The sequence below is a fragment of the Arvicola amphibius genome, chromosome 12, assembly GCF_903992535.2.
Source record: "Arvicola amphibius chromosome 12, mArvAmp1.2, whole genome shotgun sequence".
NCBI classification, from domain to species: domain Eukaryota; kingdom Metazoa; phylum Chordata; class Mammalia; order Rodentia; family Cricetidae; genus Arvicola; species Arvicola amphibius.
In genome coordinates this window covers 83,712,931-83,836,990 of record NC_052058.2, presented here as the reverse complement: position 1 = coordinate 83,836,990, position 124,060 = coordinate 83,712,931, and the positions used below count along the sequence as shown (strand labels likewise).

The 124,060-nt window shown below is 42.7% G+C and overlaps 2 protein-coding genes across 3 annotated transcripts; both read right to left on the bottom strand.

Annotated features, from left to right (window-relative positions):
* Positions 1–21,158: 21,158 nt before the first annotated feature.
* Positions 21,159–22,238, bottom strand: Gpr25 (G protein-coupled receptor 25). The gene has a single exon (XM_038348507.1). It carries the CDS (start codon positions 22,236–22,238, stop codon positions 21,159–21,161), a length of 1,080 nt encoding a protein of 359 aa, XP_038204435.1.
* An 8,249-nt stretch (positions 22,239–30,487) lies between these two features.
* Positions 30,488–117,170, bottom strand: Camsap2 (calmodulin regulated spectrin associated protein family member 2). Of its 2 annotated transcripts, none has more exons than XM_038348990.1 (17): positions 116,435–117,170; positions 99,085–99,344; positions 73,414–73,575; positions 67,867–67,950; positions 64,115–64,256; positions 63,706–63,845; positions 54,708–54,801; positions 52,715–52,808; positions 49,017–49,051; positions 48,159–48,228; positions 44,476–46,666; positions 40,856–40,992; positions 39,965–40,185; positions 38,155–38,254; positions 36,512–36,627; positions 33,714–33,832; positions 30,488–33,344 (listed from the first exon to the last, which is right to left on the bottom strand). In XM_038348990.1, exons 1-17 carry the CDS (start codon positions 116,571–116,573, stop codon positions 33,039–33,041), a joined length of 4,410 nt encoding a protein of 1,469 aa, XP_038204918.1. In that variant the 5' UTR covers positions 116,574–117,170; the 3' UTR covers positions 30,488–33,038. The 2 variants fall into 2 exon arrangements, with proteins under 2 accessions (XP_038204918.1, XP_038204919.1); XM_038348991.1 differs by having other exon boundaries at positions 38,155–38,227; positions 116,435–117,169.
* Between the last annotated feature and the right edge of the window lie 6,890 nt (positions 117,171–124,060).

Sequence of the window (124,060 nt, the reverse complement as noted above, 5' to 3'; positions counted from 1 at the left end):
GACATCTGTCCCCTGGGGCATACCAAAGGCCCAGCGGAGAGAGGGGAAGATGCTAGAAGGGATTTGAGATTCTGATCCAAGAGACGGGGCGGGGCATCACGTTGAGATGGGTCAGTGCCAGCCCGGGTGTGCATCTTGCGGGAGCAACCGCGCAAGGGGCGACGCTGCCCCCTACCTCCCGCATTCGGGCGGCCACATGGCCGGACACCCCCCGGCTAGGCAGGTTTCCGAAATCCGGGCGGGACGAGGCTCGACTAGAGGTCTTAGGGCCGCCTTTCATCCCCTCGCTCTGGCCCGGCTGGGGGCAGTTTTCATTCCGGAGACCCCAGAGTGGAAGAATAAAAGGAGACAGCAGCCCCTCCCCCTCCTTGCCGATTCCTTCTCTCGGCCCGGACTGCGGCGCGCTCGAACTGGGGTCGCCTCCCCTCTTGCGGCCCCAGCCGAGTCCCTTTAGGGGTGGCGGGCAGAACGCGCCGGCTGCAGAGAGGCAAGGCACACACTCCTGGGCAGCGCCTCCTGCTGCTAGCTGCGAGCCCGCGAAACCATCCATTCATTCACTTAGACTTGCTCTTTCCCTCTTTTCGTTGATTCTGTTTACACGTGTGCAGCCCCTTGCCAGGGCCAAACTAAGTTCAGACTTCATCACTAGAGGGTTGTTCAGTCTAGAACATAATTTTTAAGACTAAGGATCGCGGAGGCCAACGCAGGCCGAGGGTCCCCAAAGCTTGGTCAGAAGGAGTATGCTACGACGGGAAACCTTGACAGGAAGGATGTACAAGATATATTGGGCAAAGGAACACACCAGGTCCTAGGAGCTGTAGGGTATTTAGGATAAGGGATGGGGAAAAGGGATGAGGCTGCGACAGACAGGGACCGTACTGGGTCAGAGCAGTTCTGTGCGGTTGTCAAAAAAAAAAAAAAAAAAAAAAACCTCACCCAGTCGATTATCTGTAGTCAGATATCTATGTTCGTTTGAAACTTACGCTTTTTCTTAACGTGTGAATGCCTTTTTTCTAATGTGTATATGAGCTAAGCTGACTGAAGAAATTGAAGAGTAACTACAAGTCAGGATAGCCCAGAAGGGGTGGGGAGTGGGGAAGCCATGCGCATGTGAACTCTGACAAGTGCAGAATCCACGGGGCATGGCACAAACCCATTGGGTGAGCCCTGCCTACCCATGGGGGAAATCTGCTCTACTCATAATCCACTGATTTAAATGGGCTCATCAAAGAAAATATTAATCTCATCAAAGAAAACCAAAACCAAAAAAAAACCTCTCATCACAACAACCTAAAATAATGCTTGACCCCTTTTCCTGTGTTCTGTAGACTAACCAAGATGATAAAAAATCTTCCCTTTCCAGAAGGCCACAGATCGAGGACGTCATGTGAACAAGGCAGCACCGTAATCAGGTGACTTTGAGTAAGCCTGCGGAGCAGAGAGCCTGGCAATAAGGAAATCTGGGAAGGCAGTGATGTCACTCTGAAATATTCAGTTCTGCAGGAAAGTAGAAAGGTAAACAAATCAAAATAGCTCCAGGAAGTCCCTGAAACTAACTAGGTTCCCTAGGCCCCTGCACACCAGAGTAAGCCATAAAAGCGGAGAGTCCCTCTCAGACTGAAGCTGCAAAGAGCCTTCTCAGACAAGCAAAGCTGCAGAGAAGACTTGGAGACCAGACCACTAGCCTGGAAGAATCAGAAACCAGCTAAGCTGATGGAAGAGGTTTAGATCAACTGAGACACCTAGAAAGGACACTCTCCAGCCTGTTGAGTGGCCTGTAGGATGTTCAGTATGTGTCAGGTCCTGTAAGTAACCCCTGGCCTCTACTCCTGTAAGTAATCCCAATAAAGCTCATTGCTTCACCAAGTTGGATGTTGGTGGTGTCCTTAGTTTGGGCTGTCATGGGTGTTTCATGTTCCAAGGAAAAGTTTGTCACACAGCTCCTCTACAGGGAGCTAGGATCTAAGCCTAGGTCCTGGCAATGAGGGTGGGGGTGGGTGAGTCAAGAGCTATGCAGGCGGTGGACCCAGCCTACGCTGGTAACTGACTTCAGTGGGCAATGGGAAGGAAAGAGGGCTAGGAATTCCCAGGTTCCTGCCTTGAAAGCTCGATTTAAGCTGCATTTACTTTAGAATATTAATGATACTGCTCTGTCTAACCTGTCTGCCTGGCACTCTAAAGTTCAAGAGAAGTTAGAGAAAATGGTTTGGGAACCCTTACAAGATGGTCTGAGGAAACTGTATAAAATGGGGAAAGACCCAAGAGAAGAAATGTTGGGAACTCTTAGAGCTGGACACCTTTGGATACCTTTGGAGGTGCCATTATTACTCATGATTGTTAATACAGATGGCCAGCTTGACAAGATCTAGACTCACCAGGGGATTTCTAGACTGGGTTAATTGAGGTAGAAAGCTATACCTTAAATGTAGGTGTATTCAAATAAAAAAGAGAGAGCTAGGAGAGCACCAACACTAGTTGCTTTCTGCTTCCTGGATGTGGATGCAATGTGACCAATCATCTCACATCTCTGCTGCCCCATCTTCCTCATAAGAAGGGACTGTAACCCTCAAACTTTTAGCCAAAAGAGCCAGGCGGTGGTGGCGCATGCCTTTAATCCCAGCACTCGGGAGGCAGAGGCAGGCGGATCTCTGAGTTCGAGGCCAGCCTGGTCTACAAGAGCTAGTTCCAGGACAGGCTCTAGAAACTACAGGGAAACCCTGTCTTGAAAAAAAAAAAAAAACTTTTAGCCAAAATAAACGCTTTCTTCTTGCTTTGTCAGGTATGCTATCACAAGAGCTAGAAAAATACCAGATACAGAAAACTGGGGCCAAGAAGTGGGGGCCATTGCTGTGATCAGCCAGACCATGTGACTGGTAGGCTTTTAGAATGGTTTTTGGTGGAATGTGGAAGAGTTTGCAGCTGTGTACTCCAGAATGAGAAGGAGGAGGATGCTGTAAATAGAGTCTAGTGGACCATTCTGGTGAGAGCTTAGAAGGCCAGAATGCAGAAAGAACTGAACAGTGGGGGCCCAACTCATGAGGTTTCCTAGAGGAGCAAGGACTCTATCAGGAATAAGGCTCGAGGCCATTGGAGTTATAGTCTGGCAAAGAATCTGGCTTCTTCTGCCCATGCCTTGAAAACTTGAATGAGGCCAAATTGAGAAGTAACAAGCTAATTAGCTTGATGGGAGAATTGTCAAGACCAGATCATGCATTTGGGCTGTGGCCTGCTCCTATTCAGGCTGCTCCCTGCTCTTGTTCAGATCTACAGCGAGGAAGAGCGGAAAGAAGAAAAAGGTAAACGTTGCAAAAGAACTTGTATACAAGTTTAAAGTCATCAACAAGGAGCGTGAGAAAGCAGCAGCAATTGCTAAAGGGATCAGCACCATTAAAAACACATCTACCAAGTGCGGTACCACACCCCTTTTATCCCAGCACTCCCTAAGCAGAGGCAGGTGGATCTCTGTGAGTCCCACGCCAGCCAGGGGTGCAAAACGAGACCTTGTTTCAAAAAATAAACAGCAAAATAACTTCCTCCACCATGCTGGGGTAATAGGAACGGTTTTCTAAGGGGAAGACCCTCCCCCCACATACTGAAGGCCCTAACTTGTGAAAATGTACAAAAGAGAGAGCGCTTGTCCCGAGAATATCACCTAAGGGTTTTCTTTCTCAAAGCAGTTTGCCTAGGAAGGTGTCACACACAAAGGTCAATGTTTTTGGAGTTTTTGTTGTTGTTTGTTTGTTTGTTTGTTGTATGTTTAAGAGGGGACCAGGCTGCTTCCCACGCTGGCAGCAGAATTTGGCAGCTTTATAAAATACTGAATTGACAGGCATGAAGGATGCAAGAACGAGGGAGGAAATTCTTGGAGGTTTGCACGAGGTCCCTAAAATCCAGACAGGGTAGGCAGTGTGTAGAGGGGTCAGAGTCCCTGCAAGGAGGACTCCAGACATCTTTGCATGCAGCCATGAAAGTGAAGCCTAAGTTGCTTACAGTGGAGTCCCTAGGATTTTGGAGATGCTAAGACCACAGGACATCTGTTAAGAAGTAGAGCCAGCCCGAGAGAGAGAGAGAGAGAGAGAGAGAGAGAGAGAGAGAGAGAGAGAGAGAGAGGAGGGAGGGAGGGAGGGAGGGAGGGAGGGAGGGAGGGAGGGAGGGAGGGAGGGAGGGAGGGAGAGAACGTGTTAGTTATAGGCAGAAGAAATGGAGAAGCAGGGCTACCCAAGATTCTCTCAGGAACCCCAGATGCCAGACTTGTTGCTACAGGAGTTGGTATTTTCCCTGCTGGGGTTTGGTCTTTCTTTACTCCCATCGTTCCTTCCTATGCCCCCATCCTTCCCGGGTGAATATTTACTCCATACAATTGTGTATTGGAAGTATATAATTTATTTCCTAGACTCTCAGAAAAGACTTGGACTTTTAAACTGTGTTGAACTGCTAAAGACTATGAGGACTTTTGAAGTTAGACTAAACACACTTTTCATTATGATAAAATAACATCCCATAGGAGTGGAACGTTACGGTTTTAAGATGGTATGTCTATGTCAAGTTGACAAGGGGTAGATTTGTGATAGTTAACACTGTCAAGTGACAGGATCTAGAATCAGCCATGAGAAAAACCTTTGGTGATATCTGTAAAGGAGTTTCTAGATTAGGAAGACCTACCCTAAATATGGGTATATGGGTGGCAGTATTCCGTGATCTGGGGGTCTTAGGCTGAACTTAAAATGAGAAAAGCGAACACCCATATTTCTGTGTTTCTTTGCTGTGGATGCACTGTGGTCAGCTGCTTCAAACTACTGCCACTGTGTCTTCTCAACATGACAGACAGTGTCCTCAAACCGTGAGCCAACAGACCCTTCCTAAAGTAGCCTTTGTCAAGGGACAAGACAAGTGACCAATACTCAGCTACCAACAGAATAGGGAGATTTGTAAAACACGGATCTATAACCCCAGCCCTGGCCCTACCACGTGCTCACCGAAGCCTTTTCTCTGGATGAGATGTAGAATCTTCCTGAATGTTCCAACTCTGGGCTCACTTAGCAAATGCCAGCGCAGAGATGGATGGGCAGGAGTCTTTGCGGGTCAGGAAGGTGATAAGACAGACTGAGAGTGGGAAGGGAACGTCTGTGTGTCCTAGGCACACCAAGGTATATCCTTGGGAAATGACAGAACCACAGCCAGGACAGGAGCTGGAGCCTTGGGCCCAGATTTCCTGCTTTGATAGATTCTATACCCCATGTGTCTAGGAAGCAGGATCCGTCGGTCTACAAGAGACTCAAGAGCCTAGAGCACCGAAAATGGGGTCCTAACATGCCAGTCTTCCCAGAGCCTCAGCTGCTGCTTAAGGAAAGGTTTTTTGAGGGGGTTTGTTGTTGGTTGTTTTTTTGCTGCCTACATCAAAATCAAAGCAAATAGTATGTGCTGTAGTATGAATAAGGCTACCCAAAGTTCAGTGCTGCAAAGCTAATATCCCCATTCGTAAATTGATGTCTTTGAAGCTGGAGTCTTAGGTAGTAACCCAGCTTAGATCATTAGGTCAGGATTAGATCATGAAAGTGGGGCCCTAGGTGTGGTGAATGCTGGCATTGGAGCCTGGAGAGCCCTAGATAGCCTGCCTGCTCTATCTCACATGCCCATACCATGCTGTGGCAAAAGGAGGAGCCCTTGCCAGACAGCAGCACTGTGCTCTTGGACTTCCGAGCCTCCAGAAATAACCCTGTATTTTAAGGTTTGTTTTTTGTTTGTTTGTTGATTTTTTATTTTGTACATGATCTCATGATATAGTCCTGGCTGGCATAGAGCTTGCTATGTAGACAGCCTGCCTTCCAATTTACGGAGATCTGTCTGCCTCTTGAGGGATTAAAGTTGTGTGTTACCACAGCCAGCAGAACTCAGTTGGTTTTTTTGTTTTGTTTTTTTTTGGGGGGGGGGGTTTCGGGGGTTGTTTTAAAAATATATATAATTACCCAGTCTCAGATATTTAGGTATAGCAGCCAAAAATGGTCTAAGATATGTTAGTCCTCTTCTCAATACTGGGACAAAAATACCTGGCAGACGCAGCTTATGGAAAGAAGGGTATATTTGGGCTCACAATCTAAGGCAATAGAGTCTATTGTAGTGGTAGGACCAAAGCTGTTTGCATCGCCTCCACAGTGATGAAGCAGGCACTAGCTGGTGTCAGCTAGCTTTTCCCACTCGTCTGCAGTCCAGGACCCTGTACCACAGGACGTTGCAATCCACACTTAGGCGGAGACTTCCAACCTCAGTTAGCCTAAACAGACAGCTTTGAGGGCAAGATGTTTGTTTCCATGTTGATCCTTAACCTCATCAGCTTGACAGTTGAGGTTATGCCTCACAGTGGCCTATGTTGTAAGCCTGGGTTTGTGGGACGCTGTTTGTTGGGCTATTGTTATTTGTGTTTCACAAATGAGGAAGCCAAGGCCCAGAAACACTCGACTAAGTTGGCGTAGAAGGCGAAGACAGAGCCTGTGTGGCCACAGCCCTGCGCTTGGTGAAAAACTTTAGGTGCCAAAGGACTGAAAAGTTAAGGAATAAAATACATCAGGTGTAAGAATTCTAGCCCTCAAACATCATAGTATTTTATTTATGGTCCTGCAACTCCTGCAACTCATCTTAGTTTTGGTTTGAATTGGGAAAGGGAGGCCAGGTGAGTCCTAGGTGAGCCAGAAAGAACAAATTAGAAAGCACAGTTGTCTTAAAGGGCCCTCACCACAATTGTTATCACAAGAAAGTGCATCCGTTTTAAAACTAAAATCTGGAAATACAACTTTTTTGTGAAAAAAAAATGACAGGACATATTTAATCATTTTGCTAAAAACTCAAGCAGTTGCTGGGTGGTGGTGGCACATTCCTTTAATCCCAGCCAGAACTTTGGAGGCAGAGGCAGGTGGATCTCTGAATTCGAGCGTGGTCTAAAGAGCAAGTTCCAGGACACAGAGAAATCCTGTCTCAAAAACCAAACAAACAAAAAACCTCAAGCAGTTGAATAAATGTCTCACAGCAGAGGCCTCTGGAGCCTAGCATGCTGGAACTGAGCATGCGCAAAAGCCAGGGCTGGCGAGACAGGAATTCTGGCCCCGAAATCCAAGCCCTGATCAGCTGAAGGTGGGTGGAAGCTGTAGATCGGGAGAGTCAGCTAAACTCCATCGATTTTCTCTTTTTTTTTTTCTGCACTGGCTGAAGAGGCAAAGGCCCTCTTTTAGCAGGTGGGCTTTCTAGAAGGAGATCAGAAACTGACTTTTTGCCCACGCAGAAGAACCGGGCAGAACAAAATTCCCCTGGCCCTCTGAAAGCTACCTGGAAGCTGAGCATGCTGTCTCTACCCCAGCAGCCTCCTTCAGAGGGACAGTCCCCAGGCGCTTCCTGCCCTGAATTTTAGACGCTTTTCTGTCTGTCCTTCTAACCTTAGGCCTGGCAGAGGAGAGAGCTCACCCACATAGTCTCCTCCTGGCCCCTAAGAGTCCGGTGAGGGAATAGGGGACCACGGTTATCCACCCAAACACTGTCCTAACAATGTCTTGGCAAGCAGCTCTCTGGAAACCCCAGAAGGACTGGGCCAAGACCTGCTTCCTCTCCTGACCGCTTCCTGCAAACTTGGGCAGTGCCAGCAGGCACTACCTGGAGCCTTCTGCAGCTATGTCTAGAACTCTTGATGTCCAGGCTGGGCTCTGGGAGAGCGGATAGCTCCCTGAATTGCACAGGACTGACTTAGGAGGACAGGTCAGGAGCTTCCCTTGGCTGCCACAGGGAAGACACTGAAGAGTGCTGGAGACAGGACAGGCCAAGCCCTGGAGTCATAACCTAGACTTGCCTGATTCAGACCACTCCCCCAGGACACACCATCAGTTCTGGTCTAGTTTCTAGATTTTTCTGAGTTCTCCCCAGGGCTCCCACCATCTTTCCTCTCTTTAATGTCCTCTGCCTTTTCTGTTTCCATCTTTGCCTTCCTCTCCAGCCCTTCTGTCCTGGCTGTCTGAGCTTCTGTGGACTTAGGAGGCCACGGGCAGGTGCCCTTGGGGCTCCCTGTGGATCACTGATCACTGGCCTGCTTCCTTCTGTCCCTACTTAAGCCCATTCTCCCAGGTGAGACCATTAGGGGGTGGTAGTTGCCACAACTGTCCCGGTCACAAACGGTCTGGATCAGTGATCTTCTGTGTCTAAAACAGTCCCAGGGCAGAAGTGATGGGGAGAGGGTTGATCTCCCTCAGCCCGGGACGCTCCCTCATATCCTGTGTCCACACTAGTGGGACTTGGCTCGCTCCTCTCAGGATGGCAAACCTGTTCCTTCTCTTGCTGTGAGCCCAAGTCACCAACTAACTTCCATCCCTTTGGGGACCACCTGCCACCAAGTCCTATGGTGTCATCTTATTTCTGGAGGCCTAAAGACGACTTGAAACTTCAAGGTAAGAGTGAATTGTGGATTGGTTTTTTGGATTTGGGGGTTTATTTTTGTTGTTATTGTTTGTTTTTCTTTTTCTTTTTTCTCTTTTTTTCCTCTTTCTTTTTTTCCTTTTGGTTTTTTGAGACAGTGTTTCTCTGTAGCTTTGGAGCCTGTCCTGGAACTCGCTCTTGTAGACCAGGCTGGCCTTGAACTCACAGAGATTCTCCTGCCTCTGCGTCCCTAGTACTGGGATTAAAGGCATGTGCCACCACCTCCTGGCCTATTTTTCTTTTTTAAGATAAAATTAAGTACAGTGGTGGAAAGACAGATGTTCATCCGGGGCCGTGGAGGCTGTGTCCACGATAGGCCACCCAGACATCAAGGACGTTCTGCTCCAAGCCTTCCACGCCTCCCCCACCCCCTGCCCCCCAGCCCCTGGAAAGGCTTTCCTGATTTCTCAGGAAAGCCTTGCTGGGAGTCAGCTGCAGTGGAGTCTAGAGACCCATTGGTCCAGTCCTGTCTCTTTCCTCCCTGGCAGTGGGGTGAGATGTTCATCTCCAGGCCAGGGGACAAGCCCAGGAACTTAGGGACTGCCAGGATTGCAGCCTAATGACTGGCCCTTGTGAGGTGTGTTGTGTGTGTGCCTGAGTGATGGTCTTTATGCTCACCAGGGGCTGGCTCTGTTGCTTTCAAGAAGTGGAATATAACACATTTAGCACCTGCCTAGCTTGTAGAAGGCTACAAGGAATCATGTCAGAGTGCCTCGGTTTCTTCCTTCGTTTTGGAGGATTTTTATACATGATTCATGAAAGGGGCTGAGAGAGTGACTGGCTGCCATCTGGTCACTCTGGTGACTTTCCCTAAAGGGCAACTCTCTGAAACTTGTTTATCTTGCCAATCAAATGCTTCCAGTTTGAGAATTTAGTGCTTGTCTCTTCCTCCTGAGCAGTTTGGTGCCAGGCTGCTGAACCTTATAGTGAGTGACTCTATTGGTCTGGTGTGCTGGGCCCAGTGTGGGGCTCAGCCCAGACAATAACCTTTCTAATAGTTTTCTTATTTAGCATCACTAAGAACAATTAAATTCAAAAGATCTGAGATGGCAAATGCCTCCTAAGGTAGTGCCTGAGACAGTTAGGCCCTGACCTTTTATTTTATTTATTTATTCTTTTTTTTTTTTTTTTTTTTTTTTTTGAGACAGAGTTTCTCTGTAGCTTTGGAGCCTGTCCTGGAACTAGCTCCTGTAGACCGGGCCCGCCTCGAACTCACAGAGATCCACCTGCCTCTGTCTCCAGAGTGCTGGGATAAAAGGCAAGCACCACTACCATCCGGCTTCTGGCCTCTTATGATGTTAAGTGGCTCAGTTAAGTAATTTAGGAGGCAGAATAGAAGTGTGTGCTTGGAGCTGGGTGTGTAGCCCAGTGGCGGAGCAGCTGTCTAGCTTGTAGAAGCCCGCAAGGAATCATGTCAGAGTTCCTCGGTTTCTTCCTTCTGAAAGTAGGTGTGTTGGGACCCTCACTCCCCCCCCCCCCCCCGGGCGTGGCAGTGAACCCATGCAGATAAAGCACTCTTCTCTATTATCCTTTGCCCATAGAAACATCCAATTAGTGGTAGTGATTTTCAAAGGGATGTTTTCTTACATTTTCAGTCTAAAAAATACCCCATTTTTTCTTCCTTATTCACTTCTAACCCTCAGAATAACACTGCTTAGATTCCTGCGTGGTTATATTTTTGAAGATCCAGACCTGTTTGCCAGTGGCCATTCTCCACTTCCTGTGGCTTAGTGACTAGCTGCTTCAAAGGGCCAGACTCCTCCAGTATCGAGGCTGAACCGGAGCTGCGGCTGCGTCCATCAGAGACAAATTAATACCTCACATCCTTGACTGCTCTTGAGATGTCTTAAGCACCATGAGAAAAGAGGAGGGTGTTCACTGAGGTCGGGTGATAGCTGTGTATTAGTGAAGTGGGCCATGTGTGGCTTCCTCCTGCCTCGGTCTCTGAGCTCTGACCCCAGCTGGTGCCCATCCCCAGTCTGAGTTCACTTTGTGCTCACAGCCACAGGAACTGGAATTCTAGTAGGACGCTGCTGGTGGAGGGATGGGGCGCAGTGGGGAGAACAGTCTGGCTAATGGATTCCCCTTTACCTAGCATGTAGACTTAGGAAAAAAGAAGAAGAAATATATATGGTTTTTCAAGACAGGGTTTCTCTGTGTAACAATTCTGTCTGCCTTGGAACTTGCTCTGTAGACCAGGTTGGACTCGGACCCACAGAGATCCATCTGCCTTTGCCTCCCGAGTGCTGGGATTAAAGTTGTGCACCACCACTGCCCCGCTAAAACAATCTTTTTGAGAGAGACAAGGTCCTTGGTAGCTCAGGTTGGCCTCGAACTTACTGTGCAGAGGATGATGACCTTGAACTTCTGCTCTTCCTGCCTCTACCTCCCAAGTGCTCATATTCCAGGAGTGAGCCATCATGCCAGGTCTTTGTGGTACTGGGACTCAGCTAGGGCTTTGTGCATATTAGATAAGCACGGTGCCAAGCTCAACTACATCCCTAGTGCTAAATTTAGTCATTGTTAGTTTGTCCCTTTGTCCCTGTAATTTTTGTTGATGCTTTTTTTAATTAAAAAATATTTTAGGGGCTGGAGAGATGGCTCAGAGGTTAAGAGCATTGCCTGCTCTTCCAGAGGTCCTGAGTTCAATTCCCAGCAACCACATGGTGGCTCACAACCATCTTTAATGAGGTCTGGTGCCCTCTTCTGGCCTGCAGGCATACACACAGACAGAATATTGTATACATAATAAACAAATAAATATTTAAAAAAAGAAAAAATATTTTAGAAAAGCAATATGCTAGATAAGTGTCTGGAGAAGAAGCATGGGTGGGTTTTCAATCTTTGAGGTTTGGGATCCAAGAAGTCTCCTGACCTCTGACCTGTAGCAGTATTGGGACAGAAGGCAGAAGACACTGAGGTTGTGTGGCACTTCAATGGTCATGTCACTGTGGGGAAGGACCTCTCATCTCAGGGTTCTCTCTGAGCTCTGGAAGGTAATCTTTTAGAATATAAGTTTCATTTTAGTTTACATGTATGGATAGTTATGTGCCTTGTACCTGTAGGGGCCAGAAGAGGGCATCAGCTCCCCTGGCACTAGAGTTACAGATGGTCGTGAGCTGCCATGTGGATGCTGGGAATTGAACCCCGGTCCTCTGCAAGAGCATGAGTTCTCTCTCTCTCTCTCTCTCTCTCTCTCTCTCTCTCTCTCTCTCTCTCTCTCCATACACACACACACACACACACATATATATATATATAATTTATTGTTTCTAGTTGAGATATACATTTTTCCCCACTCCCCTTGTTTCCTCCCCTCTCCCCTTCCACTCCCCTCTGCCCCCAATGCTCCCAATTTACCCAGGAGGTCTTGTCCTTTTCTCCTTCCTAGGCGAATCCATGTATGTCTCTCTTAGGGTCCTCTTGTTGTCTAGGTTCTCGGGTTGTGGCCTGTAGGCTGGTTGTTCTTTGTTTTATGTCTAAAAGCCACTTATGAGTGAGTACATGTGATATTTGTCTTTCTGGGCCTGGACAGTGTGAGTGCTCCTAACTGCTGAGTGACCTCTCTAGTGTCTGGAAGGAAATTTTGAGCCCAGGAGACAAAGTGTCCTTGGTCTTCTCCCAAGCGTCTACCCAGGGACACACTGACCTCCCAAGCGTCTACCCAGGGACACACTGACCAGTCACACTCTAGAAACGCAGGAAACACAAAGTCGCGGTACAGAGTCATCACGTAAGTTTTAGCTTCATTGGGAATTGTTTTTTTTACCCCAAGCTAAGGGCCAGCAGGCTTTTATTTCCCTCCTTTATACCCCTAACTACACATTTTCTGTCTTCTTGTGAACGGGATGGAGACTTCAATTATCAACCGTTGTTTTGTAGAGTTGGGAGTCTGTGTCACTGCGGGAGCCCATGGCCTTGCTTACTGGAACACGGAATTACAAAATAAGAGTTTCATTCACTCAGTGAATTTGAGAGGCACTATCCAGGACCACAGCAGCATTCAGTGCCACTTAGCAAATATCCCGTGTTTACTACTGGTAGTTACAACACACACAATGCTTCCTATGTTCCGGCTAATCCTGAGCTCTCCACATAGCAACACAGTTAACCCGTCATCCACCCTATAAGAGAACTGGAATAGCCCTGATTTCCAGATGGGACTGTGACATGCAAGAGAGTGGCTAACGTAGCCAAAGTCACAGGGACTGAGATGTGGGGCTGGGGTTTGAACCCAGGCAGTGGCAGCAGAAGTCACCGCTGCTTGCATTAGCACACTATGCCGCTTGTCAGCGTGCTTTCGTGATGTGTTTCCACCAGTCCCTGGTCCCTGCTGCTGAGAGTGCTGTCTTCTGGGTGATACAGTGACAAAGGGGACGAGCCCAGGCAAGGGGTGGGAAGCAGGTGTCTGTTCCCTTTTGACTCAAGTGTTCCAAGCAAGTCCCTAACTGGAGGGGAGAGATATTCATGGCAGCATGGTAATAAGAGCAAAATCTCGTGAGCAGAAGAGGATGGTTAGTCCTACAATGGCCTCTCCACAGAATAAAGCTCTCAGGGTGACAGGGTCTGAAATCTATGTTGAGATACAGAAAAAAACGTAAAAGTGCAGTGAGAAGGAAAAGGCTGAACGCTGCCGGGGCTGGAAACGTCGCTCAGAGGTTGAGAACAGTCTCTGCTCTTGCAGGGGACCTGGGTTCAATTCTCAACACACACACACACACACACCACCTGTGACTCGAGACACCCTCTTCTGACCTCCTCAAGCAGCAAACACACAGGTGGCGTGCGCACGCACGTGCAGACAAAACACCATACACATAATATAAGACATCTAAAAGGAAAAAGCCGAGCACCACGTGAGTACAGTGTCGCCACGTGCACGTGACCACACTCGAGGAGGTCGGGAAAGATGTGCAGATGGGCAAGTTCTTCAGGTAGAGCACAGGGTCTTGAGTTTTTTCACTCTTAATATCAGAGCTTTATCTGTAGTAATAATAATTTCAGAGGTGAGCTGGACGGTGGTGGCGCACGCCTTTAATCCCAGGACTCGAGGGGCAGAGGCAGGCGGATCTCTGTGAGTTCGAGGCCAACCTGGGCTACAAGAGCTAGTTCCGGGACAGTCTCCAAAAAGCTACAGAGAAACCCTATCTCGAAAAAAAAAAACCCAAAAAAATTTCAGAGGTGGAGACTTGAGGGGATTGGGGGGCACTGAGTTATGTAAGGAACAAGGCTTTGTCTAAAGGAAAGAGGGGGGAGGGAAGGGGAGGAAGGGAGGGAAGGGGAGGAAGGGAGGGAAGGAGGGAGGAAGGGAAGGAAGGAGGAAGAGAGGGAGGGAGGGAAGGAGGGAGGGAGGGAAGGAGGGAGGGAGGAAGGGAGGGAGGGAGGGAGGGGTGCTGATTTTTGGTCGGGTAAGCTAGCCACACTAGGTTGTACCTTCATGATCCTTGGACCTAGAATAGGAGGTCCCCAACCAGTGTGCCCTGTGTGTTTTAGACTGTTTGGGGCAGGCATGTAGATGGGAAATGGGGAGTGTACGCATCATGAAGACAGCCAGGGAAGCTACTATGCATCACCTCTGTCTATCACGTCTCCTTGGGTCAAACCACAACGCCTACCCCCACACACCAATCTCAGGCTGCTCAGAATCTCTAGTGAGTAAGTTTACTTTAAGGGCGGGGTATGGGGTACACTCCTAAGATACAAGCATGTGGGAGGCTGAGAACTCTGCGTTTAAGACTGAACTATGTAAAAGGACTCTTAAAAAATGAATAATTTCAGGTCTAGAAATTTATCCCGGGTTGAATATGGGCTCTCTCTCCCCAAACAGGTTCTTACTATAGAACTCATCATGGCCTTGAACTCATGATCCTCCTCCCTCTGGGCATAAATAATCCTGGCTTCTGGGCATAAATAATTTTGTACAAGGACACTTATTTTGAATTATTGGGTTAAGTCACATGAGTAAAACTTGAAAAAGTAACTAGGCATAGTAGCACATCCCTGTAATCCCAGGGATGCTGAGTCAGGAGGATCCTGAGTTGAAGGCCAACCTAGGCTACATGATGGGTTCTAGGAAAGCCTTGGTTACACAAACTCCTTATCTGAAGAAAAAATAAGTATGGGCAGATTAGTTAAATTGAAAAGGTTACTTTTATGTTATAATGTAATATAACTTTATTTAAGAACACAATAAAATCAGCATATTTTACATAAGTAAAGCAAACATGGGGCTCACAACTATAATCCCAGCACTCAGGCAGAGGCAGAAGAATCATGAATTCAAGGCTAGCTTAGGCTGTAATGTGTATTACATATAGCAGCAGGGTCAAGACTGTAGTTTGATGACAGAGAATTTGCCTCGAAAGTGTGGTTCAAGCCCTAGCATTGCTTTTTTTTAAAAAAAAAAATTATTTATTATTTATACAGTGCACTGTCTGCATGCCAGAAGAGGGAACCAGATCGAATTACAGATGGTTGTGAGCCACCATATGGTTGCTGGGAATTGAACTCAGGACCTCTGGAAGAGCAGCCAGTGCTCTTAATCTCTGAGCCATCTCTCCAGCCCCTCCTAGCATTGCTTTGTACACGTACACACACACACACACACACACACACACACGCAGAGAGAGAGAGAGAGAGAGAGAGAGAGAGAGAGAGAGAGAGAGTCATTTTGTAAGTTGTGTTGCTCTAGAGAACCCTGACTAAAACAAATTCTCCTTTAGAATAGGCCTCAAATCTAATCAAGAGAGCATTTGGTTGCCCCCATAAGCTGTCTGGCCACTATTGCACCAGTGGGCAAATCTTGCCTGGTAGGATGGTATTGAACTACGCAGGAGCCAGTACTGAATAAGGCCTCTGGTGTCTTTTCTTCTCCAGCAACCTACATAAGCCCGTCCTGCACTGTGAAAGCTAGCCACCCCGAGAGACGCCTGGTCAATTCAAGATCAGTTTCTTTATGTCCTGCATCCAAACTGTGAGGTTTTCAGCAACAGGGTCATACCATCTAGTTATCATTGGCAACCAAGAACAACCACAATAGCCTGTATTGTTGGGCTGCTTCTGGGGACACCCTGAGCACTAAAATGAAGGAAGGTAACCCACGCCTTCACTGGCATTTTCATTTAAAAACCCCTGTCTCCTGGGAGCTGCGTTCTCACCCACACTCAGTATTTCCTTTGTTTCCCCTTCGCTAATTTTTTTTAATTAGCTTACCAACTAATGGGGCTTCATAAGACTTCTTCATACATCCTTAGTTTGGATTAGCTCTCCTCCCATCCCTCCTTCCCCTACTGCCTTCCCCAGCATTCACTCCTTTCCCACAGTTTCTACTATCCTATGTTACTATAGCTTCTTAAAAACATTGGATTTAGTGGTTCATGCCTGCTATCCCAGTCACTTAGCAGACTAATAAAAGCTCAGTTGAGCCTCTAAGGTCCTGAGATCAACCTGGGTAATATACTACCCACATTTTTACCACTGTTTCAGAGCAAAGTGAAATAAAACAAAACCCCACAAGCCAAAAGTCAAATAAGCTTTTATTACTTTAATAATTAGTGCAGGAAAATCTTAACACACATACACACACACACACACACACACACACACACACACATCTCTCTGAGAAAAGTTCTCACTATGTAGCCCTGGCCTGGAACTCAGTATGTAGACCAGGCTGTACAGAGATCTGTCTATCTCTGCCTCATGAGTGCTGGGATTAAAGGCACCATGCCCAGTAGAAAAATCTGACATTATTAAGAGAGAGAGAAGAGGCCAGGGAGTCGTTCGTCCATGTGAGTTAGGTTCAAAATGGAGAAGGTGACTCTGTCACAGGGAGGAGTGGCAGGGGCAGGAAGGCAGGCGGGTGATGGCTGAGCCATCTGCTGGTCTGCTGGTCTGTGGTCTAGCCTGTGCTCCTTTACTTTCCCGCCCTTGACCACAGATAAAAGGGTTGTCATTATCTTAAGCAGGTGACTTCCATCTCTGGCCCTTGGTCTCCTTGTTCTTAGAATGGACAAAACTAGCTGATAGTGCCAAAATCAAGTGACATTTTGTAAACATAAGTCTCAGGTGGAGTGATTACAAACTTGAAAGTTCTTTTTGATTTTGAAGATAATGGGGAGGAAGGGTAATTTCACACCTGATTTTTCCTTCCGTGGAGTTACCAGCATTTCCTGGTCTGGTCATCATTTGTGGTAGTTGCTGAGTCTGGGGGTCAGATGAGGAAGGTGAGCGGTTTCAGACGAGGAAGGCCGGGGACTTAGGCCTGAGAAAACCCCACAAGTGAGATGCTGTCACGGTGTCCAGGGTCCCTCTGCCCTCAGTGGAGAGGGCAGCTGAGTCATATCAGACATCACCAACACACATCCTGGCTCTGCCAGCCTTCTGAACTCCCCAGATCACTCATCAGTCTGGGCCCAAGTTCCCACACTGTGCCCTGAGAACAGACCGGTGGGGTCGAGGGAGGTGAGGAGAAAGGTCAGAATTAGTCACAAGAGGCAAATTATGAACGACACACAGCCATATGCCAGCCTTGTGCCTGGATGTGGAATTTCCCTCTTTTTTTCTCTCCCCCCTCTCCTTTCCCTCCCCTCCAAGGAATCTAGCTTTTTACCTTCTAGGTAAGGGCTCTATTGCTAAGTTACAGCCTTTGCTAAGGTGTTGACTTTTTCAAACCCAGGGTAGCCCCACAGGTCTCTCCACAGTAACAAGATGAGGAAGGAGACCAGGGCCTAGAAATGTTAATCCTGAGGACGTACTCTTGGGGCACATCTGCCTGAACCAGCCCCACTTACGGAGTACTTTCAAGAACATCATTTCCTTTGATGTATGATACAGCAGAGCAGACATGATCAGCCCCAACTTTCAGCTCAGAAGCCTGGGTGAGGGGCCCAGGGTCAGGCAACTGGAAGTGACCATGGGGAGCCAGGCCCTGGTCTAATTTCAGCCTCTCTGTATTGGAAGCATCACTATATGCTAACGGCCCTTAAATGCTTATAAACATTTCTGCAAATGAGATCGAGGGGAGAGGTTTTATAATTCTCTTAATTCTAACACAATCGTTGTTCACATTTATTGCATTTTCCTCTGGCCTTTCTCCGTGCCCTTTGATAAAGTAATAACTATTATCATGCATAGAACGCAACAGAATTTCTTTCACTTTTCAGATGATCTCCCACGGTGGCACAGTCCCGCAGTCATTCATTTGGCAGTGGTTAAGCAACACCTGCTACATGGGGCCACTGCTCTGGGCACTGGGGGCACAGCATGAAATCAAATGACAACATTCTCTGTAATCACCCAGGGCTTGCTTTAATGAGAGACCAATCAGCAAATAAATGAAATACCTGGTCTTTTGTTAGTGAACAAAAGGAAAGAAGAACTTCCCTGATGTCTAAACTGGGAGGGATAAGCAAGAAAAGATAGTCTTTGGTACAGTGGAGACTATTCTGGCTAATTTCATATCTATTTGACACAAGCTGTGATTATTCGGGAAAAATAAAGAATCTTCATTGAGAAAAATGCCCCCACCAGATTGGCCTGTAGGCAAGCCTGTGGGGGGCATTTTCTTAATGAGTGGTTGACGCATCAGGGCCCAGTCCAGGTGGCCTTGGATGGTATAAGAAAGCAGGCTGAGTAAGACGTGAGGAGCAAACCAGTAAGCAGCACCCCTCCGTGGTCTCTGCACCAGCTCCTGCCTCCAGGCTCCTGCCCTGTTCCAGTTCCTGCCCCTGCTTCCCTTAGCAACAGAGTGTGATGTGGAGCTGTAAGCTGAAACAAGAACTGTGTTTTATTATAGTGTTTTAGCACAGCAATTAAACGCTAACTAAGAGAAGGAAGCAGTGCTGATAGTTTTGCATCCTCAGAATAAAAGTGTGAGGAGGTTATTTAACTTCTGAAATTTACCTTTTATCTCTTGGACACTGACTACCAGCGTTTCCTGGTTCCTCACTGAAAGCGACCTTAACTTTTGTATTTGAAATCCATCATAGTCCTGAAAGCACAGTGCTATGTTTGGACATTTAGAGTTTCTCCTTCCAGGTCTAAATCTTTAAAAACTTCTCTTATTATAAAGTTAGGGAGTGTGGACATTTGAGGGGGTGGACTATGCCCCTCCTTTTTTTGTTTTTTCAACACAGAGTTTCTCTGTGTAACAGTTCTAACTGTCCTAGAACCCTCTTTGCAGACCACGGTGGCTTCAAACTCACAGAGATCCACCTGCCTCTGCCTCCCTAGTGCTGGGATTAAAGGCGTGTGCCACCACCGCCCAGCTGTAATATGTACATCTTTAGAATTCTTGATAAAGATGGACCAACTGTTTTCTTTTCTTTCTTTTTTAAAAAATGTACGTTGATGTTTGACCTGCATGTAGAATCCCCTGGAACTTGAGTTACAGACAGTGATGAGCTACCATGTGGGTACTGGGAATTGAACCTGGGTCCTCTGGAAGAGCAGCCAATGCTCTTAACCAAGGAGCCAGCCATCTCTCCAGCCTTCCCCCCACAACTGCTTTCTAAAAGAATCTAGTTTGTTCTTCCTCCACAACCTATTATTAGTTCCTGTATCCGTGCCTCCTCTCCCTCACCAGGAAGTGGGGGCTCATTCGCCATGGAATGAGGAACACATGAGAGCCCAATTGAGTGCTGCACCCCAAGAGAGGGAGCTGTTCTCTGCTCTGCTCTGTGCATAGTTCTGTGCTATAGGAAAATGCCAGTTTCAGTAAGCAATGCAGGACGGGAGATGAAAACCTCCCATGAGTTCGAGAAGCCTTCTGTCTGTCTGTCTGTCTGTCTGTCTGTCTGTCTGTCTGTCTTCAAGGAGCCCAGCTGAGAAATCAGAGAGGAACTTGGAGGGCCCCCTGTGCTGGCAGCCTAGAACAAGGCCTGCTCTGTAAGCTTCGGTCTGGGCCACACCCCTCTATGAGAGTGTCCTGGAAGCCCTGGGGCCTTCACCTCAGAAAGCAACGGTGAGGCTAGGCAGGACTATGATATAAATGAGCCCTTAGACTCGGAAGGGCCTGAAGTACACCCTGCTGGCTCCGTCACTCCCTGGGCATGCATGGGGACGTGCAGCAATGTTCTTTTTGACAGGAACGATTGCAAGGTGGGGTCAAAGCGGGCTGTGTTGCTAAACATACTCCAAACCAATAGTCTCAAGTGCTAGAGGGAATGCAGCAGTACTAGATGAGGAGAGAGGAGGTTAAACAGCCTGAGAGAATGCCCATCTCCAGATCTAACCTCGCACAGTCTGTGTGGCTACTCCATGATCCACAGTCTGGCAAGGACATGGTTCTCAGGAACAGCCCTGATCCTGGTTCCTTTTCCCTCGCTGATCAAGATGTTTCTAAGCCAAATCTTCTCAAATAAAAACATTTCCTAGGCTGGGCTGTGGTGTTGCATGCCTTTAATCCCAGCACTCAGGAAGCAGAAGCAGGCCGATCTCTGTGAGTTAGAGGCCACCCTGGTCTATAGGGTGAGTTCCAGGACAGGCTCCAAAGCTACAGAGAAACCCTGTCTCAAAAAAAAGAAACAAAAACCCAAACCCAAACAAACAAAACAAAGACAAACAAACAAACAAACAAAAAACAAATAACAATAAAAAATTCCTTTCTAAGCCTTCCAGAAGCCTCGAAGGATCAACCAGAGTCTGAAATGGTTAATCCCAAACATCTGTACTGGAAGGACCCCCAGAGCTTGGGGGAAAGCCTGGACCACATTTTTAAAAAAATCAAAATTACACATCTCTTCCTTGAAATGACACCTGGCAGGCAGATGCTGTACATCTTCCTCGTGGGTTTTTTTTTTTTCTTTCATCTTGCAAGCTTCAAGATGTGAGATGTCCTTTAAAAGAATAAGCGATTCCCTGCCCTCCTGAGAGTACCACATTGATACAGGTTCAAGCGGTCCTCACCATCTCAGCATTACACAAACCATCACCCCGCGGCGCCTCAGCTCCTGGCTTGAGTTTTGTCCGGCTGTTTGATGGGCTTTCTGACACTCATTTGACTCTTGCTGTTCAAGTCAAGACACAGTTGCCAACTAGGGCTAACAAATGGTTTATTATCATTATTGAGATGTGAACTCACAGAAGAACCTGGGGTCCCTGGATGAGTGATGGGGAATCTGAACACCCCCCTGAAAATTTCAGATCCCAGAATTCAGAAGGAAGGCCAGAACAGCTTCTCCAGAGGGGAGAGGGATCACCACAGCAGGGCAGGTACTCTGAGGGAACAGATGGGAAGGACCAAATTGGGCAGTTCACTCTGGGGTTGGTGAGCCTTTGAAAATGAAAATCCAAACTGGGAATGAGACAGGATTCAAGCAACACAGCAACAAAGATAACCAGAGCGAGAGAACTGCCACTCCTCTCATTCTACAGAACAGTTTTGAGGTGGCATTGCTACAGGGCTGACTTGGAGATTCGTCAGGGGCAAGAAGGTTGGATGTTTGGGCTGAGCTACATCAAATGAAGCAGAGAGGAAAACCTTCTTCCCTCACATCTACTCCGTGAACCCGCGCTTCTCCAGGTGGGTATCTACAGCCTTTCTTGCCCTGGGGAAAATTAAGGAAACACCCCCATCTTCCCACGCCTATCAGTCTGTGAGAACAGCCAGTCTTAGCTGCCAGCTCTTACAAAGCCGATGCACAGTCTGGGGCGAATCTGGGAGCACTGTCGCCCCGCGGCCGCTCTACCTGTGCCACCCGGGGAGGCTACCAGGACGAGGCAGAGCTCGCCTTTGGGGACCGACCCCAGAAAACCGAGCTGTCGTCCCTGGAGAGCGAGGACGCCGAGCTGATCTTTTGCACCTGGCGCCCGGCGCGCGTGCACACCCCGAACCGGGCCCGGGCTCGGAACGAGCGGTCCAGCAGGAGGTAGATGATAGGGTTCGCACAGCTGTTGACGAAAGCCAGGCAGGTGGCGATAGACAGACCCCAGCGCAGCGCCAGCAGCAGCGCGCAGGGCAGCGGCAGAGCTCGGAGGCGCGCCAGGTGGAAGACGGTGCGCAGGATGCCGAAGGGCAGCCAGGAGCCCACGAAGACGCTCTCCACAGCGAAGATGATGCGCAGCGAATTGCTCCGGGCCCTCCCCACGCGCCGCAGGCGGCGCGACACTCGGCAATAGAAGACCAGGGTGACAGCCAGCGGCAGCGCGCAGGTCAGCAGCAAGAGCAGCAAACTGAGGCCCTGGAGCGCATCCGATGGCTCCTCGGCACACTGGCTGCCCACGCCGTCGGGGCTCGGCTGCAGCCGGCGGTACAGCAAGGCCGGCAGACCGGCCAGGAACGCTGCAGCCCAGGCGCCGCAGCACGCGGCTCGCACACAGCGCGGGCTCCGCAGCGGCCGCGCTCTCAGCGGCCGGCCCACGGCCAGGTAGCGGTCCACGCTCATGCCCGCCAGCAGCAGCGCGCCCGCGCAGCGCGTGGCCGCCAGCGCGAAGCTGCTGAGTTTGCACAGGCCGTCGCCGAAGGGCCAGAGGCCGCCTTTGGCCTCCGCCGCGGCCCACAGTGGCAGCATGAGTACGAAGCCCAGGTCGGCGGTCGCCAGGTGCAGCACGAAGGTGTCCACCAGCCGCCGCGGTCCCTGCTGCCTGATCAGCAGCCACACCACGAAGGCATTGCCGGGCATGCCCACAGCGAAGGCCGCCAGGTAGAGCGCAGGGATGATGGCGTGGCTGTAGGGCAGGTCCCAGGCTGGGCAAAGCTCCATTTGATCCAGGGAGCCAGAGCCCGAATAGTAATAGTCCCAGGACGTCGTACCCCAGCTGTGTGTCCAGGCCTCGGTGGAATGCATGGCTCGGGTCACTGGGCCTGCGTGCACCCTGGCCGCAGTGCAGCTTTCTCTGAGCAGGAGGGGCTTTGCTTTTCACGGCCGGTGCCCAGCACCTCCCTTCCTGCCACCCCAGGCCGAGGCAAAGGGGTGAGTAGGAAGGTGAAGGGGGAGAAGAGTGTGGGCCAGGAAAGGCAGGCCTCTGTGGTGGAAATGGTGGCTTCCAAGTTGGGGCTGGTCTAAAGGGGGCTTCGTGACTGATTACTATAAGGAGATGTCCTTAGGAACTGGGAGACCTGTGGCCATTCAGAGTTGATGGCTCATCATTTCTGGGTGCTCTGCCTATTATCTGGGCGGGGGGGGGGTGAACTCTGATATGGGGCGCAAGAGGCAGTGGGTGCCTTAAAGCATTAACCGGTTCTCACCAGGAGTTGCTTTTGTTTTCGAGTGTTTGAAGGGAGAAGACCGACCAGACACAAGGGCTTCTAACTAGGAAGATGCCTCAGTTTCTGTTTGTAATTTGCTCTGCTGTGTGGCACAAAGGGGGCCTCACATGGTTCCTGATCAAGAATTGCCCCAGAGCTCCTGGACTAATTAGTTCTGAGATGAACTCACCCGGAGTGGCTTTCCGCCCTAGTCCTGTCCTGGTGGCGCCTACGGAAGGGTTTTAAAGCTGGGGAGGGTAGTCAGAGTTGGAATGCCCTGCTGAAAAGGGTCAGGGCCCTGGGTTAACCCTCCTCCTTTCCTATCCTTCAAAACTTTGCTGGGGGTAAGTCAAACAGGGCCATCACCTCTAGGACACAAAATGGCTCCAAACAAAGCAACAGATTTGCTGTTCTAAATCATGAGACAGGAGTTCAGAGAGCCCTTGTGGAGTAAGGGGAAGGAGAGGGTTCATGGATAAGGGTGTGCAGGATGCCTGAGTCTGCATGGGGTGGCAGGAGGCGGGACAAGGGTGGGTGAGGGAAAACATACTTTCTCAAGGAGCTGCACACAAATTCTTAACAGACATCCATTGATGGGCTGTGTGGGAACTGATGTGAAGAATGTCTTCCCAGAGTCACGCCAGTTGTCACCAAGAATGAGTGACCGATGCATTGAGCGACCCGGTATTGGAAATTCCGGGGAGATCGTCAGTTGTGTTGGTTTCTGTTCCATCAACAGTGACCTCTCTGTGTAGCAGGCACGGTTCTGTGCATTGCAAGAAAGGCATCTTTACTTCCGATCCATAACTGAGGCAGGGAGAGACACAGGCCGTGTGTGCCATCATTCAAACCATGGTCCATGTTTAAAGCAAAGTCTGCCTGGAGTTTAGGTGCAAGGGCCGTGGTGCTGGCGGGAAAGGGCCTCTGAGGGGCAGTGCTTCAGGTCAGGTCTAGGAAGAGGTTAAAGGTAAAAAAGTGTGGCAGAACGGGGAGGGCGAGCCAGCCTCGGAGGGGACAATAGAGCAAGGACACTGAGACGTGTAGGAAGACACCGGCGGACTGTGAGAGACTAGGGTAGGCGTGTAGGTGCGTGAGCCAGCGGCCAGCAGATGAAACTGACGGCATCACGGCCGGATCCTGAAGGGCTTCGGGTGTAAGTCTGCTTTGGGAAAGCTCTGGCAGGACGTCACAGGAGGCTGCTGTATTTGGGACTGAAATAGATGATTATTTTATTTTGCAGGAGGTAGGGTCTCTCCCTCATCAGGCAAGTGCACTGCCCCTGAGCTACATTCCAGCTCTTGACCTAGTGGCATAGGAAGAGGATGTGTCAAGATGGGCACAGACAGCGTTAGAGGTAGACCTGGGATTTCTCTTCCGAGGAGCAGCGTGGAAGATGTCTCGTTAAAGGGCCAGAGCATAGAAGGGCAGCTGCGTGTGTGTGCCCAGCTTGACAGTGACTAGATATAGGATGATGAAAAAAACTCACCATCAAACCAAGACGCACCGAGAGGAAAAGAAGCGTGGTAGTAAAGGTACTGTTCTGGACAGACCTGGCCACAGGATACCCCGGGCTGGGTCTTTTTTTGATAATGGAGCAGGGAGTAGGAAGATGGGATAGAGGGCTATATGTCCTCACGTTTCTGTCCAAATCCAGTTCTCAGAGTAAGGATTTTAAGCTAGAGAGGGAGGGGGTAACCTGATTGCCTTTCTGTAAGGGGAAAGGGCCTGCCTCTATCTGCAAAAATCTACCCATTAACTCAAAAGTGCACAGCTGGGGCACATATCTAGTTTGTTCTTGACAAGAATTTTTTTCCCTTGGGCTGATGAGATGACTCGGTAGGGAAAGGCGCTTGCCACCAAGTCCGAGGAGCTGAGTTCAATCCCCTAACCTACACAGAAGAAGGAAAGAACCTACTTCTGCAAGGTGTGTTCTGATCACACATGTGCCATAAACACATGCCCGCACACATACTCGCATGTATTAAAGAAGCATAATAGTTTTTAAAAGAATATTTCTCATATCAGTTATAAGCTGGGAAAGGCAGTCAAAAGGTCAGGGAGTAAAGGTGGCTGGCTGATCTCTTTGTGGGCTCCCTAGTTTCTAGGCTTGGGCTTTCTCCAAGAGGCCCTCTACCCACATGGTGCTGGTGAGCTGAGCCTACCTGCCGGCTGGCCACGGGGGCTACAGCCACCTTCCTGGGAAGACCAGTGGGACAGAGCCTAGACAGAGGCCAGGCCCAGTGCTGAGAACGTCTACCGCTTTGCACATCTCAGTCTAGGGCTCAAAGAGCATGAGTGATCATGGAAGCTGGAGATGAACAACAAAGACACACACCATCAGGGAGAAGGCAGACAGGCAGCTGCCCAGAGGGGAGGAAGTAGAAGTAGGTTGTTTACTGAAAAACACAGATCAGTGCTTCCTGGCTGTGGTCTCATACCCAAGGGAAGTCTTCTGAGCTCATAGGGTGGGTTTTCTCTGCTGGGGCCCAAGCCCAGTGGCTTTTCTCAGCTTGTCTAGAGAGGAGAAGGCCACAAAGGCTAGAGTGAAGGACAAGTGCCCTGGACTCTTGTGGTACCCAGGCTGCTTTGTGAGGTGTGGCCAACTACTGTCTCTTTGTTCCCCAGGAGGACTCAATACAGGATTACAAACAAGTTAGTCAGTTGAAACATCCATCTTTTCCAGCTGAGGGTGCTGCCCATTCTCTGACTAGTGTGAGGGGCTAAGCAGAAGTGGCGGGCCCTTTTCCCATCCGGCCCCTGGAGCCTTCTCTGACACCATCTCTCATAGGCCTCCCCCGTCTGTACTGTGGGAGCCTCCGGGTTGACTGTTCTGTGGTCCATCCTGCCCGGTCCAGGGTACTGTATTGTCTTTGGGATGGAGGGAGAATAGCGTACAACATTTAACCTCGATTGCTTTCAGGAGGTTTTCCCTCCCTCCTGCCCCTAAATAGGCTGTGTTTAAAGCATTACAACTTTACCCACCACTGTTCCTCTTTCTGTAAAAATTACCATAATCTTCAAGGAATTTGTTTGGAAATTGTACTTGCCTCTTTCATTACGAAGTTTCATGAAAATCACTCCAGATTTGGCTCTTCAACACAATCAGACTTAATAAGTTGGTGATTTTTTTTTCTTCATCCAGGGAGGGATGTTGTGGAATATTAGTTTAAAATGTGTTATGTTCGTTTATGTGGTGGAATATTTGATTAATGATGCAAAGGTCTGTCGCATTCTTTTACGTTGCATTTGTTTAACTCTGTGAAGCTGTGTTACTTTGCCTGCCTAAAACACCTGATTGGTCTAATAAAGAGCTGACTGGTTAATAGCTATGCAGGAGAGGGATAGGCGGGGCTGCCAGGCAGAGAGAATACATAGGAGACATGAAGGCAAGGGGTGAGAAAAAGAGGAAGAGAAGGAGAGGAGGACCCTGGGGGTTAGCCACCCGGTCACACGGCCAGACACAGAGCAAGCAGGAAAGAAAGATATATAGCCTAAATTATGGTAAAAAGCCCAGAGTTAAACATAGTTAAAGAGAAATGGGATTAGTTAGAAAAGCTGGCTGGAAACAAGCCAAGCTAAGGCCAGGCATTCATAAGTAAGAATAAGTCTCCATGTATTTATCTGGGATCTGGGTGGGAGGCCCTCAAAGAGTAAAAAACAAAAACATAAAACCCAGGGCTGGAGAGATGGCTCAGTGGTTAAGAGCACTGGCTGCTCTTCCAGAGGTCCCGAGTTCAATTCCCAACAACCACATGGTGGCTCACAACCAACCATAATGAGATCTGGCCTACAGGCATAGGTGTAGATAAAATACTATATACAAAAACATAAAACCCAACTACAGAGGATGTTTTCAAAGTGTCTATATACTCCCAATATTCTTAGATTTTTTAAAATATTGTATGTCATATGTTCTCCAAATATTTAAATTTTTACGTAACTGTTTCAACCATATTTGCCACTAGAATGAGCTTAGTTTACTGTCTGCTCTTCTCTATGCCACAGAAGTCCGTATTTTTTCTGGTGCTTATTTCTTTTTTCTTTTTCGTTTTTTAAGACCAGGTTTCTCTGTAGTACCCTCGCTGTCTTGGAACTCAACCTATAGACAAGGCTGGCGTTGAACTCAGATATCCACCTGCCTCTACTTTCCAAGTGCTGGGGTTACAGGCCTGCACCACCACTGCTTAGTTTTTTCAGAACTTAAATTCAGGTACTTCAGTGGTTTTGGTGCTTTTGTTATAGTATGTGATATTCAGGTAGTCATGTTCTTACATATTATAATCATGTATATATTTACTATTAATTTCTATAAACTATTTATTTGGAATAAATAATGATCATTTCATTCAGATACTTTTTCCAAACTTTTTCTCAGCTATTTAAAGAAGTTTTTTATAGTTTCAGTCAGATTTATCATTTTTGGTTAAGGTTACTTTCTCTTTGATGTTTTTTGGTTTGAATGCAAAATGTCTCTTACAGGCACATAAACATCAATACTTGGGGCTCCAGCTAGTGGCATTGTCTTGGAAAGTTGTGGAACCTGCTGGACGTAGGATTTAGCTGGTAGATGCAGGGTTGTAGGGGAGGACCTTGTGGTATCCTACCTCAACCTACTACTACCTCTATGAATGAATTCCATCACACTCTCTTGGGCTGTGGTGGACTGTGCCCTCTCCAACAGCAAGCCTAAAACAGATCCTTTCTCCTTTAAGTTGCTCTGTCAGAAATTTTGTCACAGCGACAATAAATGTTACATGAGGTGTGGATCCCGAGTTATTGTAAAGACTTATTAAGGGTATGTATGAGTGCCTTTACGTATGTGCATCACCCTGTGTGCCTGGTGCCCACGGAGACCAGATGTTGGGTCCCATGGAACTGGAGCTCTAGGTGGCTGTGAGCCACGGGATCGGCTGTATTGCTTGGTGGTATCATCACCAGGGGTCCTCGTCTGTGGCTTTCCAGCTGCAAGTGCTTTCGTTCTTTCTTCCCAGAGAGCATTCTCTCTGCACACAGCAGCTGCTCAAATGTACTAGGAATCTACAGAGACCTCACCCAGGAATCGTCAAGACTTGACCACCATAGCTCATGGTACCTGGTGTCATCCTGATGAATCCCTCAGGGCCATGATGAAGAGATAAAGATGGATGACAAAGAGAAACTTCTAGAAGGATTGAAACACAACTTGCACCCCACCAAGTTGGGCAGTTGACAAGTTAGAATCTGAATTTCAAGGGAAAAGCCAAGCAAAGCCCTGCCTCGTGTTTCTATCCCATTGATGTATCTTGACTTGAGAGTGGGGCATCTTCTACTCACTATTAGCATCAGTCCTTTGTAGGTGTGTGTACTGAGAGGCACAGGATAGACAAAGGCCACTCGGGTAGGCCCTGATGCCTTGCCACCTGAGATGGCTGACAAGGGCCCCACCCTCACACTGAACATCTCAAATGTTCAGTTATTTTAGAAACTTTCAGGTACTAAACGTGGGGTGGGGTAGCTGGGAATGGACAGAGTCAGACTTGAGCACTGGGTTCTAGCCTAGGGGATGAGTCAAAGTGAAAGCCTTGTGGCCTGCAGCTGGTCCCAGGCTAGATCTACCCCAAATATCTTTGGTGGCCCTTGGAGGATATGGGGAGAAGAGCAGGGGCAGAACTGGAGACATGGGAAGAAGGCAGCTTTCAAGGAAAGTGATACTGTCTTTCTGCAATTTTTTTCAAGGTTTAAAGAAACACAAAATTTAGAGAGAAGCAGCAGGTAAGTCCCTCTATATAAAAAGGCTCCTGGAATTTGCAGAATTTATTTGGAGAGGAAATACTGTTTTCTTTTGATGGTATGGTGCCCTCAGAAGCTGCCAAGCTGCTTACTACCTGTCTGCCATGACTTTCCAGTGATGTCACAGGTTAGTGCAGGTTTCTAGCTTCTTGCAAAGCTTCATTAGCACTAGGTTCTGCCATTCAGAAAAACCAATTCTAAAGTCACTTTCAGTTTGGGCTGACTTCGTAAACAGCCCCTTCCTGCTTCTGGGCAAGGCTATAATCAGGGAACTGATTATAAAAAAAGACATACAGGATGGTACTCGGGGCTTCCTCTCAAGCAGGGAAGTCTTATTAGAGACCAGCCATCCTGTACCAGTGACTGTGATAAAAGGCAGACTGTGACATCCTGCGTTGCACTGAGGCCAAAGCTAACTTAAGGGCTCCTGACGAAGTGTGGACAAACGAAAACTCTCAATGGTCCCACCAAGCTCTGAGATGATCTCCTCGGCTCTCTAGTTCCCCATGCTGAAGCATAAAATGAACATGGAGAAGTTGTCATGGTTCAACCCCCCACACCCCGCCCAGTGTCGTGATAGCTTGGAATGTCTTAGTTTTCTGTTTTGGTGTGACTACAGGTATTTCCCTATGGTTCGGCCACACTGAAAGGCGAGCTGGGTGAGCCTGTGAGGCCTTTTAATGCCTGTTGTGTGAACTGATGTTTACAGCCATGGTTCTGACTAGCAAGGAAGACATGATGAAGGTTCTACCGTGCCAAGCATGGGCTGTGAACGCCTGGCCACCAGCCGGGAGCAGAAAGGATGAGGAGCATACTAGATTTTGGAGGCTGCCTGAGATTAAGGTTCGTCTGTTATAGGAGAGGAAGGAGTTAAGTAAGAGCCTTGGAAGGCATTAGCCTAGCGTTTGCTGTAGTTCGCTTTTCCACGACAACTCTTCTGATTAGTGGGAGACAGAATCTTGGTTCTGATCTGTCGTTTCCTGGATGAGGAGGGCAAACAACTAGGCGCACTCACTGACCACTGCTGTCTTCAGTTCATTAGCTCCTCTGTCAGTTGGCAGGTGCTTTTGGTGTCCAGAGGCCTGGAAACATCAGATTCTCTGTAACTGGGATCACAGACAGACAGTGGTGAGCTAGCACATGGGTGCTAGGAATTGAACCCAGGTCCTCGGGTAGAGCAGCTAGTGCCTTTTAACCAGCGAGCCATCTCTCCAGCCCCTCCTCTATTCTACAACAGGAATACCAGGCACCTGTACAGGAACAGCTTATGTGCGGCGGTGACACTAAGGTTTGGTCTTTTAGGAAGCTGCACACAGGTGATTGAGTTTCCTATGTGAGAAGCAACTCTGACATGTGTACTTCCCCATCCTCCATGAAATTATACAAAACCCACACATCTGATTTTTTTTTTTTTTTTTTTGTTTTGTTTTGTTTTGTTTTTCGAGACAGGGTTTCCCTGTAGTTTCTAGAGCCTGTCCTGGAACTAGCTCTTGTAGACCAGGCTGGCCTCGAACTCAGAGATCCGCCTGCCTCTGCCTCCCGAGTGCTGGGATTAGGCATGGATCTGGTTTTTCAGTAGCATTGTTTCTATGGGATGATGGAGTACACTCGTTTCAGATCCCCCCCCCCCATTTCCTAAGTCAGGTTTGCAGCTGTTTGATTTATTACCTCTATGTAGAGGTCAGAAGTAAAGATGTGTGTTCCTGTTCACTGTGGAGTAGTTTCCTCTACCTCGGCGATGTTCACCAGGTGAGGGGAAAGCCCCACGGCTTATGTATATTTCTGTGACACACCAAACTTTTAGGATCAGATATTTCTGACTCTGGAAAATTAAAATATTGGAGAATATTTTGAGAGTGTAGTTGTATTTTCAGGATTGAGTATCTTACAAAAAGGTGGAGCTCACACCAATGCTGGAGCATTCTTTGGGCACATAATTCTGCATGAAGATTTCTTAGAAGTAAATAGTCAAATCGTTATATTTAGACACAGGCTAAGAAATAGGAAAACTCCATGATGCAGCCTCCCGAGCATAATTTTACCAAAGACAAGACACACTTTATTGAGGAGTCAGAGTCGTCTGGTGCCATGCTTTTATTCAAATGAAAGGGGAACTACACTGTACCAGGAACTAGCAAGTCTGACAGCATCGACAGCACACATCATCTGCAGTGCTCAGGAGTGGACGGCAAGCACACCACACACTGCACATTGCCCAACAGTGCCCATGAAGTCACGCCAAGAAAGATGGCTTTGGCTTTAAACAGCCAAATAAAAAACTGTAACAGTCCTCCAAAAATAAAACTGAGAAACTGAGAGGAATGAAAAACTTGCGAAGTTGTGTTAAGTAGCAAAAGTTGACAGGCCACACAGCTCACCATGACAAGGATTTGGCAATTTAAACTGAACACTTGTCATGGTGATCTGACCTCCCAATGACAATACTTGTGTTTCAATAAGGTCGATGGAATCGCCGAACTTTATGGAACGACTATTTTCATTTGTATAATTTTAGAACATAATTAAAAAAGCTGCACCATAATAAAAAATCTGCAGACTAAAGAAATATATCTGTATTCCTCTTGCATTAATAAAGTAAAATATACTGAGAGCAATGAGCTTCGCGGCAATATTCACACCCTACCTTTAGACATTAGACATTCAGTTCAGTTGCTGGATATACAATTTAAGAGCAGAGACAGGTGTGTTTAGTGTTCATTAGCTCTTCCACTGTCTTGCATCTAACTTTTCTTTATTTAATACTCAGATGATAGCAAGAAGACTGCTTTGATAGGGAAAAGACCATGTTTGGTCATATAAAATGCTTATTAAATTCCTTTGTCTACTACCATCTTGTTTTGATTAGGTTTGTTCATAATTTTTAGATTAGTCTTATCCTAATGATATATGTTTGACCATTTCCTTCTAATTGTGATAAAAATTGGTGTCTGAAAGGTAAAATGTGAAATTCCCCATTTTAATATTCATATATACATATATGTATACATTTAAAATATAAGAGTTACATATCCTGGTCTCTTACATGCAAGCAGTAGATCACAAATAGTTTTGAGCTACACATACATTTTGCACAGGTTTTGGAAAAAAATCCATGAAAATTTTTTTTACAGTTTTAACAAATATACATAAATATAAGAACATAAATTACAGTAAAATATTGACAGCATTTGAGAAAATGTTGAAAACCCAGATGCACTGATACCTAGAAGCCTTATAATAATAGTAAATACAGCTCAGGGCCATCCCATTCCATTCTTCTTCTTAAATAAGTAAATATATCACACGAGACATGAGTGCTCTCTCTAAACAACTCAATTAGAGAAATGTACATATTTTCATCTCTACATCCATGAAAGAAAACAAACTACTCTCTCACATAAACGCTATGTCCCCGCCCCCCAGTGTACACAGCTGTCACAACACTGAAACGTAACAGGGTCACATAATCAATCATTCAAGTCTTTTCCTGAGAATGAAGTTTTCCCCAACTAACCCTCTGGTATACTTGCTAAAGAACGAAGACAGTGTAGAGGAGATTTCAAGTGTGTCCTTAACCTAAGCTGTTCCACTGGAAAGGGATTAAAAAAAAAAACCCAGTACAACTAAAATAACATGAAGCTACTTTCAAATCAAAATGTAGCCCTTTGTACATGTTTAAAAATTCTAAATATAGTTTCTATATCGGTTATAAATATAAAGGCTTCCTGAGAATGGCCCAGGAAGCCTTACATTTCCATACTGAAAGGCAACACTCAGGTGTTACTCACTTCTGCCAGCTTATAAAGTGACTTTAAAAGAAATAGAAAGTGTTTTTGTTGTTGTTAAAAGCACAACCTGAATTATTCTGAGTTGGCCAGAAGTGGTGTAAAACATACTGATTCATCAGCAGCTTCCTAAAAGACACTCTGGGCTGAGCCGGTGTGCTCTGCAGGGAGCCCAGGGGCAGCTTTCACACCTCCTATCTCAACAGAGAATGCTAATACTTGTGTGAGTAATAAATACAGAATGTTAATACTTAGAATGACTCTTGCAAATGCTGTAACACCATTAAACATGAGGGCTATTGTAAAACATAACACTAGTGTTTCTCTTAACATCATAAGAAAGGTGCAAGTTACTTCTCAATGTGAACTTTCTACTTTCATGATCTCCACATGAAACAACACACAAAGGCAGCTTAGAAGAAGCCCCCAGGAGAGAGAAGAGTAACAAAAACAGCAACAAAACCATCTGAAGATGTGCACACATAGTACAGGGTTAAAAAAAAATACAACACATAATTTGTCATCTAGCCACATTTCAAGCCTATGTCCCACTGTGTCCATGAGAATTCAGTGCTTCAAGGCCTCTGACACCAGGCAGGCGAACCTGGCGACACACAAACCTGTGTTTGTGAATCACGACATTTCCTCCATCACTCGGCCTCATCCCCTAGTGAGAATCCTCTCGCTCCACATTACTGTTCACATTCCAGTTGTTCACAACAACAGAGTGCAGGTCCAGTTTTAATTGATAAAAATCTTGTTGGCAATTAGAAAGATTTTCTATAGGCAGGAAAGATGAAGTACAAATCTACTGCAAAGGTTCTGAAGCGAGCATCCCCCGCCGCCTATGCTTTAGTAGGTAAGAGTTTTTTGGGCGTGACTGGTCTTTTGGTCTGCCATAAGTGGCTGTGAATGGTGATGGCATCCACACTGGCGGATAAAGTTTTAGCAGGTATGTGGCTAAACTGCTTCCTGTCAGAATTGTACTTGTAAAGTCCCTCAATCATCTTTTTAGTGATAGATTTAGGGCCTATCCCAGTCAGTTTATTGATTTCTTCAGTTTCTGGGCAGTAAGTATACAAAGACCTGAACTGGCAGCCTGAGTCCCGGAACAAGATTAGGAAGTTGTTGGCATCTGACTTTTCCATTTCCTTTAGAACAGAAAACAAAAACAAGATCACAATAAAGCTGTAACATTTTATTCAATGTTTCTATAATTGTTACTATTTCTTGGTTAAAATTTATGACATTTTAAAATAAAATTTTATGTTACTATTTTGCATCCTAGGGATCCTTTACACGTGCTAAGCAGGCACTTTACTACTGTATTCTATCAAAAATTCTCAAGTCTCTACTTAGCCTTTAATTAACCCTTTAGGTTTTCCAGAACTCTCTGAGAGATCACTAGAGACCCTTATGCTGCTGAGATGCCAGTGACCCACCAGAAGACCCTTGCACTGATCCAGAAGGCCCCTAAAGTTCTGAGATTCTAAATTTAATTTTCATAAGAACACACTTACCTCTAATATTTTTTTCTTCTGACCTTCATTTACTTTTCCAGCCAAACAGCAGTGAGCTAATGCATTCTGGATGATGTGCTTATTGGACTTTGCACTCGGTTCCTTGTAGAGCTTTGGTCCTGTAATAATCATTGAAAACAGTTACAGAAATAACATCTCCAGACAGAAACACACCAGTTTTCCACAAGTGACTGCTCCTAGACTGACGTCACTACAAGAGGAAACCAAATTCTGGACTTGAAGTCTCTTATGGACTTTTTTTTTTCCTCTTCTTTTTTTGAGACAGGGTCCATTCACTATGCACCCTTGCCCTTCCTAGAACTTCTGTTGTAGACCAGGTTGGCCTTGAACTCACAGAGTTCAAGTTCACCTGCCTCTACCTCCAAGTGCTGGATTAAAGGTGTGCACCGCATGTCCAGCTCTTATGCTCTTTCTAGGGGCTACACTCTAGCCACAACACCATTTTATCCACACAAGGACAAATTTGGGGGATGTTCTTGTGCCTTTGTCTCAGTGTCCCGTGAAGGCAGTGCTGGGAATAAGACACTGCCTGTAACTGTTACACTGTCTCCTCAGCCTTTCCAGGCTGCCTACATTACTGACTGTTGAGCTTAACATACAAAGAGTCCAAGAGTTATTTTTAGACACCAAATTCTGGACTTGAAGTTTCTTATGGACTTTTTTCCTCTTCTATTCTTGAGACAGTGGCTCACTCTGGAAGCCTAGAGTGACCTGGAAATAACTATGCAGTCTAGGCTGGCCTCAAATTAGTGGCCATCTTCTTCCCTTGGTCTTACAAGTGTTGGGGTTACTGGTATAAGCTACCATATTTAGCTTTAGCTTGAAAGAAAATGTAGTCTTGGGAGATATCTCAGTCAGTAAGTGCTTGTCTTCCAAGCACAAGGATGTGAGTTCAACCCCAGAAAAGACATTATATTAAAGGGGGAGGGGTACAGTGTGAGGTAGAGACAGGCAAATGAAAGAAACTCCATTTCAAAAACACACACAGCTGGGAGTGGTGGCACACGCCTTTAATCCCAGTTAAAGGAAACAGAGGTAGGTGGATATCTGAGCTCAAGACCAACCTGAGGTATATACTGAGACTCAGTTTAAAAATCCAAAAGTAACACACACACACACCCACACCCACACACACACACACACCTCTTCTGGCTCTGCATGCACACACAAAAATGGAGAAAACCATCCTTTTCAGGGTGTTCAGACTGCTCAACTTTACGAACAGAGGCAGGCAGAGGAACAGGGAAATACTCTCCATACTCACACTAGAGGCTGTCAGACTGGGGCTGGAGAGATGACTCGGTGGTTAAGAACACTGGCTGCTTGCTTATCCAGATTATCTGGGTTTGATTCCTAGCACCTGCACAGTGGCTCGCACCATCTCTAACTCTAGTCCCAGAGGATCTGATGTCCTCCTAATACAGACCCCAGGTATGCAAGAGGGGAACAGACATATGCAGGCAAAACACTCATACATATAACTAAATTTTAAAAAGGTTGTCGAATTGATCATATGAGGTTGTACCAAAGCTATAAAGAGGAGAAAGGGGAAGCCAGAAAGTAAACACACAGGCACGGGGGCCCATCTCCCTCTCCTGCACACACCACTCTCTTCTCTGTTGTCACGGTTCACCTCTCAACGCTGCCACCTTTTTCTCAGTCCCTCTACTGTCCTTGTCTCTAGATGTCTTCTCACTTTCTGTTCTCTGATTTGATTTTATTCAATTATATCCACTCACATAAAGGCTGGAGGAGGACCCAGAGGGAACAGGTCATGAGCAGACACACCCTCCCAGACCTGATGCATTCTTCCAACCTCTAGGTTCCCCTAACACTGCTGTTACCACCACTGCTATGGCTGTGGTGCTAGGGACTGAGCTCAGGCCCGCAGACACGTTAGGCAAACACTTCACCAGTAGATATATCTCCAGCCTTTGTCTTATTTTGAGACAGAGTCTCATTAAGTTACCCAGGCTGGTTATTACTGAAGTCCCTATGTTAGGGGGAGTTGGGGAGCCCTTAGGGATAGAATCTCCTTCACATATTTATGAGGAACAATGTTTTGTTGATAAAACTTTTCTAGGGTCTCTCTGAACCCCAATTATCACAGAGAAATGGTCAGTAATATTAAGGCAAATGATGCTAAATGATACCTTTAGTTTTGATTAGAAACCTACCTTATGCCGGGCGGTGGTGGTGCACGCCTTTAATCCCAGCACTCGGGAGGCAGAGGCAGGCGGATCTCTGTGAGTTCGAGGCCAGCCTGGTCTACAAGAGCTAGTTCCAGGACAGGCTTTAAAAAAGCTACAGAGAAACCCTGTCTCGAAAAACAAAAAAAAAAAAACAAAAACAAAAACAAACAAACAAACAAAAAAAAAAACAAAAAAAAAAAAAAAAAAAAAAAACCTCCCTTATTTGCTAGGGATGAATACTGCCTCAGTGAAGCTGTATCACTGAAAGGCTGGCACCTCAGAGTGGCATTTTCTTTACTATAACAGACACTGTGTTTACACCACGAGGTGAACCAGTAACTTTGTTTCTTTGTTTGTTTGTATTTTTGTTTTTTCAAGACAGGGTTTTTCTGTGTAGCTGTCCTGGAACTCACTCTGTAGACCAGGCTGGCCTCAAACTCACGGAGATCCCCTGCCTCTGCGTCCTGAGTGCCAGGGTTAAAGGTGTGCACCACGACCTGGCTCAGTAACTCCTCTACTGCACCCTACACGTGTTTCTCATGAGTGCATTCAGTTAAAACGCTCCCCTGAAATGTTCATACTAACCTGTGTATTCTGTTCCAGAAGCCACGGAAGAAGTTGTTGATGCATTTTCCCAGTCTTTCTCGCCATTCCGACTGCCACAGCGACTTGGAGACAAGAAGCCTTCTACAGACTCGGACCTAAACATGAATAACTTAAGTTTTATGTCTCAAATGCTTGGGTTTCTGAGGCTGTATGTGATAGTATCAATCAAAACAACCTAGAGCTTTAAGAACGAGGTAGTGCTAACACTGTATCTTCTATAGGGCACATTATAAATCCTGCTGGGATGAACTTTTTCCATATGAAAACTGGCAACTTGCACAACAGAATGGTAAGACAACGACAAGGCTGAGATTCTGAGAGCCAGAGACGCACTCTTTGTTGATGTGTGTGGGCAGTCTTCCTGTCCCAACCGCTAGCTCCAAAATAACCAAAAAGAGGCTTAATATTAATTATAAATGCTCGACTGATAGCTCAGGCCTAACTAACTCTCAAAACATAACCCATTTCTGTTAATCTATGTGCTGCTCGTGGCTTTTACCTCTGTCCCATTTGGTGTGTCTGACTCACTCTGCATTTGGCTGGCAACTCCTCTGACTCTGCCCTTCCTCTACCCAGCATTCTCCCTGTGTCAGGCCATCTTGTCCAATTTCTTGCTGTCTAGCTATCAGCCAATCAGCTTTTTATTAATGATGAGAGCGATACATATTTACAGCATACAAAGACAGTTCCAAGCAGATATGGGCCTTCTAGTTCACGATGACACTGATTCTATCTAGTCTATATGCTAGAGAAGGAATCCAAGAGACTTAGAATCCGTGTGTTAGATACAAAGGCTCCAGAATGTGAAATCCAAGCAAGCAAACTACTTTTGGGGTTATTCTAATGTTACTGTTATTTTTCTCTTTCTATTATTTAATTATAGTCATATTAGTAACTATTTACATATAGTTACTATTAGTATTTACAGCTTATAAAAGTATTAATAACTCAAATTCTAAAAGAAATGGAAAAACAGATTATTTACTATAATCACTAATTTATTGATTTATTTACTAATTGTATGCGCACACACACATGCTTGTACCATGTCATGGAGAAGGCCAGAGGAAACTTACTGGAGCCAGTTTCCTTCTTCCACCGTGTGGTTTCAGGGACTGAACTCGGGTCATCAGGGGTGGCAGCGAGTGCCGTCACCCACTGGGTCATCTTAATGGCTCCATTTCATATCATTTTAACAGAAAGTTTTTTTTTTTTTTTTTTTTTTTTTTTGGTTTTTCGAGACAGGGTTTCTCTGCAGCTTTTTTAGAGCCTGTCCTGGAACTAGCTCTTGTAGACCAGGCTGGCCTCGAACTCACAGAGATCCGCCTGCCTCTGCCTCCCGAGTGCTGGGATTAAAGGCGTGCAACAGAAAGTTTTTTTCTTTTTTGTTTTTCCAAGACAGGGTTTCTCTGTGAAGCCCTGCCTGGCCTGAAACTCACAGACATCAGCCTGTCTCCCGAGTGCTGAAATTAAAGGCATGCTCCACCACCGCTAAACTAAATATTTGTGATATTTCATTTGTTATAAAATATAAAATAACTCTAATTTTGATGTAAAGTTTTATATAATTGCAAGTATCACATTCTTTTCTATAAAAAAAAATTGAGAAGCTCAGGGCTCACCTTGGTGTCCTCTTGCCCGAGTGAACGCTGTCGTTATCGCCTGTGTTCAGCGATGCCAAAGAGAGGCTAGAGACTGAAAAAACACGGTAAATTCGTGATCCTGAACAGAAACAAAATTGTAAATGTAAAAGAAACTAGAAAAGAATCTGTCCAGTAGAAAACACCAGCAATGATAATTGGGCTTTCTAATATCTTTTCTTTTTTACTCTGAATCTAAGCACATAATATGGTGCACGCATATAGAAATAATTTAATCTAAGAATCAAGTTTTAGGCTACAACAAAACTAACCTGCTATCCCAAAAGCAAAGTGGTTAACAGGAGACCTGATACTATGCTCAGGTTTTTTCAAGAAAGAAACAAGTATTTTGCAGTATCTAATTTCTATGTGCAAAATTAACTTAAAATTTCTCCCAATGTTTTTGTTTTGACTATTTTTATTTTACATGTATATGAATTTTTGCCTGAATGTATGTGTGTGCCTAGTGTCTGCTGATGCTAGAAGAGGGTTCTGGATCCCCTGGAACTGGAGTTATGGATGGTTATATGGGTTCTGGGAACTGAGCCCTAATCCTCTGTAGGAGCAGCAAGTGCTCTTAACCACTACCTGGCTAGTCACAGCCATCTCTTCAGTCACACAAGCCAATATTATATTGTCAAAGAGTTTCAGCACACCAGGCTCATTCCTATAGCTTCAGATCTTGGAAGGAATACTGAAGCACCATTGCTAGTTGTAGGCCAGCTTGTGCTAAGAACCAAGCATACAAGCAGAAGCTTCACTGCCTAGCAACAGTGAATTTTAGGTTATTAACTCTAGGACTCGGACTAGCTATAGGATTTTCTGTTTAGTTTTGAAGTGCTAAGGACAGAATCTAGAGCCTCAAGCATGTTAGGCAAGGCCTCTACCTTAATCCTTAGCTCTTACTAGAGGAACTGTCTGAAATTTTCTAAGGCACTACTTTAAGTAAAATGGCTTAAAAACTATGCATTTGAATTTAAAAGATATATTTTCTCAACTCCAAAAAATTTATAATTTTGGATTTTTGACTCTTTCTATCTTGGGGCGGGAAGGCTTCTGAAATCTTGACCTGATGTTCTTTACTGCCCCAATAACAACGGCCAGGGATATGGTCAATGGGAGAGTGCGTGCATCTCATGTGCGATGTCCTAGACTTAGTATTTCACCCAGAACCTCCAGAACAATGACAACAGAAGATATAGGCACGTTTCTTATACATTTTACACACATAACATTTATCCTAAATTCTAAGTTTTTAGACAGTAGTTAATGCATTAGGGATGTGGTGTCACTGGGAGAGTGCTTGCCTATCAAGAACAAAGCCCTAGATTCAACCCCAACACTACATTAGAGGGGCACTAGTACATGCCTGTAATTCCAGCACTTACAAGGCAGAGGCAGGAGGACCAGAGTTCAAGGTTATCCTTGGCTATATAGTGAATTTCAGGTTAGCGTGAGCTACGAGACCTGTCTTAAGAGTGGAAAAAGAAAGGGAGACAGATATGGTAACTGATAATTCAAGGACGTTACATCTGTAGACAGGATTTTCTAATAAGTTAGTATTTAAATTACATTTTTAGTGTTTCACATTTGATCTACTAAATATATGCATGCACATATAACGCACCTAGATTAAATAAAAATTTCCTTTGCTTATTTTGGCTTTCCAAACAAGGCCATGCATCACCTCAAAGTGTGTATCCAATTTAGTATTACCAAGGCAATGTCAAGTTAGTACAACAAACCAAGCTGGTGTTTATGAACAGACCTCCTTATAAGTAACTGGTGTTACCTGGAGGGCCTTTGATTGGTGTTTTGGGGGATTCAATATGATCTCTGTGAATAGATTTTGGCCGCTGTTTTTTCTGTTTTGCCACCTGAGGACGAGGCTTGATTACTGTGTCCATGTCTTCCATTAGCTTCAGCTGTTTTCGCCTCATGTACTCCTGCCTAATAAACTCTCTGCGTGCTCGCTCATCTTCTTTCTTCTGACGTTCTTCCTCAGTCTTACGCCTAAAAAACCAAATGGCTGAATTGATTATTTTGTATATCAAATACAAATGACACTAGCTGGGCGGTGGTGGCGCACGCCTTTAATCCCAGCACTCGGGAGGCAGAGGCAGGCGGATCTCTGTGAGTTCGAGGCCAGCCTGGTCTACAAGAGCTAGTTCCAGGACAAGCTCTAGAAACTACAGGGAAACCCTGTCTCGAAAAACCAAAAACAACAACAACAACAACAACAAAAAAAAAACAAATGACACTAGAGAGAGTTACATGTCTGATAGGAGAAAAAGAAAATTACTATATTTCAGAACCTTGGGAAAAATATAGTTCACTTAAAATGTACTTGAGTACATTTACAATTTTGGTCATCTCTATGTGTGTGTGTGTGTGTGTGTGTGTGTGAGAGAGAGAGAGTGTGTTTCTCAGTGAAGTTAATTTAATGTTCTTTAAACATGAATATAGATTTTCAAAGTTAATATTCATGGAGAACTTTACTCTGACAGGCAAAATGAATACTTTGAACTTCTAAAAACCACCCAGATTCGGCAAGGATCCAGCTGCCTTCCACTGCCCATGGGACATCTGAAGACTGTTGGGAACACACAGCTGGGGAACTGCCCCTTGGGCACACTTGCAGATCTCTCCGCCGAGATGCAGAACCGGGCAGCAGCGTCCTCACCTTGTCTCCTCTTTCTTATGCTCCATTTCCGCTTCCAGCTGCTGCTTCCGAAGCTGAGTTTCTTTCTCCCTCCTTAAACGTTTCTCCAGCAAAGCTGCTCGTTTCATTGCCATGTCATTTTCTGCCTTTTGATCATCCTAAGGACAAATTTTGTTGAAAAACAGTAAACATTTTACATTTCAGTATTTTTGTTCTCTAGCATAGCCACTTCCCCCCCCCACCCCTTTTTTTCAAGACAGAGTTTCTTTGTGTTACAGCCCTGGCTGCCCTGGAACTCACACTGTAGGTCAGGTTGACCTTGAACAGAGATCCACCTGTCTCTGCCTCCCAAGTGCGGGGATTAAAGGCATGTGCTACCACTGCCTGGCAACATAGTCACATCTTGTAGTTACTCATATCTGAAAATCTTAACTAATTACAACTTTACCAAATGTGGACATGATGCAGAAAATGTAAAAATCCCTCAAACTTAATGGCCATCAGAAGAAAAGAAAATGAAAACAAGTTATTTATTTATTTATTGCTATTTTAGTTTGTGTATACACTTGTGCATTCCAGTATGGACATACATAACACAGTTCATGTGTGGAGCTGAGTGGATTGGTGGATAACTTGTAGGAGTTCACAGTTCTTTTCTCCACCATGTGGGTCCTAGGGACTGAGCTCAGGTTGCCAGGTTTGGTGTTAAGAGCCCTTCTTTCACCTGATGGACCATCTAATGGCCTAAAAACAATTTAAAATCTTACATTTATGTGTGTTTGTCTACCCCTGTATTCATGCCATGGCACATGAATGGGAGTCAGAGGACAACTTGCAAAAGTTGGTTCTCTTTTCCCATAATCTGGGTCCCAACTTAGACTGTCAGCTTTGACAAGTGTCCGTCCCCACTGAATCACCTCACTAGCCCTCAAATACCTGGCTTTGATTCTAATAACCTAAAGTAGCTGAGTTGGCCTCCATTTTAAAAACTATATTTAGATTACAATGAACAATCAGATAAGAAGCATTCCAAAACTAGCCATCAAATGTCATGTCACAACAGTGGTGCAGGGCTGAGTTATTTTTCAGCTGATGCTGACAGTCTGACTGGCTTCACTCGGAAGAAGAGATGGGCATAATTCCTGTTCTGAAGTTCTGCCATTCTGAGAACTGGTGGCCATCTGTAAACCTCCTGGACTTACTGATCCACGAGGGCACTCTCAGTCCTCAGGAGACCTATACGCTGCAGTTCTTCACAATTCAAGCAAGAAGCGAGTAACAAGTTGCAGAACTGGTTCACAGTCTTTTTTAAAGACTTCTTGAGGATACTGATTTCTTTAGTGGCTAATATATTTGCAGCACAGTGCTGGGCATGACAGGTATTAAATCACACAGGAAAGAGGCACTTTTGCCTCCTGCTTTGCCTGGAAGCCCAGAGACATATTTCATGATGAATGAAAAAAGTCAGAAGATATCACTGAACCTATCAGATCAAACATGCATTTCTGTATCTAACAAAACATACACATTACACTATGCTCTGGGTAAAAAGAACCAGTCCCCCTGGGTATTCACAGTCTAAGTAAAAAAGAAAAGACAAACAAGAGAACTGAAAACTCTGGATTACAAATGCATTGTCAGTACACGCAGGCTGCCAGAGACACAGGTGGACACAGCTAACTAATCAAGGAAGCATGAAAATCTTAGGGGAAATAGAGTTCAAAACAGTCTACAGGGGTTTTCAACCTTCCTAATGCTGTGACCCTTTAATATAGTTCCTCATGTCACGGTGACCCCAACCTTAAAACTATTTCATTGCTACTTGACAACTGTAATTTTGCTACTACTATGAATCATAATGTAAATATCTGATATACAGAATATCTGATGTGACCCCTGTGGAGGTCATGACCCACAGGTTGAGAACCTCTGGTCTGGAAACTAAGAGGAAGAGTCTAGACAAGTAGGCATGGGTTATTCTGCCCAAGTCCCTGAGTTGTGCTGAGGTCTGAAGTTTTCACACCCTTGCCCAGAATGCCTGAGGATATAAATTCCCTCTCCAGCATCACCTTTAGATATAAAAGAGGAGTCTCCAGTGGAACCTGGCTCTTGGAGACAGCAGCATGAACAACAGGATGGCTAGGGGCCATGGAAGAAAATTATACCCGTCAAAGGGATGAGCTCTGGGGCGGGACAGGCATGGCATGAGCATGATGGAAAAGAAATGGAGGTACAGATGGATGCCTAGCTTATGTTGAAGACTCTCCTGCCCCATTTTCCTTTCTGGGCAAAGAATAAGGTAGCAGAAGTCCCTAAACCTGCAGATAAAACTTTGCTGTGTTACTATCTATAGTGCAGTCTATAAAAAACAAAAACAAACAAAAAAAACCCCTGAGTTTTCATGATTAAGAGCCAAAACATGACTTACATCCAAATTTCTAAATGTTGAGAGAGGCCTAAGGGACAAACACCATGAGATAAAATTTAAAATAATCACAGCATTAAATTGTCAGCAGTAAAATTAGCCACCACCACCATCTCAAGAGCCTCAATGTGCCGCTTCTCCCCATGACCACTGCACACCGCTTCTCCCCATGACCACTGCACACCGCTTCTCCCCATGACTACTGCACACCGCACTTAGCCCTAACTCCCAGAACGTGCTGCTCTGTGCAGCTCTACAGGCTCATCGGCAGCAGTCCCCCAGTTAGAGAAGGATGAACAGCACACGTTTCAGACTGTTAATAACACACTCTTCCATGGGGTAATTTAGAAAAATACAAAGATGATGAAATGGATAACTGAGGAGAAAAAAGCATTAATATTATTAAGGTTTTTATTTATGAATGCTAAGATCTTTACTATCAAGAACAACACTGTCTAGACTCTGTCATTTATCTGGTTGGAGTACTCTCTAACTACTGTTGTCTGACAGCAATAGTAATCATACTCCTCACCTGTGCAGAGAAAATAGAGACCACCTGCTTTGTGCCCTAACAACAAATGTGAAGCTGCACCTTCAGTTACAGAGAACAACTGTGGTCTGTGAGGCAGAGCACAGGCAGGTAATACGACAGCCAGTAGACCATGCATACATCTTCCTTCAAGCTGTCTTCAAAGGAGCTTTTGGGGGGCAGACAGTACAGTCAGTGGCAAAGCTTTGCTCGGGATGCAAGGCCTTGACTTTGGTTCCCAGAAAAAGAGACCTATATCTTAATGATAATATCAAACTACATGCTTTTAAAAATGTTTCACTTTGTATGGCCCATATCAGATAACTTGGCAAAACTCAAAAAATAGGATAGAAAACATTAAAGCCTGAGCATGCTGAGACTGCGGGGAAGGATGGCAGCTCGAGTCGCACTGGGGTGTGGCCGCAGCTCTACAATGCACTCTCGAGTCGCACTGGGGTGTGGCCGCAGCTCCACAATGTACTCTCGAGTCGCACTGGGGTATGGCCGCAGCTCCACAATGCACCTCAGCACTTGCACAGAACAAGGCAGGCATGCCGAGACACATTTCAGGAATAACGCTGCCTTGCAATGAAAGAGATGGTTCCTGAAGAAGCAAACGCATCAATTTAGAAAACATACAGGTACCTATCCTAAGAGGACGCTCGGAGCTATGTGGATCGGCATTACCTTAAAAAAGAATCCACAGCAGACTTTCTGGTCATCATCAAACTGTTCTTTATCACTCTCGCCGTCATATTTCTCAACAGATACATCAGCCTTTTCAGGGGGTTTCAAATCTGACAGGGAAACTTCAATCAGATTGACATTCTTAGGAGCAGCAGGTGGGAGAACAGGTTTAGGAGGTGGGTCTGTGGGTTGACTCAGTTGGTCCTCACTGGCTGTCACACACACAGTCTCTGTGATGGGCTGTGACAAGACCTCAGCAACTGTTGATTCAACAGGTTTAATCTCCTTCTCCCCAGGATTATGGTCACAAGGTTCCAAGGTCCCTTTGCACTCTGATGGCTCCTTTTTAATCTCCTCTTTTGGTTTGGCCTCTCTCAATTGAGGCTCTCCATCATCACCAAAACACACAAATGACCGTGTCTGAATGGGAACCTGACTGGGTGAAAACCTCCTCAACCGAGGAAGACTATCCACAGACCGAGGAGGTGTCAGGGTTCGATTCAAAGGAGTTATTTTTAATTCATTTGGCCTTGGAGTCCTTTGATTTTTAACAGAGAAAGATGCGCTCTTCCTGTTGGAAGACTGTGGAGACGGATGAGTAGGGCGTGGGGAGTCAGATGAGAACGGAGCAGTAGCTGATGACAGGCCTGCCTGTCTAGGCTTAAAATCTCGAATTTGCTTCTGTGGAGAGGGTTGTGGAGGTGAAATCACCCAAGACTGCTGCTCTCTCATCTGCATTAACATCTCCTGCTGAAGGGACAGGCGTTGCATTTCTTGTTGTAGAAAATGCAGAGATGAATTTAGCTTTTCTATGGACTTTGTATATTCTAAAATTTCTCCTTCGTTTAAAGTCTCTTCTGAAGGGCTTGCCAGGTTCCACTGCTTCTCGGGATCAACAGGCGTGGTTGGAGACTTCAGCCATTTGCCCTGAGGATTCTCCATGCTCTCTTTTATGTCTGCTAGAGACTTGCTCCTTTGTCCGTCAATTTTTTGCAATTCTTTTTCTTTTGTTCGGTCTGTATACACTTTCTCATCTTCTGCACCTGCTGCTTCCTCTCGAAGAGGGGAAATCCCATCCCCTTTCTTTTTCACTACAGTTAGGAACGCTGTCCTTCCCATTTTCTGCCTCTGTTTAGTAAAAGCAGCTTCCATTTTCTTTTTCTGGGCTTCGATGGCACGCCTCTTCTCTTCTAGTCTCATCCTAAGGTGCACCATTTCAGAAGCCAGCAGCTGAGTAGTGTCCCGTCCTTGGGCAATGCCTGTTTCTTCTGGAATCTGGGCCCAAGATACTACATGAGGAATATTAAGTTCAGAGCCCTCTGGTGTAGTTTTCTGAGAACTGCTCCCACTACTTTTCCCATCGGTATGATTGAGCTTCCGGAACTTCTGCTCAGCAAAGCTGGTCATTTTTACCCCGGAGCTAGAGGAAGCACTGCTCCCTGGCTGAGACTTGGTGCTGATGGTACTTGGGCAAGGACTCAGGGCTTCTCTGTGGTTGCTGGCTCTTACATCATAGTCCTGAAGAAATTTAGACGCATCATCCATGTCAGAGTCTAAGCTAACAGTGTAATCTCTCAGGGAAGAGTCTTCGTCCATTGTTTCCGGAATATCCTCTGAAGGAACATGAATCCCAGTGTCAACTTCGGTAGTGTCTGTTATGGGACTCAAGGCACCTTTTGTATCAGTTACGTTATCAGGACTGGACTGATTTAGCTTGATATTTGAATTTAGGATACTCAAATCCTGACTATGAAGAAAGAAGCCATTAGCAATTTGATCTGGCCGAGGCGTATGAGGAGATTTTTCAGTGTCGTGAATTATTTGTAATGCTTCTTCAATGCTTGGAGTCTCGATCTGATTGCCAAACTCATCTAGAAGTACTCTGTTTTGTAAAGCCCCATTTGGAAGCCTGTAGTGAGTATTCTCATTAGAATTTAGGTCATTTGTGCTACGAGGCATGGAAGACTTGACGTCACCACGAGGGTCTACATGAAGTTCTTCTTCAATGCCTTCTTCTTCTTCTCCATTCATTGGCTTGAAGGACAGATTTTTTCTAATGTGTTTGGACGCACGGCTGTTGTTGAGCCCTTCGTTACTAACAGAGCGGATGATTCCTCGGTTTGGAGTGGAACTCTGCGCATTGTCTTCTTTATCAAAAGAAATATCAAATGAAACACCATGCACTGAAGTTCTAAAACAGATGGAAAGACAAAATATTTAAGAAACTGTGGAAATAAATGATTTAAAAAACACCATTGAACAATTATTTTAAAGTCTATGCCCTTCCTTCATTTTTCACTAATGGGTAAAAGAGTGAATACTTGTGAGCTAATATTTATGGATAATTTACATTGGTATAATTTTTGTATATTAATACAAGTTCAAATTATATCTGTTACTTTTGTTTACATTATTTGTACATATATACAAAGTTATTTTGTCAGATTATATATATGCATGTTTTTACCTTGGTTTAAGACATTTTGTATATTGATACAACTTTTAGGGTATATTTTCATATTATAAATAGGTCAATAGTTCATGTTTGTTGTACATACAGTTAGATCAATTAGGTTCTTTACATACAGAGATTGTATTCTGCCTAGACAGGTAATCTTCAACCACTTCAAGGATCTGTGGAACATGGCATTTAAATAACTTAGGGTTCTGTTGACATGAGACATGATTGCTTCTGACAGCACCAATCTATTCCTGAGAGAATGTTGAGTATCAAAGACCCTCCACTTGGAGCTTGTTTTCTTCTTGGCAAAACTGGCCTTTGGGTAAGAAACTGACAATGCCTCAACCACTGACAAGTTACATAGTATCTGGAAATGGGTAAGCAGACCAGTCAAATCTTGCCAAGACAGGGTAAAATGGTTTTAAAAAACTTCCTGCCTCTGAAAATGGTCTGTCAGTTACATTAGGCCTTAGCCAAAGTTGGTTGCTTCAATGTTGCAAAATGAGACTTTGGGTGATTGCTCAGGTAGCTAATTGTCTCCTCATATATTGCTTTCTTTGGAAGCTACTTGATTCTACTTCCTGCCTGCTCAAGTAATATTATTTCCCTTCTCAGGCCTTTGATGGGGTTAAAGATTAGATAGTCGTAGTTACTGTACTCTTATGATCTAGCCAAGCCATTTTCTATACAAGACTTAGACTCCATAGGATAGAACGTTTATTAAAACATTTAGCATATGTTCCTTGCTTAATATTGTTTATGCTGATTGTAATTCTAATCTTATACTTGATATCTGTTCCTAGTGTACCGGGCTTGGAACTCTCTTACTTAAAGAAAAGGGGGAGGTGCTGCGGGAGCTCCTTCCACTTCTTCAGCCTATATAATAGCCTTTAAGATACAATGAGAGGGCTGCTGTTTGGGACGGTGATCTGTAAGTTTTTTCCCCTCAAATAAATAACCCTTTTTATTATCCCTAAATCTTAACTGGTGTGGGACTGTTTTGCGGCTTCATTTCACGATCTTATGGACCTCAAGGAAAGATTGGACTATTTCATTACCTTTTAATTTAGCCTCTTTGGCCTCTCTCATACCCCTATTCTGCCCTTTCAAAGTTAAGTCCTAATTAAAATTTTGATTTGACAGCTTGGCTAATGACAACAAAAAAGCAGAGGGAAATAAGTGACTTTTCTGGTAACATGAATGTACTAATAACTTTGATTACCTTTTCTCTTTTGGCCATGTTCCTATGAAGCCATCAACGTAAGACATAGATGAAGACCTCCTAATTCCTCCTTCAAATGCGAAAAAGGAAAATTCATTGAAACCACACATTTAACATATTTGAGAATCCATTAAAGGCACTAAAAAGTGGAATTTAATCAGTAATTAAAACACAGCAAAGTAATTTTTTTAAATAAAGTTTTGGAGAGGAATGTGTAGTTTATACCTAACAACTAACTAGCCATGAGAGGCTCTGGGGTTATTCCAATGTACTTCCCTGACAGAGTAAGTATATCCATGTAAAGAATTTTGTTAGAAACCAAGCAAGCATATTTGCACATCCACTAGGGAGTGGCTCATGGCTCTAATACTGGCTAGCACTTGGGAGGCTGAGGCAGGAGGGTTGGTAGTACAAGACTAGTTTGGGTAATACACAGAGACCTCAAGAAAAATAAAAATGGCTCAGTGGCGCACGTCTGTTCACTGGACAGTGGGGTACACCTGCATCCCCAGCACTCACACAAGTTCATGATCATGTTTGGCCACATAAGGAGTTTGAGGCTTGTCTGGGCTGTATAAGATCTTGTCTCCAAAACCAAACAAAATCAAGCACAGGAGCTATGAAAGCATTTCCTTGGTACTGCTCCTGCCTAGCATATGATAGCAGAGGTCCTCGGTTAGATCTCTAATACCACAAAAAAAGGGGAAAGCAGGCATGGAGCTACAGACCACCCATCATGTACAGAGCAACCCACTTCAGAAAAAGACTAGATATTTACGTTTATTCTCACACATTTTCCGGTTAGCCTACTTAAAATAGTATTTCCCATTTTCCTCAAAGGCCTTTTCAGTACATTACCTGAGGCTGAAGGATGAGCCTGGGGACGCACATATCTAAAAGGCAAATGATGAGACTATAAATATAGCTCCTTCCCAACACAGAATATAATAAATTCTCTTTTTACACACACACATTTTACAAAAAAGAAATTAAAAAAGAAATTAAACTCATTAATTTGCAGTATTTTAGGGAGACCTAAATCTCTAAAACCTTCTGTACAATAAAATCCCACAGAAGACCCTGACAAGCCTCTCAGAACAGTCTGGGTCTCTAGACCTCCAACACCGACGACAGTGAGCCTCATAAAGACACAAGGCTTTCCTGTTACACCTTACCCAACTCTGCCCTAAACACGGGGAGCTGAGACCTTCTCTTCTCAGGTGTAGTGAGAGATGCTCTCTCAACCCTCCTTTTGGGTTTCAGCTGCCATATTCTGCTGGCATCAAGGAAAGCGACACATGTTGTCCCCGGTGAACCAGGTAGGAGGCAGGAGCGTTGGCTCACCCAGCCCTACTTTCTTCAGCTCATATAAACAGACTCTGACAAGTCAGCACAGACAGGTCAGGGTCAATGCTGTGCTTTCACTACTTGATGAAAGCTTAATCAGTGAGCTCTCTCTGGAGTGCAAAAATACTGAAGGATTGCCTGTCCAAACCAAATGCTATCTGGGGTCTCTGGACCTTTCTCCCTAGTGTGTGCAGCTTACTCTCTCAGCTTATACGGAGTCATCTGTTAGAACTGTCAATAAGTACAGACAGTTTCTAAGCATGTCTGTGATAGCCCTCCTTCTGAAATATGTTTCACAACTTATCCTGAATACTAGGAAACTTATTAAAACATGTTCATTCTTCTCTTCTTCCCCAAATAATGACTACCACCATTTGGTAAAAGCTGGCTGTCTCATTTTCAAACTTGTACATAGAACTTTGGTGTATATACTCCTGAATCAACTTGAGCCAAGGAGGTGAGGCAGCTGCTGGGCTGTCTTTTGCTGTGACTGCCTGCATTTTACTCAGCAGACCTTTATTTTCAGTGCAGTAACACCTGTAGATGTGACCTCACTATTCCCAGGGAGAGGAAAAATGATCAAATCCTTTCCCAGAAGTTCTATGAAGGGGGGTTGGAGATGGCTCAGTGGTTAAGAGCATTGCCTTCTCTTCCAGAGGACCTGAATTCAATTCCCAGGACCCACATGGCAACTCACAACTGTCTGTAACTCCCATTCCAGAGGATCCAAAACCTTCACACAGATACACATGCAGGCAGAACGCCAATGTACATAAATTAAATAAATAAGTCATCAAGAAGTTCTATAAAGGATCCTGGGGAGACTTACAGAAGGTAGAGGGCCTAGGAGCCTAGGATAACAATAAGCAGTAACTCAAGGGAAAGGATTCAGAATCTACCTGGGTTATTAGGGTTCTTCTAGAAAAGAGAAAAAGTAGTCACTGGGCTATCTAAGATAAAAGAGATGAGTCTCCATAGGACCCAAGCTACTTTTTCCCAGGGTCAGAGACATAGAGACATGGGGACTGTTCATTTATATCCTTGTCCTAGTCATGACTGAATAATAGACTCTCAAAGCCTCACTGTTCACTTTTGAATGGAAGTAGACTGAGTATGGGAATGGTGATCCAGAAGGAAATGGAGTCACTCAGGACAGCACTGAGGAAATTATATTTAGAAAGCTTCCCTTAGGGGAAATATAAACAGCAGTTCCTAGATTAGTTACAAACACATCTGTCTCTTGCTTCCCTTTCTTAGGTGTGGGAGGTCAGACCCAGGGCCTTGGATATGCCAAGCAAGCATGAGCGATACCCCAGCACCAGATCCCTAGCACTTCATAACTAATCCTTCTGCACTCAATTGTGAGGCAGGCACAGAATGGAAACTTAATGAAGTTGCAGTACACTGGAGGCTAAGGAGACGAAAGCTCTCCTTTCGCTTTGAAGAGATAGATGCGTTATAGACACCAGGAAGCTCACAAAGGTAGGAAATACAGAGGAAAAGAGGCTGCAAGTTCGCAAACATGTACTTGACAAAAACCTTTTAAATGACAGTGACAGCTTCAGAATAAGTTTTTATTTTTATGTAATTAGGCCAAGAATACAAAGAGTACTTTAAAGTTTTTACTCATACCTTTTAAAAATGTATTTTTAATAGATCTCTTTAATTTTCTAAAAACCCACAAAGCACAGTAACTTTAAACAAAAGAATAAGATAGATTGGGGAATCTAAAGTTAATATAAATTCCAAGCTGCAATACATACAAATGAAAAGTCTAAGACTGGGTATAGTGGTGCATATTGTTAATCTCAGTACACAGGAGGCAGGGCAGTGCACCTCTGTGAGTTAGTGGTATCCTGGTCTACAGAGAGTCCCAGGCTAGCCAGAGCTATACAGTGAGATCCTGTCCAAAAAAAAAAAGACAGAGGAAGAAAGGGAGGGAGGAAGGCAAGTAGGCTGGCTTATAGATTCTGCTTAAAAATTTTTTTTGATTGCTAGAAGTGGTGGTGCATGCCTTTAAATCTAGCACTTGGGAGAAGGAGGCAGAAGGATCCCTGAGTTCAAGACCAGTCTGGTCTACAGAGCGAGTCCCAGGTCAGTCAGGGTTACACAGAGAAACCCTGTCCTAAAAAACCAAATAAATAAATTAAAAAATTTAAACTAACAATTGACTTAATCATATACCTTGATCAGCAGTCAGGATTACTCTGATAATTATTAGGACATTCTACTTTCAATTCAGCTCCTTATGTTAAAGACTAAAGCATTCAATAAAGATTCAATATTATATTCAATTGCTACTTCTCTATAACTAGGTACCTAGAAAACAAAATGGTGGAGTGGCGAGGTGATTTGAATGGAAAAAAAAGAAGAAAAAAGGTTTCCACTGACCCAGACATTTGAATCCTCAGCCCCAGGCGCTGTCTGAGGACGGCAGCCTTGCTGGAGGAAGTGTGTCACTGGGATGGGCTTTGAGGGCTGAAGCCTTTCCCCACCTGTGCTTTACTTGTCCTGCTTTGTGTTTGCAGTTGGTGATGACAGCTTTAAGCTTCTTGCTCTGGTTGCCTGCTGCCACACCACCCCTTGCTCGACCCCCCTTCTGGAACCACAGCAACAAAAATTACTAACATAAGTGGGGAAGACCTTTTCAAAGATTTTTTTTTTTAAAATAGTAAATTAAAAAATCCAGGGCAAGCAAGAAAGCTCAGAAGGTAAAGGTATTTGTTCCCAAGTGTGCTCCCAGGAAGAAGCCGTCTCAGAAGGAGCAAACTGACCCCTACTAACTGCATCTGACCTCCACATGTGCTCACACACATAGATAAATGCAGTGAAAATGTAAACATTCACATATAATTTTAAAAGTTCTCTGAGGCCTAAAAGTCACCTACCAGATTTTTTTCAGTTATACTATTAAATAAGTCTCAATTATTAAAATAATGCAGCAAAAATTTAACTTTAGGTTTCTTATTTGGAACTTAGAACATTTTCTCCCATTATCCAGTGTGGTTCATTAAAAACCCATTTATGAAACAGTCATTTCAATATAAATTTCAATAACTTTTAAACTAAAATAGGCCTTAGTAGCATAAGCTATTGCAACTTAATTTATAAACCCAACTACAAAATTAAAAAACCCTCTTACATGTCAAAATATGATTTGATTTCATTAGTAATTAACACGGAAATGGTAACATCACAGTGGAGTCTACCTTGAGGTAAAGTCGGAACTAGACGAACTATCCACGACATTTCTTTTGGCAGCATTCAAGACAGGCACTGATGGCACATCTTTCGCAGGTTCAGCTAGAATGAACAATACAACTTCAAACTGTATGCTCAAATTATTTCTAACACTGTCAGACATTCTCAACCACAGTAATCATTTAAATTTTACTTTGTATCTCCCTCATTACTTATAAAGTAATCATTGATCTCTCTCACACACGCCCTCCCTCGCCAGTGTGTTCTACTGGTCAAACCTAGGCCCCCTGGTTCTCTTTAAATAACCCCTTCTAACAGAAATGGACCCTTAAATAATTGCCCAAAGGTCAAAAGAATTTCTTAATAGACTTTTAAAAACCCACTTAAGGTTAATGGGGGGTAGCATAAAATAAATACAGGTATTCAAAATAAGGATAAACAGAGTGCTTAATCTTGTGAAAGTTTTCATAAAATTTTAGACAGGTCGGGCGGTGGTGGCGCACGCCTTTAATCCCAGCACTCGGGAGGCAGAGGCAGGCGAATCTCTGTGAGTTCGAGGCCAGCCTGGTCTACAAGAGCTAGGTCCAGGACAGGCTCTAAAAAAGCTGCAGAGAAACCCTGTCTTGAAAAACAAAAAAAAAAAAACAAAAAAAAAAAAAAAAAAAAAAAAAATTTTAGACATACCAGATCAGTTTCAGTTTTGGTTTTTATGAAATAGCTGGTAATTTGGTAGTTAATTAAAAACGGTCAGATCACTGGGAAAAAAAAAGAACCACACTATGTCTTGCTTACATACTTGTAAGTAATTCTAGAAGAAAGCAACTTAATTTTGACTGATGTTTAATGCAAAAGCTTTGTTACTGTTAAGTGCTGGGCTTCACAGATAAAACTGCAAAAACTGCAAGTAAAAAGTCACACTAATTGCAAAAATACTGTATAAATACTGGTTATGACAATTATTAAAGATAAGTGACTTTCATGAATGGCCTTAAGGATCTCAACTTCTTTCAAGGTACTCTGTATTAGCTACTGCTCGGTATGGAGAATCTGCTTGAAGTGGTTTTGAGATTCAGGATAAATCAAACACAAATTATCTCATAGTGCAGAATCTTGCCTGAGATCAGCACACTATAAAGTAAGATTATACCCACTAGAATGATATGCCTTTCTTTTGCTATTACAGCCTGCCCTCTTCTTAGTTCCTAATCTTTTTGTCCTCCCTTTTATCCCCGGAAAGGTTGAACTTAACTACAGTGATTAGAAAAAGCAAATGTAAACCAAGGAAAGCTGCTAAGTAGCTTGGAAACAGTATAATCACATTTTGTACAGGGCGCAGTAGGCACTGCAGCAGGAAGAACTGGTCCCATATTTTTCCTGGAAGTTCTAAGCTTAGAAGAAACATAGGAATATGTGTTTGAGACAGTCAGTTTTACAGTTTTACATTTGCTATAGAAACAAAAACTTTTTTATTTTATTATTATTATTTTTCTTGCTGCCAGGGCTATATGCAAGCTAGGCAAGTACTCCACCACCAAGTTGTGTTCCCAGCCTTTGCCAGTAACTCAAAGTCTCTCTTTATTCCTGGGGACCTTTACAACAGCCCTCTTATTTTTTTTGTTCATTTTATCATAATTGTCCTGTAATAACAAAGACTGTCAGTTTAAAAAATAGATCCACAAAGTGTTTCATGGTTTAACAGAATCAAGTTGTTGATAGGGTCAAGTCCTGATGTGACTGGAGTTCGGGTAACATGGTATCAAAAACAAAGAATCTAATAGGAAATAGAAACTATGGATAGGAACGAAAGATATACAACACCCAGTTCCATGCCATAAACACAGAAACTGTTTTTTTTTTCTGTTTCTTGCAGATAATTAACTATTAAAACATTTAGACTCTAACCAAGGATAATAGCTGGAATCTAATAAGTTTCTATCTAAAAGAATAACCAGATAAGAAGCTTCCCATTTTTCTACTTTAAAAATAACAAAGACTGATTACCTCCTTGCGGACGAACAACACGTGGCTGTACAAATGATGGCTTCACAACTTCAAACCACCAGAAGAGTTCCGCCATGAACACCAAATAATTACTCTATATAAGAGAGTTAAGAAAATTAAAAGAAGCCCTAGGTAAAACCAGTCCAAGTGATAAACAAATATGCTTTATCTTCTCAAACACAGATTTGAATTCTACTCATTCACTATTAAAAATATTCACTATGCTTTATTAAACCTGGAGTAAAAAGTTTAGGACCTGTAAACACACACGTTCAGATCTCTGATACTTTGTTTTATAGCAAATCTCTCAGGCATCACTATCTCTGGCTATGCAGAACTCTGAGATAACAAATGTCCTTTTCTTCCAGTATAAATACAAACAGCATAGTTTTTGCCATTAAAAAATGTAAGAAGTTTTTTGAAAAGTAATTAAATGTCATTTAAATATTATATCCACATTTGATAATGCTAAATTCAATAATAATCCACATGATGAGTAATATCAAACTCTATAGATTATTATGACTAAAATAATCTAGAAATGGATAAAAACATTGTTTTTATCATTTAATGCACCCTTCTAATTTTTAAAACATTAAGAATAGCAATATTTTATTTATACTTGAAAACACAAATAATTCTTTAAATGGCTTAAAGGAGTTCTCAAAAGCATACTTCTGTAAGACTATACTGGTGTGGGACAATTCTGTATTCTGTCAATTTGTTTTAAATAAACGCTGATTGGTCAGTAGCCAGGCAGAAAGTATAGGCAGGACAACCAGACAGGAAGTAGAGGTGGGACAAGGAGAACAGGAGTATTCTGGGAAGAAGGAAGCTCTTTCTCCAGTCCTGCCCAGACCATGAAAGAAGCAATATGTGACTGAAAAAGCCATGTGGCTAACATAGATAAGAATAATGGGTTAATATAAATTACAAGAGTTAATAAGAAGTCTGAGCTAATGGGCCAATCAGTTTTATAACTTATGTAGACCATCTGTGTGATTCTTTGGGGCCTACTGGCTGTGGGAATTGGGCAGGACAGAAACCCCAACAAGCAGGCCACCATGTAACACTATACACATAATAAGTAATTTACTTATATACATACATATATATGGTTGGGTTTTGTTGGGGAATGCTATTTTGAGGTGTGTTACTTTTGTTTATGCTGTGGAACATTTCCTTAACAATGTAAAAATGTGTTGCTTTTGTTTATGCTGCATTTGTTTAACTCTGTGAAGCTGTGATTCTTTGCCTGTCTAAAAGCACCTGATGGTCCTAATAAAGAGCAAAATTGCCAATAGAGAGACAGGAACAAGGATAGGTGGGGCTGGCAAGCAGAGAGTATAAATAGGAGAACTATGGGTAAGAGGAGCAAGAAGAGAGGGCGCTAGAGGTCAGCTACCTAGCCATCCATGGAGTAAGAGTGAAAGATATACAGAAGAAGAGCAAAAGGTCCAGAGGCAAAAGGTAATGGGATAATTTAAGAAAAGCTGGCAAGCAGGGTGGTGGTTGTGCACACCTTTAATCCCAACACTCAGGAGGCAGAGATAGGCTAATCTTTGTGAGTTCAAGGCCAGCCTAGTCTACAGAGTGAGTTCCAGAACAGGCTCCAAAGCTACAGAGAAACCCTGTCTCAGAAAACAAGGAGGAAGGAAAAGGAGAAGGAGGAGGAGGGAGGAGGGAGAGGAGGCGGGGAAGGAGAAAAGAGGAAAAAGAGCTGGCAAGAAACATGCTAAGCTAAGGCTGGGTGATTATAAGAATAAGCCTCCATGTGTTATATTTAGGAGCTGGGTGGCAGCCCCCCCCCCCCAAAAAAACCAAAAGAGTAAACCATCACACAACACTTTGGCGTACCAACATGGGTCCCTATTTCCATGTATGACCTGTGAAAGCTGGGGGAAAAGGTATATGGCCCCTTTAAGAGTTTATGCCTGCTGGTGAGCCTTGAGTAGCAGTCTGTTAAGTAGGAACAAAAACCGCAGTAAAGATGTCTGCCACAGCACCAGCATCAGCTCAAGAGCCCTAGGAAGCTCCTGACCACATGCCTTGGACCTGACCCATGAGTGGGTGGAGCCAGCCTATAGAACATGCATAAATCAGGGTAGCTTAGCAGTCTAAAGTTTGTTTGGTCAAAAAAGATTAGAGATACGCAGTAAAAGAGGTCCAGATAGAAAAAACTTCTAATAGGTTCCATTGTGTTTTACAATGTGCCAACGCTTAGGAAAGAAAGAAAATGGTTATAGCCATTATAGAAAGAAAAAGTTTTAAAAAATAAAGTCTTTGAAGAGATAGTAAAAGAAAAAAGGCACGTAAAGATGGAAAATACACAGTCCGGATCCTGTATACTACTGTGTTGACTTTTTGCTGAAAAGCAAAGGACAGCTGCTAAGAGACCTGGAATTGAAAGAGGGACTGTGGAAATAAACCAGCCCAGGGACTGTAGGAATGCCTTAACTTTGAAAAAAAAAAAAAAAAGTCAATGTATTTGTAGAATGGAACTAAAAAGATGCACTGCTTTGGAGAAGTGGGTTTGCTTTTGTTTCCACAGGAAACAAGATGCTGTGGATTAATTCCAGGTTGATATGGATCAAGGAAGCCCTCCTGAATCTTGACAGGTGATATCTGGCAACAAAGGTTATAAGGGGTCTTCCCAGGACTTGATTATTATCTGTTTTTGTTTCCCTCAGAAATCCTTGGGGATGTCTTCACCCATAATTAGCAGGAAGCAGTTTATAAACCACAACGTTCACATTCTCAAGAGAAACGGGGGAGTGGGTGGTTTTTGGTTATTTTGTCAGTCATGGATGTTTGTTATATTTAGGGGAATATAGGATAAAAAACTACTAATCTCAGATCTTTTGCGTTGGTATGGATTTTGCTACATTGATACATTTTTAAAGTCAATTTTGTTACACTGTATATATGATTTTACTCTTTAAAGAACTTGTGTATATTAATACAAATTTAAGGTCATTTTTGTTACAACACACTGTATATATGTTTCTACTTGTTTAAAGGAGTTTTGTATACGTATAACAATTTAAGGTTATCTTTGTTACAATATATTGTATATATGTTTCTGTTCTTATTTAAGGTATTGTACCTAGGCAGCTCATTTAAAAATGTAAGGTAAAATTCTAGTTTTAAAAGTTATTTTGAATTATTATGAATTATTTAGGATAATTAAGAAACACAGGTCAGTAGTTAGTCATCTTTAAAAATCAAATTTGTAGATATGTTAGGTATGTTTTCCAGATCATATAGAGATATATTTTAGATACATGGTCTTCAAACCTTTTAAAGACCCATAGAATATGGCATTTAAAATGTTTTGTTAATTAAGGGCTTTTCATGACAAAAAGACACATCTGCTACTGGCATCGAAGAAGCTCCTTGCGAAGTTTGCTTTCAATGTGGCAAGGCTAGCCACATTTGGGCAAGAAGCTGCTCATGTCTGGACTGCTTGACAATATGTTAGATAAACTGATCATGCAGGACTCAGAGAAAAGTGACTGAACTGTGCCAAAACAAGGCAGGATGGTCCTTTAGGGTTCCTGCTTGACAGAAGAAACTGTCAGACACTCTGCAAGACAGAGGAAAGTGACTGAAAACAGCCAATATAGGCAGGACAGTCTTTCAAATTTCCTGCTCCAGTAAAAAGTCTGCCAGACACTATGGGTCTGTGGGCTAAAGATGGATGACTTGCAAAGGAACTTTGGGTGACTGTCCAGGCAGTCAGATGTCTGTCATTTCTAGAGTTTTTGGAAGTTGTTTGCAATGCACTGTTTTTTTCTATTACTTAAATAGTATTATATCCTTCTGGTTCCTTGATGGAGTTCAAGAATGGATAGTATTAGCTGCAGTTTTCCTTAGATATGACAGAAAGTAAGTTTGGTATAAAATTTTGGATTTACTAAGATAGGATGGATTATGGAGTATTATCTTTAAATTTATCAGACACGAACTGGAATTCAGTACTTTGTGAATGTAATCTTTACTTGTTCTTATTGTATATAGTCTTACTATGTTAAAGTTAAAATTTTTCATTTTTGTTTAGAAAGAAAAAAAGGAGAAATGTTGGAATATTTTCAGGTGTGTTACTTTATTATACTGTGGAACATTTCCTCAATGATGGAAAGATGTGTTGCTTTTGTTTGTTAATTTGTTTAACTCTGTGAAGCTGTGATTCTTTGCTATCTAAAATATTTGGTCTAAAATAAAGAGCTGAATGGCCAGTAGTGAGGGACGAACAAGGACAGACGGGGCTGGGAGGCAGAGAGAATAAACAGAAGGAGAAACTTGGGAAAGGAGCAGTAAGAAAAGGAGGAAAGAACGTTAGGGGCCAGCCATGCAGCCATGCACGGAGTAAGAATGAAAGTAGGAGATAAAGAAAGGGAAAGCCTAGAGACAAAGGCAGACAGGGTAAGCTGAGAGAACCTGGCCGGAGACCCGCCACGCTAAGGCCGGGAGTTTGTGAGAATAAGACTCTGTGTGTGTTTTATTTGGGAGTTGGGTGGTGGCCCTCAAAAAAGCCAAAAGAGTAAATAAAGAGTAAAACATCACACAACAGGGCTTTTATTTTTTCTTTCTTTATTTGAGACAATGTTGAAACCTGAACAGATGCGCCCCACTGTATAATAAGGTTTATATGTTAAAATACACACAAAAATAATTTCAATTCTATGTATTTAATATATTTCTAAAAGTAGAACTATACAAAACCTGTTTTCCTCATAATGGCTATTATCTCTGGAAATATGGGGGTGTTTTCTGATGTCTTGCTTTCTGCTTATCTGTTAATCATCCCATAAGCCACACTTAAAGGCTTAGAAAGACCGGGCCTATGCTCTTTACTATGTGTGTAGTAGTCTAAAAAGAGTTCCCAGAACAGAATGAATACTTATTGAAGAAATGTATAAACTGATCCATAATAACAAAAGTAAGTCAGCAAACAGCCAAGCCCTGACAAAGGCATCTCTGGTGTGACATTAACCTCACTGTCATCAGGACTGAACTGGTAAGTGCCCAATGAGTAAAGCACACTCCTGGCTCAGTCTGTGCACACATTTCCAGGGACAGCTAACCTAGTGGAGAAGAACAATCTAGAATGTGGCAGCACTGTGATGGTGGGAGGGCTGGTAGCCCAGAAGGAACCATCTAGCTCAGGTACTCTCTCTTGATCACCACGAAGAAAAGCTTAGCCCCTCTTGGCCTTTTCCACCACGGTGGCCCACCTAACCAAAGGTCAAGAAACAACAGAATCAAGCTGCCCATGGATCAAAATCTCCGAAACTAAGTAGAAATAAATCCTTCCTCAATCCTTTGTGATCATTATGACTTACACCTTTGCTTTATAATCTTTACAGTATAAACCTAAAACCAAAGGATAAATTTTGTAAATACTGGTTCTAGGTTCTACTCTGCTAGTACAGTAAACTAGGAGCTGACTTCATCTTTAGAAAAAAAAAATTCCTTAAATGTGCAGTAGTTATCTGTCATTAGAAAAGGAGTATTTAAGGGCCTTGTTAAGAATTGTCCTAATAAATCATGGCAAAAACTGGCCACAAGATGGCAGAGCAGGAAGAGATAACTTTTCTGGTAACTAAACTGGGGCTTATTTCATTATAAAATTATGATTAAATGACAATAAATTAGTCACATTCCAGAAATGGTACAACAGTAATTTAAAATAATCTTTCCCCAATTTACTTTGAGACAGAATCTTACTATGTAGCCCTGGCTGGCCTGTGACTCACTATGTAGACCAGATTGGCTGGTAACTGAGATTAGCTTCTTTACTATCTGAGTGCTGGGGTTAAAGGTGTGCATCACCACACCTGACCTATATGTAGCATGTATCTGCACATAGGTTTGTGTATGTCAGCACAAATGCCTGTGGAAACCAGAAAATGGTGGAGAAGTTAGAGGCAGCTGTGAACCACTTAACATGGGTACCAGAAACTGAACTTGGGTCCTCTGGAAGAGCAGTACATGCTTTTAACCTCTGAGTTAGATCTCCAAGTCCCACCTCCTTTAGTCAAGAAGGTCAGATACATATTTAAACAGTGTAAACAACAAAGAATATATAGAATGGAGAAGTCTAGTAAATTTTAACACCTTCTCCCATATCTAGTACCACACTAAGAAGAAATTACTTTTATATTTATCCCAAAGACTCCTTTTCTGAATCTATATAAAAGTATCCCTCAGCATCTATCTGCAGTTGGTTCTAGGGCCCTGTATATATACCAAAGACTTATGGATGTTTAAGCCACTTATGTAAGACTATGTAGTATATGCATAGAACTTATGTGTACCCTTCCATGGGGGGACCTAGCTTTCTCCCTTCACAATGTGAGTCCTGGGATCAAACTCAGGGTGTCGGGCTTAGTATGAGCCTTTACCAGCTGAGCTATCTTGCTAGCCCCCATAGAATAGTTAAAATCTCCTTTATATTACTTACTAGTAGTTAATACAGTATGTAAATAGTTGTTACACTGAGTCATTTAAGAAATAATGGATCAGAGGTTCTGAGTTTGATCCCTAACCCTGAAGAAAAAAAAAAAAGACAAAGGTTTAAAATATGCATGCACACAGATATATGCACACACACATACACGTATATACATACATGCACACACACATAGTTATATTCTTGTCTACTTTACCCTCAATTAACAATGTCGTAGAGAGCTTTCTGTTTCAGCAAAAACAACAAAACTCTCAACTACCTTCCTTTAAATGGGTCAATCATATTACAAAACATTTATATTTATGCCTCTACTAAATGCATCATTCCTAACTTTTCAATAACAGAAGTAGTCCTTTACATGCCTTTCGATGGCCACTATCCTTTTAAAAAACAGTCTATCAAGTAGACTGTAAGGGCGCTAGACTCCAACTAGGACACAGCTGACCCTTCACTGCTTTTTGGTGGTGCTTAGGATCCAGTATAGGAACTCGCCCAGGCAATGTCCAACAGTCCTCTAAAGCAGCCACATCCCAATTTGTATTTTATAAATGACAGTGCTCATTTCCCATGCATTCCTAAACACCCACTATTAAAAGTTAAAGTAAAAATGAGGTGCCCACGAGCATGGACCAAGCAGCCTCTCTGGAGTTTAGAGCCTTAAAATAGTACACTAAATTCAAACATGTAGTTGTGACAATTAAGCAAAGAATGCAGAACGTGAACAAAGACTTTTTGTTGACAATTACTTATTTTAAATAAGTTGACTTAAGGAAATATTTTTATATTTGGATCATGCTCAAAAGGATCTAAATATTAGGATTATTGGAAAATCTATATTCTATTCTCTAAAATGGACAGGAAGGAACACTACCAAACTTAATCTATAGCAATTTTTAAACGAATATATATCTTAGGCATATGAAGAATTTATTTCATATTATAGAAGTAGCACTTAAATTTTATAGAAAATACTAGAAAAGTCATTAGTAAGATATAAAGGAAATAATGGTGTAAGTAAACCTTCAGAATAGATTAATCAAGGTTTCTCTATGATGTGTCAGAGTAGGGAGTGGGGTACCATTTGAGTCACTGGAATTAGTGCCTCATTTGGAAATGCTTTTATCATTTGGTTCTATCTTCTGCCCTTTGGAGATCCTGAAATGGACAAAGGAAAAAGAGGAGATACTAAAGAATAAGAATTCCAAGTGTAAGGGACTAGCATAATCACGAGAGGAGCTCTTTAGCACTTCCAAGTAGTATTAGCACTGGAATTCTGATTAGGCTCAACCTCTAAGCCAAACTTCTAAGCTAAACTAAACATATTATAAAATCATTTATTCCTAAAGCTTTGAAACTGAAGCAGCACATGGAGCGACAAAATTAATAGTTACAATGGCCAAATTACTTAAGTGATCTACAGATTCAATGTAATCCTCAAAGTTCCAATGACATTCTTTACAGAACTAGAAAAACCAATCCTGAAATTCAGGTGGAAAACCTCAAATCCTGAAGAGCCAAAGTAATCCTGAGTAAAAAGAGCATTTGACATCTGACTTAATCTATCAAAGAGGCTAAAGATGGCTCAGTGGGGTACAGTGGACCTAAGGCTGGATCCCCAGCATCTACATAAAAACTAGGTGTGGCGGTCCTTATCTTATCCTCACATTCACAAACATCCCAACACAAACACACACACACGTGCGCGCGCACACTCACACACACACACACATGCGCGCACTCACACACACACATGCGCGCACACTCACACACGCACGCACACACACGCACATGCGCGCACACTCACACACACACATGCGCACACACACACACACGCACACGCACACACACACACACACACGCACGCACGCACATACACTAAAGTGCTTCATTTGGTTCTCTAACTAAAAACTCTTCATTGAAACGAAGATTCATTAGTGTTTCATTTGGTTTGCTGTTTATTTGACAGGTATTTCATCAGGTCCCCAGGCATGAATTCAACTCATGCTTTGCCATCAGTTTCCGGAACACTAGGATTACTGGCATACACTCAAACCCAGCCTTTAAAGGAAGACTCTCACCTTCTGTTAACATTTACCTATGATCAAAAACCATTTAATGGTTCACAGTTTACTCTGCCCACACCAAGACAACACTTCAATTTTACATATAACTTTGTGTTTGCCTTCACAATCTAAAAGACTTGAAACTAGCAATGGATGCTTTAAAGTGAAAAAAAAAATCAACCCAAGCTCTTTACTGTAAAGTTAATTTGTAAGTATTTATATTCATTTATTTTTGGAGATAGGCTTTGCTATAGCTCCACTGGCCTCAGACCCATTACAAAGTTCAAGCTGGCTGTGACCTCCTGATCTTCCTTCCCCCACCTTTCTATTGCTAGTACTTGAGGAGATTCAACTTGGGCCCTTGTACATGTTGGGTACTACTGCACCATTGAGATACACCCCCAGTTTGTTGCCACGATTTTTAAACTTTATCAAAAGGAAAAAAAAAGATTTAATTTACCTTTATGGATGAAGCAGCATAAAGCATATCTTCCAAGCTGAAATGGCAGCAATGGTTTAAGTATTCTTGGCAAAATTCCTGAATCAGCTGTAGATTATACAGGCTATCAGCCAAAGACATGGTTTCTTTCAAACAAATATCTTCAAATAGAAAAGGGGATGACTTTGGGTTAAATATGATGAATACTTCATAACTACTGACAGTACAAATACACAATTATACAAAACTGTTTAGCAAACATGTACTTATAAAAATAATAGCCACTAGACAAAAAGTTCTCAATTTTTTCCTCAGAATTATATGTAAATGTTTTTTTTTAAAAAATCCTTCATTAGTTATGAAATACTGTTATTTAAATATTTTTGCCATCTATCCACAGTTCAGAAATATATCCCTGGAACACACTTACCCTCTAATCGGACAACACCAGGGCAGTAAAAATGAATAAGGGCAGCTAATGCACAGCCATCTGTACCATCCTTCAGCAAATTTTCTACCAATGGAATGCAAGGCAGTTGTTTAAGCAATGTTTGTTCCTTCCTGTAACGAGCCTACAATATAAAGAGATCTAAATAAATACTAAACAATGCAAAGAAAGCAAACCCCACAGAATTGTAGTTATAGTTCTTAATAATATTAAGAAACTATAAATCAGGAGAAACAAGAAATACCAACTACTCACCTTTTGGCAATAATACTACAAGGTTAAATTTACAGCAACAATACTAATTCAATCAGATGCAATATAACATTTTAACAATGATATCAAATGGCATTTAGTTTATAGTAGTTACACAATCACAGAACAGATCTGAACACTACATTCAAATCAGTTCTGTTCATTTACTGACTAAACTTTTATTTACTATTAGACTTAATCAAGACTAAATAAAGTTCCTACACAAAAGGACTTACAGCTTTTGAAGAGCAAAGGAATCATTTGAGCAGAAATAATTATAAGAACTATCAAAATTGGAGAAGAGCAGCTAGCTAGTCCTATCAACAAAGGAGATCTGGAGTCAAGAAACAGCACCAAAGCATTCTGCTCCATCATCTGAACATCGGGGTACACACACCAGACTTTGAACCAGGAACAGAGCCAAGTGGAAGGATCCTGCTCCCTCAGAAAAATAAAACTTCAATTTCTAAAAACAACTTGATGTGACTGGATAAAAATGTTAAGACAGAGGCCAGTGTGGTGCCAGGCAGTAGAGGTGCACAGCTTTAATCCCAGCACTTGGGAGGAAGAAGCAGGCGGATCTCTGTAAGTTGGAGGCCAGCCTGGTCTACAGAGCGAGTTCTAAGACAACTAGGACTACACTGAGAAACCTTGTCTCAAAAATAAAAATAATAAAATAAAAATACAAATGTTAAGACAGACCTCTAAGAGTGAAAACTGCTGTAAAAAGTTAAGAGAAAAACTCTTAAGCCTTACAGAACCTGCACCTTACAGAACCTGCACTTACATCCTGGTTCTGCCACTTATTAGCTGTGACTTTGGACCAGTTACTTAAAACTCTCATTTCTCATTTTCCTTATCTGTAAATGGGGATAGTAAAACCTACTTAAAAAGATTTAAAACCTATTTAAAAAGATGTTGGGCACACAGAAGCAGTCAGTGCAGGCTAGCTGTCATTTGCTGGTAGGTCCACTACAGGCAAGACAAATAATGCTTATGATTTGCTGACGGCACATAAAGCCTTTTATTGGCAAAATGTATGATTACATAGGCTACTGCTATTTAGAAGTCATTTTAAAAATATTTATTTTATGCATATGGGTGTTCTGCCTGCATGTAAATATGTACACCATATGTATGTCTGCTCTCTGTGGGAGCTAGAAAAGGGTTAGATCCCTTGGTACTTGAGTTACAGAGGGTGATGAGACAGCATATGGGTTCAGGGAGTTGAACATGGTTCCTCTGCAAAAGTAGTAAGTTCTCTTAACTGCTGAGCCATCTCTCCAGCTGTAGGTGTCAATTTTATAAGAGAACAATTTAAATATTTTCTTCCAATTCTATCTAAACTCTCACCTCTGCAATTTATAAATTAAAATATAATTGTGAAAAAATACTTGAGACTAAAAACAGAAAATTTCAAATTTATTGAACAAAGCACTTAATACATAAAGGTGCATTAAATTCTTTTAAATGACATCCTCCAGAAAACATATGCACCAATGAAGAAAAAGATATTTATTTCTGCTTCTCTTTCCCTGGGTCCCAAATGACAAGAATCATGGAACATGTTTTCCTCTTGAAAAGAAATATTTGGAGGAGTGCAAGACAGACATTATATCCCTAACTTTCCCTATATTCAGAAAATAATATTTACATGTACAAATTTTTTATATGGATTATACTTTCCCTTCCTGTTCTCTTTTTGGGGAGATGGGGCTATCAGTACAGCTTACACTGTACAGATCTCAGTCCTCGGCTTCTGAACGCTGCTGTTGTGAGGCATCTTGCATAGCCTAATCTAGACTCTTTGATCACTGACTTTTACATCAGCACTAAAAAACTGAATTTTGTTGCTAAGAAATAATTTAGAAGAGAGGAGAAGAAGAAAGAAAATCACCCAGTGGTAAGCTCACTTTCCAGGTAGTGAACACTGCTCCGTACCCGTTGTCTTTGCTCTGACCTCCAAGCAGGAGAGCTGGACTGAACCAGCTTAGCATCACCAGCAAAACTGGTTCCATTTATTCTAATCCCTTTGTCAATTAGCACTTATGGATAAGGAGTGTGAGTGTGTGTATACACTCACATTAACAATGAGTGTCTATGGTTTAGACAATTATGAGGAGCAGGTCAAAGCATTTTACTAAAGACTATATCCTGTAAAATCCACTGAGCAAATGAACTTTAACATGAGGTCTGTACAGTTCCCCATAAGTTATCTACAGTCTGTGAGCTACAGGGAATCTTTTTCTTTCTCCATCTCTCTCCCTCCTTTCCTCCCTCCCTTCCTCCCTTTCTTTTTTTTTTTTCCTGGTTTTAACTGCCCATACTTAATCCTGAAATATGGATCACCAGGTGAAATCAGAGTTTCACAGTTTAGGTGCAATACTGGTGAGGACACATAAGCTTCTGATTTTTTAAATAGTGAAGTGTTATCTTCAACTAGGGTATAAAGAAAACAATTCTGCCAAAAATAATTCAAACATGCAGACAACTTACACAGGGGATTATTCGAATTCACTTTTAGGAAAACTGTTAATACCTGCAAGATTTTGTACCCATGGGTTGTTTTACCCACTGGCATTACTAATAATGGTTTATGAATGATGTGATGAGCAAAGGTGTTTATGCTTTAATTTTCCATTTTATATGATGGAAGTCTATTAAACCTAATCTCTCTACTCGATGACAAACAGATTTTTATGAGGCAGCGATAGCACAAGCTATAAACAATTCTGCGAACACCGTCACAATTATGGAGAGAAAAGTGAAGTAGTGAGTGAGGAACACTTACTGGAACCAGTTTCCAAAACCATTTGGAAGGAGACTTCAGAGGAAGCAGCGGAGGGAGAGAGATAGAGCAGGAGGTGAAGGAAAAGTCATCAGAATCATCCATTAGCAGGCTACAGAGGGTTCCTGACAGTGGGCTCTCCATTCACAGTTCTCACGTGTTCTATGATTGACACTTCAGCTAAAGCTACATGAATCCCTAACAGCCAAGACCAGCGCCATCTCCTCTCCTTTGCTCTCCCCAAACAATCACATTTTAGGACATTGAGGGTATTTTAGCAACAAAGAGTTCTAGTTCAGAGATTCAGAATCACATATTGCACCTACAAATAAATAAATAAACATATCCGTATTATTAAAGTATAAAGAATGTAAGGTTAGATTCTTAGATACTGGGAACCAACTGTAAGAAAGGAATAGTCTTTCTGAAGGGGAAAAAAAACCACTCCAATAAACAGAAGCCTAAAGTAAAGAGCAATATAGCTGAAATGCCTGGGAATCTAACGGCTAATAATTTTTGCTATCTAAGGGTGTTCTACAGAATATCGTTTTTTATCCTTTAAAACCTAAATTCAGTAAGCCTATAATCTCAGTACAAATCAATCACTAATGGTTATTTTGCATTTCCTAGAACAGTTCTCACATCTCTAAAATGTATGACTACCATCATAACCACTCCGCACTGCAGTGTGTACCTTTTGACCTCCTGGAGCTTCAGCTGTGGGATGCTCTTTAGACTTTTGTTCTTGTTCCATTATGTCTTTCAAGTGTTCATTCACCTTAAAATATATATATAAAATCAACGTGAATTTGCATTAAAATACAGCAACAAAATCACATGGTTAGATGACCAATATCAAGTACAAGTAACAGACAAATAAAATGTCATTTTTAACTAGAAAATAGTAACTTTATTTAAAACTCTAACATCAGCTCCATAAATTAACAGTACATGTTGAGCACCTGTATGCTAGAAATTGCAATGTTCTAGTTCTAGTAAGAGCTTAGTATACTTGTAACATGCATTGTACTACTAGGTAGTCAACACACAAAGCCCATCCGAGATAATAATTATAAGTTCTGTACAAAACATAAAACGCAAGGCTGGAGTACATATACAGCTCAATGATAGAGCATGAGGCAGCATGTGCAAGACCCTGTGTTCAATCCACAGCACCAAATACATACATTTATGCATGCATGCATTGTATGCATGTAAAAACCTGGTAAAGATAAACAAAGGCAGGGGAAAGAAGGAAAGACTCCAGAAGAAAGTGAACACTGCAGACTTCATTTCATTTCATTTTAACTGACTTGACACAGCCTATGATCACCTGGAAAGAGTCCCAATGGATAACACTGGGTTGGCCTGAGGACATGTCTATGGGAGACTGTCTTAAGTTAACAGATGTGGGAAGATATTGCCCACTTGTTGCTGCACCACTGGCAGGAGCAGTGAGGTGGTATGGTGGGAAAGTGGTTGGTGTGTGTGTGTGTGTGTGTGTGTGTGTGTGTGTGTGTGTGTAATGAAATGTGTAAGAGTGAGGACAGCAAGCTGAACGCAAGCAAGCAGCATTCATTTATTTCTCCATGCTCTTGATTTTGAGTTTGCTGTGACCGCCCCACAATGATGCCAGGTTATTTTATCATAGCGACAGAACTAAAACAGGTCATGTGGTCTCCCCAGAGCTGATACAGAGAAGAGTGATTAGAACTTAAGCAGAAACACAGTCTCACTGGCATGAAGAATCAAAGAGAAATCTGACATTATCAGATTAGCTGTATGTGAAGAGCATGCTGGGAAGGATGGGATCACAGCCAAGGAAGACCAACTAATGCTGTGACCCTTTAGTGCAGTCCCTTGAGCTGTGCTGAGCCCCAACCTGACACTTTGTGTTGCTACTTCAAAAGTGTAATTTTGTTACTGTTACAGTCATAATGTAAATATCTGACATGCAACCCCCCCAAAGAGTTGAGAGCCTCTGGTCTACCTATAATTTAGTCTCAAAGTTTTGGCTACACTTTGGACTATATATGCTTTAAAAAGAAGCCACAGACCAAAGGGAAAAAACACCTGCTGGGAGGCCAAAGAAGCTGCCACTGGAGGGAAGTCTGGGGCTTAGACTCCATCAAATACAGGAAAGCTTTAGTAACTACCGCAGATTTTCCAAAGACACGTCAGCATGATAGCTTGTGCTTTAAAAGATGGCTGAGTTTAATTTGAGGACAGTATGCACTGGATCTGTCAGAATGGAGACCTTAAACTGACCAAGAGGAACAATTTCAGAGAATGAATGAAGATGAGACAGTAGACAGAGGGCTGACCAATTAGGGAAGGAACACTTCGGGGAGTGTTCAAAGAATCAAATGAGGCTGTATGTGGATGGAGAAACATGAGAACAAGCTCCAGTGAGGACGACTCAGCGGGGAAGGAGAATGAGAAGCCGCAGCCCAGTTAAGAAGGAACAGCAGGAAGATCACAGATCAGCACCGTCAGCACCTCCTGCTCCACACAGACCTACCCTGAAGTTTAACAAGTTCCCATATGAAATTCCAAAACTAAGCAGAGGGACCAAGACCATGAAAAAGGGTGAAGGAATTTCTAGGGAGCACTTCCCAACCTGTGGGGTCATACTGCGGATATTTACATGGAGAACCACTGTTCTAGAGCAACAGGTTTTGGGGCACTCCCTCTGAGGGAGGGGTATGCTTTCCATCTAAACTAGGGAAAAGAAGACAGTGAGAAGCAGAAAGGCAAACAACTTCAGTAGTGAGAAGACAAAACAATTCTAACCTGATGGATTGCCCCTAAGCAGATGAGGTCAGCCAACTTAGCTGCAGCTCAAAGTAACAGGGCAAACTAGCAATGGATGAAGACTAGAGAAGATGAAACAGTCTCTAAGAAGCAGACTTCTAAGGGCTTGTCTTGGACTGGTAACTGTGTGGCGGTGCTCACCTGAAGTTTGTGGTTATAAACTTGAAAGTGCACCAGCTTTCCTGTGTCAGTTCCTCTAGTAACGTTTACTTCTCTAAGCCCAGGCAGAGACCAGATGTTAACCAAGCTCAACCACCTGAGTCTCGGTCAGGGGCTGCAGAGATGGCAGTGAAGAGCACTTACTGCCCCACAGAGGACATGGGTTCAGTTCCTAGCAACCACATGCTGGCCCACAACCCTCTAAAATTTCAGTTCCAGGGGAATTCAATATTTTCTTCTGGACCCTTTGGGCACTAGACACACATGTACCACACATAAACTTATACAGGCAAACATATGCAAAATAAAGATACGCAGATCTTTAAAAAATGCTAATGTATTAAGTCAAATAAAAAATCGGAAAATCTCAGCAACAGAATGGATGGAGGAGAGGTCAGTATCTGAGCTTGAAGACATAGTAAGGAAACTGGAACAACCTAAAGAGGACACGAAGTATATAAGAATTTCAAGACATATGTGACACTCTGAAACAAATTTTTGGGCTAAGGTATAGAAGGAAATCTTCACATAGACATTTTCAAAACAACCATAAAAGGTAATCTCCCAGAGCTGGCAAGGAGGCGATGTGGAGGACACTGTCAGGCGCATCACGCTGCGACGAAATACCACCATGAGCGACAACTGGGGAGAAAGTGCTTATTGGGCTTCCGCTTCCATCACTGTTCATCATGGAAAGAAGTCAGGGCAGAAATTCAATCAGGGCAGGAATCTGGAGGCAGAAGCTGATGCAAAGGCCATGGAGGGGGCTGCTTGCTGGCTTTCTCCCTATAGCTTAGTCTGCTTTTTTACAGAACACAGGACCACAGCCCAGGGGTGATACCACCCACATGGACTCCCCCGTCAATCACTAATTAAGAATATGCCTCACAGACCCGCCTGCAGCCTGATCTTAGGGAGGCGTTCTCTCAACCGAGGCTCTCTTCTCTCAGATCTAACAGCAGTGAGATTGAAGCACTAATTAAAAATATCCCAGATTTAAAATTTTAAAAAGTCCAGACCCAGGTAGATTCACTGGTAATATCACCAAACTCTCAAAGAAGAACTAAACCTAACACTTCTCAAACTAATCCGTAAAATAGAAAAGGAAGAAACATGGCTAAACTCTTTTTACAAAGCTAATATTACTCTGACACTCAAAACACTCCAAAAGTGGCAACAACAACAAAATTACAGACCAAACTCCCCGATGAATATAGCTTCAAAAATTCCCAACAAAATATTTGCAAACCAGGCTCAAGAACACAACAAAAAGATCATTAACTGCCAGGCAGTGGTGGCACAGGCCCTTAATTCTAGCACTTGGAAGGCAGAGGCAGGCGGACCTCTTTGAGTTCAAGGCCAGACCAGCCTGACCTACAGAGTTATAGGACAGGCTCCAAAGCTACACTATAGATATTCTGCCTCAAAAAGGCAAAAACAAAACAAAACAAAACAAAAAAATCATTAACCATGATTAAGTAGGCTTTATTCCAAAGATGTATGGATAGTTCAATACAAGTAAATTAATAAGTGTTATAAATGCATATATGGACTCAAGGACAGAATTACATGATTATCTCCACAGGCACAGGAAGAACTTCTGTTCACATTAAGTCATACAGAGGGGACTGGAGAGAGAAGGCTATGAACTGAACAGAGTTCTCAAAAAAAAAAAATACAAATGGCTAATAAACATTTTTGAAGGTGTTCAACATTGTTAGCTATGTACTTGCCACGACCTCCATGTGGTGATCAGGGGACAGCTTTCTAGAGTTAATTCTCTCCTTCTACACAAGCATTTACTGAAATAATGTAGCTTCCCTTAGAGCCGATAGCCACACCAGCCACAGGCTTTTGACTGAGTTTACAGTACCAGGCACAAATTCCCTCCTGTGAGCAGGCCTCAAATCCAGTCTGAGAGTGGTTTTGTTAGCCCCGTAACTGTCAGGCCACTGCTGTACTAGTGAGCATACTTACCAAGCTGAACATACTATAGCACACACAGTCCAGCAGTGGGTAAGACCACCACGTGCCAAACTGCCTTCTAAATGCTCGTGTGTATTCCCACAAAGTGGCACTGCTTTCAACCGTGGCCAGAAATGCTTCTTTTTGCAGTGGGTAGCAGTTGAAGAAGAGACTCATAACTGGTCAAAGAGTTAATAAGTGACTGTTGAGTGCTCATCTCTAAACGGGACGTCTATCTAATCCCTACATCGTGGAAAACAGGGTAGCCGTAGAGCTGGAGGAGGGGAGGAGAGCTGTGAGACACTGTCTTCTGGACACAACCTCACAGCATCCCCACCCCTGCTATTCGAGCACTCATTACAGGTGGGCTGCCAGCTTTTCATAGGTTCACGGGATCTGAACTCCGGACTTGAAGCTTATGCAGCAAGAGCTGTACTTACTGAGCCATCTCTCCAGCACAATTTAGCTTATGACAAGCTTCATGCAAACATTTAAGGAAGGACACCTCAAGACATAATTTCCATATTTGTTCACTGCCTGTCCCACAAATCAGTTTAATTTTCTCTGCAAGGACAACTGTAAATGAAAGTTGGTCCATCTGGATGTGGTGGCACAGCCTGTAATCCCAGAGAAAGAGCCAAGAGGATCGCTACAAGTTTCAGGTCAGTCAGGTCTATACAGTGAGACCTTGTCTCAAAAATGGATGCATGAATGTGAGTCAAGAATTAACCACTCAAATGACAAGGAAAATTAAAAATTTAATCATGTTCAAAGCACAAACCAAAAAATCTCCAAGAAAGTGAATCCATAATCAATATGATTTTGTACAATTCAGTTAAACAAACCTAAGATGCTCACGATCAGAAATATGAGAATCATATTCAAAATTATTTCACTGCTCACTATATGGTTCCTTATTCTGAGTGCTCTCAGTTTTGCAGTGATCTGGTATGAGCTGGATTAACACTAAGGAGTTATTACGAAGCACGAGCACAATTACAGACACTGTCAAACATAAAATCTGTCTATGATTGCATCAACTCTCGCTCTAAGACGAGGCCTCGCTATAGCCCAGTCTGGCCTTGAACCTGATCAGATCCTCCAGCTTCAGCCTCACAGGTACTGAGATTACAGATCTAAGCCACTGGCTCAGCTTTATACTTTTAAAAACAAATGTCTTAAGTAAATTGCACAACCTTAGCTTACATTTTGATTTAAAACAAAAAGTCACACAGGAGCAATGAGTAATTGCAGATTTTAGTTTTCTACTAGTAGAACCATTTCCAGTTGAGCATAAGCCTACCTTATTTATCCAGTACATGACAGCATCTTCAATATCATAAGGCAGATCTGTAGCTTGAAAAAAAGCTGAATACTGTTGAGCACATGCAATTACTTTTTCTATGCTGACCATCTCTACAGTATAAGCCATCATTAGAGTATCAATCATGGCCAAATGTGCACTCTGAAAATAGAAAAGCACAAACAATTTCGAAATTACACTTAGAAACTGCTTTATTGTAAAATATTAGCATTTTTTTTAAAACAGTAGTAAAGCCAGAATACTGACAGGTGTTAAGAAAGCACAAAGCATGCTAAGATAAGCTGATACTAGACTAGTTTATTTTTTAAATACTGTTGAAGACTTATATTAAGATGCTCTTTATTTACTCAAAGCCTCCTCTCCTTTTCACATGATAATCATGCATGTATCATTTGCAATGCAGTGTACAAATTCCAGGATTGCTGCTGCTGATCTTCCCTCATTTCTCAAACCCAAAGTACAACATTAAAATATCCCTCTGTGCTCTTCATTAATATTGGCAAACCGTCAATCTAGATGACAAAGTTTCGCTTCTGAATAAACAACAAAAGAACTTGTAACTAATTTTCTTGCCTCCAAATTCTTCCTCAGCTAACTCCTATGGCACAGAACTTCCAGTATTTTCTCAGGGTTTTTGTTTTGTTTTTGGTAATATATGAATCTGTTATATGGTAGTTAAAAATACAAAATATTACTAAAGCATACTAATGATCCCTCTTCCAGTCCCACTTCCCAGCAGTGCCTTCAGTTGGTATGCATTCTTACAAAAAAATAACATTTTTTTTTCCTGTGTTAAAAAAAAACCTGTTCACACTGTCTACTATCTTTGGCATCATAAATAGTGCTGTAACACTGACCTCTAGTGGATAATTACTTCCTGTGGGGCTACTGGGTCCAAAACTACAGTATAGGCTTTGGTAACTGGGCAAGTTATGCCAATCTTACATCCCACCAAGAACGTTATCAGCACGCCAATTTCTACATTTTTTTATATTTTTCATCTATATGAAAGGTTAAAAATCTCATACTTGACTCTGCAATTATCTGATTATTGCCAGGCATGCTTTTATGTGGTTAGCAACTATCTGCATTTCTTCTTCAGAAACTGCCCGTTAGTATCTTTTGCCTGTCTCTTCTTTGGGGTGTTATCATTCCCATTGGCTTGTAAAGAGCTTATCATATACTGTTAAGAGTTTGTCTAGACAGCAAACACGTTTTCCTAGCCTTTCTTGGTAAAAATCTGTCCATCTTGGAGCTTTTCTTTATGGCTTTGAAGTTTTACACTCTCCAACCTAATTCTTTATTTTCTCTATTATATTAAATCCATTTGAATTCTGAAGATGTTATAAACTAGGGAATAGATATTTTTTCCAAATCAGAGACTGCATCTTATCATTCCTATAAAAAAAAAAAAAACAAACGTATTTTTTACGTAATAAAACCTGGACTCCTATTGTTTCCTTGGAGATTAAAACCTTCCACCTTGGAGGGAAGCTCCTTAAGACAGGCAACGTTAAATTAAAAGGGGGTTAAAGTGACAGGATGGTCTAAGAAGAGATGAAGCTGGGGGAAGTAAGTAACAACAGCTTCAGGAAGCCCCTGAAGCTAGCCAGATTTACGAGGCTGTTCTAGTCTCCAGTCCATATTAAGTTGTAAGGATTGCTGCAGGCTCTTTTAGACCAGCTGAGCTGCCTGGAAGGACACCCTCCAACCTGCTTAGTTGCCAGCGCCTGTGCGGTGTGTTCCAGGTTCCCCCTTTGTGAACTGTAACCCATGCCAGGGTGCACTTTATTAATACAGCCATCTCAGTCATTTCTGCTCCTATAAGTAACCCCAATAAAACACATTGGCTTATTAGGTTGGACTTTGGTGGCATCTTTACTTTAGACTGCCGTTGGTTCCCTGTTAGGAGTGGGGTAGACATTCAAGCATCCTCAGGTACATTGCTACACAAAAACTCCTTATGGAGGTAAAACTTTATTATCTGACTTGTGCCTCTCACTCCGGCCTTACCAATCCCTTCTTCACCCTATACATCTTTGAAAACAGCAAAACAAAACTGTTTGCTAGTCTTTTTTTAAATTAAAATTTATTTTCATTTTACATACCAACACACCAGTTCACCTTCCCTCCCCTTCTCCTATTCCCCCTCTTCCTCCTATCCCACCCTGCATACACTCCTCAGAGGGGGTAGGGTCTCCCTTGAGGAGTCACCAAAGTTTGGCATACTAAGTTGAGGCAGGACCAAACCCCTCCCCCCTGTATCAAGACTGAGTAAGGTATCCCACCATAGGGAATGGGCTCCAAAAAGCCAGTTTATGCATCCAGGATAAGTCCTGGTCCTATTGCAGCCTCCCCCATCTCCCCGCCCCCCACAACAGAACAAGTCACATAACTGTCACCCACATTCAGATGGCCTAGTTCATTCCCATGTAGGTTCCCCAGCTGTCAGTCCAGGATCAGTGAGCTCCTACTAGCTCAGGTCAGCTGTCTCTGTGGTTTCCCCAATCATGATCTTGACACACACACCCCTTACTAGCCTTTAAGTGTGTCATTCCTTCTCAAGCTTCTGTGTCTTGAGTTCTTAAGTTCTCCTTTTAATACTGACTGACACAGGTTTGAATGGGACTCACACTGCAAAGCTTTTCCTTTGCCTTTTCCAATCAGATGCCTCATCCAACCTCTAAACTGAGCACAGATTCTTCTCGACTGTAGTTATGTTACATTATGTTCTGACTTCATGGAGCAGAAAATGAACACAGGTGTCTAACACCATCCATGATAATGCTAAAGAGCAATCAGGGATGGAAACTATTGGCTTCTCTTACTTCTACACAGTCATCTGCGTACAAAACTCGTTTCTCGAGGGCAAGGATGTTACCTTCTTACATACTACATCCATAGAAGGAGGGAGACAGGAAGGAATGAGCTACCTACTGGCTACCACAAACTTAAGGGTGGGTTTTGTGCTGGAGGTTGAGGAAATGAACTGACTGTTTCCTCTAGAACATTTCACAGTATTAAGAGGAAATCAATCTTTCCACTTCTGCCTTCTACTGATGTGTGGGGGTGAGCACACACATACACACTAAAAAAGAATTTATTTTAGCATTTTACATCAAAAGGGAAATATAAATGTTCTATAATGGGTAATGTAGGAAAAATGTGGCCACTTTACAATATGTGAAATGTATATAATAAAACTAGTAAAAAAAGTGCAACAATGTTCCTCTATATTAATATGTCATATATATTAAACAGGAAGAAAAAGCAATGAATAAAAGCTAAACTTAGAAAGTGCCTTGTCGTATACAATATGTAAAGATACACATTAACCTGCACTTTATTTCAAGAGCTGGGCTAGTAAACAGCAAATATAATTACTAAAGCAGCTTTAAAACAGCTCAGTCCCTGACAGAAGAAACTGAGATGACTCTATTATTGTGTGTACGCAGTTACTCCTATGTGGTATTCATTTATAAGAACTCTTGTGTTTCAATTTTTTCATGCTTTTACTTTAGGAAATGAAGGTAATGTAAGAATTGTATAAAACACAAAGTGTATATATATATATATATACATATATACATATACATATATATACATATATATACATACATACATATATATATATATACACACACCTACATATTATATAATAGACCTAGAAAAGATCAACACTAAAAAAAAAACCCTCAAGGTCAAAGGTAGTTTTAAGTAAAATATAATTTCTTATCTAAACACATTAACATCATACTGATGACAACAGTTAGCACTGTTTGATGGCAGGTGCTGTTCGGCTTCTTACGGTTAACTGCTCCTGGTACTCTCACTATGCAAAGTGTATGTAATGTTTCCAGGATCTATAGAAAACTCGTTTAATATACAACCTTGGAGTTAAACACTATTATGTCTATTTTACAGAAAAAAAACTATTTAACTGATTCATGGTTACACAGCAACCAGGAAAAGTAGGCAGCACACAAACAATCACATGCCATTCTTGCAGACTTAATGCCAATCTACACTCTTAACTCCCTGTACTACAGTAGAAGCAACAGTGCCTGCTGAGGCCACTAGGTGGCAAAGCGAAATACGGTATTTAGGAGCAAGGGCAAAAATACTGGTTACAAAAATAAACAAAACCCAGGAGAGCTCCACACACATTTTAATAAAAAGTAATGGACATTGGGCTTCAAGGACTTTGACTTTAGCAAAATTTGAAGCATCATCCAAAGGTCAATAGGGGGCTGACTCTATATCTGTATTACCAGGAGTGTATTTTTGTTTTCTCCAATAGTAGTCTAGGCAAAAAATAAGGTTATGGTGAGAAATAAAGGGTAGAAATATTAAAGAAATGAACTCTGGGGCTAGGAGACAGCTCAGTGAGGGAGAGCGTTTGTTGTGCAAGGGGAGGGGCCTGGATTTGAATTCACAGCACCCACATAAAAAGCTAGACATGGCTGCACACCCAGAAGCCCTCCACTGGGAGGCTGGAGACAGTCAGGTCCTGTCTGGAACATCTAGCCTCCAGGTCAACGAAAGACCGTGTTTCTAGGTGATAAGATAGCGTGTGTCCTCTTCTGGTTTCCAGACATGCACTCATGGGTACATACAGCCACACACTCACTTGCACCATATACATACACACATCTTTTGAAAAGCAGAAATGAGAGTTTCAAACATTGTAAGAAGTATATTAGTCTTATAACAAACTAAATGGCTATATGGCTTTTATAATTCTTGCAAGAGAGTCAGATACATAACTATGAGAAAAATTCCTAAAACGAACACTGGTCTCAGCCCCACACAGAAGTCTTCCATAGGGACAGAGGAGGAAACTAAGACTTAGACTATAAACAGGAAGTACTTGAGTCATTCTACTTAAATGGAACATACAGCATAGACACATCAAGATGTTTTTAGGAGTTAATCCCAATTTAGTAATTAATACTCACATATCATACGGGTTTGCCATTTGGAATATATTTAACCTCAAATGAAAAGTGAAAAAATTTTAATGTGCCATTCTGGACAGACATATAAAGAAATTGCTTATCAGTAGCCAAATTACAATATATATTGTTTAAAAGGAAATAGTTTTAAAGCATCTTTTCTAAATATCAAAAGATCATAAAATTTCTGGTCTTAACCCTTAGATTAATTAAGTGATCTCTGGCAAATCTCTCCTGTTGCTGTGCATCAATACCCTACATTGCACAACCAGGTAGTAGCAGCTGCACAACATAGTTTGTACACCAGAAATAAGACGACGTGCTGAGCAAAGTAGCACATACCTATAAATCTCAACACACAGGTGTCAAGAGCAATGTAAGTTCAAAGCTAGACTGAGCTACATGGAACCCTGTCTCAAAAAGCCAAAGGATTTGTAGTTCAGTAGTAGAACACTTGCTTAGTATTAATGAGATCCTGGATTCAATCTCTAGAACTGAAAAACAAATAACAATGTATATCAAGAATATTGTGGTGGTCTGAATGAAAATGTCCTCATAGGCTGATAGTGTGCGGTACTATTAGAAAGTGTTGTCTTGATGGAGGAAGTATATCACTAGGGGTGGGCTTTGAGGTTTCAGATGCTTAAGCCAAGTTTAATGTCACTCTCTTTTCTTGATGCCTGCTGTCCAGATATAGAACTCCCAGCTACGTCTCCAGCACCATGCTTCCCACCATGATGATAATGGACTAACCCTCTAAACTGCAAGCCAGCTCCAATTAAATGTTTTCCTGAATTGTCATGGTCATGGTGTCTCTTCACAGCAATAGAAACCCTAACTAAGACAGTGCTAGAACACATATTTAAAAGATCATAGGCCACGATCAGCTGGGTTTTTTTAATTGAGGAATGCAATGGTTCTACATGTGCAAACCAATAAACAGCACACAAATAGACTCAGGAGCAGAAATAACAATCATTTCAATAGAAGCAAAAATGTCTCTTACAAAATTCAATGGCCCTTTATGACAACAATGCACCTAAGATAGAGGAATCATACTTCCACATAATAAAGGTTATAGGTGACAAACTGACAGCAACATTTAATGGATGAGGAAAACCTGAAAGCATATTCCCTAAAATACAGAGCATCCACTCTTAGAATTTTTCTGCAACACAGTAATTGAAAGCTTAGTTAAAGTTGTGTGTCAAGAAAAAAAAAATAAAAGGAATACTTAGGAAAAGAAGAAGTCAAATATCCCTGTGTGCAGATGGTGTATGATCCTATGCTAAAAACTCCAAAGAATCCACTGGAAGGCTTCCAGATCTGAAAACACTGTCAGCAGTGGAACAGCACATGAAAAACACCATACAAGCTCTGGTAGCTTTCTTCTCTACATTAATAAGTCAGTGAAACAACCCCCATTCACAATAACGTCCAAAAACACCCCCCCATAACCAGATATTAAATACCTCTACAACAGAACCAAAACCAAAAATTATGAAGAGTATGGCAGACACTACAAGGCAGAAGACCCTGCGCTCACTGGCGGAATTAATACTGTGAATGGCATTATTAGCAAAAGCAATCTTCGTATGCAATGCAATCCTCTCCAAACCTTAATAGCACTCTTCACAAGAATAGAACAAATTCTAAAACTCACAGCAAAACACAAAGACCCAGAATGATCAAAGCAATCATGAGTAATGCTTCAATATCACAATACCTGACCAAATGACACTACAGAGCCTTGGCACTAACACAAAACAGCCATCTACCGACAGAATACCACAGAAAGCCCAGAAGCAAGCTCACACACATACAGCCACCTGATTCTTGATAACGATGCTGAAAGAAGACAAGAGAGCCTTTTAAACAAGTGTTGCTGGTATTTAGAGGCCCACCTGGAGAAGACTAAAGCCAGAGCCACTGAAAATACAAAGACCCCCCAGTGTTGACCTCAAACACTGAAGCAATGTCAGAATATCATTCCAAAAGCTCAAGAAATAAAAGCAAGAAGTCATAGACAGAGGTGTATCCAACTAAAAAGCTCTGTACAGCAACAGAAACAATTACTGGAGTAAAAAGAATACAGGAATGGGAGGTCTTTGCAAGATATTCACATGACAGGCAATCAACAGCCAAAATATAGCAATATCTCAAAAAATTAAATACCAAAGGAGCAAATAATCCATTCAACAAATAGGTTAATGAACTGGACACTTTGAAAATTAGTAAGTATGAATGTTACATAAATACATGAAAATATGTCTAACATCTTTAGCCATTAGGGAAATGAAAATCAAAGATAGAACTGAGAGTTCACCTCACTCCAGGCAGGATAACTAACATCAAAACCCAACAAATATCAGCAAAATTGCAGAGGGGTGTGTGGAAGGGAAGGCACTCCTCACACCACATTGGCAGGAATATAAACTAGTCCAACCATTATAAAAATTTGGTATGGAGGTGTCTTAGTTACTATTCTATTGCCGTGAGACACCAGGACCAAGGCAACTTATAAAAGAAATCATTTAACTGAGGGCTTGCTTACAGTTTCGGAGGGTGAGTCCATGACCGTCATGGAGGGGAGTGTAGCAGCAGACAAGCAGGCATGGAGCAGTAACTGAGAGCTACATTCTGATCCACAAGCAGGGGCAGAAAGAGTGAGACTGGGCCTGGAGTGAGCTTTTGCTGCAAAGCCCACCCCTACACCAACAAGGCCACACCTCCAAATTCTTCCCCCAAAGTTCTAGTAACTGGGGACAAAGTATTTAAATATGAGTCTATGGGGGCCAGTCTCATTCAAACTACCACATAAACTTCCTCAACAAATGAAAACCAAATCTCACACCACTTTTGGGCATACCAAAAAGAACCAAAGTCAACTTCCTATGGAGGCACCGTCTTATCTATGATTACTGTGGTTCTACTCACAAGTGTCATTTTACAGAATTGGTCTTGGGGCCCATCAATGGATAAAGAAAAATGTGCCTGCTTGCACAAATAAACACACATGTACACATGTCTTATTCAGGTATAAGGAATAAAACTGTCATAAAAAAGCATGGAACTGGAGATCATCACGTTAAGTGAAAAAGCCAGCACTCAGACAAGTGTCACATGTTTTCTCCTGTATGTGGAACTCGGGATCAAACATGGAAATGTTAACTTAAAAGGGGAAACTGTTAGGATGTGGAAGGTGGAAGATGAGTGGAGTAAGATGATCAAAGAACATTGCGTGCACATGAGAGAATGTCTTAACTCATTACTTTCTACAATCTGTGCCAATTTTTTTTTTAAAAAAAAAAAAGGTTACAAAAGGTATCAGGATAAATTAATTGTAAATAGAAGCTCTCGGGATAACGTGACACTAGTGCTGAAGACTCTAGACTCTGTAACTGTGAAGAGTTAAGAATGTTGCATATTTGGACCCAAATTATTTTGGACTGCCATTGGTTCCTTTTCTAACCATTCACTGCTTATCTCTTTGCTGAAGAAAACAACCTTGTAGCTATACTCGAAACCTTTGGGGATGTACTAACAGACCACCAGCTTCTATCAACTCAAAAGCTAAGAATGAGTTTAGAAAACATCTAAACCTTTACAAGTATTTCTCTATAACCTGTCTAGTTCCCATCCATGGTAGATGCTGTGGTTTATGACTTCTTTTGTTTCACAGCAGTAAACTTCACGACACTGTTTCCACACTAGAACCATGCTATTTATGGCAACCTGAATTTATGTTCTTAGCTCTTAGTCATTCATATTTGGCTCAGAATAAGCACCTCTTATTTGAGATGATACCATTGTTTTCCTTAAACTGGATGGATGGATGGATGGATGGATGGATGGCAGTAGATTGTGAAGGAGAAAGGATCTCATGCCTGGTTACAAGAGCAGTCACTCCCAAATAAACTTACCTTTAAAAATTAAGTCTTCCTCACTGTATGTTATTAGGGTGACTCATACGACAGATGAATCATTTCTAAATAAGTCAAACACTGAAATCTTGGTGACAAAGTATACTTAGGAGTACACTTGCCACGTGTGCTTGGCTTCTAGACTGCAGGAAAGACCAGCTTGGGTCTACAAATAAAATGTCCTCACCACACTGAAAAACTGCTCTCTGAGGAAGTGCATGTTTATATGAGTGACAAAATATGTATTCAATTACTCAGTAAGCAATTCAAGATTGTTTTCTTCAGTAGAAATTAAGGTTCCTGACTTAAATTCTAACAAATATATGTAATTCTAATGTAAATAAGCAAATTAAGATGAGTTTCTAATGGGAATTGTAAGGATATAAAATATTTTTTAAAAAAATTAATTTTGTCATACGCCAAACTATTTTTTTTATTGTTGTTGTTTTTTCGAGACAGGGTTTCCCTGTAGTTTCTAGAGCCTGTCCTGGAATTAGCTCTTGTAGACCAGGCTGGCCTCAAACTCACAGAAATCCGCCTGCCTCTGCCTCCCGAGTGCTGGGATTAAAGGTGTGCGCCACCACCGCCCGGCATACCAAACTATTTTTAAAAAGAAAATCAACAATAAGTAGAAAAGAGTGACCCAAAGAAAGTTGTGTTATTTTGAAAAGAAAGTTTTAAAAAGGCATTTTTAAAGAGATATTTTACATGGGAGAAAATTCTGTCCTTTAGCAGAATGACTCCATTGTTCCAGAATAGGAAGCAGGAAATACAGAGCAAAAACAAAGGTTTAAACTGGGCAGAGGGCACAGACTTAAAAGCAGCATTTGAGAGACTGAGGCAGGAAGATGTTACCTTAAGGTCAGCCTGAGGCTTCACTGTGAGTTCCAGGCTGTCTTCACTACACTGTTGCAGTTGTAGGGCCAGCTATGATAAGCTAAATATGAGCAGATCACCCGACAGAAGTTCTTTACTTCCAACCATTAACACCTGCCATCGATAAGTTTATTAGAGGCCTGGGTGTCCATAGTTTACCCTGAAGCAATACCTGGTTGCAGTAAGGATCATAAACTAAGATTACCTGAGTACCACCCACGAACAGACCATCCTAAGGAAATGCCTAACGTTCCAAGCGCTGTAGATAGGACCACCTGCCAACACATACTCACCAGGACACCCTTAGACAAATGTCAGCCAAAGGGGTCCTGAACCTCAGAAACCCCTCACCCCACCTTTACTACTATAAAAACCCAACTCTGACTGAGCTTGGGGCTCTCCATTTATTCCAATACGTTGGACATGTGGAGAGACTAAGTTTGCAAACTTGCATAAAAAAAAAGGCTCTTTACTTTTACATACGGGACTCGCTCTCCCTGTTAGCTTTTGGGGGATTTTGCGGATTTGGGCATAACAGCAGTAGGTCACAAAAGGCTGAAGCAGGTTTGTATCAGCCTGGCCACAATAATGTTTCCAGACACTCAGGTGCACAACCCACCACCTTAGCTTCCTTCCTTGCCATGAGATCAGGGCCTAAGACTACGAAGGAAGAGGATATATAGAGTTTGGCCAGACAAGGGGGAGCTAAGTTTCCCTTCAATCCCATGGTGGTCTTAGACTTTATAGAAAACCATGAGATGAAGGCCAGGAGATTCAGCTGTGAACTTACGGGTCCTTTCCTGTGAGAAGGTGAGCAGGCTCTGGGGGCTCCACTGTTACTGTTCCCGGCAGGCAGGCAGCCTCTCTCACCATAGAGAGGTGCCCTTGGCCCACCAATGCTCCAACCCATTCTCAGCATGGGATCACAGGTACAGTTAGAGGCAATTACTATAGCTTTTCCCAAAAACTAAGCATTAATATATTTGTACAAAGGAAGAATCTAATTCAGTTCAAAAGTTTCCTGAAAATGCTGATGTACTTGTCTTATGACATGGGTGGGGGAGAAATACCTCCCCACCTCTGGCCCATCAACACCTGAGGCAGGTGGGAAAGCTGGCCCTGGGGTTTTAAGAGCAGGAGTTGTCCCGCCCCCAACCAGTAGCAACACTCGGAGAGTAAGCCCGGCATCTCACCTGAGCAGCACAACAGAGCCAATCCTCATAGCAGATATGGGGTGAGCCAGGCCTGGCGCTGTGGGCAAGGGAGAGCTGTCCCACTACCTGCTACTGATACCAGCGAGCTGACCCTCCCCCTCCACCAACTGCAGCACTCAGGAAAGTCGGCCTTGTTCCTTGCCTGGGCAGCACAGTAGAGATGACCTGTTGGCAGAGGTGTGGGTGAACCAGCCCCAATGTCGTGAGCATGGGAGAGCTGAACCTGAGCTCATAAAAGTGGGAGAGCTGTCCCTGCCCTCACCAGTTGCAGCATTTGGGAGAGTTGGCCCTCAAAGTGGAAGTGTGGAAGAATTGATCCTGAAGAAGCAAAACAGGAGAGCTGGCCCCGACTCCTACTCACAGCTGCAGAAGGTGAACTCGCCAGGGCAACGCTGGAGAGCTAGCTCATCCTGGTGCTGAAGACGGGAGAGCTGGTGGGCTGATCAACCCTGCAACTACCAGGCCCAAAACCAAGGTTGTGTGTTGGCCCAGTTGATCCACAGCATCTGTGATCTGCTGGAGCACAGGGGTGGGGGTGAGGGGTTGGTCCTGTAGACCCAAGACTGCAGGATCTCAACACAGGGCAGCAACAGGATGTCCAGAAAGAGTCCCAGTGAGGGCCCAGAATCAATGGCCCAGCAGAGACCAGGGGCCTTGAACCAGACCAATGATTTTTTTTCAATGTAGTGCAATAAATACCCGCATGTAAAAATGTGACTTACTGTGTCACACTGCAGCTTCCAGGATGAGATTTTCCCTTTTGACTTTTGTTCGCTTAAATTTTATTTTATTTTATTTTGGGGGTCAGGGGAAAATTGGTGGGATCTGGAGGCATGATATGAAAGACACAAAGAATAAAAAGGAAGTAACAACAACAAGAAAAGAAACAAAAAAATACTGATGTACTCTTAGCTAGACTCTCACAGGTTTTGTTTTTTAATTCTGCACTGTTACCCTGAGTTTTAACCCCCCTTTGAACTGTACATTTTGTTTCTGCTATTTTAGTTTCTTACCTAATGTGGTGAGTCTCTGTCTCAAGGTTTTAGTCCACTCTTGTAAGCTTTTCTAGATGTTACATTTGAACTGTACTCTATTTCTATGGTCATATGTTTCTGCACCCAACGTATCAATTTTCTTGCTTATAGTATGATGTGTGTTCGTAACCTTGAACATGTACATTCCATGTTTAATTAAATTCATGTGCTTTTCTATCAGGTGAGACCCAGATTGTCTACCTGGCTATGTGGTTTCCCACAGAGAAGCTATCATCCTGAAAAAGGGTTGTTATGACCTTTGGCAACAAGCCTAGGAAAACAAACATTTATGGTTTGCTGAGATAAGTTCTTGTGTTTGTGTTATCTTTACTAGGTTTTGTTTATCAATCTAGAAAACCTTAAGAAAAAATTTTATTTGTTTTTTAGGTCTGTTTTGTTTTGTTTTGTTTTGTGAGACAGGTCTTGCTATACCCCAGACTGGCATGGAACTTAGGATACTCCTGCATCTGCCTCCTTAATGCTAGGATTACAAGCTTGAGCCACCTCCAAAGTCTCTGAATTACCACTCTGATTAAACAAATGACTACTGTGTTGGTTTACTGTTACTGTAATAAATGCCAGAGACAAGAAACTTCTCAGGACAAAGGTTCGCTTTGGCTCATAATTTTGAAGGCTTTAGTTCACCTACTGGCCTGGGGCACTGGCAGCAAGTCATGGCAGGAGTCATGACAGAATAAAACTGCTCACCCCACGGCAGGAGAGTCAAAGAGAATAGGCCACTGGAGTTGTGATCCCCTGGAAGGACATGTTAGTCGAGTGGCCTGGAAAGACCTCTCTACAGTGTCAACTTGCGGATCAAGCCTCTAGAGACATTTTAATGCCCAACCACTCACAACTATTTTTTTCAAAAGGTTACAAAAATAAAATGCTTAAAAACTGTTTGGTAATCTTCCTCAGGGTTAAAGTTCTTGAAATGTCTTTTAAAAAATAAACATTTCTGTTAATTCTTTCAGGATTTCATACAATGTATTTTGACCATATTTACCTACAACTCCTCCCTGATCCAGCTTCACCTCTTTCAATCCTTTGGGTCCTCTTAAAATACCCTCTTTTTAATTTAATAATGTAACTCCAACAGTCCGTACACTTCTGGGTGTGAGTCAGGCCTTTCTGACCTAGAACTACCTTTACCTTGGGCAGTTTACAGGTTAAACTCCATCTTATCTACAGAAACATGTGTAATAACATGCTCCCAAGTCATACGATAGACTTCTCATTGATGTGGATGTGTAAAAGGTACATGAAAATTTCAAAAGTGTGATGGCCCTGGCATGAGGTTATCACACAAGAGGTATCTTAGAGTTTATGCTATGAAAATAACTGAATATTCCTGTCAATGACTAGGCTTTTACCAGAGTTTCATCAGAACCACTTCTTCTGTCATCCAGTTTTTCCAGCTGGATGTATTTTTACAATCCAGTGGGAAGGACCGACTACACAAGATTTCCGTGAATACTTGCTTCACAACCAACAGTTACTGTGAGTAGCTGTCCAGAACTCACCTCAAGGAATCCTCTGGTCCACCAGGTAACTTTAACAACATCCTTAATGTAACCATTTGTTCAAACTGTACAGATGGTCTCTCACTATTTTAAACATCCCAAATTCCATACAGGCATGGGTACTAGAAGATAAAATAGTTCTAGACTACATGTTGGCTAAATAAGAAAGAAAATGTCTGTGTCCCAATTAATACTACATATACACCTGAATAAATTTCTCTAGGGAACTGAAACCCAACTGCATAAAAATAAGACAGGCTAAACAGAAGAAACAGGGCTCACCTAATTGCCCTTAGGCCCAGATTCATGGCCCAAAGCCATTATGCATTATGCTGCTTTGTTATGCACTTACTAGTCTTTTTGTTTTTGTTTTGTTTTGTTTTTTAAACATTAGTTTCTTTTAAAAGTTTGCCCCATTCCCTGTCAAAGGTCTGCAGAAGTAGAATTCCTAACAAAGCAGCGCTGGCTCAGCCCTGGGGGTAATAGTGAATGTCTCTGGAAAAGGAAAACATTGAACTTAATAGTGAACTCCAGGCAAATCCAGTCTGAAAACTACAACTTTTAAACTCTCTTGCCTCTTAACATGATTAGAAAGGGCTTTGACACTGGTGTCTACTCACCAATCGCTTCCCTACATGTGGGGCCACACTAGACCATCTCAGCACCAAGGCTCAATCAGAACTTAACTGTAGGATCAGTGATACTTTCAGAGAAAGGTAAAAGTTGTTAGAATCGTAATGGTGTCATTCCTGTCAAGCCCTAATAAAAGAAAACAGTGAGAGGGAATGAAGGAAGGAGGAAGGGAGAAGGTTGAGAGAGCTCAGACACATATGCTAAACCGCCACTGAAGACCCACAAAGGGACACTGAAACCTCTCTCACATAATGGTCATTCTAAATAAAAGAAAGAATGAGTGGAATGAATTCATTCATATGTGTGTGTGTGTGTGTGTGTGCGCGCGCGCGCGCACATATGTGTGTATGGAGGTGGGGCTAATATACCAGGACCAGCAGAGGTAACTAAGATTCTTAATACTTGAAAAACACGCCGGGCGGTGATAGTACACGCCTTTAATCCCAGCACTCTAGAGGCAGAGGCAGGTGAATCCCTGTGAGTTTGAGGCCAGCCTGGTCTACAAGAGCTAGTTCCAGGGCAGCTAGGACTGTTACACAGGGAAACCTTGTCTCGAAAAACCAAAAAAAAAAAAAAAAAAAAAAACCCTTGAAAAACACTTAATTCACATATTAACCAGTTAATGAGGAAGGCCATGTGATTATCTTAAGAAAAGAAAAAAATACTTGAAAGAAATAACACCTATTTACAATGCCAGCCACACCACTGAACTCTGGGTGTAGCTAAGAGATCTGCCTTATTGAAAACAGTGGAGAAGTGAGGATTCCCAACAACAACGTCAGGCCTCCACATGCACATGCATCCTCTGTACACACCCACACACCTATGTGCCCACACAGATACAGACACAAAAAGAAAAAAAAGAAAAAGAAAGCTAGTAAAGGGGAAGTTAATTTTCCTAATATAAAGGAATGATGAATGTCTGGAGCAACAGGTACGCAATTATCCCGAGCCTGTCATTACGCATTGCCTTTATATACTGGAATGGGATACTTGCCCTATAAATATGTACAGGTACCAGTGTTAAGTTAGAACAATTCTTCAAATGTGAATACTTGATTTCTTACCACAAAGTGTCAAATGAAATGTATACCTCAAAGCAATCTAAAAATTTCTCTAGGAACATTTTTGTAGGTTTACAATCACTGGTTGTATGTTTGTAGTTAGGACAGAAGTTTATTACATAATAAAATCTAAAGGCACTTTTTAGACTTAATTTTAATCATTTCCATAACAAATGTTATCAATTAATGCTTTAAGGAATTAGTGGCGTTTCCAATGAACCAATCAGGCATGTAAACAGGAAAACTTAATCATCGAGACCATGAAAGAGGGGCTTTATTAAACGCTCATGAAAGCAGATTACATTCTATAAGTCAGGGCTTAAGCGGAGAGTGTGTGTTTTCGGATTCATCCCCACGGGGAGCTGGGCAAGTCTGTTTTATGACAGCTTACACAGCGGCTAGCACTGCTCGGATAACTGCTGTTCCCTGTGCCACAATGTAAAATGACGGCCTTGTTCTCTCCCTGTACAGGATGACGTGCCTAATATAGTTTAAGCAGTCACATATGCTGTATTTCTAAATGCTTGTGCTTTATAGTTTTCCAAATTTGAAAGTTTTCCAAGAATACTTGTTTCTAAGCCAAAAATTGTGCCTCAAACCTCAAAATCTAAAACAAGTTACCAAAGTACACTGAAATATATTTTATTATATAAAAATAACCACCAGCAAAAGTGTCAGTGAACCCTCAAAAAACTCTGAGAGGAAGGTTGTCAGCTAGTTTTTTTCCAGCTGGCTGTGCATGAAAATGTGGCTCCTCTTCTGATAATAATGAGACTGTGATGCCGACATGACTGTCCCCTAATGGTCTTGCGTGCAGTCAGATTTGTCTTCCAGGAGTTTTGTGTGAAAAAGAGGACTGAAAAAGGTCATGATGTCCCTACAAGAACTAGCCACATCTGGATTTCATAAGCTACAGAGACAACGAGCAGAATAGTAACAATAGGGAACTATGGTGGGCTGAAAGAAAATGACCCCCATAGGCTCATAGAAATGAAAATCAATGAAATTTATGCTCTGGCAAATGCTGAAGCATGCATAAGCAGCCTGTATATGGTGGTTCTACTGAACTTATCCATATTGGGTTTAAAGGTCTTAAGTTAATGAGGAAAACTGACCAGGTCTCTTCCTCAAGAGGGCACCAGATCTCATTACAGATGGTTGTGAGCCACCATGTGGTTGCTGGGAATTGAACTCAGGACCTTTGGAAGAACAGGGAGTGCTCTTAACCACTGAGCCATCTCTCAGCCTATAAGATGTAGCTCATAGGGAGTGGCATTATTTGAAAGGGTTAGAACATGTGGCCTTGTTGACTACATATAGCCTAGTTGGAGAAAGTGTGTCACTAGGGGTGGGCTTTGAGGTTTCAGAAACTCAAGCCAAGCCCAGTGGCTATCTCTTCCTGCTGCCTGCTGAAGAATTCTCAGCTACTTCTCCAGCACCATGTCTACCAGTGCACCCCCATGCTTCCTGTTGTGACGATAATGGACTAAATCTCTGAACTGGGAAGCCAGCCCCAATTAAATGTTTTCCTTTATAAGAGTTGCCCTAGCTTGAAATCGGCTTGGTCTACAGAGCTAGTTCCAGGACAGCCAGGGCACACAAAGAAACCCTGTGTCAAAAAACAAAACAAAACTCCCAAACAAACAAACAGAGGGTTGCTCTGGTCATGGATGGCATCTCTTCACAGCAATAGAAAGCCTACGGCAGGAGCTATAATCCTTGAACTCAGCTCTGAGTCCAAGCCTAGCAAAGCACAGCAATACTGCACTCTTTTTATTTTAGTTTTTTTTAAAAATTGTGATCTTACAAAATGCATCTAATTCTTAAAAACTCACAAGTATATCAAATGTTCATTGATTTTTCCATCTCTTTGGCCAGGCACTGATAATATGACGATAATCACAGCCCTGACTCACAAAAGAGACTATGTAAAAGCAATCTGGGGTTAGCCCTTGGCTGGGTGGAACAGCTATAGACTATCATTTGTTCTTGAGGAACTTCACTTTGGTTTCATTCTATAGGAATAAACTGTAATCTACTAAGCATCTAACAATTTTTAAGTTAAAAAAAGAGGGGATGCAATGCCCTCTTCTGGTGTCTCTGGGCATCACATGCATGTGGTGTAGATACCCATGCAGGAAAAGCACCCAGACACAAAAACATAACAAAATAATGATTTCAAAAGTAAATTGGGGGCTGGGCGGTGGTGGCGCACGCCTTTAATCCCAGCACTTGGGAGGCAGAGGCAGGCGGATCTCTGTGAGTTCGAGATCAGCCTGGTCTACAAGAGTTAGTTCCAAGACAGGCTCCAAAACTACAGAGAAACCCTGTCTCAAAAAACCAAAAAAAAAAAAAAAAAAAAAAAAAAAAAAAGTAAATTGGGCATGGTGACAAAAATCTGTAATCCGAGCCTCAGGGGAGCAAAGACAGGCCAAGTCCTGGGCACCTGATAGCTAGCTAGACTAAGTTCAGGGACCCCCCCCCCCCATCTTCAAACAGAAAGGACATCTTCATGTTGACTTCTGGCCTCCACATCAGTCCAAAGGGATCACTGGCTCACAGGCATATACAGATGCACAGGGGAGGGAGAACAGAAGCTAAGAATGAAGACCATCTCAATCCTGAGGAGCTCTAGAATGGGTAAAACTAAGGGGCTCTTTGCTTCTAACTACCAATTAACTAATTAGAGGTGTGATGTACAGCCTGAATTTTTTTCCTGTTCGTAATTGCTCTTCATCTTCCAACTCTGAGAAGTCAAAAATTCACCTTCATCTCAAAGAACTTAATAAATCAAGCCCTCCATCTCTCCCAAAACAGTTCCCCAGCTCTCATCCCCTCTGTAGTTCAGGCCCCAGCAATGTTACCTTCCCAAGGGACAGTACCACCAAAGCCTCTTTCTGAAACACAAATCTGTTTATACCCTCTCTGTGGGGTTTAACCTCTAGTCTGTGTGAGTCTCCCTTCCTTCTAGGAGAACACAATTGTCACAGCATTCAGGCCGTTTCCGTCCATTCTGAGGCATTAATTCCTGACATCTCCCAATATGTACCTTATGCTAAAGTTACAACTAAACTCTGCCTTATATTCCCCCACACATCAACACCACACCCTTCATTTCCCAGTCAAGAAAATTCCTTCATAACTTGGATGAAGGACTGGCAAGATGGTTCAGTAGGTAAAATACAAACTTAACTACCTAGTTTGATTCCCAGAACCTACATAAAAGTAGAAGGAGAAGAGCAATTCCAGTTACCCTTTGACCTCCACAAGTATTCATTCTCATATCCCCCACCTCCCTTTGACACACACACACACGCACACGCAATACGGAGAATACCATGACCATTATTCCATGATCACGTCACTCAGGAAAAAAGGTAAAATTCTTAGTTTCAGTTTCCATCTGACCTCGAGACACATTTCAATTTAATAAACAATATACTTCACAGTACGACAAACTTGGGTCAAACTGTTCTGTCAATTCAGTCACCATGTTCACCCCATCCTGTTAGTCAGCCTATCCTACGCTGCTTTTCCTAGGACAGAGCAGAGCCACCCTCTACCTCGTGGTTGATGTCTACTGCTAGGCTGACAGTTCAGAGCACACATCTCCTGCCTTCTGACTGAGGGGCTTGCCCCAGTGCTTCCCTCACTCAATTCTTGAGCTCATTATTTAAGTGAAGATATCCTCTCAGTGATCAGTGAGTGCAGAGCATAGAGCATAATAAAAGATAAAATTTCTTTATATATAGAAATACCTTTACTAAGGGTAAAAAAATTATTTCTACCAGCCAGGTGGTGGTGGTGCATGCCTTTAATCCAGTACTCAGGAGGCAGAAGCAGGAGGATCTCTGTGAGCTCAAGGCCAGCGTGGTCTATAAGAGCAAGATCCAGGACAGGCTCCAAAGCTACAGAGAAATCCTGTCCCGAAAAACATTTATATATGTTGTTCCACCGTCTGTGTCTAGCTAGGTAGTTGGAGACTCCTTGTTCGTTTCCCAGTTGCCCAGACCCAAAATAATTACACAGAAACTGTATAATTAAAACACTGCTTGACCAATCACTTAAGTGTATTCCTAGCTAGCTTACATCTTGAATCAACCCATTTCTATTCTTTTATATTTTACCACAAGGCTCATGGTTTACCGGTAAAGTTCCTGGACATCTGTCTGTCTCCTTTGGTGGCTCCATGGCTTTTCTCTGACTCCGCCTTCTTTCCTCCTCTATCTGCTTGGAATTCCTGTCTTGCTCTATTCTGCTAAGCCACTGGCCGAAACAGCTTTATTCATTAACCAATAAAAGCAACAGATACACAGAAGGACTTCCCACATCATGGCTAAAACTTCACTGACCCTGCTTTGGTAGTATAATAAAGCAGTATAGTACAGGTGGATCACAATTACTTAGCTTTAGTTATATATATTAATTATATATATTTTGGAATATTTATATACAGATATATGTGTGTGTGTGTGTGTGTGTGTGTGAATATATATATTTTATAGTGAGGTAACAGTATACAGCTGTAATTCCAGAACTCAAAAGTTGAGGCGGAGGATTATTATGAGTTTAAGATCAGTTTGGGCTATGTAGCAAGACTCTGCCAACCCTCTTACCAAAAACATCCTAACTAACAAGTAAATTAATAAAGCTTCCATCATAACAACATTGGCAATTCAGAAGAAAACATGTGATACCTTACTTATCCAGTGATATATCATCCTACTTTAATTATAATTAAGTAACCAGAATGAGTTATTTCTTCTGTATTCATTAGAATAAAGGATTTCAATATAAAATCTGGGGGCTGGTAATGTAGCTCAGTTGGGAGACTTCCTTACATGCAAGAAGACCTAGATATGATGCCCACCAATACCCAGGTGTAGTGATACACATCGACATCTGGGATTCCAGCACTTGAGAGTTATATGCAGGAGAATATAAGGTCAAGGCAACTACACAGTAAGTTGGATCAGCCCAGTCTCATGTTTTTATTTTATTTTATTAAAAAATAATAAAATAAAAAGTGAAAAAATAAATATAGGAAGATAAGGCCTACAAGGCTGAGAGATAGCCAACCTGGAGTCTGCCTGAGGGCCTAGCAACAGGTGCTGACAGAGGACCTGCTCATGTCTAGTCAATGAGGGGCAACCACGTGATGCTGTCTGAGGGTTCAGCATCAAGCACTGTCAAAGGTCCTGATTGTGCCTAGCCAATGAGGACTGACCATGCGATGTCAACAGATGGGGACACAGCGTGGGTGCTGGGAGGAGGGTATATAAGATCTCCCCATTGCTGAGTAAGTGAGTCTGCTTTGCCACTTGACTGACTCCTTAAGTCTATGCCACTGACTCTGCCCCTTCTCACCCCTCTCCACAGGGAGCCTTTAGGACCCAGCTACAATTAAATACTTTGATTTACATAATAATAACCAATAGACTTTGTCATGCAAACCATATCTAAAAAACAATCTCATGTCATTATATATATATATATATATATGTACATTTAGTTTTATGGATGTCAATTTTTTCCCTACATTCATGAACAAATATGGCTGGAAAATTAATTCACAAGCAAGAGTTTGATCTCTCAGTTTCCAGTCTAGATGACAGGTGGACTCCTGAGTTCCAGACCAACCTACTCTACACAGTGAGCTCTAGGAGAGCCAGGACATGCTTTAGAAACCCACAGCTATGCCTAGGTTCTAACTCTAACTAGCTTCCCTACAGAGCAGGGCTCTCTTAGGCAAATCACTTCACACTGCCAAGTCCTATGTGATATCATATGCACAAAATAAAACTCCGGATTAGATAAACCTTTCCCATACATTCTTGATCATAGAAACCACCCATAAAAACTAGATTTTAAGAACTAGAAGCCCCTGGACTGAGTGTGACAGAAGGCGGGGGCAGGAAGAATCCCACAAGCTCAAAGCTGGCGGGGCACACAGTAATACTCTGGGTCAAAGCAGAACAAGCACAAACACACAGCCCTCTTTCCCTCCAGGTGCTGATGCTAGAGGTCCACGTCTATATTCAGAGTTCCCAGACAGCTTTTGGGATGTTTTAATTTTACTGCTTCCTGATTTCTAAACTGGCAATTAGTTTCAGCATTTGAAATTTTATGACACCAAGCAGCACTCTAGCCCAACTGATATTAATTCCCATGAAATTACATTTCACTAAAGAACAATCAAAAACTTTTCTATATTCTCAATCTATCTTACTTATTAGCATATGGGTCCATTTTTCATGTCAGCTTAGATACCAGTACTTATTCTGAAATTTTGATCAGACTTTGCCTAAAATATACTTCTAGTTGAGAAATGTTCATCTGTAATTTTCACATATGCAACTATTCCTCAGGTTGATTACCAGTCAAAAATTTGGTATTAATTCTTGTCAATCCTCAGAAAAGTTTTCTTTTAAATACTGAACCAAAGTCATTCCTGGATGTCCTGGCAGCTGTTCTAGGACCTCCTGGGGACACTGAAATCTGGGATTCAGGTTTCATCTATGGAGTACTTATGTATAACGCCTCCCTCCACATTACTTGTCCTGCCCAACAGAGAGTTAACACTATATCATGTTGTTAAAATAAGTTGTTGAGGGGATAACAAGGAAAAAAAGCTGTTCACTATGGACAGTTTTGGTTTTGTTTCCTTAAGTAGCTTCAATTCCAGCTGAATCTGCTAATGCGAAATCAAGGCTGACTGTGATACCACTTCAGATAATCATTTCTTGAACTTAGATTTCTTCTCTGTAAGCTCTAAAATAGTGTATGTAATTATATGCAAAAGTCAGCAATACAGAAATATATCAAATGACAAGGAAACTTCTATTCATCCCTCTCACCCCATGTTAATTTCATTTCCCACAAGAAACTAAAACATTTTGTTGAAAAACCACTCTCACAAATACACAATTGTGAGGAAGTCGATGTACTCTAGTGTGAAGTTTTAACAACCAACAATCAGAAGGCGGGGTCAAAAATAAAGGGGAAATGTACCATTTAAATTAGTTCTTTAAATATTACATTGTCTTAGACTTTGATAAAAAAGAATAAAATGAAGAGCTAGGTCATTTGTTAAGAGCACTTGCTATTCTTGCAGTGGACCTGGGTTCCCAAAACCTGCATGGAGGCTAAAGGCACCTGTAACTCTAGTTCCAGGAGACCCAATGCCCTCTTCCGGCCTCTGTAGGTACCAGGCATGAATACAGTGCCCACACATATATGTGGGCAAAATACATACTCACATACATCAAGTAAAGTACATTTTGAAAAAAGAATCGGGAAGAATATTTGTCTTAAAAAGTCAAGATGATTCTTCTGCCACTATTACATTTACCCTGACTCCAAAGCTGCAAGGCATACACACAGAAATAAAATATACTAAAACCACTAGGCTTATTCAGAACTGCAAAGTGTGGTATCAATACATTCACTGGAAGGAAATTATTTTAGATTATAACCTTCTAAAAAGCAAGACAAAGAAGCAACTGGTAATTTAAATAACCCTCACTTTACATTTAAAAAGTTTCTTAGCAAAATTTTACCATTAAAGTTCTCATATAGTGATGTAGGTGGGTCTTCTGTTTTGTGTTGGTTTCATGGTTAATAAAGAAACTGCCTTGGCTTTTTGATAGGGCAAGATTTAGATAGGTGGAGAAGACAGAACAGAATGCTGGGAAGAAGGGAAGTTAGGCAGATGCTATGCCTCTCCTCTCTGAGGCAGATGCCTCAGACAGTCGCCATGAAGCCAGCCACCAGGTCAGACATGCTGAATCTTTCCCGGTAAGACACCACTTCGTGGTGCTACACAGATTATTAGAAATGGGTTAATCAAGATGTGAGAATTAGACAATAAGAGGCTAGAACGAATGGGCCAGGCAGTGTTTAAATGAATACAGTTTGTGTGTTGTTATTTCCGGGCACAAGCTAGCTATGCGGGAGCCGCGCGGGATGAAAAGCAAGCCTGCCCACAGCTCCTCACTACAATATAGGCTTTTAAAAGAGTAATTTACAAGAGCAACAATAAAAAGTTACAACTGAAAAACTCTGGATTCTGACAAAAATTAAAGTATACAATTCAAATACAGGTCTGTAAATGTGATACTACTGATGGAGTCTAGTCTGAAGTTGTAATAGTCAACAATTAGAAGTCAGAGCTATAAAAAGAAGAGCACAATAAGTTATTTAAATTAGTCTGTAAAGAGTAAACATTGAAAATTGCCAGCAAGCTCTACGGGGTGAAAGAAACCTGAGTAAAGTAATTAGATGTCTACCGAATACTTTATTTCTTCACACATACAAACTGCACTAGAAAAACTGTAGCAAGTATGTAAAGTTTGCTTTCTTATTAAGAAGACTGAAGATAGATAAGCTATGTTAGGACATCTGGGTTACCTAACACATACCTGTGTCTGAAAGAGCAGCTCCCAAACAAATGCAGTTCCAGAGTCAATAGTGTGCTGTGTAACTATCTACTTGGCCTTGAGACTTCCAATTACTCAGAAGTGGATGTAGCTGCCATATGAATCCAACTAAGAGAGTAAATCCTAAAGAGCTGACTGCGGCATATTCAGAAATAGAATTTAACTGTCTCTAGAGATAGTGAATGGTTGACACATGACATGTGCACATGTAGACAAGTCAGGGAGGGTAACCATGTGTGAATCTGGAGCTATCAATGAGAACTGAAAATCTCGTATGTAGAAAAAGATCAACATTCCAGGTTATCCTTAATAATTTATTTTATAAATTTTTAACTAAATTACTCTTGAAAAATTTCTCTCAATTCCTTACAAGTATTAAAGTGAGTTTTTTTTGTTTTTTTTTTTTTTTAAAAAAAAGATAACAGAAAGCAAAGTCACTTCCACTTACTGCTAGACCTGGTGATTTTGTTCACTCTTCTTGAGTTTTATAATACACCCTTCTATATAATAGTCCTTTATCCCAAGACTACTATTCTCATGAAAAATCATTTAAGTATGCAAAACCACTTTTTAATTCTTAGCATTCTTTATGTGGGTGTGCACATCTGTGTGCATGCACAGAGGCCAAAGGATATGCTGGGCATCTGTTCCATCATTCTCCACCTTATTCTTTCCAGTCTCCCCTAAACCTGGAACAAAGCTGGTGGCCAGCAAACCCCAGTGATTTTCCTGTATCTATACCTCACAGTGTTGAGGTTACAGAGTCGAGATCACCCTTAGTTTGTTTTATGTTAGTGTTGAGGACTTGAACTCAGGTTCTCTCAACAGAATTACTACCTACTGAGCCATCTCAAAAGACTGCTTTTCAGAAACATTCTTGATGATGCTTGTATTTTGTGAAATTTACCCAAAGCACACTGTGAGCTTCAAAATATTTGGATTCAGCCGGGTGGTGACGGCACATGTCTTTAATCCCAGCACTCGGGAGGCAGAGGCAGGCAGATCTCTGTGAGTTAGAGGCCAGCCTGGTCTACAAGAGCTAGTGCCAGGACAGGCTCCAAAGCTACAGAGAAACCCTGTCTCGAAAAAACAAAAGAAAAAAAAATTTGGATTCATGTCTACAGACTATCTGTGAGTTCTTACATACTTATTCCACTTAGAATCCTTCTACATGTATTTTCTACCAGAATGAGTTAATGGCTATTAAGTAAGCTAAAATATCTAATGTGTAAGAATTTACCATAACTGAAGCATATAAACGAATACTTACATTTGTGATTTCCCCCATTTTTCCGTTACATTTTTCAATATTATTTTTGTGTGTGCATATGTATGTGTGCATTGGTGTATACACATGGAAGCCAAAGTAAGGTGTGAACACTGTCCATCTCTATCACCCTCCACCTTTAAGACAGGGTCTCTCACTGAATCTAGAGCTCCCATTGTTTTGGCTAAGCTAGCAACTTAGCAAGCTCCATCAACTCTCCTGTCTCCGTCCCCTGAGCGATAGAGTCAGAGGCCTTCAACATGGCTGCTGGGATCCAAACTCATCCCCTTACATGTCATCTCCGTGTGGCTCTGGAAATCAAGCCCAAGCAAGGTCTTTCAGGTGCCAATTTTATCACTGAGCTATAGCTCCATCCACTGCAGGAAAACTACAATTTTTGTCTTACAAAGATAGTCAAGGTCCATTTTCCATCTCTTATAGCTAATCTCTAAAACAAGAAAAGTTTAAAGAAAAAGCATTTAAAAATAGTTGAAATTTACATAATTCTTTCTCCCAGACATTAGAAGGCTCCAAATATTCCAAAATAGTTTGTCAAAATCTTCTTTCACTTAGAAGCAAATTTTATAAGAACAAGATGGCTTTTAAACTCTAGGTGTGGAGGCCATAAAAATGTTCAAATGTATTTCCTTCTACTTTATAGTACAATTCACAAATGTATGCATTTCAGACTAGAAATAACCTTACATACATACAAAGACTTACCATCTGTATGGGTTTCTTGTGGAGATCTCGTTCAGTTACCAGTTTTTCCTGGTCAGTGACATAAAGGCCCTTCTGTGCTAATGCTTGGATTACGGCGTCATGGCCCAGGAGGGGCTTGGCTGCGTCGCTCTTCAGGATGAGGCTCCCAGCTCGGCAGTACAGCTCGGCAGACAGGAGCAGACTGACAACGGGCGGCTTGATGTGCTCCTGGTCATACTGATCTGTGTAAAATGGCTCTTGAAGTTCCTCTGGCACATTGTCTATGAAAATTAAGCGGAAATTTTTTTTAAGATTTCTATTAAAAATTCACACATGTCATTTAATAATTACTATTCACATCACAGAATTTGAAGTTATTTCTAAAAATATCAATTACTCCTTTAATTGGCAAGGTGATTTTTCTTTTTTTTCCTGGGGCATGGGGACTGGGCATAAGACCTAAAAGGAAAGATACAAATTCCCTCTATAGAAGATATGGTTCTGAGATACACAACAGGAAAAGCAAACAAGGAGAAAAGCTTCAGAGTGTGGTAAGCCAGGCAGTGGTGGTGTATGTCTTTAGTCCCAGCACATGAGAGGCAAGGGGCAGGCAGATCTCTGTTAGTTTGAGGCCAGCCTGGTGTTCTACAAAGTTAGTTCCAGGACAGCCAGGACTACAGGGAAACCCTGTCTCTAAAACAAAACAAACAAAAACAAAAACAGAAAAAAAGGTAATTATTGTGAAATGTCTTAGCAGATATTTTATTTCCTATAATAGAAGTAAAGATAATTAATTAATAGGTAATCTTGGCATCTAAACACTAGCAATGAAAAAAGAAAAGTGAGTACTCATTACTAGGGTTCTAGGCTTCTCTACCAATCTTAGTCAGGGCTCTACTCTTGTGACAGAACACCAACCAAAAGCATTTTGGGGAAGAAAGGGTTTATTTCAGTCTATAGTTTCACATCATAGTTCATCAGGGCCCATCACTGAGGGAGTGGGCAGGGCCTGGATGCAGGAACCTAGATGGCTTACTAACCTGTTCTTCATGGCTGGATCACATTAGCTTGCATTCCCTTTTCTTTTTAAGATTAACTTATTTATTATGTATACAATGTTCTTTCTGTGTGCCTAAAGAGGGCACAAGATCTCATTACAGATGCTTGTAAGCTGTCATGTGGTTGCTAGGAATTGAACTCTGTACCTCTGGAAGAGCAGCCAGTGTTCTTAACCTCTGAGCCATCTCCCCAGCTTGCATTCTTTTTTTTTTTTTTTTTTTTTTTTTTTTTTTTTTTTTTTTTTTTTTTTTTTTTTTTTTGGTTTTTCCAGACAGGGTTTCTCTGCAGCTTTTTTTTTTAGAGCCTGTCCTGGAACTAGCTCTTGTAGACCAGGATGGCCTCGAACTCACAGAGATCTGCCTGCTTCTGCCTCCCGAGCCCAGCTTGCATTCTTATAGCACCTAGGGCACCATAGTGAGCTGGGCCTTCCTACATCAATTATCAATCAAGAAAATGCATCAGGGACTTGCCCACAGGCCAATCTGGTGGGAGCATTTTCTCATCTGAGGCTCCTACTTCCCAAATTATTCTAGCTTGGTCAAACTGACATAAAACAAGCCAGCACACACACACACACACACACCTATACATCCACATAACGTTTACTTAATGGCTTCACATCCATTTATACATATTCACACACAGCTTTACAGTATCTTGGTGAAAATGACAAGTAGGGCAATACATAGGTAAATAACAGAAGTAAATACTTAGAATACTTAGCATTGCTCTAAACATGAATCCTAAACACCTTTTATGTGTTTAACATAAAAAAGAACACTTATATTGCCCCAAGACACACAGCTATAAATACAGAAATTTAGTTCTAAACAGGTAATACACTAAAAAACGGCTTTGATATTCCAAGATCACAAGGGTGGAAGGTGGAAGATGCAAGGCCAAGGTGCTATTTTCATTATATTAAGGCACAGCATAAACTTTAGATGAAAAGTCTACTTTGAAAACAACCCTGGTAGTACAAGAAGAGTAAGCATTAAGAGCAAAATCAAAGAGTGCTTCAAATGCAGCCAGGTGTGGTGGCGCACACTCAGGCAAATTCAGCACTCAGGAGGCAGAAGCAGGGAGCTATGTGAGTTCAAGGCTACCCTGGTCTACAAATTGAATTCCAGGATATCTAGGACAATCAAGGGCTACACAGAGAAACCTTGTCAACAAACACACAAAACATTACTTCAGATATGCTTACAAGTAGTTTTGTCGGGCAACAGTGGCTCACACCTTTAATCCAAAACTCAGGAGGATCTCTGACTTCGAGGCCAGCATGGTCTATAGTGAGTTCCAGGACAGCCAGGGGTACACAAAGAAACCCTGTCTTTAATCCTCTCCAAAGTATTTTTCAACCATCTAAAGAATGAAAAAAGTTGGGCTGGAGAGATGGCTCAGAGGTTAAGAGCATTGCCTGCTCTTCCAAAGGTCTTGAGTTCAATTCCCAGCAACCACATAGTGGCTCACAATCATCTGTAATGAGGTCTGGTGCCCTCTTCTGGCCCGCAGGCATACACACAGACAGAATATTGTATACATAATAAATAAATATTAAAAAAAAGTTGTTATGATACCAAGCTGATCTCATAAATTTCTGCCTCCAGCCTTAATAAGAAAAGGCTCTCTTTACAACGAACAGCAATAAACACAGAGACATGTGGCTGCTCAAGGTAATGACGGTTGAACTGGTTCAGCCCTAAAGACAATTCATACCCTCTAAGGCAGTGGTTCTCACCCTTCCTAATGCTGCAGCCCTTTAATACAGTTCCTCATGTTGTGGTGACCCCCGACCAAGAAATTACTTTCGTTGCTACTTCATAGCTGTATTTTTCTGCTGTTATGAACTGTAATGTAAATATCTATTTTCTGATGATCTCAAGTGATCCCTGTGAAAGGGTTGGTTGACCCCCAAAAGGGGTTGCGAACCCCAAGTTGCGAACCACTGCTTAAGGTTTGGGAACTATTACAGAAGAAGGAAGGGGTGAAGAGGTGTAAGAGCTGGTGTGAAAGCCATCTTCTGGGCACAGCACGGCCATATTCTCAATCATATTCTCACCACAGCTGGAGCCGCCTGCAATGAGCCCGCACAGACTGAGCCCAGTAACAATACATCACATAACTCACAGGGCCTGCCCTCCCTGCTAAACTCGGCTACACATGGATTCTGGGGGAACAGACACTAGCTAGTTGTGTACGACACTGAGCTAGCCCATCAGGTTCCAATAAATAGCGCTATACCCAGGACACACAGATGGCCCGGATTAAACTCATCAAGTCACAAAGGGAATGGAAGCAAAGGGACTCCTAGGAAGGAGGGCAGAAGGGTTGGGGTTTCAAAGAGCATGGGAGGGGACAGCAATCAAGAGAGGACTGTATACTTGTAGGAACTGTCAGGGGATAAATTCAACAGCAGTTATTTTCTTAAAAAAAAAGAAAAAGAAAAGAAAACCTCCATATTGAGTACTTTGCAGTCATTCTTCTGTCTGAGTGTCCTAAGGGCTGGGATGACAAGTGAGAGCCACCACACCCAACACAAATCCTCAAGGACATCCTTAAGAAAGACTTTCACAGATTACAATGGTTTACACATTATTTTTCAAAATTATTTGGAATTGCATATATTTTTTTGAAAAACAAGCCAAAACAGTATATTAGAAAAGAAACGGGCAAAAAAAGGTAAAATGTTTCGTTCTTTTCTGAACTCTAGAACAAAACGCAAGATAAAAACTTATAATTGCAGAATGGCTGAGTGAAATAGCACTGTGAGAACTGCAAAGGATAGAAGACAAGTTTTCTTGTGTGCCAGGTCTTTATTAGAACCTATCTCAATCGTGTTGCTATCAACTGACTAGATTTCCATTTTGAAATTCACAGACATTGGAAGTGCAGTAGCGACTGTGTTGCTCAGGCAACAGTCTAGAAGAGGGTTAGCTGCCAGTTCATCCATATCCCTGCAAGAGGAACAAATTGCTTAAGACAGTAAGGGGCAGCAGATAGGAGGGGACTGCCTCATTTTTCAAATCTTAAAAGTTTCTGAAATAATTACTAACACTGATATACAAATTCTAAAGACCTCCAACTAAAGGTAAGCCTAACTCTGAACTTTCAATTAGCTGAAAAACATAAAGAGCCATCAATAACAGTAAAAGAAACTCATAGTACTAGTAATCTAAGAAGCTACAATTAAAGATGCTTTTGACATCACACTGTTAAAGGGGGGCTGGAGAAAAGTCCAGAGAGTCCCAGGCTGGCTGCCATGCCTACCAGCCTGAGTCTGAACTGTAACAGTAATTCTAGGGCAGGAGAGGAGGCAGAGGCAGGTCAGAAGGTCACAAGCCAGCTAGCCCAGTAAAGCAGAAACAAGAGTGTCCTGCATCAACAAGGCGGATGTTAAGATCCAACTCCCAAGAGTTTGAATTTTTGCCAATTTTAATTATCCCTAACTTCTACATCTTTCTTTCTGCCCCTTCCTACTCTAATGTCCCTGTTCTGTGTCACTTGGGCACAGAACTATGACAGAGAGCAGGCTCTTGTTACTAAAATAAAGCACAGTCTAAATACAGATGACACCAATTAAGAAGTCCTTCCTCCTCTGGGCTTCACTACCAAGCCATGTGCTGAGTACTGCACGTGCTGCATGGCATGCTCCAGCGTAGGTCACCACTTCACTCCTTCCAGATCATTATGGAAGCACCAACCTACTTAATTCCCTTGAATGCCACAAAAAACCTAAACTCACAGGAGTCAGGTTTCTCAGTGGCCAAGGTGTTACAATATGACGAAGACTAGAAGGAACTTTAGTGTTGTATGAAATAGTAAATGTCAGTATAAATACAGAGTATTTAAAACATACTATACACCGAGAAAAATAAAAAATACATATAGCTATATGTTCTCTGTGTTAACTTTCTGCTAAATTAACATTCCACAGCAATCTACAATCTGTATCTTAGTTTCCCGCATTCTTCCCATCAAAGCCTGGTACAGAGAAAGTACAGGATAGCTTAGAACACCTATGTTCCCACACACACGTGCTTAGCTCTATGTGAGCCTGAGTGCCAGAGAGGAAGCAGATGCTGTGAGAAGTGGTGCCACTGTGTCCAGGGGACGGAGGCTCCAGATGGAGGGAATCCTGCTGGTCAAATCTAGGACGATCTGAGTTACATCAAATGCATAACAATAAAGGATTAAAATGCATTGAATAAAAGATGAACCAACGATTCTCCCCCAACAGATAAGTAAATACATAGGAAAGAAAGAGCTCTTCTTGTAGTAGAGTGCCAATTAATAAATGAGGAGAAATGATAGCAATAATTGTTAGTTTCAGGCAAAATCATTACTTGATGCTAAAATAGTAGGCACAAGTTTACAGAGTCAAATCCCCATAAATTATTAACTAAAAATGGAAAAAAAGAAGCGGGGCTGGAGAGTTGACCCTGTGGTTAAAAGAATGTGCTGTTTCTACAGAAGACCGGGGTTGAATTCCCAGCACTCCCATGGTGGCTCACAACCATCTCTAACTCCACTTCCAGGGGACCCAAAACACTCTCTGACCTCTTCCGGTACAAGGCACACACGTGGTGTACAGTCATACAAGCAGGCAAATCATTCACACATGTAAAATAAAAATAAATCTTTTTTTAAATGTAAAGAATTCATTTTATAGTGGAGAAACTTTGGCAAATGATCACAGCAAACATCCCTGACAGTGAAACAAACACCATGTCATGTGATCTGATTTACTGAGAATACGTATCTTTTGTGGCAGTTTTGCCAGATTTGTATTGCCTTCAACTACTTCAACATTAGACAAATCCAAGTTCAGAGACATCCCGTAAATAACTGACCCATTTTTCTCTAAGATAAAAGTGCATTTTATTTTTTTAAAAAAATTAATGTTGAAGGTTCACACACTGGGAAATAGTGCAAAAGAGGAGTTACCACTTCTCTACCCCAACCCCAGAGCTTCCTGGCATCACTGTAGGAGAGGATGTCAAGTCACTCTGACCTTGGGAGGAACACAGTGGGCAAAGAAACTTTCTTTTGTTTGAACACCTTTCCTTCGGGCTATTTGGCTGGTCTTTAGGTGCCAGGACACCTTTGCCAAGGGCCTTGTGGAACACAGAGATGGTACTACGCAAAGAGGCAACAGGGCACATCTGGTGTAGAAAAACAAATGGTGGCTGTGGCGGTGGTGGTAATCATAAGAGAAGAAAGAAAGAAGACAGAAGGCAGACATTACCAGGGATTTGGGACATGGTCTCTGGTTCCTGAGCTTCTATCAACTTAACTGAGAGAAGTTAAGTTACCCTCTGTTTCTCCAGCTCTAAGCATTCCTATTCTGGAAAACGGTCAGAACCCATGCCAGAATCTCATCACCATTCTAGCCACTCAGACCCAAGGTGGAAGGAGACATCTGCTAAGGAAAGCCCAGCATTCTGGAGCACTGAAGAGGACCACAGGGAAGGAGGTGAGCCAGGCAACTCCTGTAGAAAAATGGTTGCTTTTACCAGGCACACAGTAAAGGTAGATTGGCAAGGACTAACACAGGGGCCAAGGGAAAAGCTTGAGGCACAGCTCAGCATGTAGCTTGGTACTTGGGCTTTTAAAATGTTGCTGTCATGACAGACTACAGAACTATCAAAGATTAAAAGCGAATGTAAACACACTAAGTACGATGCATGATCCATAATTTGACTTTGCAATGAGAAATAAAATAGATAATTAACACTGAAACAAAATTGAACATGGGTTGTGGATTAGAAAATATAGCTAATTTTCTAATTTTTTATGGAGATTATCTAAGAGAATTAATTTATATTTAAAGAAATACAGTAAAATAACTGGGGCATAGTGGTATAATGTCCCCGGTGCATAAATAAAAAAAATCACACATATTTGTATTTGTATTTATCTATATAAGTCACACATACACATATATAAACACATGTATACATGTGTTTGTGTAGAAGGAGGGAAGGGAGAACAGAATGATAAACTGAACAGTATGTTAACACTTGGTAAATCTAGGTGAAGGGAAAAGTATAAGACCTCAAAATGGCCAGGTGGTTGTGGCGCATGCCTTTAATCCCAGCACCAGGTAGGCAGAGGCAGGTGGATCTCTTTTGAGGCCAGCCTGATCTACAAGAGCTAGTTCCAGGGCAGGTTCCAAAACTACAGAGAAACCCTGTCTCGAAAAACCAAAAAAGACCTCAAAATGCCGACTACCAATTTCCTGCCAGACCTGAACATCTTCCAAAGTTCTACATACTAATGAACTAGTGTTCTTCTGCCTGTACAAGCCAGAAACCTAGGAGTCATCATTACTACTATTTTCCCCTCTTTTAACCTTCAAAAAAACTCAGAGCCCAGACTGAATGTTTCCCTTACCATGTCAACTCACATCTCTTTCTTCCATACAATCAGCACTTTTCAATTACTACATTTATTGCTGGTTTTCTCGGCCCATGGTCATTACTGTGTTCATTCCAAAGCATACCCTACTTGGGGCTGAGACAAGGGCTCAGTGGGTAAAACGTTTGCTGCGTAAGCAAAGGAACCTGAGTTCGGATCCTCAGCACCTATGTAAAGGCTGGACATAACAGCACACACCTATGACCCCAGTACTGGGGGAGGAGACAGGTAAGTCTTGGGGATTTTGATGTCAAGCCAGCACAGTCAAAGCGGTGAGCTCCAGGTTCTGAGAAAGCCTGTCTTTAAAAAAAAAAAAAAAAGGTAAAAAGTAACAGAGGAAGACAATGCTGGCCTCTGTGAAAGCACCTGTGCCATGTGCACTTGCATGCGTGCACACACACGATTTTAATTAAAATAAAATTTCAAATTAAATCATTCTTTCTAGTCAAACCCTGCTTATTTTGCATAAGCAAAGTCAATCATGGCACAGAGCCCATCCATCCCAAGGGTTTTCAATTACTTTTTCTTTCTCTGAGGATTAAAATCCTTCCTCTGGCATATAAGAAAGTGCTCTTGTCTCTGCCAGCCACGCTCTGCTTCTAGAAACCAAGTTCTCGTGTACTACAGAGCCTTTGCACATTCTGGTCACCCGCGCTGCAATGTTCTCTCTTCCTATTCTTTATACCCTTTTAGATTCCCAGAGGTCAGTGATTTACAGCATGGTCCAATTATCCCTTTAAGAAAAGAAAAGAATGTACCATTTATCCTGCTGTCCCTTTATCTCAGTGTGCCTTTACTTTAAAGACTATTCAATTCTATTAGAAAAGATGAGTGAGTTTGTAGTTTATAAAACATAACTATGTGTTGAGGTATTTCAAGTAAAAAAAAGTTTAGCAACCAGAGACTCAATAGAATGTATTGAAGTGTTCGTGTTATATGTATACAAACATAGGGAATGGAAAAAATAGACACCCTAATGCTCATGAAGCTCCTAGATACTAAATATTCATGTTACAAATTATACATATATATGGCACTAAATATTAATGATACAGTAAATACAAAGAAAGGGTCCATAAAAATTAATATTCATGAGTACTTAATCCAGCCACCCAACAATGATGTAACTATGGCCTAGATGCTTGCTACCCAAGGAACACAAAATTCATGACTATTCATCAAGCTTACTGGGAAGCTTCAACTGTGGCAGACATGCTCATTCCTCTATTGTCTCTGATAAAGACAGTATGTGTCAGTGACTGTGTTTCCCTAAGGAGCTCCTTGTTGGAATTTCAACTCTTGTCCTGATGACCATACCTAGAGCAGGAAAAACTAAAGTGGCAGAAAGGATGGACATAAAAATATTGTCTATCGCAGAATTTGAAATATGGCTCAACCTGCTTCCACCTTAACCTAATTATATTATCTTTTCCCTCTTGCTTCTTTCTGTAGACTGATGTAACAAGTCATGAGAGTGAGCTTTCATGTTATTTTCTCTGCTTTCTCTTCCAGGACCTCTGGGACGGGCTGCCTGGTATGTGCTTAGAGGTTATTACTGTATCAGGGTAATTTCCCACACAGCAGTTAGGGCAACCAAGTAATACAGGGAAGTTTCTTTCTTTCTTTTCTTTTCTTTTTTTTTTTTCTTCAAGACAGGGTTTCTCTGTGTAATAGCCTTGGCTGTTCTGGAGCTCACTTTGTGTGACCAGGCTGGCCTCAAACTCTCAGAAATCTGCCTGCCTCTGCCTTCCAAATGCTGGGATTAAAGGTGTACGCCACCAAGCCTGGCAGGAAGAAGTTTCTTTTTAAAGGGGCATTCCAATGAGCAGAAGACATTATGATAAAGTGACAGACAGATATGACATATAACCTGGTTAAAACAAAATCCACATACACAAACCCATTTTTTTAAAAAAAAAAAATTTAATGTAAACTATTCTCTAAATCAAAGTATCAACTCAGAAACACAGAAGAAAATAAACTTGTTAAACAACTCTCTGGAGATCTAAAGAATAAAAAATTTCATTCCTACAAAACTACCACCTGGGGCGTAGAGGCAGAAGTATCCGGAGCCGAACGTCATCTTTAGCTACAAATGTGCAAGGCCAGACTGGCTTCCTAAGACCCTGTCTCAAAACAACAGCGTACAAGATTTCCTTTTATCAGAGTGTACTGCGGCGAACACCGTGATGACATTTGAAGGAAGTGTGTTTCTGTCCTTCTCCAGCCCTCATTTCTCTTACCCCCATGCTTCCCTGTTCCCGACTCGCAGCCTCCCCACATGACTCTTCTCATCTGTCATGTCCCACGTGACCTTCTGCCAACCCTCTACCTTTCTTCATCGCCTATCACCCGCCTCTTGGACTCCTTTCCAGAATTTAGACTTCTCCCACATGTATGTCCTGCATATGTTATAAGCAGGATCTGTACATTTAGAAGAACATGAGATTTGTTTTTCTGAGTCTAGGTGACCACACTTATATTATGTAATTATTATTATACTTTCTAGATTCATCCACTTTTTCTTTTCCAATTTCATGATTCATTTTTCTTTAACATATGTACCACATTTTCATTATCCATCTGTTGATGACCATTTAGAGTGGTTCCATTTCCCTGCTCTAAGGAATAAAATAATAAACACGGATGTGCAAGTGTCTCTGTGGAGGATAGAGAGTCCTTCGGGTTTGTTTCCAGAGGTAGTATAGCTGAAACCCAAGGCATTTTATTGAACAAATAGTCTGCTTTCTCCAACAAGCAAACTGCAAGAAAGACAAAATAAGACAGAGAGGGAGTCTATGTATTTGAAAAACAAAGACAAACTTGGACCGAATGGCCCCTTTGCAGACCCTGGCAAGGACAAGCAAACAACGAAAAGAAGGACTGTATGAAACAGTCTGAAATGCTACTAACACTGATGCCTTGGGGTGGGACTCTGGTGAGGACAGTGACATGGTTACAGTTTAAAGAGAGTTTGGCTTTGGACAGATAGAGCAGTTTCAGATTTGCTTTAACTAACTGGTGGGAGTGGAGTGAAAGTATTTACAGATGGAGTAAGACTGGTCACAAGTTCAGGGCTGTGAAGGTAATGAGGCCACAAAAGCTTATTGTTAGTATACATAAATGAGATTTCATCAAATGGTTTTGTTTAAGGAAAAGAAAAAAGCAAGATAAGAATGCAGAACTTTCACGTAATTGTCAGTAAAGGGCTCAGAACTGTGGGTCCTGCTGACGCCTGGACCACCTACAGCTATTTTGTACCATGACAACCAGAGAATAAAACCCAGCCGTGATGAAGGGTACAGCTAAAGGAATCAGGGAAAAACAAGACCTGAAAACTCAAATCCAAACCCATCCTACTTTAGGACTCTTGTAGTTTTATAAACCAATACATGCTCCTTATTGTCAGTCAATTTGAGGCGGGTTTTCCATTAATTACAAATGAAACTATCTCCTACCCACTTTCATCCGAGTCACATCTGTCCACATGTACTAGCTTAAACATCCAGTATATCCCCATCATAACTTTTAGTCCTACTCAAATCCATTTCCTAGTCTATTTTCCAGATTTCGTTTTCCTTTATGATAACATGCATGTAACATGAAGTATACCTTTCAGCCTTTTTGAAGTGTACTCATTGACAGCTTCTGAAAAATATTTCTGATGAGCTACCTTGCCCAGAATACAAACTGAGTAGGTCAGGGTGCCAGGCAGGAAGGAAAATTTTCAGTAGATTTAGCTGGATGGTCAAAGATAATTTTACTATCCCCTCTATGCCTGCTTCTTCACTTATTTTAAAAAAAGAAAACTACATTCTGGCTTTCAGTATGGATACTCTTTAGACTTTAATGTACAAATACCATTTTAACCTGACAATGTGTTACACCAGCAGGTGCAGAGAACACTATGGAATCTGGACAAGAACTGAGGATGCTGATAAAATTCTATAATATACAAGAGAGGCCCTAGAATGAAGCATTGCCTGATCAATAGTTCTATAGTTGGGAAACCCTAATTTAGAGACTTAGGGGAAGAAATAACATATCTGCTCAACAGGGTTGCTCTCAGAAAAATGTAAAATGTAAAATGCTTTGAATAGTAATTAGCTCAAAGTACATGGTATAATAAAATAATGGCTTTTATTTTAATTCAGTGCATTTAGGATAATTTATCTACTAGCAACAACAAAACCCGATCGTAAGTACCACTGTGCACTAATTTACCTTTCAGACTAGTTTTCCCTCCACTTCACTACATAAACCTTGCCAAATCTGTTGCTTCACTACCACCACCTAGATGTCCCACCTCCATGGCCTGCATCCAAACCATTTTCTCCATCTTCAATGCCTATTTCAGGGTCTTGTTTCAACCAGCCTCCTTTACTACAGAGATCTGACTTCAGACTGCTGAGCTGAAAGTGATCTCCCTGGACTAGCCTCCAGCACCACTCCCCAACCGTATCAGTCTCTCTGAATGGCACTGTGGCCACTGTAAGCCTCTTATCCTGAACTATACTGTAGTTAGACTTTCCTCTTTGCTTAAACCACTGTCCAGCAAACACCCTTCCTCCCAGGGCCTCAGTGCTAGTATCCTTTCTTCTAAGAAAAAAAAGTAAACATTTATTATTTATTTATTTATTCGGGGAAGAAAGGAAGGCTTGTCTCATGGTGCATGTGTGAAAGTCAAAGAACAACTTGCCAGGGTCAGTATCTCCTTCCACCACGTAGTTCCTAGGGCTCGACCTCAAGCTGAGCCAGCTCACTGGCCTGTACGCTCTTACAATACAACTCTTAACTGATCGCTGACTCTGCCTCCTTTTCCTCTAAGTCTCACTCTTGAAATTGTGTCTTTAACCTTTGCCTTGTCCTCTACAATCACACCCACCTGCAGCTTCAGTTGCACTGTCACTATCCACAGCATTCTCCAGTCTCGGCTTTGGAGTCACACTGCAGTCTCAGCTCTGTTTGTAACTACCCACGTTACCAGATTTCTCAGACAACGTATTTGGACCTATCTATCTAGCTCAAAAATATCAAAAGTATCTGCATTCCCACCCAACCTGCTGCTCCTCTGTTAACTGGTGTCACAGTTTACCTTCCCAGTCACAAATCTCCAAATTTCACTTTCTCTAAATCCTCGGATGGCCTTATCCTCATTTATACTCTTCAAAATCACCCATGGATGCCTGGCAATGGTGGTGTGGTGGAGGAGGGTCATCTGTCTATGTTACTTTCATTGGTTAATAAAGAAACTGCCTTGGCCCTTTAATAGGACAGAAAATTAGGTAGGCGGAGTAGACAGAACAGAATTCTGGGAGAGAGAAGGCAGATGCTTCAGGCAGTCGCCATAGGCAGTCTCCATGCCTCTCCTCTCTGAGATGGACGCAGGTTAAGATCTTTCCTGGTAAGCGACCACCTCGTGGTGCTACACAGAATACTAAATATGGGTTAAAGCAAGATGAGAGAATTAACCAATAAGAGGCTGAAACTAATGGGCCAGGCAGTGTTTAAAAGAATACAGTTTCCGTGTAATTATTTCGGGTGGAAAGCTAGCCGGGTGGCGGGATGCAGCCCCACCGCTCCATCTACAGTGGTGCACGTCTTTAATCCCAGCACTTGGGAGGCAGAGGCAAGCAGATCTCTGTGAGTTAGAGGCCAGCCTGGTCTACAGCACATCCAGAACAATTACACAACCCTGTCACGAAAAACAAAACAAAACAACAACAACAACAACAAAAATCACCCACGTATCCCAAATTCAGTCCTTTAGAAATACTAAGGATTCAATTTCTGCAATATTTCTCTGCCTCTTGCTTCTTTTCCCTTCCTTTGGCCCATGGAATGTTCTTAACTAGTAAAAGCACACAGCAAGTCAGACTTCCCTGGTTTTGATCCTGGTTCCATTGGTTTGGTGCCTTTGGATAAACTCCAAAAGCCACAAGTCTCATTTTCCTCCCCAGTAAAACTGGGATGAGTAACAGTTTCCACCTCTTGAGGCCATCAGGAGGATTAAAATGAGATACTATATGAAGTGTATGACACCCAGTAACTGCTCAATGAATACAGCAGATTTATTATTATTTCCACCCCACCTTGAGCCCTCATTACCTCTTGCCCAGACTCTTGCAATAATGTCCCAAATGGCCTCTTTGTACTGAGTCTCTTTTTCACCTCATGGCTACTCATTCCTTGTAAATATTTAGAAGCCAGGACTTCTATGAGAATTTAACAATATCTGCCAGGACATAAAAGAAATGGGACAAGGTATATTATGACAGCAAATGATATTATATCACTAACTAGATGGGATAAGAAAAGGGGGCTGGGTAGATGACGCTGTCTTTAAGTACAAGTGCTTGTTATACAAGTCTGAGGACCTGAGTTTGGATCCCACACAAAAAGCCAGGGTTGGTGGAAGCACACACCTATAAGGCCAGCACTGAGAGGGAAGAAAAGTGAAGATCCCTGGAGTTTGCTAGCCAGTCAATCTAGCCAGATTGGTGAGCTGCAAGTTCAATGAGAAATCTTGTCTCAAAAAGAGGAGGGCAGTTTTGCCTATGGCCTTCACAGACACACGCGCACACATGAATGTGTACCTACACACACATACACACAAAAGACAATACAGCTACTAAGGTTAAAATGAGAAATTGGCACTACAAATTGGGTAGGCCTTAAGGGGGGTATGATGGCTCCCGTTTGCAATCACAGCACTCCAGGGACTGAATAAGACAACTCACATAAATTCCAAGCTAGCCAGAACTGTACAGCAAGAACCTGTGTCAATACACACACACACACACACACACACACACACACACACACCAGGCATAGTGGTGCATGCCTTCAATTCCAGCACTTAGAAGGCAGAGACAGGAGGACCTGTGTGATTCCAGGCCAGTCTGGTCTACATAGTGAGTATGAGGCCAGCCAGGATTATATAGTAAGACCCTATCACACCACACCACACCACACCCACCCACCCACCCACCCCCCCCACACACACACACAAGTATGGGAAGGAGAGAGGGAGTGGGATTCACTCCAAGAGCTTCTACAGCCATCAGCTGGAAGAGTCAAAAGAACAAAACATGGAAGGTAATCTCAGTTATGTTGCTGCTTGAATGTGCTGTTTCCAAACACAGTAGCGGTCGTCACTCAGTTCAGCCTCTCTAGGCTACAGAGACACGGTCTTTCATAAACCACACTAATGAATACATACACTCTCTAAAAGATGGAGCCTTTGGAATATTTTTCAGGACAAGAAGAGTATTATTCATGCAAATACCTCTTATCTGCTTTCTAGGTATCACAATGTCAGTGTCTCTTATTGGTTTTACAATTCAATTAATTTATTCTTTGTCCAAAATTAATTCTGCATTAATCATATTGAATTGCATTTTCAACATACAGTTCTAAAGCTGATATTTTGTATAACAAAAGTTAGGAAGGGACAAGTAAGATTGTTTAGTGGATAAAGGCCTGCTGCCAAGTCTGACAGAGTTCCAGCCCTGGAGCCCACATGCTAAAGAGAGAGCCAACTCCAGCAGGTTGGCCTCTAATGGGTAGGTGTGTGATGTGTGCACAGCATATAAATGTTTTAGAAATAAGTTATTTCTAAAACTTTGAACATTTCTAACAACAACAACAACAAAAAGCCTGTACATTATATTAAAAATGTTGGGTCAACATTTTGAATAAATGAATAAAATTATTAGCTTTGAAATATTTGCCTATTAACCTTTTTGTGTTTATGGCAAGTACAAATGTAGCAAAAAACTTTTTAAAAAATCTTACTTTTTTTTCTAGTCACTCTATGTAAGTTTATGTTTTAAAGATTGTCAATAGGAGCTGGAGAGATGGCTCAGTGATTAAGAGCACTGGCTGCTCTTGCAGAGGACCCAGGTTCAATTCCCAGCACCCGCACGGCCGCTCACAACTGTCTATAACTCCAGTTCCACAGGATCCAACACCCTCACACAAATATACATACATGCAGTTAAAACACTAATCCACATAAAATAAAAACAATAATAAAACAAAAAAGCCTGTCAATAAAGCAAAGCAAAGGTGATCGTGGTGGCACACATCTCTAGCCCAGCACTGAGGCCTAGCACTAAGGCAGCATTACTATGAATCTGAGGTCAGTCTGAGCTTCACAGCAAGTACCAGGTCAGGTGAATACACACAGTGAGACGGACGGGATGTCTCAGAAAACATGTGCGCGCGCGCACACACACACACACACACACACACACACACACGCACACACGCACCTTAAAAAAAATCTATCAATTTGTAAGTTACTCTCTTAAGGTCCTCCTCAGATCTTTTTATCCATGTCACTGGCTGCCCTGGCTCTCTCCTGTGCAAATGTGAGCACACTGACAACCAGAGCTGTGAATCCTGCGCAGAGCACCGGCAGAAATAAGGCAGGTTGCACTGACAGTGTAGTCCCATACTTGCTTTCTCAAGTGTGTTCCAGTACTCCAGAATCCAGTGACCGGCCTGACATACATCCCGAAAGTAGGGCAAGTCTGCTCAGAAGCCTCTGGGAGAGGGAACAGCACAGCGTTCACTTTTGTGCCACAAGCACCTCTCAGTTTCAGATGGCGAAAATGCCCCGGGTCCTCTCCATCTTCTAGCTTCCACACAGGAAACGCTGCCAATTTCCCTGTTTCTCACTTAGAGCCGCATCAGTTCTCCAAATAGATACTTAGTATACTGCTTCCCATTTCTTATATCAGTTTTTTTTAAAAAGTATTATCTGTGCTTCCTATTAGACATAAAAATTCCTTCTAAACTAACAAACACGTTTCTAAATGGGGTAATTCATCTACTCTTTAACCCAGATGTACAAGTCCTGAAAACACTGGCCTATGTGTAAGGCTAAACAAAAAAGCAGGATTAAACCATTTAGCCACATATCTTCACAGTCCTCAAACTGGAAACCAGTCACCCTCCATGAAACATCCAGAGAACATTTTGCAAGCACTGAAGAACTTCACTAATTTTTTTAAGCATTCCACAACATGAGTTCCTAAAGCAAGAGCTAAGGAATTATCGCAGGAGGCCCCTTTCCTGTTATTCTGCAAAGACTGGGTTATGGAGGGAGTGTTTAATTGCCACGGTACTACAGGATTTTTGTGTCAACAGCATATGCCTCCCTCAAACCCCCAAGAAACCACTTCTACATCAAAAAGAAAACCTCAAAGCAGGGAGGTTTTGTTTATCTGATTTTATGACATCAAAATACATTTAGAAAAAAGGAATATGCCCCGATGATATTAAGTGAAAACAGCACCATACAGTCAGAAAACTAAAACTGGTTTTAATGGGTGGCTTAACAAGGATTTGAAATGTGTACGGAAGGGTGGCAGAGGAATAAAGAATGACAGCAAAAATTAACACTGCACTTCAACAGAGACCACCTTTCACCCTATAAAGCCTGAAGAGCAGCCACCATGACAAATGTCAAAATCAATATAGCACCATAGACCATCCGCCTTCTTCCAATAATAAACTCAGATTTCTTGGTAGGGTAATCACAATTATGACTGAGAGGGAAGTGTATGCAGCACAATGAGGAAAACACCACAAATTGAAGCCATTTTAGGAAAACACGACAATTTGCTCGTTGAATTTACACACACACACACACACACACACACACACGCTATTCAATAAAAAAATCTGGACAACCCATCTCTCGATCAGTCAAGGGCATCTCATTTAAGACCAAACCTGCCTTCTTTCTTTTTCCTAGTGCTGGTCTCCCATCATCTCCCAGAACCTGTACCGGAAGACATACATGGGGGAAGGGGTGGAATCAGGAACAAAAACCGGGATGTGGACACCATCGGGAGGAAGAGGAAGACAAGACACCACTTACCTGTCCCAAAGGCTTTGGCCACCAGCCAGGCCAGATTGCAGGCGATTTTGGCCCTGGAGAAGTCATAGTGGTCAAAGGGCTTGATGGCTGGAACAATGAACGTCCTTCTCATCTCCCGCGGGTCTGCAGCATCCCCCATCTTTCACGGCGGCTGGTCGGAACGGCAGGACGACAGCCTTCACATGGTGTGGCGGAGAGGGACTTCAGATCGTCCGCGTCGGTCGCGGCCCTCCGGAGCGCCGGGCGCGGAAAAACTCAGCTGCGCTCGTCGCGAGCCCGCCGCCGCCCGCGGGAGCCGCCGCGGCCCCGGGCATAGACGTGAGGCGGCGCCGGGCCGCGCTTGCTCCAGCCCCGGTCTGCCCCGCCGCCTCCCCTTTGTCTCCGTTTAGTCACACGGGCTCGGAGGAGGGTGGCGGCTGCGAGGGCCCGGAATGCTCGGGCGGGGGCAGCCTGGACGTTCACGTCGCGGACAGTGTCCCGGCCATGGCGGAGCGCGCACGCCCCGCCTCACTCACGGCCGCCCCTCGGGCCGCCGGACCCGCCGCGGAAAACGTCAGAATCGCTGCAGCGCGCGAGCCGCCCGCGGCCCGGCGCTTCCCCGGCGCTCCCGTCGCCGCCGCCCGCCTCCTCGGCGAAACTCACGGCCGAGGCAGCGGCCCGGAGGAGGCCGCAAATCACGGGCCCGCGGCTCCTGCCTTATCGGGCTCGCCCTCGTATTTTCCGCTACCCCTCCCGATGCCGGCCGCGTCGCTCCCCTCCAGCCGCCGCCGCCGTCGCCGCTGCGGTTTTCCGGCTGCGGCACTGGATGGAAAGAGCAGATGGGGAGACTGAGCATGCGCCTGGCGCGCCCGGCCCCGCCCCCGCCGCTGCCTCGCGTCGCCGCGCGCACTGAGCATGCCCAGCCCGCGCCGGGCTCCGCGCCCCTGTCCATTAATCAACAGAGTGCCCGCTTGAGTGGACGTCCTGTACGTCCCCGGCTTCGGGCTGCCGCCGCTGACACTGTTGGAGGAGGCCAGGAGAGAAAGGGAAGAGAGAGGCTGTTTCCTCCAGATACACGTGGTCCAGCCGAGAGAACTCATATTTATTCCAAATGCTGCATATGTCACACACGTATTGCTACGAACCTGCCTTGCTCACCTTCTTAGTCCTTGCAGTAACCCTGAGAGATAGGTGTTACAGCTGGTTGACCACGAAATTATGGAGGGATGCAGTGCGTTAAAGCACCCACGGGGTTTAGCCAGGGTTGAAGGTCAGTTTAAAGTCTCCAAACCTGTATTGGAGTTATATAAAGACATTTTAGCTTGATATTCCCCACCGAAGTTTTCTAAGTGAGGGGACAGTTTTTCGGTGCCTTCTGTTTCCTCATAGAAAGAAGCAGAAATCGTTTCACACACACACAAAAATATCCACAATTATGATTTGTTGTAGATTTCTATGAATCCGTTTCTATGAATTCGTTTGGTTCCCCGAGATGGGCATACTTTCTCAAACCTGTGGTCACTCTGTCCTTGTGATTTTAAGCCCCTCCACAAACTCCCTCCAGAAAGCCTTCCCTAATAATAACTGCCAACTTCCTAAGCAAAGCTGCCATATAGGCCCCTCCTGAATTGTTTCCAGAGCAATGCATATCCTCTATGCTATCACTCTTGCCACACTGTATGCCAGTCACTAACTGTCATTCACACAGATGACATTGTCTATCTCTAGCACTATATGATGCTCACCCTAACAGTGGTTGCGCTGTTAATGGGTGGATGTTACTGTAGTTAATACTGAGTTTGGTTAACTCGGTTATACTGAGTTTTGGTAGTTCCTTGAGTCTTATTTTAACACACTGTACTCTAATTTCAATTATATAATTCTAGAGAACTAAGACTCAGAAAAGCGTCTTGAATTGCAGATATAGTAGAGGCACACTCACAGTTTGAATCCAGAACTATCTTACTTTACACAACTAGGGCCTCCTCGTTATTATCAGTCGTTTATTATTATCCATTATTATCAGGGAAGACATATGAAAGATGAGGGGGACCCTACTAACTCTGTTGGCAAGCCCCTCCCTTTTGATTCTGCTTAATCCCTAGAAACACTTCTCTCTGAACCCCATAAGGCGTTACAGATAAGCCCCACTAACAATGCAGAGCAGGGGAAAAAGTGCCAATAGTAACAGTATGCCATTGGGGGATTGGCATATTTTTTCAGTAATTCAATTACTATTAATAGGGTTTTTCTCATAGGCAAGGCCCTTTGTAAAATTAACATATAAATAGCCAGTTTCCGCATCTATGTGATGAAATGGGCACTAATTATCTTCCTGTTCTAGGTGTAGGACTGAGGATCATAGAGATCGAGTGGCGTGACCAAGCTTTCTGGGTCCACTTGTATCGGATTCTAGCCTCACATTCAAGTCCAGGTCTTCTGTCTTCTGTCTCCACGCCTCACTTTTCTGGGCTTCTTCTTCTTCTTCTTCTTCTTCTTCTTCTTCTTCTTCTTCTTCTTCTTCTTCTCCTTCTTCTCCTCCTCCTCCCTCCTCCTCCTCCTCTTCTTCTCTCTCTCTCTCTCTCTCTCTCTCTCTCTCTCTCTCTCGATAGTGGCTGCTGGCACATATACAAATAAGCAGCAAGTAGTGTAAAATTGGCACATGCTGTAAGAGATTAAAAACAAAAGCACAGCAAAAATATATGGGTTGGGGGTACTTGGAAGGTGTCTTAGAGACTTCTGTTACATCTAATGTTCTTAAACCCAATTTCAACTGGATTCTAGCACACTCATATCAAGTTAAAAGAAATCTGTAGCCTAGAAAAAGAAAGTGATACTGAAATACTATGAATCTACAAGCAAATAGAAGATTCTCAAAGCCCGACCAGACCGAGTCACCTTTGTGCTGCCCATGATCAAGCACAGCCCTGTGCGCAGACGGGGTTGAATCCCACTGAAAACCATTTCAACCTAAATAAACTGCACGAGGAAGAGAAGAAGACAAAGTCAGTGGTTGAGACTTGTCCCTTGATTGAACAGTGATGCCTAGTAAGGATACTATTACTATGACCCCAATTGGGATGGAGTATGTTTAGGAATGAGGCAGGGAGGGAGGCACTGAAACAATGAGCAGCTTTTACTTTCAGGGAGGCTGTGAAACAACTCGGGGTCACAGAGGGAGGCTGCCATTAACAAGGAAACACCCTGAGTACAAAGGAGGAAGATTCATTTTCAGGGTGGCGGACACTCTAATAGGGTGCTCTTTGTGACACCTTCAGAATGCTCCTTTTTAAAGCTGGAAATCTCTGCGGACTATCACTGTCGAAAAGAAATGCTCTCCTCTGCCTTCTGGCGACAACTGACTTTGTTTGAAACGAAAACAAAGCCCAGTGATTCTTTGGGCCTGTTCATCCAACTGCACAGCTTTCCTTCTGCTTTTCATTTCTGTGTCTGGGGTCTCAAGTCCATCAGGTGCTCCTATCCCCATGCATACACCACTTTCTTCTTTATCTTGTTTCCCTCCTGTTTCCTGGAAACCCGAAAATGCCAAGCAGGCTTCTTTCCTTATGGTCATCCTCTACTTCTGCCTTTCAATAGACTTCTGTTTCTTCATTCACTCCTCAGCCAGTGCTGATGGAGCTCCCAAGTGCTGAATTAGACAGCTGAAGAAGAAGCTGCCTTAGCTGGGCGTGGTGACATGGGCCTGTAATTCCAGCACTGCATAAAAGAGGTGAAGATAGGAGGATCAGAAGTTCAATGCCATCCTAGGACACATGAATTCAAGGCCAGCCTGAGTTACATGAGACTCGTCTCAAAAACAAGGAAAGAAAAAGAGGGGGGTGGGGAGAAAAACTACAAGGAAGAGAGGAAGCAGCGAAAGCAAATTCTTACTGAGACAGCGTGGAAACACAGAGCCCCCGTGATCCTAAAAGCCCAGTCTGTCTTCACTGTGTCAAATAACCTTGTTATTTCCCCTACAGAAAATGTCATCATAGCATAGCTCAGGTGACAGTGCTTGTGTAGCACGTAAGATGTCCTGGATTTGACCTCCAGCATTGGGCCTGGGGGCACACACCAGGAATCCCAGTTCTTGGGAAGTAGAAAGAGAGGAAGATCAGGAGGTCAAGGCTATCCTGGTGTGCACAGTGAGCTTGAAACCAACCTGGACCACTTCAGACCCTTCTTTTCAAAAGAAAGTGAGAAAGGGAGGGGCAGGAAGGAGTGGGACAGAGCACTGATATTATTTTGAAGAGTGTATGTGTGTGTTCGCAGATCATTCAGAGTTAACAGTGATAGCAGCTAGCACTCACTGGGCACTCTCTGGGCACCAGGCTGTGTTCGCTGTCCGTTAACTTACTTAATCTCATCACAGCCCTGTGATCCTCATTTGACTGCTAAAACCACTGAGAAGAAGGCATAAGTAATTAGAAGACCTTAGGTTGTTGAAATTTAGGAGCGAGACTGTAAGAAATACAAATCATCTAGGTTAAGAATAGGGATTGGAAATACAGCTAAAGAGTAGATCACTCAATATTCACAGGGTCTTGGGTTTTACCACAAGCATACACACAGACATATACAGACAGACACACACATGACTCTCTCTCTCTCTCTCTTGCGCGCGCGCACGTGCGCGTGCACACACACACACACACACACACACACACACACACACACCCCAAGTGGAGGGATGTATGGGAACTCTTAACTAATCAATGACAATAATGGGTTTCGTTGGATGTGTAGCTGCCTCTGCCTCTGATAAGCCAGTGAGATCAGCATCTGTACCATGTATCATTTCTAGATACGGCTGTGACTGTCATCTGAGGAGCTAATAAGCTTTCACAAGAATTACCTCATCAGTCTTGACAACAGTTCTAGTGTGGTATGATGTCTAGTGTGTGCTTGGCATGACAGAAACACTCAGAGACCACATAACTTCCCAGAACCATGCCATGACTCAGCGTCTGCACAGAATAGAGAAAGCTGGCCCCGGGGTCCCAGGCAGCACTGGAATTCCCTGGCATCCTATAACAACAAATTGTTCCTTTATTTATTCCTTATGCGAACCAACTTTCCTGAGTAACCAGTACTAAGTTAAAGCTGCCATCATTTTTGAACACCATTGAAGACAGGTAAGAGCGTTCAGAGGTACCTAAGAGATTACTGGGATGCAAGTAAAGACCCCAGGCCAACCCTGTTCTTTATTTGTGCTGTGTGGCTGTCAGAACCACACCTCTCTCAGATTTCTACTGTTATAGCAGTAGGTGGGCCCAGGCAGCATCTGAGGTACCGCCTGTGTCAACAGTTACCATGGAGAGGCATCTCTGTATCTTTCCAGATTACAACTGAAGGTCAAATAGGTCATGTGCCTGGCACTCAACCTTTAAATCTTGAGTTACTTTTATACTTCCACGGAGTTTTATTGTGCAGAAAGTTTAAGGGAAATTGCAGAGCAGGAAACAGGACCTTCCAGCGAAGCTTGAGATCAAACGCCAAAGGGAAGAACTCTGGAGAGAGGGGGGATGGAAGCAAGCATTGTTGATTAAATACAGAACCCTGTGAGGTTTAGTTAGCACATCAGCAGAGCCTGTAGACACCAACAAGGGTTAGAGTTTTTAGAACAACCTCTAGAGAGCTAGGAAGAGTTTTCTTTTTTACCAATTTGATAGGTACAAGCCCAAGCCCACTGGTAGAAAACTGATCAGATAGGAGTACACAGGGGTCCACAGCAGCATACCGAGAGATCGCCAGAACATCAGATGGTTGAGTAAAAGGAGGAAAATATGGAACAGCCTTAGAATGACAGCACATTCTATATGCGCATACATATACATATTTTTTAGTTAGCTGAAGATGTAGCTCAGTGGTAGTACATGCTCCTAGCTCGCAAGAGGCTCAAGATTTGACCTCCAGCATTGCAGGACAAACAACATGTGGAACAACCTGGATAACTCACGGACACTTGTAGTTAAGGAAAAGAGGGGACGCCCTTTGTTTTTTTGTTGCTTTTGCTTCATTTTGACTCATTTGCACCTTTAGCCCAAATAACTGACAGCTTCTTTGATGTGATGCTTGCCCACATCTTGGAAACATCTTTCCTGCTCTCTCCACACTGCCGAGACCGTTCCCACGGAGCCGGCACCCGATACCTTGTTGTGACTCTTGGGCTCTTGCTCCTTGGCTTCTTTGGCATGCAGGCCTTGTGAGGGCCCCTTTGTTCTGACGCCTGTCTCCTGGCAGGTTCTGTGGCCTTCCAGTCAGCACCTGGTTCTCTCACTTTGCAATTCCCTCACTGCCCTGCTTCTGACCTTCTTGCTCTCCTGCTCAGTGGAGGAGTTGCTCAAGACTGCATTCTTGTTTGCCTTCTTTTTCTTTCTCAATCCCTTGGCATCACAGTGTCCTCTTTTAGGTTGATGGAATTTTGAAACAGAGTCTCTCAGTGTAGCCCAGGCTATCCTTGAACTCTCAGTCCTATGCCACGTTCCATTGCTGGGGTTATAGGTGTATGGCACCACACAGTATTTCAAAATGACTGTGTGGTCCATTCTCCCACACAGACAATTTTTTGATGTGCATCTTGGCTCCGGAACCCTGTCTTTTCTTCTCCTCCTCCTCCTTCTTATTTTTTGGGCTTTTTGTTTTGTTTTGTTTTGTTTTTGACATAGTGTTTCTCTGTATAACAGTCCTAGCTGTCCTAGAACTTACTCTGTCGAACATGCTGGCTTTGAACTCACTGAGATCAGCCTGCCTCTGCCTCCCAAGTGCTGGGATTAAAGGCGTGCACCACCACCACCTTCCAGCCTCTGTCTCTACATGTGTTGATCCAACAATAGCCCTACAACTTCAAATTTAGCAAGATTTTAAAAATAAAACAAAATAAGCCCCTCACGTGGCCTCTAGACTCTGCTAATGCTAACTTGTCTGTTGAAAATGTGATATCTATTCTCTAGCCTCCCTCCCTGTCTCTCATGGCATTCCATCTAAGCTCTTCAGAGCTAGAGATGGCTTAGGGTTAAGAACTCTTCCTGCTCTTACAGAGGATAGGAGTTCAGTCCTCAGCACTCCTATGGATCTGTGTCTCCGTGGGCACCTGTGCACACATTCATATGTACACACACACTCACTCATACACGTGCTTATGCGTGCATGCTCACTAAGAGAGAGGCCACATCTTTTGTGGGAGCCAGGAGGTGGTTATTGAGACAAGGTTTCCCTGTGTAGCTTTGGAGCTTGTCCTGGAACTCGCTCTGTAGACCAGGCTGGCCTTGAACTCACAGAGCCCTGCCTGCCTGTACCTCCCGAGTGCTGGGATTAAAGGTCTGTGCCACCACTGCCTGGCTGGAACATTTTAAAAGAATAGTCTTTCCCTTCTACCTTCTCTTTTGCATTCCTAAAAACTTTACACTTGCTTCCTCTCTTTTGAATGCCCAGGCTAGCCCACTAATCTTCCTAAGCCTGAGGTGTGAAGAGTCCAAAGTAGCCAGAGACATCCAGTTTCAGTGAGTTCATAAACTAGCACATTGTGTGGCTATTCGCCTCATTTTATATAAGATTGATAGAGGCTCAGATGGATTACAGAACTTCTCAAGGTCGTCTGAGAACAGCAGCACTAGTGCCCAAACTTCTGCCTCCTAACTTCTAGTT

Bases quoted from the DNA above. Each gene is read 5' to 3' on its own strand.
- Gpr25 (XM_038348507.1), bottom strand. From the start codon at position 22,238: ATGCATTCCACCGAGGCCTGGACACACAGCTGGGGTACGACGTCCTGG.
- Camsap2 (XM_038348990.1), bottom strand. From the start codon at position 116,573: ATGGGGGATGCTGCAGACCCGCGGGAGATGAGAAGGACGTTCATTGTT. The intron at 63,846-64,114 runs GTAAGTGTGTTC...TTCTATTTGAAG, and splicing joins TGGTGTTGTCCGATTAGAGG to ATATTTGTTTGAAAGAAACC. The intron at 40,186-40,855 runs GTGAGGACGCTG...TTGGTTTTTTAG, and splicing joins CATAAGAAAGAGGAGACAAG to GCGTAAGACTGAGGAAGAAC.